Here is a 140,911-nt window from a genome sequence, read left to right on the forward strand (position 1 = left end):
GGTGGCGTAGTGGTTAAGTATTACGGCTGCTAACCGAGTTAGCAGGTTTTTTTTGTTTTTTTGTTTAGAATGGATTGAGATCAAGGGTGGGCTTGAGGGAAGATCTCCAAACCCCCTAATTAGAGCTCCTTACAGGAGCCCGTGACTCCCCTAAAGCATCGAAACTTGACCCTGCGCCCTGAGAGGCCGAGGGAGTTGTTTTGGGTCCCACGGGCAGGAGGAAGGAGGAGCTGAGCGCTGTCCGGGGCTCCCGCCGCCCCGTCTCGCTCCCCCAGCTGGGCGGTGTTGATTGTCCCTTCGCGGTGTCCGGAAGCGACCCTCAGTAAACAAAGCCGTGCGTGGGCGCAGCCCCAGCTGCCCGGGGCGCGCTGTCCAGCTCGAGGGGGCGGGAGGGAGAGGAATGTTGTGAATGAACCCAGGGCCCGCCCCGAAACTCCGCGTAAGGGCAGCGCCGCGGGGGTCCTCCCGCTCCGATTGGCAGCCAGAGCCCCGTGATTGACAGTGCCTCTCGCTGCATGCTCTGATTGGGTGAACCCCAAAAGAAGGGCCGCGCAGGCAGCGAATGAGCAGTGGCACCTTGGGGACGCGGCCGGTGGCGCCGCCAATGGCAGAGAAGGGCCGCAGACGACGGGGGGGGCCAATGGGGACTGGCGGCTGGGGCGGGACGACAGCGGAGGATAAAGCGACAGCCGAGGCAGCTTCATTGTTGTGAAGAGTCTTAAAGGGGCCGCATCACCCGGCCAGCCCGGCGCGGGGCAGGGGTGGGTGCGGCGGGGGTCCCGGGGCGGCCGAGAGCAGAGGCAGGACTGCAGGGCGGCCAGAGGGCGCGGGAGCCGGCAGATCGAAGCAGGTACTGGACCGACCCCTGGCAGCGCCGCCCCGGCCCCGGCCGGCCGATGGACCCCCCCGCGGCCAAGCGGAGCCGGGGCAGCCTCGCTGGACCAGAGGAGCGCGATTCCCGGACCGGGGCCGCGCGAGGCCGGGGCCGGCCCGAGGCGCTGCTGGACCTCAGCGCCAAGCGAGTGGCCGAGAGCTGGGCCTTCGAGCAGGTGACCGAGCGGGGCTGGGAGGGGGTCTGGGTAGGGGAGAAACGCACCTCGTCCCTTCCCGACATGCCTTCTCCTCCCCCTACCCAACCTCCAATCTCCGGACCCGCCTTCCACAAGAAACACCCCGAGAACCCCTTCAAGATCCTGAGCCCCGCCCCAGACACCTCCTCGTCCTCCCATTTCTGTCCTTCAAAGCCTATGACCCACCCGCACCCCTTGTCCCCCATTCCTGCCCTCCAGCCCACATACTGGCCCTTAAGTCTGGGATACTCTGAGCTCTGCACAGCCCAACTCAGGACACTTCCTTCTCCCGCCCCGGTCTCCTGAAATCCAACCCCCATGCTCCTCCCAGAAGCCTGTGTACCCCCCTTTTCTCATCTCATTCTTATTCTCCACAAGGACAAGTCCCCCCCACTGAATCCTCATTCCTCTTTCTAATTCCTACAAGCCGTCCCCCTGGAAACACCCATCTCCCCAGATCTCAGCGCCAGTGACTTCCAGCCCCCGACTCCTGCCCTCCAAACCCCTGTCCTACACGCCGGTAGAAGACGGCCCCATCTCTCCAGATCATGGTCTTGAAGCACCCTTTTCTGCCCTCCATCCTGCTTTGCAGCCTCCAGAACCCACCTGTCACTTGGGGACCCCGTTCTCCACACCCTCATTCTCAAGCCCTTCTCCTCCCTACCCCTTGCCTTCAGCACCCCTGGGGCCAGCTCCCACCTGAGACTGCCCAGCCCCTCCTGGCTGGTAGCAGGGATTACCCAAGTGCCAGGGATCACCACAGCCATTCCAGTCCTTCCAGGGGCCAGCGGCAGTGGGAGCAGGTCCTGGTACCTGGACAGATACACCTGGGGCCCTGCCTCTGTGGCTTCTGGGGGTGCCTCCAGGATGTCCCAGCGCTGGGGCCCTTGAAATGCCTTTTCCAAGCCTCAGTGTGGGCCCACAAGGAGCCTGGACCTGGCTCTGTCCAGCTTTGGAGGGCGGTCTTTGCTCCCCTGGCCTCTCCTGAGTTAGGAGCTTTGCCAGGTTGTTGAGTCTGGGCCAAGTGGGGATGGGGCAGGCTCTGATTCATGGCCTGAAAAATCCCTCCTTAGTCATTTGCCGACTGTCCCCTTGGCCTGAGCCCATCACTGACCCTCCCACCTCCCCCAGAAACCCAGGAGCCAGGGCTCCGGATCATCCCTGTCCCAACACTGTGTGCAAGACACACCGAATAATCCTCAAGTGACCTCCAGGGCTTCTGTGTACTTCCCTTCACCAGGCCTGGTGCTAGGAGAGCTCCTGGCCCCAGAAGCTCAGCAAATCCTCTACAGCCCTTTGGAAGTTGTTGTTCTTGGTCCCACTTTGTGAGGAACCTGGGGCACAGAGAGGTTGAGAAACTTGCACAAGGTCACCCAGCCAGTAAGTAGCAAGCCCAGACTGGAACACAGGCTCAACCAGCTCAGTTCATTGCCTGGAGCCCACAGGGATGGCTAGGACACCCCTCCCCTCTTGGGGGCCCTTCCTCGGGGAGGGGCATGGACAGGAAGCTCAGGAACAGAGCTGGTCTTGGGAGTTGGAGCTGGCCAGCTCTGGGACTCTGAGCAAGTGAATTGACCCCACCTCTGAGGCTCAGATTCCCTGTCTGTAAAATGGGGTGATGATCAATGTCTAACCCACTGGTGTGAGAATTAAGGGAAATCGCATACATAAAGCATTTAGCGTAGTGTAGGCTAAGAAAATGTAGGCTTTGATTTTTATTATTCTTCCTATTACTTCTGTCTTCCTGCCTCCCGCCCCCTCAAGGCCTGGGAGGCAGGACTACTTACACTGGTTCCCTGGGTCCTGGCATCCTGGTGGGAAGTGGCAGAAAGTTCTAGAACACTAACTATGAGCCAGGTGTTATTGTAAGCACTTTACATATATTATTGTATATTTAATCCTTACAATACTCAGGAGGTGGGTGCTATTAACATCCCCATTTTACACCTCAGCAAACAGAGGCTCAGAGAGGCAGAGTGACTTGCCCACCGTCATACATGCTGCTTGCATTTGGCAAAGCCAGGATGCACATCACAGACCCCTGCACGAAGCCCAGCTTCCTAACTCCCTGGCCCATCCCCCAGGTTGAAGAGAGGTTCTCCCGGGTGCCAGAGCCAGTCCAAAAGCGCATTGTGTTCTGGTCGTTTCCACGCAGCGAGCGTGAGATATGCATGTACTCGTCACTGGGCTACCAGCCCCTGGAGGGTGAGCACGATGCCCGGGTGCCCTTCACCCGCGGGCTGCACCTGCTGCAGAGCGGGGCCGTGGACCGCGTGCTGCAAGTGGGTGAGTGCCCCCTGACCCCCTACCCCGGACAGGGAATTCTGGAGAAGAGGAGTTAGAGGGACTCCTTGGCTGGGGGAGAGAGGTTCCAGACCTCAGGCAGTGGGCCCAGTAGGGGTTTGGGGTAAGGGCTAGTAGAGACTCAGTGTCTCAGAGACTCAGAGATGAGAACCACTATATGGGTTGGGGGTAGAAGTTGTGAGACAGGGTGATGGAAGGTCCTAGACCTTAGGCTTCAGGCCTAGATGGGGTTGGGTGCAGGATTATGAACAAAAGGTGAAAAGTGGTCCTAGACATCCATCAGCTTAGTTGGGGAACAGAGGAAGAGGGGGTAAGCCAGAGGGGCCTGGCAGGGGGGGCGGGGGGTGGGGAGCAGGGAACAGAGTCCAAGTAGGGGCTAGAGGAGTGCTTGTAAACCAGGAGAGGTTCCAGGCCTCAGGCAGCAAGGCCCAGTGATACTTTGGGGTAGAGTTTAGAGCCAGAAACAAGACACAACCCTAAACCTCACACAGCGGGACCCAGGTGAGAGCTGGAGGCTGCGATTTAGAGCCAGAGGTCAGAGGTAGTCTTAAACCTCAGGCAGAGAGACTCAGGTAAAGGTCTTAGACCTAAAGCAATGGGGCATAAGTGGGAGTTGAAGGTAGACATTCAGGATCAGCTGTGAGGGGTGGTCTTAGACCTCAGGCAGCAAGGTCCAGGTAACGGTAGGGGGCAGAGGTTAAGGATACAGGTGGAAAATGATCCCAGACCTCAGCCCAGGTGGGGGCCGAGGACAAGGTTATGGGCCAGAAGCAAAGGAAGGGGTGCAGAGTCTAGGTTGGGGCAGGCTGTGAAGAGGAGTGGAAGAACAGCCTCCGACCTCAGGCAGAGGGCTCAGGAAAGGCCGGTAGAGGTTGAGCCAGTAGAGGTTGTCCCAGACCTTTGATGGTGGCAGGGGCTCAGTCAAGATGACCCTCTCTGGGTCCTGTCAGCCTCAGGTCCCTGCGGCTGGCCACAGTCTCCGCCGCCTCCAGCCGATATGAGGAAGCCGTCTCCCGGCATGACGCAGCCAGGACTGGCTGGGGCCCGAGCGGACCAACCAGTCAGGCGAGCCTAGCACCTGGCTTCCCAGGGGCCAGGGAGGGGTAGGGGGTGATAGGATGACCTGCACCACTGGCCTGCTGCATCAGCCCCTCGCCCCCAAGTGTCACAGCTTTTGGCATCTTCCCAGGGAGCTCCAGAGCTCCTGGATCCCTGGCTGTGTCCATGGTAACCCGAGCCTGAGAAAACCATCTCTGACATCATTGCTATAATAGTATTCGTAATAGGTTAAGAGCAAGCGTTTCTTTAGGGCACACTGTATGTCAACACTGTTCTAAGTACTTTTCAAGTATTAACTCATTTAATCCTCACAACTACCCAATGAGGAGGATGTTACTATGATTCCCGTTTGACAGATGAGAACACTGAGGCATAGAGAAGTCAGGGGACTTGCCCTGGGTCACTCAGCTGGGTTTGCATCTGGGTCTTGGTGACAAGGCCTGCCTGTCCCTGGGGGTACATGGCCCTGACCATCTGGTTCTGGTCTTAGGGTTCCACCTGAGTGGGAATGTGCGGGAGCCGGGGGGCCCTGGTGAGCCCGAGCGTCTCTACCACATCTCCATCAGCTTTGATCGCTGCAAGATCACGTCCGTGAGCTGCGGCTGTGACAACCGCGACCTCTTCTACTGCTCCCACGTGGTGGCCCTGTCACTGTACCGCATTCGGCATGCCCGCCAGGTGGAGCTTCGGCTGCCCATCTCTGAGACACTCTCCCAGATGAACCGGGACCAGCTGCAGAAGTTCGTGCAGTACCTTATCAGTGCCCACCACACTGAGGTGCTGCCCACTGCCCAGCGCTTGGCCGATGAGATACTCCTGTTGGGCTCTGAGATCAACCTGGTGCATGGTAAGGGCACCAGGGGTCGGACGGGGCAGTGAGGGGGCAGCTCACAGCCAGCTCACCTGCTGTGGACCAAGCATCATCACAGGATCCTCATATCCCCTTGATACATGGGGGGCAGAGGTGCCATTTCCAGGGTCCCACACCTAATATGTGGTAGATACAGGAGTCCATCTCGTCCTGGGGCAAGGGAGTGGTCAAATATCAGCTGATGGGCAGAGAGCAGGACAAGAGGGAGTGCCTGAGTTGGGGGACCTCAGGATGGGGGTATCTCAGGATCACAGGGACAGGCTTGGGTGTGGATGAGTGGTGGGGGATGAAGAGCTTATGTGGACATTAGTATCTGTCAGGAGTGGGGTATGAGTAGGGAGATATACCAGGCGGTGTTGGGATGTCTGGGAGGGTTAGGGGGCTATGAGGGCTGGGTTGCCTAGCTATATGGTTGGAGGATGGGGTTGAATAGGGGATGGGTAGATTGATGATAGAGAATGGAGGAATGGATGTATAATTGAGGGTGGGGATGGATGGGTGCAGAAAGAATTGATGATGGATGTTAGGGTGAACTGACAGTATGGATAAACAGTGAAGTGAGTGGATCGGTGAGTAAGTAGGACAGTAGATGAATGGGGAGTTGGTGGTAATTAGAGGGGGAGATGGGTGTGTGGTTGGGGAGGGCTTTGATGATTGGGGAATTGAGGTAGACTGATGGTGGTGGGCAGATGGGGTTAGTGAAAGAATGGAAGGACCAAAGGGTTCACAGATTTGGGGATGAGTTGATGGGTGCATGGAAGGGTCCATATGTGAGGACCAACATGGAGGATGGATAGAGTGGGTGGGTGTTTTGTTTAAGATGGATGGATGGACTAAATCAAGTGGTAGATGTTTGGAGAAGTGCATATGAATGGATGGTTTGACAGGTAAAGGGTAGATGTGAGAGTTGTGGTTATTTGGGTGGATAGATGGTATGGCTACAAGGGTCAGTGAATGGATGGGTGAGTGGGTATTTTGAGTATAGGCAGTCCCCAGGTTGTAAACGTGAACATACATACAACCCATAGTTATGAACCAACCCCCTTAAAGCCTATTATATTAAATATTTGAGGTACATACAATGGTTCTTAATAATAAATGGGCACTACTTTGTGACATGCATCAAAACATTATTATTATTACTGTATTACTATGTTAAAGATGTTTTAGTGTATCTGGAAGTGTTTATTTAATATTTTTTATGCAGAGAAAGATACAGTATATACCAAGACAAATATTTGACAAACTGACATTAAATATGAACCATACCTAACTGTTCTGACTTACATACAAATTTGACTTAAAGACAGATTTAGGAATGGGACTCGTTCATAATCTGGGGATTGCCTGTAGCTGGTTTGGATGGATTGGAAAGGCAAATGGGGCGAGTGGTTGGATGGATAAATGGAATGGGTATATCGATGGGTGGGAGTTACGGGTAGAGCAGATGATAGATTAATGGGGGGTAGATAGGTATGCTGAAAGGTATGGATGTTTGGATGAACTGATATAGGAAAAATGGATGGATAGATGCACAGCACGACACAGGTGGATGGGATGGGTAAGTGATTTAGATAGATGGGCTGATGGTTTTTCAGGCAGGATGGATAGATGATGGATGAATGCGTGCTGTTTCTGGTCGAATGGACAAATGGATGGTGTTATCCATTGAAATATGTCCCCCAAAAATATGTGTTGTAAATCCTAACCTCCATGCCTGTGGTTATAATCCCATTTGGGAATGGCTTGCCTTTGTTATGTTAATGAGGCAGGATTAGTGTAGGGTTTATCTTGAGTCGATCTCTTTTGAGATATAAAAGAGATTAAACAAGCAATCAAGAGAAGCAGAGATGGAGGAAGAGAGATGCCAAGTCTTATGAAGATTGCCCAGGAGCAGAAGCTCAAAGAGACAAGGACTTTCTTCTGAGTTGACAGAAAGAGAAAGCCTTCCTCTAGAGCAGCACACTGAATTCAGACTTCTAGCCTCCTAAACTGTGAGAAAATAAATGTCTGTTTGTTAAAGCCATCCACCTGTGGTATTTCTGTTATAGCAGAACTAGATAACTAAGACAGATGGGTAGATGAGTAAGTGAATGGATGAGTAAATAGATGGGTGGATAGATGAGTAAATGGGTGGGTGTGCGGGGTGGCGTTTCGGGTGAGAAGGATGAGTAAATGTATGGACAGGTGGGTGGGGGTGGTGTTTTGAGTGGAACGGATGGATGATGTTTTGGGTGGGACGGACAGATGGATGGATGGGCAGACGATGTTTAAGGTGAGATAGACTAGTAGGTAGATTAGTAAATGAATGAATGGTGGATGGGGTTGATGTTCTCACTGGGACAGATGGATGGATGGATGGAGGGATAAATGGATTTATAGGCAAGTGGTGTTTCAGATGAGATGGATAATTGATGGATGGATGGATGGATGGGCAGATGATATTTAACATGAGAGGGATGAGTGAATGGGTGAGTAAATGGATGGATGGGTGAGTATGGGTGGTGTATTGGGTGGGACAAATGGATGGATGGATGAATGGGCAGGTGGTATCTCAGGTGAGATGGATGGATGGATGGATGGATGGATGGATGGATGGATGGATGGATGGATGGATGGATGGATGGATGGATGGATGGATGGATGGATGGATGGATGGATGGATGGATGGATGGATGGATGGATGGATGGATGGATGGATGGATGGATGGATGGATGGATGGATGGATGGATGGATGGATGGATGGATGGATGGATGGATGGATGGATGGATGGATGGATGGATGGATGGATGGGTGGATGGGTGGATGGATGGATAAGTAAATGGATGAATGGGTAGGTGGGGTAGTGTTTTGGATGGGATGGATGAAAGATGAAAGTTTGGAGTGTGTTGGGTAATTTGGAGGAATGGACTGATGGCAGGGGCAGACACCCTCTCTCTCCACTCTGCTCCCAGCCTCAGCTTTCCCTTCCTCCCCGCAGGTGCCCCAGACCCCACAGCAGGTGCAGGCATCGAGGACGCCAACTGCTGGCACCTGGATGAGGAGCAGATCCAGGAGCAGGTGAAGCAGCTGCTGTCCAATGGCGGCTACTATGGTGCCAGCCAGCAGCTGCGCTCCATGTTCAGCAAGGTGCTGCACGGGTCGGGGGCACAGAGGCTCAGGAGACCCTGGTGCTGACACCCCACCCCCTCCTCACCTCCACGTCCCCGCACAGGTGCGGGAAATGCTGCGAATGCGGGACTCCAATGGGGCGCGCATGCTGATCCTCATGACGGAGCAGTTCCTGCAGGACCCACACCTGGCACTGTGGCGGCAGCAAGGCGCAGGCATGACTGACAAGTGCCGGCAGCTGTGGGACGAGCTGGGTAAGACCCAGCCTGGAGCGCGGCAGATGTCAAGCCTGAGATTAGGGCCTGGCCCAGGAATCCTTCCTCCACTCATTTGACAAGCATTTATTGAGCACCTACTATGTGCCAGGCACTATACTGGGCACTGGGGACCCAGCAGAGAACAAGAGACAAAATCTCTGCCCTCATAGAGCTGATAGCTCATGGGGAGGACAGAAGATAAAATGCAATAAACACGCTAGACCAGGGTTCAGCACTCTTCTTCTGAAGGGCTTAAAACAACAGAATTGTGTGCTCTCAGAGTTTGAGAGGCCAGAAGTCCAAAGTCAAGGTGTCGGCAGGGCCACACCCCCTCCAAAGTCTCTAACGGGGGGATCCTTCCTTGCCTCTTATAGCTTCTGGTGGCTGCCAGCAATCCTTGGTGTTCCTTGGCTTGCAGACGCAACGTTCCAATCTCTGTCTCCATCATGACCTGGCCTTCTCTGCCATGTTTCCATCCCTGTCTCTGTGTCCAGATTTTCATCTTCTTTCTAGTCATTGGCTTAGGGCCCATCATAATCCAGTAGAACCCTGTCTTAGTCTCCTAGGGCCGCCATAATTAGAAACCACAAAGTAGGCGTCTTCAAAAAACAGAGACGTATTTTCTTACAGGTCCGTAGGCTAGAACCCCAAACCCAGGGCTTGGCCGTGTTGATCCCTTCTGAGGGTTCTGAGAGAAGGACGGTTCCATGCCTCCTGGCTTTTAGTGACTGTCGGCAACTGTTGGTGTTCCTTTGCTGTTTACAGATCCATCTATCTCTGTCACATGGCGTCCTGTCTTCCTCCTGTGTGACTGTCTCCATGGCTTTCTTCTTTTATAAGACATAGTCACATAGGGTTAAGGAGTCCTGGTGGCACAGTAGTTAAGCTCTCCTCTGCTAACCAAAAGGCCCGTGGTTTGAACCCACCAGTGTTCCTCAGGAGAAAGATGTGGCAACCTGCTTCCATAAAGCTTTACAGCCTTGGAAACCCAAGGGGCAGTTCTATTCTATCCTATAGGATCTCTATGAGTTGGAATTGACTCAACGGCAACGAGTTGTCATATAGGATTAAGACCCACCCTACTCTGTATGGCCTCATTAACTTCACTAATAATACCTTCAAAAGAAGACCCTAACTCCCCAAACAAGGTTACGTTCACAGATATGGGGGTTAGAGCTTCAGTGTATCTTTTTGGAGGACACAATTTGATCCATACAGACCTCATCATTACATCTGCAAAGACTCTATTTCCAAATAAGGTTACATTTACCAGTTCCAGATGGATATGAATTTTGCGGGGGGCGGGGGCGAGGCATTATTCAATGAAGGGCAGCCGGATAGTCAATATTTTCAGCTTGGCAGGCCATCCAGTCTCCATCACAACTAATCAACTGTGCCACTGTAGTGGGAAAGCAGCCATAAACGATACATAAATGTGTGCGTGTGGCTGCATTCCAATAAAACTTTATTTACAGGCATTTTTATTTATTTGAATTTCATATCATTTTCACAAGACACAAAATCTTCTTTTTTTTCAGCCACTTGAAAATGGTTGTCCAGTGGGCATGCAAACACATTCCACAGACATGTTAGAGAGAAATGCTATAGAAAAAAACACATGGAGAGGGACCAGCACCCTGGTGTGAATCCTGACTTCCAACTTAGCAGCTGTGTGACCTTGAATAAATTATTTTCCATCTCTGTGCCTCAGGTATCTGACCTGTAAGCAGGGCTTTGAACCGGTTAGTTCCTGTTCAAACCCCTGTGAGAATCTGCATTTCCACCCCCAGGTATACTGAATCAGAATCCACATTTTAACAAGATCCCCAGGTGATTCCTATGTATACATAAGAATGGGGACAAAATGAACTGGTTTTAAACCCTGCCTGTAAGGTGAAGATATCATTAACACCAACCTCAGAGAGTGGAGGTGAGGATTGAGCAGAGCAGGGCCTGGCACACAATAAGCGCTCAACAAGTGTTTGCTGCCCTCTACCCTCAGGGGCCCTGTGGGTTTGTGTTGTCCTGAGCCCCCACTGCAAGCCTGAGGAGCGGGCTGGCTGGCTGCAGCTGCTGTGCAAGTGGGACAAACTGGAGGTGTGCCCCCTGGAAGAGGGCAACTATGCCTTCGACAGCCCCAGCCTGCAACCCACTGTGGCCCCCAGCTCAGGTAGGAGAGGGGGCCCTGTTCCAGGAGAGAAGGGCGGCTGGTATAGGGCAAAGGCGGACCCAGCCAGAGGAGAGTTCATGCCCAGGGCAGGGGTGGTGGAGAGCTCCGGGGGATGTTGAAGTATGATGGGGAAGAATCCTGCGGTCCTGGCTGATGTCCTGGTTCAGCCTTCTATTACCAGCTATGGAGACAGAGTGGAGGAGGGAAAAATACAGAGCGAGACAGAGTAGAGGAGAGAGAGATGGAGAAGAGAGAGAAAAAGAGAGGTGGAGATGGATGGAGAGAAAGATGGAGAGAGACAGAAGAAGAGAGAAAGAGATGGAGTGGGGAAGGGAAATGGAGAGTGAGAAAGAAGGACAGACTGACGGACAGTTACTCAGCTTCAGTCTCCATCCATGTGATGGGGCTATCATGGCCCCACACAAACACCCCTTTGAATGGCTGCTATGAGGATTTGGGGAGATGATGCACACCCATAGTTCCACACAGGGCCCAGCCCAGAGTCCATTCCTGGTGGGTGGAGCTGACCACATCCGCCGTTTGTGCCCCCTCACCAGACCACCTTGGGCCTCTGTCCCCCAGGCCCAGAGGTGGCAGCAGCAGGTTCCCGCCACACAGTGTTCAGCCGAGCCCTGCAGGCTGGGGAGCTGCACTGGAACGACGCCCACCTACAGAGGATCCTGGCCAGTGACTCCTACAGCCCCAGCCTCAAAAGCAACGTAGGCTGTGACAACCTGACCTTCGACCCCCAGGGCCATCCACTCTGGCTGGGAGAGCCCTTCCCCACAGCCTGTGCCCGCGTGGACACCCTACGTGCCCATGGATACCCTCGTCAGGCCCTGCGGCTGGCAGGAGCCATTGTCAACACACTGCGGCTACAACGTCGGCATCAGCTTGAGAGCTACAAACAACAGAAAAAAGGTGGGCACCAATGTTAGCACCACATCCCAGGGGCCGCGGACACACAGGCTGGCCAGTGGGGACAGTGGCACCCCAGAGGGCCCATGGGGGGCCACCAGGAAAATAGAAACCACTGCAGGTGTCTGGAGCAGAAAGGAATATAACACAGGGAATAAGGGCTTAAAAAACAATTGCAGGGCTACAGAATTGAAAGTCATAGCAAACCGCCAACAGCAAGCACAAGGGCCTGCAGCCCGCAAAGGGCCAATTCCTAAGAGGATGCCAGAACCTGCTGGCAAAACTCTCCACCCTGCACTGAGCCCCACACCTGCTCACGGCTGCTGCAGGGGAATGGTGGGCCTCTCCCACCTTCACATCTCCCACAAAGGAGGCTGGGACATGCCTCTCAGAGATGTAGGCCCAGTGTGGCCAGATCTTCTGATTTTGTCAAGTGAGGCCAAACTAAAAACCCATTGCCATCCAGTCGATTCCAACTCATAGTGACCCTACAGGACAGAATAGAACTGCCCTATAGAGTTTCTGAGGAGTGCCTGGTGGATTTGAACTGCCAACCTTTTGCAGCCATTAGCAGCCATAGCTCTCAACCACTATGCCACCAGGGTTTCGGGCATATGGATTAATGGATGCAGAATTTCCTGGTTTTTAAACATAAGTAACATTCAAATTTATGTTTTTGTTTTTTTAACTGTATGGGCAAAAAAAAAAAAAGGAACTGTGGATCAGATATGGGGGTGGGTACCAGGTGAGTTCCGTGAGTAATGCGGTTGATGGATCAGGAGTCAGAAAATTGAGCGCAGGGATAATGGGGGAAACACGGGGGCTCCGGGAGCCGGGCAGAGGCCCTGAAGCAGCCTGCGGGCCTCAGGGAAAGCCTCCCAGATAGCTAGGTAGAGATCTTTAGGATGTCAAGTTGTCCAGGAGAAAACAGAGGGGTGAAGAGTGCTCCAGGTAGAAGGAATAGCCTGGGCATAAGCCCAGAGGCAAGAGAGAACATGGCTTGTGAGAGGAGACCCAGAGGGCTGTGAGGCATGCGCCACCGTACGAAACTCTCTGTTGGTCCTGGAGGCCTTGAGAGCTGTTTGGGCTTTGTCTTCTCAGAGGTGGGGAACAACACATCCCTTGTCCCTGTGTCCTGCCAGGTCTAGGCCTAGCCATGGGACGGGAGGTGAGAGCTATTGTACAGCTCAGGAGCAGAGAAGACGGCTGCTGGGTGGGCAGGTGATGGGGCCTGGGGGGCTGGGGGGCCTGGAGGTCAAGGAGAGGTGAACTGCCCTGGGGCAAGCGAGCCGCAGGTGAGCATTGAGCCCCTCTCCCACTCACAGAGCTGCTCCAGAAAGGCTCCACCTGCATCACCAACACAGAAGGATGGGTGGGCCACCCCTTGGACCCTATTGGCTGCCTCTGCAGGGCACTCCTGGAGGCCTGTCGCCTAGAGGAAGAGACCCTCTCTCTTTACCCAGGTATCCACATTGGGGACCCCTGTAGGTGGTGGGGTTGATCCCACCCCCTTGGCCACGCCCCCTGGCCAGTGCCAGGCACCAATAGACTTAGATTCTGAAAGTGAGGCCACCAATAGGTCTTTCTGCTGCTAGCGGGAGGGCCCCGCCACCTGGTGCGTGCTGGGAGCTAATGTGCTTCACCGCTGGGCCTCCCCTAAGCCCTGCCCCCAGTCTACCTGCTTGGGTGGGCCCGGAAGAAGGGGGCCCCCTCGCAGCCTGTGCCTGTCTCCCACAGACGAAGGCCCTGAGAAGCGAAAGGTGGCCTACCAGCACGTGCCCGTGCCCGGGAGCCCCGGCGAGTCCTACTTCGCTCTGGCGCTAGAGGTGGCGCTGCTGGGCTTGGGACAGCAGAGAGCCCTGCCAGAGGGGCTGTATGCCCAGGACAAGGTGGTGCGCAACGAGGAGCAACTGCTGGCCCTGCTGGAGCAGGTAGAGCTGGACGAGCGACTGGTGCAGGTGCTGCGCAAGCAGGCAGGGCTGCTGCTGGAAGGTGAGGCCCAGCCCCTAGCCCCGCCTCCTGGTCCTTGTTAGGTGCTCTGGAGTCGTTCCGACTCATAGGGACCCAGAGTGGAACACAAGGAAACACTGCCCGGTCCTACTCCATCCTCAACAATCATTGCTATGTTTGAGCCCATTGTTGCAGCCACTGTGTCAATCCATCTCGTTCAGGGTCCTCCTCTCTTTCTCTGACCCTCTACTCTACCAAGCATGATGTCCTTCTCCAGGGACTCTTCCCTCCTGACAACATGTCCAAACTATGTGAGACAAGTCTCACCATCCTCGATTCTGAGGAGCACTCTGGCTGTACTTCTTCCAAGACAAATTTGTTCATTCTTCTGGCAGTCCGTGGTGTATTCAATATTCTTCACCAACACCGTTATTCAAAGGCATCATTTCTTCTTTCATCTTCCTTATTCATTGTCCAGCTTTCTCATGCATATGAAATGATTGAAAATACCATGGCTTGGGTGAGGTTCACCTTACCCTCAAAGTGATATCTTTGCATTTTAACACTTTAAAGAGGTCTTTTGCAGCAGATTTGCCCAATGCAGTGTGTCTTTTGATTTTTTTGACTGCTGCTTCCATGGCTGTTGATTGTCGATCCAAGTAAAATGAAATCCTTGACAACTTCGATCTTTTCTGCGTTTATCGTGATGTTGCTCACTGGTCCAGTTGTGAGGATATTTGTTTTCTTTACGTTGAGGTGTAATCTATACTGAAGGCTGTAGCCTTTGACCTTCATCAGTAAGTGGTTCAAGTCCTCCTTGCTTTCAGCAAGCAAGGTTGTGTCATCTGCTTATCACTTGTTAATAAGTACCTTGGCTCCTCCTAAAAGGTGAAATCTAGCCATTGGTCCCGCCCCCTAGCATGTGCTGGCAGGGAAGAAGTCTAACTGCTGCCCTGCCCACTTCTCACCTTGGGGCCAATAAGCCGAGTAGCTGCTGCTGGAAAGTGAGGTCACCCTTCCCCGTCCACAACTTGGGCCCTGCCAGCTCTTTCTGGCTCCACCCATGGCCCCTCCTCCATACTGTGAGGCCTCGCCCCTACCACGCTTCCAGAGCCTACTTGCCCCTGCCTCCTCCTGGCTCTTCTCTATGCTAATTGCTGGGGCTGGCCTTGGGCCGATGACCCACCCTTGTCGCAGGTGCGGTCCCACCTCCACCCTCTGGCGCCACCCTGCCTTTGGGTACTGCCCACCACCCAGGGGTTCCTCCACCTTTTGTCCTTAGACCTTCCAGCACTTGCTTCAGCCCCCAGTCCCCACCCCAGGGACTCCTCTAGACCAAGCTACCCCCTCCAGGGGTCTACCCATCCGCCCTTCAGAGCCCAGGGTCTAGGGAGATCTGGGGAAAGGCAGAGGCAAGCCCACACCTGGGGGCTGAGTTCAGGCTGCCCCTGCAGGGGGTCCCTTCAGCGGCTTTGGAGAGGTGCTGTTCCGGGAGAGCGTGCCCATGCACACCTGTGCCCGATACCTGTTCACCGCACTGCTGCCCCACGACCCCGACCTGGCCTACCGCCTGGCGCTCCGAGCCATGAGGTGAGGACAGATGGCTGGGGACGCGGACATGGGGGAGGGAGGTGGGAGGCATTTCAGGGGCCCCACCCTCCCACAGCCTGGTTCATCTAGTCTCCCCTACCCTGGCATTCCAGGCTGCCACGTGCTTTTTATTACTAAATACAGACAGGTAATATTGTTCTGAGTTTGAGAAATATCCACACGGTACAAAATTAAAAAGGTACAAAAAGGCAAGTCTTTTTCTACTCGCACTTGTCTCAAACTACCAAGTTCTCCACTCTGTAAGTAGACATACCCACACTCATTGCTGTTGAGTCTATTCTGACTCCCAGCGACCCTACAGAACAGAGTAGAACTACTCCATAGGGTTTCCAAGGCTGTAATCTTTGTGGAAGCCAACTGCCGCATCTTTCTCCTCTAGAGAAGTTGGTGAGTTTAAACCATAGATCTTTCAGTTGGCAGCTGAGTGCTTAATCGCTACACAAGCAGGGCTCCTTAAACAATGTTATGACTTATATGTTCTGGTCCTACGATAGTTCTATACCCCAATTCTCAGTCTGAATCTGAGTCTAGATTTATGCAAGCCTTTGATCTGGACCTTGAAAGTTGGTCCTGCTTTTACACAAATGGCAGCATCTAGTCCTTTCTCCTTCTACCTCAGTGAACTGAACACTGCATCTTAGAGGCTTTGTCATATCACCTAGTAGACAGGATGCGTGAATCACAGCTTTGTTCCACTGCATGCACACGCCATAGAAGAACCTGGAGCTGATGGACTTTTATGCCATTTCCAAAAGGCACTGGAATGAATAACCTTGTTACAGTTTCTCATGCCCGCCAGCAGATCATAGAGACAGAATTTTAAAGGCCTCCTCTCTATAGAAAACCATGCCCAACAAATAATGTGACATCTGTCCCCTACCCCCGATCCCCTTCTCCAGAGATACCAACTGACAACCTGGGGTGTGTCTTTCCAGAATATTTGGAAAGAATAATCCGTAAAAGCCATGATTTAGAAAACACTGTTTTATGTACAAGACTTTTTTCTAAACCAGAGGTCAGCAGACTACAGACCACAGGCCCTATCTGGTCCACCTCCTGTTTTTGTACAGCCCATGAAATAAGAACGGCTCTTACTTTTTTTTTTTTTTATTTATTTTATTTGTTGTTATTATTGTCAAGAATATACACAACAGAACATACACCAGTTCAACAATTACTACACGTACAATTCAGTGACACTGATTGCATTCTTCAAGTTGTGCAACCACTCTCAGCCTCCTTTTCCAAATTGTTTCTCCCCCGTTCATATAAACTCACTGCCCCCTAAGCTTCCTATCTAATCTTTCGAGTTGCTGTTTTCAATCTTATCCTGTATAGATTTAAAAATTTTTTAGTTCTTATTAAAAGAGCATCATGTGTTTTTATATAGTCTAATGATTGGGGGAAAAAGCAAAAGAATATTTTGTGATATATGAGAATTATATGAATTCAAATTTCAGTGTCCAGAAATAAAGTTTTATTAGAACACAGCTATACCCATTCATTTACATATTGTCTATGGCTGTTTTCACACTACAACGGCAGACTTGAGTCCTTGGAACAAAGACCAAAGGGCCGGCTGTCTTAGTTATCTAGTGCTGCTATAACAGAAATACCACAAGTGGGTGGCTTTAACAAACAGACATTTATTTTCTCACAGTTTAGGAGGTTAGAAGTCTGAATTCAGGGTGCCAGCTCTAGAGGAAGGCTTTCTTTCTCTGTCAACTCAGAGGAAAGTCCTTGTCTCTTTGAGCTTCTGCGCCTGGGCCATCTTCATGTGACTTGGCATCTCTCTTCTCCCATCTCTGCTTTTTCTCAGCTGCTTGTTTAATCTCTTATATCTCAAAAGAGATTGACTCAAGATACACCCTGCACTAATCCTGCCTTATTAACATAACAGAGATAACCCATTCCCAAATGGGATTATAACCACAGACATGGAGGTTAGGATTTACAACACATATTTTGGGGGGACACAGTTCAATCCACAACACCGGCAAAGCTGAAAATACTGGCTTAAAAGAGTGCCAACCGCTGCCCTAAGCCCATGATGTTCACTGCCTGATGTAATCCTCAAAACAGCCTGGCGATGAAGAAAGTGACCCGTTTGTATCTCCATTGTCCCCGGTCACACAGCAAGGAATTGTAGCTAATATTTAAACCAGAATTGTCTGACTCCTGCCCCCACGCTTTTAGTCATACCTAGCTATTTTGAATATCTTGCTGAACACAAAACTAAAAAAAAAAACCGTTGCCCCTGATTCCAACTCATGGAGACCTCATGTGTGTCAGGGTAGAACTGTACTCCATAGGATTTTCAATGGCTTCTTTTTTGGAAGGAGATTGTCAGGACTTTCTCCCGAGGTGCCACTGGCTAGACTCGAACCTCCAACCTTCTGGTTAGTAGCCAAGCACATTAACTGTTTATACCACTCAGGGAACACATATGTAAATTTCAGTGAGCCACTTAACAAAATTGGCTTGGATATGGAGTCATCCAACAAATATTTATTGTTCACCTACTGCATAATCAGGTGTTGTTCTGGCTGCTGCAGACACAGCAATAAACAAAGTAGTCAAAAATCCCTGCCCTTGTGATGCTGACGGTCTAGCGACAGACAGCTAATAAAGAAATAGCTAGAATGTGTTGTCTATCAGATGGTCGTGCTCAATTTGATGGGGAAAACAGAACAAAGAAGCAGGAGAGGGTGTTGGGGGTTGGACTGGCAGTTTCTCGTGTGGGGGTGTCAGGGAAGAGCTCTCTGAAAAAATATTTGAGCAAAGACCTGAACGAGGTGTGAGGGAGGAGCCATGAGAAGATCTGGGTAGAGGCCTATGCAAAGGCCCTGTGGTGGGACTGCCTGATGTATCTGAAGGACATCAAGGTGAACAGTGTGGCTGGAGTGGAGTAAATGAGTGAGAATGGGCAGGGGGTGAGGTCACAGAGGTGGTAACGGGGCTGCATCAGGACACAAATAATTGTTTCACCTCTTAGCCGTGTTGCCCTCGGTGCATAAGTAGAGCATGGTTTCTTTAACTGACTCCTGAGTGATGCGCATTGTCAGGACTTCTACATCCCCTCTTATAAACAACACTGCAGTGAACATCCTTGTCTACACATCCTCCATTTTCTGGGTGCCAGGGCTCTGCTGGCCGCAGAAGAGTGGCTTGGGCTGGGGCAGAGGCTTACCTCTCCCAGAGAGGACAGACACAGAGCCCTGCCTCACCACAGGCTTGCTTTGCCCCTCACCCCAGGCTGCCTGTACTGGAATCAGCCTTTCCAGCTGGAGAACCTCACCCCAACCCACTGGAGTCCATCATGAGCAACCGCTTCCCCCGCTGGTTCATCCTGGGCCACCTGGAGACCCGCCAGTGTGAGCTTGCCTCCGCCATGCTGATGGCCGCCAAGGGTGAGGACAGTGGCTGCCCCTTCCCCACCCTCATGCCCCTTCCCACCTCCTTTATCCTTTGACCAAATTCCCCCAATCTTCATTCAGCACCTTCTGTGTACTGGGCACTGTCCTAGGTGCTGGAATAAAGCAGGGACCAAAACAGCCCCAAATCCTTACCCTGTGTGGTTTCCAGCTAGTGGGAGGACAGTAAGCAAAGTAAAGACCCAAAACCAAACCCTTTGCCTTCGAGTCAATTCCAACTCACAGTGACCCTATGGGACACAGTAGAACTGCCCCATAGGGCTTCCAAGGCTGTAAATCTTTACAGGAGCTGAATGCCACATCTTTCTCCTGAGGAAAAGCTAGTGGGTTTGAACCACCAACCTTTCAGTTAGAAGCCAAGCACATAACCACTGCACCACCATGGCTCCCTATTATTACCCACTTTACAAATGTGGCAGCTGAGGCACAGAGAGGTGAAGTGACTTGTCACATGGCTAGTAAGTGCCAGGGCAGGGCTGATGCCCTTGACAATTGGGGGTCCAGCAGTCCCTGAGCAGCTCCCTCACACTGGGCAGAGCAGCCTAGTGGGTACAGAGGAAAGAATGGGGAGGCAGGAGAGGCGGTGAGTCCAAACCACCACAGAACCATTGCCTGGTACATCTCCCTCCACACTCACGCACCAGCACCTAGGCTGAGAGACCTGTGTGAGCAGGTCAGGCGGTGGCAGACCTGTGCTGGGGGTGTGTCCAACATTCCTCTGTCCCTCCCTCTGCCCAGGAGACCCCAAGTGGCTACACACAGTGCTGGGTTCCGTCCAGCAGAACATACACTCACCAGCCCTGCTCTTCAAGCTGGCGCAGGACGCCTGCAAGACAGCTGCCCCAGCCAGCGCGCCGCCGGACACCACACTGCTGGGCATTGCACTGGAGCTAGGCCTGCAGGTGAGGGCCACCAGGTGTGGGGCGGGGGGGGGGAAGGTGCTGCCTTGGGGCGGGGCCTGTAAGAATCAGGGAAGTGAGGGAATAGGGGTCATCAGTAGAGGGGGGCCCATGAGTGAGGGACTCAGTGGCAGGTCCTGAAGGTAAGGCTCTCCCTCTGGGAGTGAAGTCTGTGGTTGAGGACCACCAGAGGGACCCTGGACAGGCAGGACCTATAGATGAGTAGCTAGGCTTCCAGAGGGGGCAGAGTGAAGCGGGTAGGCCTGGGGTGCCTTTGGCTGAGAAACATGGGTGGGCAGCACTGAAAAACTAAGGGAGGGTGGGGGCTGAACCCACCAGTAGGTACTTTCTTAGGGATGAGGAATGTACCACTGAGGGGTGGAGCCTAAGAAGGGAGGGTCAGAGGAGGGTCCTGAGAGTGAGGAGCCACCTCTGGGGTTGGAGTCTGCAGTCTCAGTGGGGCCATGGCCACGGCCCTGTGGGTGAGTGCTTAGGGCCATCCCAGGGTCCTGCAGGCCCAAGTCAGGGCCAGCATGGGTGGAGCCAGCAGGTGAGGAGTCGACTCAGAAGGGCCAGAAGGGCCCAGAAGGGACAGGATAGGCAAGCAAAGGTCCTGCAGGGGACAGGACCTGAGGGGACAGGTGGGGGGGCCTGTAGGGGCAGGGCCAAAGAGGGTGGCAGAAGTAAGATAAAATAAGGAACAGCTTGGAGAAGGCCTGAACCAGACCTTCCCAGGTAGAACAGGCAAGGGTGGAGCCTGTGGAGGGGAGGGATCGACCTGAGACAGCCTCCTGTGGGGGCAGAGACATGGTGGGGGTGGGGGTGAGGGACAAAGGTGGAGCTCTGGAAGAGACAGGCTAGTAAGGAGCTTGCCAAAGGCAGGGTCCACACTGCAGGGCCTGGGGTGGCCCCTCAGGGGAGAGGCTAGCGAGTAGGGTGCTTACTGGAGGGTGAGGCCTGAAGGAGGCAGTGCCAGTAGGGCAGGTGCTTTTGGGGGCTTCAGGGGTGAATCTGCTGAGAGAAAGCATGGAACTTTCCCGAGAGAAGGCCCACATTGGTTTGTTGACCAGGGCAGGATCCATGGGATCTCAAAATAATGCCAGCGTTAGCAGTAATAGTAATTGCTGACATCAACTGAGCACTTTCAAGCAGCCGGGTAAAGAGCTTCACTACATAGTTTCATTTTGTTCTCACAACAACCCTATGAGGTATACTATCTTTATCACCACTTGACAGAGGAGGAAACTGAGGCCCAGAGAGGTGAAGTCACTGCCCCAGGTTGTATGGCTCACTGGAGCAGCCTTTCACTTTCAGGCCTCCCCCTTCAATAGGCCAACCCAAGACTTTGAGTGACCCCCTTCTCCCCTCAACCCCATCTTATAGGTGATGCGGATGACCCTAAACACTATGACCTGGCGTCGTAGGGAGATGGTGCGCTGGCTGGTCACCTGTGCCACGGAGATAGGTGAGAGCCCTTCTGAGTGTCCTGGGGGTGCCTTGACAAAGAGCCACAAACTGGGTACCTTAAATGACAAAAACTTGTTCTCTCACAACCTGGAGGCCAGAAGTCTGAAATCAAGGTGTTGGTAGGGCCACACTCTCTACAAAGTCTCTAAAGGAGACTCTGACCTTGCATCTTCCAACTTCTGATGGTTGCAGCAATCCTTGGCATTCCTTGATTTGTAGCAGAATAATTTCAATCTCTGCCTCCATTGTCCCATGGCCATCTTCCCTGTGTGTGTCTGTGTCCAAATTTCCCTCTTTTAAGGGCCCACCCTAATCTACTATGACTTCAGCCTGATTATATCTGCAAAGACCCTATTTCCAAATAAGGTCACATTCGCAGGTTCCAAGTGGCCATGAATTTTGGAGCGATACTCTTTGGCTCAATACAACCCCCATTGGGACCCTCCGCCTACCTCCCTGCTGTGGTTCTCCAAGTTTCACTGAGAGAACCAGGCAGGCAAAAGAGAAGCAGAGCCTTTTCCCTGACTCCAGCCTCTGCTCAGACCAAAGCTGGGAGGGAGGCTCAGGAGGGGAACCTATATGGACAAAGGTCTGGAAGCCGGCCAGCCTAAAGTGGTTTGAGGAGGAAGCATGTCTGCAAAACTTAGCCCCCTACGTTAATTCCAACCCAGTCCGGCCCTGTCCAGTTGCCCCCCCCCCCCAACTCCTTTGGACAGGTAAGGCGCAGTTTCTGTTGAGAATGATGTGGAGATGGGGGCTATCTTCAGTTCCAGTTGGCAACGATGGCGGTGTCGGGGTAAACCCACGCACACACGTACACCTGCCTTCACTTCTTGACCAGTTTCTCCCTCTTGCCTCCCACCAGGCCCACAAGCCCTGATGAATATCATGCAAAACTGGTACTCTTTATTCACACCAGTGGAGGCGGCCACGATTGTGGCAGTGACGGGCACCGCTCATGCCACACTATTGCGGCTGCAACTGGATGGGCCACGACGTGAGGAGCTCTGGGCCTGCGCCCGCACCCTGGCCTTGCAGTGCGCCATGAAGGACCCGCAGAACTGTGCTTTGCCTGCTCTCACCCTGTGTGAGAAGAACCATGCCGCCTTCGAGGCCGCCTATCAAATCGTGTTGGACGCAGCGGCCGGCGGCCTGGGCCACGCCCACCTTTTCACCTTGGCACGCTACATGGAGCACCGTGGCCTGCCGCTGCGAGCCTACAAGCTGGCGACACTGGCCCTGGCGCAGCTCAGCATCGCCTTCAACCAGGACAGCCACCCGGCGGTCAACGACGTGCTCTGGGCCTGTTCCCTTAGCCATTCTTTGGGCCGCCACGAGCTCTCTGCCATCGTGCCACTCATCATCCGCAGCGTCCACTGCGCCCCCATGCTCTCTGACATCCTGCGCCGCTGGACCCTCTCAGCCCCTGGCCTGGGCCCCCTGGGAGCCCGCCGATCTTCCAAGCCCCTGGGCGCCGACCGGGCGCCCCTCTGCCAGCTCCTGGAGGCCGCAGTGGCGGCCTACATCACCACCAGCCACTCACGCCTCACACACATCAGCCCACGGCACTACGGCGACTTCATTGAGTTCCTGGGCAAGGCTCGTGAGACTTTCCTGCTGGCACCTGATGGGCACCTTCAGTTCTCCCAGTTCTTGGAGAATATCAAACAGACCTACAAGGGCAAAAAGAAGCTCATGCTTTTGGTGCGGGAGCGTTTCGGCTGAGGGGCCAGGGGATGTCCCCCTTTGCCCCTGCCCTCCTGGCACTGCTCCCCACAGGGGGCTTCAGCAATCTAGGCCCAGGTGGCATTTCAGTATTAAGTCAGGGAAGGAGCCAGGTTGGGGCAAGGTGGTCTTGCTTGGCACCCACCCCAAACCCAGCTGGAGACCGGGGTTAAGGAGGTGGCATCCTACCACCTGTGTGCCTAGGAGTATGCAAGATGTGAGAATCAGAAGCCACAGCCACCACCCGTAGGCCTGGAGGGGGGGTGTATGCTTGGGCTGCTGGTATGATCCCCACTTGGGCATCCCAAAAGCAATAGGCAAGTTCCCCTTCCTGGACTTGCAGGCCTGACTTGGGCTCCAGGGGGGCTAGGAGGCAGGACTTTCCAGGGACAGCCTTCAAAAGCTATGTAGCAGAACCCCCTACACCCTACCCTGAGGTTACAGGAGCTCACCTTAGGGCATCCAGAATCCCCTTGTGCACCCTCCTGTCACTGCCTCAGGGCCCATCCCACCCCCTGGACCTGCTCCCAGGCTGCCCAGTGGGGACCATGCCTCCTCCCCAGTGAAGGATTTTAAGAGGCCTCTGGTCTCAGCCACATACCTCAGACCCCTCTTCCAGCGGGACCCCTGTTCCCTTCAGCATCAGGGTCTCAGGGCGGGCTGGAGTCATCGCTACCCCTCCCACCACCTGTTAGTCACTGGACACACAACTCAGGAACACAAGTGAGGCTAACACTGTCCCCCAAACTGCAAGAGCCAGGAACTGGGCCGCCTTATTAATGGCTGTCCATCTGGCTCTCTCCCCCCTGTCTCCTGCCTCACCCCTTCAGCTTACTCTCCCTCTCCACATTTCATAGTTGCCTTTCTATTTGTGTCTCTAAGTCCTAGCTGCTGTCGCTTTTCGGCCTTCCTTTCCACTCCCTCGGCCTGAGGAGGAGGAGAGAACGTCCCACTCCCAGTCAGCCCCTCTACCTCTTCTTCTCTTGTATATTAAGGACAAAGGATCACACCGTTTTGTAATTTTTTTCCTATTTATTGAACCTTATATTGCATTTCCTTTTCTTCTTTTTTAAAGAATAATCACAGTTTTTACTTTTTAATTTTATTTTGGGGTTGGGGTGCATCCGCCTGGGCCAGAACTCCCTGTTCCGTTCCCTCCTCAGGAAATCTCTGGCCTCCTTTCTGGGCACAGCTTCAAGCAATGGGTGGAATGAGAGCGACTGCTGGTTTTATCCAACGGCCAAAATGGCAAACGCGTATAAGCGATTTCCTTGTGTCGTTAATTGTTACAGCAACTCTGTGAGGTTTAGTATTTCCATTTTACAGATGGGAAAATCGAGGCTCAAAAGTTTCCAAAAAGGGCACTCAGCCAGGAAGAGGTGGAACTAGACTTATTACCAGGCTGCCCGCCCAGGTTGCGTGGCCCCTGCACCGCTGGGAATGGCCACTCGGGGGTGCCCTGGCTCCAGACACACGCCATTGGTGGTATGGTCTGCAAGTTGCGGAGCAAGCGAGCTGCTTCAGGTACTAGGTGCATAACCGCCCAGGATTCGGGTGACTCATGCAGCCCCAGGGACAGGTCGTTTCACCACAGTGCGCATTAATGGAGGGCTGAACGGGCGAGGGAGCTGGGTTGTTGCAGAACAGCCTCAACAGGCAGCTGGGTCGGGGGTCCGGAAAACACCCTGCGCAAAGTCCGGAGCAACCGGCCTGGACTAGGCCATGGTGGGCGGGGCTCCGGCTGCGACGGGAAGAGGGGTGGGCGTGGTCAAGACAGCGGCGCTAGGCGGAGGGCGTGGTCAGCGCGGGTCGGCGGGTCGGGGGCGCCGGCACGGCGGCCAACCCTCCCGGCCCTCAAATAGGATGAGAGGTCTGGGGGACGGCCGGAACGTGTTTGGTTGCTTTCCTTCCCTGACTCCCCGAGAAGCAGCTCCCTCGGGACCTTTCTGCTGACGGACAAATAGGGGTACTCGTGGCAGAGGCCTGAGTCTGGGTCACAGTCAGCGCCGGGGGCAGGCGAGGACAGAGGCTCCCGGGGGGCGGGGCTTAGAGTGGGGCTGGGCAGGGCCTGCCGACAGAGTGCTGGGGCGGGGTGCGCAGCCGGGGGCGGGGCGGCGGCGGCGCTGGGCACAGCGATTGGTTCGTGCCTCCGCCATCGGCTTCAGAGGACCAATTGGGGGCGGCCCCGCCCCACGCGTTCCGCAGGTATGTGCGGGCGGGCCCGGGGCTGGGCCGCGCGTTTCCTGGGGCGGCTTACAGGCCTGAGAGGGCGGGGGTGGCAGGCCTAGTGCTCCGCGCCGGCATCGCTTCGGCGTCGTACCTCCGGATCCCAGCCCTCCCCAGTTGTCCTCCTTCGGCTCCCTCAAACGACCCCTTCGGGCTGGGGCGTCCCTGAGGTCCCAGTCTCTCCAAATGTCCCTTCTTGGGCCTGGGGTTTCCCTAATGTCATACATACCCCTCAAGCTCTTGTTCCCCTCCAGCGTTCTCCTTAGGCCTTCTCAAAGTTATCCCTTAGGTCCCAGTCGACCCCAAAGGTCATTAACTCCAGCACGGGCCACCCTTCTGGTTATCCCCGAGTGTCACCTCTGAGGCCCAGGTTTCCCTCAGGGTCACCCCCACTACCGACTCAGGTGGGACCCCCCTTCAACGTTCTTGCTCAGGTTCCATCGGTCCCGAGGCATGGGGCTCATTGTTACCTCGGAACAGCTTTCTCCGTATTACCCTCTCTCAGGCCTCACTGGTCCTGAATGTCAGTCCCTCGGGTCCAGGATTTCCCTCAGGGTCACCTCCCAACCCCAGGATGCCCCTCAAGGATACCCTTCCAAGCCCAGGGCACTCTTCGGTCCAGGTAACTAAATTTCCCCCTTTCCCAGAGCAGGCAGAGTGATGGGGATCCTGTGGGGCCGGGTGCCCCAGGTGGCAGCTGATCCACCCTCCCCACCCAAAAAGCCATAACTCCCTGGGAACGGATGGAATGAACCACAAAACGAGACCTGCCCTCAAGAATGAAGCTGGGGCAACTTTTATTGGACAGCAGGCAACACACAGCACAAACTGCCCCTCCCTCCTCCCCACGCTTCTGTCTGTCCATACCTGCTGGGGAAGGGGCCACCCGCCCAGCCCTGACAGCCTGGAGGGCAGGTGGCATCAGCCGCATTAGCGGAGGGTGGCGCGGGAGGGGGCACACTCTGCCTCCACAGCCCCACCCCATCTCATCTCGGAATCATGGGCAGTCTCAACTTGTTTCCATGCCCTGGGATCATCTGAGGGCAGGGTAGTTCATGTCCTTTCTCTGACCACAGGAGCCTTGTTCCTGCCCCAAGTGCCAGAAGAGGGGGTCATCGCCCCTTCCCCCAAGTTAGGAAGCTGCAGGGCTCAGGGAAAAGGGGCCAGGCATGCTTAGATCAGACCAGCCTGGTTCCGGAAACCTGGAGCTGGCATTTAACGGTCTGGGGGCCCAACACAGCTTCCTCTTGGGTAACTGGTGGTGGGAGGTGCAGGCCCAGTCTGGCCCATGCCCTTGCCAGGCTAGGGAAAGGCGGGGCTGAAGCTTCAAGCCCAGGGGTTGTCCAGGCTGGGGACACAGCTGGCTTCCCTTCTTCACAGAAGGGCTGCCTGGGAGCACAGCACAGCCCAGCCCAATGTGAGACCACGTGGGGGGTCCTCAAGTGCAGACTTGGGGGAGGGGACCTGCAGCAGACAGCTGGGCCCAGCCAGGCCCCATCCCTCCCCATGTCCCTCCTCTGGACACAGGTCTGGGTCCAAGTCTCTCCCCCAGGCATCGGCCCACCCAAGGACGGTGGGGCCACGGGCTCCGAGAGGGCGAGACTCCTGTTCCTGCTGAACTGAGCCAGTCTGCACAAATCAACTGTGTTTCAGCTCAGTAGGCACGGGAGGCAGAGCCCAGGGGAGCCCGGGGAGGCCCAGGAGCTGAGGGGAGGGCGGCAGGGCTGAAGGAGGCGGGGGCCCGGGGGGCGGAACTTAGCCACTGTGAACACGACTTGGTGTGGACCCTGCTCACAAGCAGCTAAGCCCTGCTCCTCAGGCCAGGCGCAGGCAGAAGCCTCCCTGCCACCCCTTCCCCTGGCAGCATCTCGGTGGTGGCAGCGACGGTGGCCCCGAGGCAGGGCCCAGGGTCGGTTGGAAATCCCTGGCAATGTGATTTGTGACAGGCAGCAAATCCCATCCCCAGGAACCCCCGCCGGCCATGGCACAGGGTGGGGGCACCGGCGGGGCCAGTGGCTGGCACCTGGGGGGGAGAGAGAGAGGAAAGGAGGTGATGAGATTTGGAGGCCCCTCCCCTCCAGGTCCTGGTCTGCCACCTCTGAAGCATTGCAGCGAAGCTCCCTCCCCACGTGCAGCAGCCACAGGAGGGAAATCCAGACCAGGAGGCTGACCCCTGCCCATACCCTGGTTCCAGGTCCTGAGAGGTCCCTTTAGGCCAAGGAGCCTTCAGGAACTTCCAGATCTAGCCCCCCCCACACCGCCTGTCCCCCCCACCTCTTAGCCCTGGGCAGGCCAAATGGGGCCAGGGCGAGAGGAAGCTGAGGGGGTGGCGGGCAGGCGGGTGAGGAAGTGATCTCACCCCAGCTGGCGCCACTTCCGAGCCTGAAGGGCAGGAGGAAACCACCGGCCCCCGCCCCCTGTGGCCCCGGCTCCAGCAGCCAAGCCTGCTCCTGGCCCTGCCCAGACTACCCCATATCCCAGCAGAATGGGCGCTGCCAGAGAGCACCCAGCTCTGTCCCTTGGCACACAGACGCAGAGCTTCAGACCCAGGCTGGAAGATGCAGGCCTCTCCACTCAAACAGCCTGAGATTCAAATCCCAGCTCGGCATTTCCTCATGTCCCCCAAGCCTCAGTATCCCCATCTGTAAAATGGAGCCAACAGCCTCTACTGCGTAGCACAGGAAGGTTTCATCAACAGTGTGTATGTAAAGCTCTCAGCAAGTGCCCAGCACCAGGACCAGCTACAGAGTTTGCGGGGCCCCATGTCATTAAATCATTAAGAACTTCGGTTGCAACAGCAGAGCATTAAACCAAGTGCAAGGCCCTTCTGAGCACAGGCCTTAAGTATTTGGTAACCAGAGCTTCTGACTAGGAGAGTCATGTGGCTGGGAGACTCCAGCTCTGGAGCCAGCCTGCCTGGGTTTGAGCCCTGGCTCTGCAGCTTCCTAGCTGGGTGACTCTGGGCAAGTTACTCAACTTCTCTGGGCCTCACCTTCCCCATCTGTAAAACAGGGATAATAATAGCATCTACTTAGTAGGTTACAGTGAGAACTTCATGGGGACCCCATGAGTAATACATGTAACTAGGAGAGGGTCAGGCAGACACCAAGCAGGGTAATAATATGTCACAGGTAGGACCCCAGCATCCAGGAGGGTGGGGAGAAATGTCCTGCTTCCCCCACACAGGGTCTGGGGCACCAGCCAGCGCAGACGAGGCCCCAAAGGGCCGTCAGTCTCCCTGGGCTCCTCCGGAAGTGAGACAGCACATTCAAGTCCCAGGGACGAGAACGGGAAGGGCGGCCATTTGGCCAGGCCCATTTCCTGTGGGGTTTCCCCTGCACAGAGCGCAGAGCCGGGGCCAAGGCCACTCCCCGTCCCCACGGGCACCAAAGGCCAGGTCCCGCATGTAGGGGTAGTGGCACGCAGGTGTCCAGAGCCGGGTCTCCCTTACCCAAGGTGTGCCTCGAAGGCTCATGGGAGAGCTGTCCAGGAAGGGCCAAGCCCCTGGCATCTAGGAGGCATGAGGGAAGGGCGGAGCCTGGAGTCGGGGAGCCCCAGGACACCCTGGCCAGCCCGTGCATGTATCTGTGTGGATATATCTAACCCTGCAGACAGGGCGTGTGCGTGTGAGACTTATGTGGGCACGCGTAGTGCTACCCTCCCACCCGGTGCTCCAAGAATGAATCAGGGCAACTTCCGCCGGGGGCGCCACCGCTACCGCCCCCAAGCCAGGTCCCCAAATACTTTCCACCCTCGCAGAGCAGCTGGGATCGGAAAATACCAAGGGCTGCTGGCCCCGCCCTGCTTGTCGTCGTTGTCGTCGTCGTCGCCGCCGCCGCGGCTGCCTGCCCTCCTGCCTGTCACTAACGCTTTGGCTAATGGGCCCAGAGTCTCAGCAGAAGCTCCGTAGGCTGGGCCCCAAGCCAGCCGCCAACCTGGGCTGCCCAGCCAAGCGCTGCCAGCCCCCCACTTCTACCCCAATCCCAACGCAGTGACAATAACAACCGGCTGACAGGCACCCTCAAAGCTGGCATCCAGCTGGAAGGGGCCAGGGCACTGGTGAATGGGTGGGCCCCCGCTGCCCACCCAGTGCTGGAGGGGAGCTCAGGAAGGGGTGAGTAAGTGGGGACTGAATCACTTGTTATAAATAGGGGAACCAGAAAAGATGCCTCCCAGCCCCCACTGGGCCCAGACACACCACACCCCAACCCCTGGCTTAGACTCTAGTCCCCCGTAACCAGCCACAAAATTCCCAGATGCTCCCAACATTCATGCTGTGAGCCCTTAGCTGAGGGGTGCACCCCCACCTCCGCATCCACCTCTGCCATCTCCCCATATAAGTCCATGTCCTGGGCAGTGTCCTGGGCTTTTGGAGCCACTGGCCTTGAGAGCAGTCTCAGCTAGACTGGCTTCTGGGCCCCCTACCCCTCCATCAGCACCCCGACAGTCCCCAGGCCTGAAGCTTAGGGTCTCTGGATCCCCAGGCATTCTCAGTGTGGGTGAACACAGCCGTGGACGGTGATGGCCGGACACAGGAGCAGAGGAGGCCATGGTGGTAGCGTCTCAGAAGTCAGTTCCCTGGCCCCTCACCACCCAAGCCCTGCACCCCAGACCACCCAGCCCCGCTATGCCCAGGGCCACAGCTCAGTGACCACACCCAGGGTGGCGCCAGCTCCAGCACCCTGGGGCAAGGCACTGCTGGAGCGTGACTCAGCCGGGCCCAGTATGGCGGCGTCCTTCCCCCCACCCCAAGGATCCCACACACCCATGCCCCCTACCCCTCTGAGCACATCTTTCCCCAGCGACAAGCCCTAATGGCAGAGCCTGCCCCAGACACACCTCCGTGTCTACCCCAAACAGTCAGCAGCAGGAGGGAAGGTGGCCCAGAGCGCCCCAAAAAGGACTAAAGAGGAGGGCTGGGGCAGGGAGGGGAAGGCACCTTTCCTTCAGCTTGCTTTCCCAATGTTCCCCATTTGCAGATGGGGAAACTGAGGACCAGGGAGAGTCAGAGCCAGCTCAAGGTCACAAAGTAGGTCGGAAAAGCAAGCCTAAACCCAGGATAAAGCAAACCCTAAGTGGGGCAGAGCTGGCCAGTGAGCCCAGAGGGCAGGAAAGAGCTTTCTCAGGGCTGCCCAGGGTTCCTCACAGCAGTCTATGGCGAGCAGACCCCCACCCAGTCTTCCAAGGTGAAGGGCAAAATCAGCCAGGAAGGGTCTGAAAACACCCTAAGGTGTGTCAAAGTGCTACGCCGGCCCATGGCGAACAGGTCACCCCACTGTCCCCACAAAGCCAGTTACCCTGGGACCGCAGAAGGGATGGGGCCTGCACCACAGCTGCAGCCTGCGCACAACATCTGTCCTCCACTTGCGACAGGCAGGGGGTGGGCACAGGGGTCCCTGGGAAGACCCCTGGAGCGTCCATGTCAGCGTCTGCTCTGTCTTTCTCCAGCAAGCAAGGGTCTTTGTAGACTCCGAGGCCGCCGGGCCAGCACAGACAGGCCCGGCACTGAGCCCCCTGGACACGCCCTGTCACGCATGTGCTCCGCGTGCCAGGGCAGAGCTAGCCAAGCAGCTATTTTAGGGCCCCCTCTAGTCCCACAGACCAGGCCTGCCAACTGGGGTCTTGAGGAAGCTCCCAGAGGACACCCAGCAAGCGCAGAGGGCAATGGGTGCCCCTGGGTGCCCAGGCAGCACTGGCGCCAGGCCCCAGGGCCCATGCCTTCCCAGGATTCAGCCTGTGAACACATGTGCCTGGGCTGGCCTGGGCAGGGTGCGTGGGCGAGTGGACAGGGTGTGTCCCACATCACCTCGCCTCTCAGCTTGGCACCTGTTGCGTGCTACCCTCCAGCTTGAGTCAGCATGGGCAAGGCTGCCAGGGGCCAATCCTCATCACAAGGGTCTGACAACCCCCAGCATCACCCTCATGCACCACACCATCAGCAGGCTGGGGGTGGGGCAGGGAAGGGAAGGTGACAGGGAGCCATCTGCTGGGTCTGGGGCCTGGCAGGGGCTGGTCTGAGAAGGAAGGTCAGTGCTAAGGCTGTGGGCTTTGGTAGCAGTCAAGTCTGCTGCTGGGGTCAAAGGTCAGTCTGGGGTTAGGATGGAGGGCCAGGCTCAATCTAGGCCCTTCCACTCTCCTCCTGCAGCTCAAGGACATGGGGACCCAAAGCTGCACAGAGCTGGGGATACAGCCCTCCAGGAATCTCCTGAAACTGGCCTGCCTCCCAATGCAACCTTGACTGAGCCCTGCCCTCCCAGGCCCCAAGAAGTCCCCTAAGCCCTGCTGCACTGCTGGGTGCCACCAGGCCCTCTGCTGGGAAGCCTTCCCGGCACTCACAGACCAACAGGTCAAGAGCTTGAACCCTGCCCCTCTATCCACAGGACTCCGGTGCTGCTCCAGCCTGGGGGCTCCAGGGAACCTCACTCATTCTTCCTGCCCCACCCCCACCCTGGCCAGGCAGGCACCTCCCGGGGCGCAGGCACACGCATATCCATCCCACCCCACCCTAAGCCGGACACATGCCCTTTGACGCTGCCACCAACTCCCTGCCCACCCTGAAGTACCTCAGGCGCGTTGGGACACGCCCTCCTCACCCCATTCTCATGGGTCTCCTGGGGGACCCGGGTGCGGGTCGCGGCAGGCCTCCTGGACAGGAGCAGAGGCTGGGCCGCCCTGCCCCCTGTCCGTAGGGGGCGCCCCAGGACTCTGCTGCCGCCACCAAGTGCAACCGGCCCCGCGCCCCGCGCCCCCATCCCGGAGGCTAAGCGCCGGGCGCGCGTCCTCCCCACCCCCAGAAAGAGGGCTGGGGCCCCGGCGGGCGCACCCCACTCCGCCCACGAGTCCACCGGAGAAGTTGCGCCGCCGCTCCCCCCCTGCCCCTCCCGCCACCCCGACTTACCGCGGGGGGAGGGGAGCCGGCTCACGGGCTCTGGCCGCCCCGGGCCCGGCCGGCCGAGACGCAGGCGGCGGCGGCAGGCGACGGGCCGGGGCGGCCGCCGGCGCTCCACCCGACTCACTGGCCGGCCCGCCGCCGGGCCCCATCGCCTTTAAAACCTTCGCGTCTCCTCCCCACCCCCGGGGCCGGGCGGGGGGCGGGGCGGGGCGGGCGCGCCGTCATGTGCCCCGAGCCGGCCCGCCCTCACTTTCTCTCTCCTGTCCCCCACCTCTGTCCTGTCCCCAACTCAAGCCCAACTTTCTCCCTTCTTACCCCGAATCTGCCCAGGAGGCAAACCCAACCCATCTTACCACTCTGCGTCCAGAACTTTGGTCCCAGCCCGGTTTTAAAACCTAACCTCTCCCTATGGAAGTAGGGTGGGAGCAAGAGTCTTAACCCCATTCCCACCCCTGGGACCCTTCTTGGCCCTGAATCCTGCCCTGTGCCGGAAGGAGCAACACGGGAGGCCGGCGGCGGCGGTGGGGCTAGGGCATATGCGGCGGCTTGGTGCCGGGGCATCCAGCCACTGGGACCCCTCTGGTAGGGCATGGGCCTGGGTATTCTGGGATCCCGCCAAACAGGAACCCCGCTTCCTACAGTTCCCAGAGTGCCTTCTGCAGCGTTAGGAAGTTCCTCCTTTTATCCCACCCAATCCTCTCCTACTGTCGTAGGAGAGACTTCCTGACCCCAACCCAGGTGGTCACCGGGCCTGGGTCCCCTTCCCCCACTCTAGACTTCCCGGCATCCTCCTCCCCAGGGCCTCTGGGAAACTCCCCAGCTCCTGGAGTATTCCTGGGAGAGAGGCCCTCCCTGATCCCTCCCTCCTTCCCTGCGTTCCTGTCTCTCCCGCCTCATCCTCCAGCCTCCCCTCCACCGAAGGAACACGGAGGCATTGTTTCCCAGGACGGGGCTCTGCCTCGGGGCCTGGCCCAGTGCCCAGGTGGGGAGCCGGGAACAAAACTCGGCAAAGGAGGGGCGTGGTGCCCTCTACCGCCAAGCCAGCCTCCTTTGGCATGCCCAGCCACCACTCACCCCTCTCTAGGACAGGACAGGGGCTGAGCACCCCCACATACATGCCCTGGCAGGGCTCTGGGGCCTGGCACACACTCCCCAGACCTGTGTGGGCATTGCTTTGGGGGGCAGTTATTCCTACCCCCCCCCAAAATTTCAGAAGTCATATCTTTGGGATTGGGGGTTGGATTCTTCATCACCTACCTCCCAGCAGTAAAGGGGAGCCTTCCCTTTGAGTAATGCCTGGCGGGGGGGCCAGCAGCAGGCCCAGGCAGGGGACTGGAGGGACTGGTTGGACGCCTCTGGGTCACCCATGCCCCAGATGTCCTCCAGGGCCCCCATTTCCTCAGTTCAGCTCAGCAACCCCCCCGCCTTGGATCTTGAGGGTATTGGGGAGAGGTGGGTGGAAGCCACACCTGGCTACCATCCCATGAGGCCCATCCCTGAGGGCTCCTGGGTCTTTCTTCCCTGTGGGGCCTGAGGGGCAGGCTGGCCCAGGCTGCAGCATCTGGCAGGTTGGGGCAGGAGGGGCAGAGCCACCCATGGGGCCTAGGGGATGATTTGGGGTGGCACAGAATTCCCCAACTCAGGGTGGGGCCCAGAGTGGCTACAAACCACTGAGAGGAATGAGATCCCCAGGGCTCTGGATCTCCCTGTGAAATACATATGTGCTTGCTCAGAAGCAGAAACTGACCAAATTATGGTGGCAAACAGCTCGCAGTGTCAACCTTCTACTGCACCCCTCCATGCAGTAGAAGCCTGTCCAGGAGGCTCACACCCCAGACCGAGGACTTACACTGGACACCTGCCCTATTGTCATAGTGCAACTGGCATACATTTAGGGGTAATGCCTCTTCCTCCATGCTGGCCTCTGGGGATACCTGCCCTACCCTGCTCTCTTACATGTGCCTCAGACCACCCCACCTCGCTTAGCATCCCTCAGCCCAATCATGGAGGGTCTTCCAGGAGCTTCAGCTCTCCCTCTGGGTCCCCCAACATCTGCCCCCACAAGCCCCAGTTATGAACTGGTCACTTTACCCAGGGGCAGCAGCCAACAGAGATGGAAGTTCGCTAAAGTGACCACCCGGTCCTTTCTAAGACAGGTGGGGAGAGAGGGAGAGCCGGAGGAAGTCAAGTTGTCAAGTGGCACAGGGCACATACACACACCCCCACACATTCATTTGTTCTACAAACATTCCTTGAGCATCTGTTATAGGCCAGGTGCTGTTCTAGGCACTAGGGCACAGAAGAGAACAAGACAGAAAAGTCTCTGCCCTCATGAAGCTGACATCTATGGGGGAAAACCCACACAATAAACAGATGACTATGTATAAAAATATATAGTGTGTCGGGTGGTACGTGCTAAGGGAAAAACTAGGTGAGGGTTAAGGGGATCAGGAGTAGGGGGCCTGGTCAGCAAAGGCCTCCAGGAGGAGGAGGTAACATTTAAGCAAAGACTTGGTGGAAGTAAGAGAGGAGCCCTGCTGATATCAGGGGAAAGGGTATTCCAGGCGGAGTGAACAGCCAATGAAAAGGCCTGGAGGTGGGAGTGTGCTTGGGGTATTTGAGAAACAGCAACAAGGCTGGTGTAATAGAGTTGGGGAAGAGTGCAGTAGGAGTTTCGAATCCTTGCTTCCCAACTTTCTAGCTGGATGATCTTGGCCATGTGATTGTACCTTTCTGAGCCTCAGTTTCCTTAGCTGTAAAATGGAACTGAAAACGTGGAGTTTGCACTTATTACAAGGCTCAGATGAGGTGTGTCATGTCCTGGCCCTGGGCCAAGGTAGATTCTGGTTAAGCATGTGCACACAGGTACACACAGGTACATACAGCCGGGAAGGCCCAGGCCAGGGCTGGGGCAGAAGACCTTGACAGGCTCAGCCGCCCCACAGGTCACCCCGGCTGGCATGCAGGGCTGCCTGCCGGGCCCCATGGCAACGCCGCACACAGAGACATCAAACAGGCCCTGCCGAGGAAGTCCCACGTCACTGTGGTTAGAGTGGCTCCTCCCAGCCCGGCCCCTGTTCGTGACTGTACTCCTCCATGCCAGTCAGGGCCCCTGCCTCCTGTCAACCTGGCAACTGACTGTGTTATAGGCTGAGCAGAGATCCCACCACCTGTCCCCCCTTCACCAGGACACCAGCCACTCCTCATATCCAGGGAAGGACGTTACATAGTGACCCCCGCTCCCCTCCACCCACCCCTCCATTCAACCCCCCCAGCCCAGCATCTGGAGCACCAAGAAAGATATTGCCTACCCACCCATGGTTTAGGGGACAGAGGGGCCCAAAGGATCCTTGGGACCCCCAGCCAGATGCTTGAGTACCCAGGGAAGCCTCTGGGTGTTGCTCAGGGGCACAGTGGGGTGAATCAGACAGGAATAGCCCCCAGGCCTGCCCAGCTCCTACCTTGGGGCTGACTCACCACCCACCCAGGACCCAATGACCTCACAGCCTGGCCAGCCACCCTGACTTGGCACGGGGCCAGGATGGGGGGGCTCCCAAGAGGTGCCACACCTGGCTGCCCTCTCCCGCTAGACTGCGCCGGCACCATGGGGTTAAGGAAGGGCCCTCCCAGGGGTCTCCCCCTAACCCCACTCCCCTTTTCCCGGGGATTTCGGGCCCCAGCCCCTCTGATGTCACTGGGGGTTGCTATGGCAACCGGCGGAAGTTCCCAAATAAAATTACAGCGGGCGGGTTAAGTTTCCTAGGAGGCAGCCGACGGATAAACAATGGCTGTGGCAGGCGGGGCCGAGGAGGGGCCGTCTCCCCCTCCCACTCCAACTGCTGGGACACGGGGTCCCCGGGCGAGGGACAGCGTTCCCCTCCCGGCCTAATACCCGAGAGCCTCGTGTGCACCGCGGAGACTGACGCACAGACGGGGGACACGGAGGTCACCACTGAGATGAGAGCGGCTTAGGGGATTTGGGGGGTCGAGGCGGCGGGAACAAAGGGGGACCTGAAGCCCGAGCTCCACCCTCCGCACACCCCGCCCCCCCCACCCGGCCGCCCGCCAGTCCAGCTGTGGCTGCTCCCAGCTGCCTGGCTCCCCACATCTGGCGGGCCGCGCGCTCACTTCCTGTCGCCCCGGCAGCCGGGAGAGAGGTAAAAATAACCAGCCCCCTCCCCCTGCCCGCGGGCGCAGACTGCGGATCCTCCAGCCGGAGGAGGCGAGGCCGAGCCTCAGCCCGCTGAGGGAAGGCCCCAGAGGCCGCCTCCCGTCCATCCCACCGCCTCGGTGTCCTGAGAGGAGGCGGACGGGGGTGGCACAGAGCCAGGTTCTGCGAGGGAGCTGGGGATTCTATTGCCTTAAGAAGGCCCTTACCTGAGCGGCGAGGAACCGGGGGACCGCACTCACCTCTCACCCCATGGTGGGGTGTAACCCCTGTCGGACTGTAACCAACATGCCTGAATTGGAATCGGGGTTCAGTCACTTACTAACGGCATAGACTGGGCCTCAGTTTCCCCATCTGGAAAATGGGTATAATAGTAGGGCACACTTCAAAGGGGAGAGCACCTAGCAAGTGCTAGCTCAGCTCTTCCTGAGTATTAGATATCAACGGTTCCCCATTCCCAAACTGTTGCCAGATGAAAATACTCAAACCCAACCCATTGCTGTGGAGTGATGCTGACCCAAAGCGACCCTAAGGATAAAAATACAGGACGCCTAATGAAATATGATTTTCAGATAAACAACAAATAATTTTTTAGTGTAGGTATGTCCTATGCAATATTTGGGACATGCTTGTATTAAAAACTACTTGTTGTATCCCTGAAAATCCAAATTTAATTGGGTGTCCTGCATTTTTATTTGCTAGATCATACAACTCAATCCCCAAGCCATAGTCATCTCTGGCCTAAAAACACTCCCACAGCCACCTTCCTGGCCACCCTTCTCCCATCCATTCTCCAGAGAAAGCTTTTTTAAACCTTAAATCCAACCATGCATCCCCCTCACCCCCACCCCCCACTGTGAGCCATTCCCCTCTGATCCCAGCCTCAGCCACTGAAAGGCCTTGCTAGTCAAAGCCCCCCTCCCCTGCCATCTCTCCAACCTGTCACTCTCACCTGCCAACTCCTGATCACCCTTCAGGTCCCAGGACATCACCTCCCCTGGAGGCCTTCCTCACCTCCCTACCCCACCATGGCCCTGGGGCTTGAGGCTCTCCAGTGAGGCTGTACTCACTCCCCTACCCAACCCGGCATCCCTGGGCCTGCCTTGGTCACCGCTGTGTCCCCAGTGCTCTGTCCTGGCACCTGGAAGAGGCACAATGAGCATCCATTAAATGCGTGAATGATCCAAAAGGTGGTCCCTTCTCTAGCAGCTGGGAAGGGACAGGGCTCTGTGCAGCGCCTCAGGCAACCCCCTTCAGAGCCCTATGGGCAGCTCAGTGGTGACTATAACGGGGTGGTAGGGAGCCCAAAGTGATGTGATCCGATGCTGGCTCTTGGGGAGCCCTCTCCCTGCCCTCAAATGCCATGGTCATCGGGACGGGGGCAGGTACAGCCCCTGAAGGAAGGCACAGCCTTCAGCCGCCTGTGTGGGCAGCCACCACGGAGCCCACCGGGACCCCACCATGCTCTTACATGTCCCACTCACACTTCCACGTGTACTTGGCACTCGGGTCGTAAGTTCAAGACTCCCACGGGCATACCCACAGCTGAAGCCCTAGGCCACAAGGGGGCTTGCACCCGGCTGAGAGGGGCGCACCTCCTCTAGTACCGGACTTGTCTCTCTGTGACTCAGTTTCCTCATCTACAAAATGCAATCATACCAGTGCAACCTCAGATGGTGATTGCAAAGATTAAATTAGTTGACACACATATAGACCAGGACTTGGGACCCAGAAGGCACTCATTAAGTATTAGCGACTTTCACAGCCAGCGGGGAGGGTGAAAAGCCAAAAGCCCCTACCACGACCCTCCTGAGTGCCCAGGACAGCTCCCCACATCCCTCTGGAAAAATGGCTTTAACTCCTCGGCCACAGCTGCAGCTCAGCTCTCAGGGTCTCTCTCACCCCACAGGGACCTCAGAGCAGGACAGAGGTGAGTCAGTGCCACCCTCTGACCCTGGCACCCGCCTCCGGGGACCCAGAGGTGGGACTGGATTGGGCTGCAGCCATTCTCTGCCACTACCCCCAGTGGACCACAGGCGTCTCCGTCGCCCTCAATTCTGCGCCCACCAGGTCTGCAGGCCTGATCTGAGTCGCTAATATGGGTCACTGGGTCCCGGAGCCCCTCGCAGCTTCCACCTCGGCGGGAGGCTGGAACCCGGGTCCGCGCGGGCGGGGCAGGTGGGGTGGGAGGCGGTGGCAGTTGCCTGGCAACGCCCTGTTTGTTGGCGGCAGGGGGCGTGGCCGGCGGCGCGCGGTGACTCAGAGCTGCGTGATGCGGACGGGCGCGGCGCCCGGCAGCCTGGCGGGCGGCCCGGACCCGGCGGGCCTCGGCGGCTGGAGGGGCCCGGCGGCGGGGGGCGCCCCAGTCCGTGGGGAAGCGGCGAGCAGGCCCTCGCATCTGTTCGAATCCCACCCAGCATCGCACTTTGGGTCTGTCAGTAAATTAAGGGCTCTGAGCCTCAGTTTGCGCATCAGGAAAACAGGGGCGAAGGTGTTGGCTGCAGTAACCGCACCGCCGGTTCACAGGGTAACTTGGGTTACTACCTAGTAACACTATGGGGCAGCAGGCTAGGTGTGTCCCTCGGTTTGACTCTCCTGAGTCCTTGGATTAACCCCATAGCCTCACGAGCCTCAGTTTCCCCATCTGTAAAAAAGAGGTGGCAGTAGCACCCTTCACTGAAGTGATTTGAGGGTTCAATGAATCAACAGGACAAGCTTGGCCATCTCAGTATGGGCCCCTGCCCCACCGAGGAAGTGAGGGTTGAGGGTACTTTCTCTGTGATCTGAGCCCTGGACAGCAAGGAACCAGGGTCGTGCAGGGTGGCCACCCCTGGGGGGTGGCATGGACGTGGCTGAGGAGGCCCCATCCCATGCTGTCTCTGGCAGCACCTGCTGCAGACGGCTGGCGGGAGGGGGCCTGGGCGTGAGTCACCACCCAGCAATGAGGCTTGAGTCACGCAGGGCGGGGTCCCCCAGCAGCCCCCCCTCAGCCGCTCCCACAAAGACTCTTTGAGAAAATCCCCCCAAGCCCCTAGGCCTTCTCTGGGGGTGGGCTATGGGGCCAAGGCCAGCTGGGCTGCCCCCCAGGAGCCTGGTCTGGGCCAGGGAGGCGCCAGCCTGCTTCCGCCATGACTTTTCAAAGTCTCCACGGGCAGCCTGGCGTCCCTGGGAAGGGGGCTTCCAGACCCCCTGAGTCATTCAGAGGACAGCGGAGGGTCACACACACGGGGCTCCTGCACACAACAGACAAACTGAGTCAGTCTGTGTGGTAGGGCGGGCAGGCAGGGCGCTAAGAATCAGGCTTCAGAGAAACCCCTGGAAGAAACGTTTCCCCCACACTTGGAATGGGCACCTCAGGGAAGCCCATGACTTCTGGCAGGAAAAGAGAATGTCTGGGGCACATCTGACCATGCCCATCACCCCTTCTGCTCAGGCCTTCCTCCCTGCCTTTGCTGGACCCCTCTTCCTGCTTTAACTGTTCCTCTTGAGCTTGATGTGGGAGGGACAGCAGAGCCTGGACTACAGTGAGGAGAGGGAGGCGCTCCCCTGGGACACAAAATTTAAGGGAGCACCAAAATGGATAATAAAGATTCAATATCTTTTTACAGCAGCTTCATTGAGTACATACCATAGAATTCACAAATTGAGTGTGCAATTCAGTGGTTTTTAGTATATTCACAGAGTTGTGCAAACATTACCAGTCAATTTGAGAACATTTTCATCACCCCCCAAAAGAAACTCAGTACCCATTATCAGTCACTCCTTATTTGCCCCCAGCCTCTCAGTCCCTAGCAACCACTAATCATACAACACATGGCTCTTTGTGACTGGTTTCTTTCACCAAGCATAGTCTTTGCAAGGGTCATCTGTGTTGTAGCACATGTATCAGGTCTTCATTTCTCTTCATGGCTCAATAATATTCCACCGCGGGGATGCGCCACGTTTATTTATCCATTCATCTATGGTTTCCACTTTTCAGCTCTTGTGAATAACACTGCTGTGAACTCTCACGTACAAGTTTTTGTGTGGAAGATTAGTTTAATGTGATGTTGTAAAGCAGCCAAATGAATGCAAAGGAAAAAAAATCCATGACGAACAAACTATCTGCATTTTAAGCAAAGACAGAACCCTACAGGTCTGGAATGAGGGTGAGGTGAGTATGATGAGTCAGGCAAGGGCAGGGTCTGGTCTTGTTTAGACCTGCGTTGTCCAATGTGGCTACTTAGCATCTGAAATGCAGCTCATCCGAGTTGAGATGCGCTGTAAGGAGAAAGCCTGCACTAGAGACTGGAGACTTAGCATAAAAAAAAGAAAAAAGAATGTGAATTATCTCAGTAATCATTTGTATTACATATTTGCTTCTAGGTATTTGTCACATGTACATGTATTTGATTCCATGTTGATACTCTTGAATATACTGGGCTAAATAAAATACTTGATTCACATCAATTTCATCTGTTTTTTTTTGTAATTTTTTTTGAATGTGGCAACTAAAATTTTTTTATTTACACAGGTGGCTCACATTAGAGGTTCACAATCTATTTGTGTTGGACAGTGCAGCGCTGGACTCACCGCTTTTGTTTCCTTCCCACCATTGACTTCCCACGTGGCCGCCTGATCACACCATTGACACCAACAAGCTGGCTCAGGCAGACTTTCTCATTTGTTGCTGGACTCTTCCTCTAAGTAGCATCTGCCCCTTCTGCCCACTTTCTCCTTGGCCTCGAGATGCCACATTGACCTAGGGCCGCCCTTCTCAGTCTTCTTTGTGGAGCAGCTTTCCCCCCTCAAATGCTGTGCTCCCCGGGGCTCACCTCTCCACTGTCTCCCTGATTTCACCCAATCCCATAGCTTTGATCACCAGATACTGATGATCCCCTTCAAAAACCTCTCCTCCTGGGTATCCCCCAAGTACCTCAGATTCAGTGTGCCCTAGCTGGGCCCCACCCTCTTTCCGTGACTCCTTACCCCCTACACGCACTTGGTCCATCTCAGAGACCTGCCAGGTCCATCTCTCAAAGCTCTCCATTCCCACCTGTCCCCCAAGCCCCTGCCCTAATCCAAGCCCATTTCCTCTCCCCTGGACAACCACTCTGGTCTCTCCACTGACTCCCTGCTTCCACGATTGCCCCCTCTGTTCTGTTTATGGCCCAACGCACGTGACCTCATCCCCCTGCTTAAAGCCCTCAGGCAATGGTTGCTTAATTTCACGTGTTTGTCAAAGCTCATAGAACTGTAGAAAAGGTGAATTTTACTCTAGGTGAATTACACCTCAACAAATGTGGCTGAAAAAGAAAGTCTTCCAAAGTCTTCCCTGTCTTGCTTAAATCCAAACTTCTTACTACTGTGGCCGACAGGGCCCTGCAGGACCTCACCTCCTCCAGAAGCCTTCTCTGCACCCCTTCCCCCAGGCAGGGCCCAGCACCTCACCTGTACTCTTTGTGCATCCAGCTGTCAACACTGAAAACTCTGCATTGTAATCGGCTGGCTATATGACTGTTCCCGCACCAGACGGTGGCAGGCAGGCTCCTTGTCTGCTGCTGTCCACCACGCCATTCCCCATGCTGGCATGCCAAGAACATGGAAGCTATCGCTGACTCAATAGATAATGACCAAGGTCCAGCTCTAGGTGCTACTGCAGGGATCAAGACAAACGTTCCGGCCCTGGAGGAGCTGAGATCTGAGTGCAGGAGACGGACAAAAACAAGATACACAGTAAAACACAATACGTTCAATAGTGGTAGTGTTGTGGAAAAAATAAAGCAAGGGGTGCCATTTTAAAAAAAAGAGTTAGAGAAAGCCTCACTGAGGAGGTGATATTTGAGCAGAAACCCCAAGGAGGCGAAGGAGGGAGCCAGGTGAGTATCTGGGGGAGGCAAGCCCTTGGTAGAGTGAACATCCTGTGCAAAGGCCCTGAGGCAGACCTTATGGAGCAGTGAGGAGGCCCATGTGGAGGGGTCGGGGGGGAGACGATGGCAGGGAGGTGGAGGGGAGGACTTGGGTTTTTACCTTAAGTGAGGTGGAAACAGAGTGGAGGACAGACCATGTGAAGTGGGGGGGGGGGGAACAGGGGGGCACTGACACCACTGGTCCAGGGCCTGGACCAGGGTGGGGGCCCTAAAGGCGGGGAGGAGCAGTCAGATTCTGGATGTATTTAGAAGGGACAGTAAAGTGAATTTGTTAACAGATTGCATAAGAGTGGGAGCAACTCCAAGATTTTGGCCTGAGCAGCTGGAAGGATGAAGCTGCCATTTCTGGAGCTAGGGAAGATGGTGGGAAATGCAGTTTGTTGTTGAAGGAATGAGCCTCCAGGCCCGGCAGTGGCCCTGCCCAGACTCTGATGGGGTGCAAAGGAAGACGCCCCCAGAGCCTGGGCTTTGTCTCCTCAAGGTCTTCTCTTGGCTGTCGCCTGATTGCGCAGGCTACACACAGACAGGCGCGCATGGTCACTGACCAAGACCCCCATGATCCGACATGCCACCCAATATCAAATGCCCACAGCCTTGGGGCCTCTGGAAGCTGGGGGCTCCAGTTGATGAGCTGAGAAGGGCCTCCTCGTTCACACACCCACCCAGTCCACATCAGGGTCCCCAAGGAACCCCTGAGGGGCCAGGGGTGACCTGGGGTGGGAAATCTCCCAGGGAGAGGTTCAGAAAGGGCCGCTGCTGAGTCACTGTCCTGGGCTCCCCCTATGAGTCAGCACTGGCAGGGGCCCCAGGAAGTGGGGGGGGGGTGGGGAGGGCAGTTCCCACGTCTGAGGGAACCAGGAATCCCTGGCACTGGGGCTTCCCCGGCTGCCTCTCCCATCCTCTGCTTTCCGGGTATTTGGAGAAATTGGGGGCGGGGGGGGGGCGCGGTGAGAACCCAACGGTGGACTAGCCACTCGGCTGGGATCCAGGAATCCTCTCCCCTGGTCTGACCCAGTTCAGGAGCACAGAAGCTGCCTGCCCAGAGAACGTGTTGCAGCAAGAAGAAGTAGAGTTAGACGTTAAGACGGACCACGTGCAAATGGGGCATCTGCAGGCACGTCAGTTCTAAGAGGCTTCATTGAAGAAGAGCGTTTTACTGGGGTCTTTGCATTCTGGCAGAGGAGGCTTCAGCCAGGGGAGGCCGGCACAGTTCTCAGCTGCCAGGGGAGAAGGGAAAGGCGCTAAGAGCCAGTCCGGCCTCACGGGCTCTGGAGTCTGCTGCCCCCTTCTGGTAGCCGCGGGAAGCTCAGCGGGCAGGAGCGTATTTTTCGGCCGATCCTGGAAGGCAAGAGACAGGAGAGGCCCCTTGACGCTTGTCGCCAGAATCTGGGTTCTGCCGCTTCCAGGCTGTGCTGAGATGATGCCAGCCCTCTGGGGCTGAGCAGGGCCATTGGAAGTGAAGTCGTGGCAGCTCTGTACCTCGAGCCCCACCCCCTCAAAGGGTTCCCTGGTTTGGATGGGAAAGGAGGCTTATACACATCTGTGGGATGGACCAGTGAGAGAATGAATGAATGCTACATATTTCAGAGCAAATTCCCCTTTTTCAGTGGGAATGGGACCATGAAAGACACAGCAGGGACAGCAACAAAGCTGACCCAGCCAAGGAGGCCCAGTTACTGTTTACTCCCACCCTCTCCCCCTTGTGGAGACCTGGTGGTGTAGTGGCTAAGAACTCGGCTGCCAACCAAAAAGTCAGCAGTTCAAATCCACCAGCCACTCTTTGGGAACCCTGTGGAGCAGTTCTACCCTGTCCCATAGGGTAGCTATGAGTAGAAACCCCCTCCATGGCAAAGGGCTTTCTCTTCCTTCTGCAGCTTCCCTGAGAATTATCCCTCCCCGGTTTGGGGGATTCAGGCCTAGGAAACGGAACGTTAATGCTTTAGCAGTAGAATTTTCTCCTTCCATGTGAGAGACCCAGGTTTCATTCTGGGTTAATTCACCTTGTGTGCACCTACTGCCCGTCTGTCCGTGGAGGTTTGTGTGTTGCTATGGTGCTGAGCAGGTTTCAGGGGAGCTTTTTCTAGACTAAGGAGGATTAGGAAGAAAGACCTGTCCATCTACTTTGGAAATCAGCCAACGAAAACCCTGTAGATCACAACGGTCCAATCCACAACCTATCATGGGGATGGCGAAGGACCCAGCAACGTTTCATTCCGTTGCGCATGGGGTTGCCATGAGTGGGGGCAATTCCACCGCAGCTAACAACAGGTCTAGTGAGGGTGGACCCCACTGCCTGCTGGGGGTCCTGGGCCATCCACCCACCTGGGCCAGCTGGAGCTTGGCTTTCTGGGCTGACACCTGAAGGAAGGGGGGAGGTAGGGAAGAGGGGCTCATCAAGGAGAAACTGAGACAGGATGGTGGTGAGGGGTCATGGGGAGAGGAGCCTGACATGGTGTAGTAGGCCCATGGCCCTGAAAGGGTTAAGGCCCAGGCTTTTGGTGGGAGGATTCGAAGATCACTCCAATCCCTTCTCAGACTAGTTGTTGTTGTTAGGTGTCCTGGAATCAGTTCTGATTCATAGTGACCCTATGCACAACTGAATGAAACACTGCCTAGTCCTGTGCCATCCTCCTGAGCCCATTGTTGCAGCCACTGTGTCAATCCATGTCGTTGAGGATCTTCCTCTTTTTTGCTGACCCTCTACTTTACCGAGCATATTGTCTCTCTCCAGGGACCAGTCCCTTCTGATAACATGTCCAAAGTACGTGAGACAAAGTCTCACCATCCTTGCTTGTAAAGAGCATTCTGGCCGTACTTCTTCCAAGACAGATTTGTTTGTTCTTCTGGCAGCCCATGGTCTATTCAATATTCTTTGCCAACACCATAATTCAAAGGTGTCAATTCTTCTTCAGTCCTCCTTGTTCATTGTCCAGCTCTCACACACACATAAGGCGATTGAAAACACCATGGCTTGGGTCAGGTGTACCTTAGTCTTCAAGGTGACATCTTTGCTTTTTAACACTTTTATGAGGTCTTCTGCAGCAGATTTGCTCAATGCAATACGTCGTTTGATTCTTGACTGCTGCCTCCATGGGTATTGATTGTGGATCCAAGTAATACGAAATCCTTGACAACTTCAATCTTTTCTCTATTTATTATGATGTTGCTTATTGGTCCAGTTGTGAAGATTTTTGTTTTCTTTATATTAGAGTGTAATCCATACTGAAGGCTGTAGTCTTTGATCTTCATCAGTAAGTGCTTCAAGTCCTCTCCACTTGAAACAAGGTTGTGTCGTCTGCATAATGCACGTTGTTAATGAGACTTCCTCTAATCTTCATATATAGTCCAGTTTCTCAGATTATTTGCTCAACATACAGATTGAATAAGTATGGTGAAAGGATTCGACCCTGACGAACACCTTTCCTGACTTTAAACCATGCAGTATCCCCTAGCTCTGTTCAAACAACTGCTTCTTGGTCTATGTACAGGTTCCACATGAGCACAATTAAGTGTTCTGAAATTCTCATTCTTTGCAGTGTTATCCATGCTTTGTTATGATTCACACAGTCTAATGCCTTTGCGTAGTCAATGAAACACAGGTAAACATCTTTCTGATATTCTCTGCTTTCAGCCAAGATCCATCTGACTTCAGCAATGATAACCCTTGTTTCATGTCCTCTTCCTAATCCAGCTTGAATTTCTGGCAGTTCCTTGTCAATGTACTGCTGCCACCCTTTTTGAATTATCTCAGATTTAAGTGCTGCTAACCAAAGGGTCTGCAGTTGGAATCCGACAGGCGCTCCTTGGAAACTCTATGGGGCAGTTCTACTCTGTCCTATAGGGTTGCTATGAGTCGGAATTGACTTGACGGCACTGGGTTCACTGGGTTAGGGCAAGGGGGTAAATAAATAAACAGAATAAAGAAACTGTCAGTTTTCCTGGGCCAATGGGAGGCCGCCTGGCGCCACAGTCTGTCCTGACATGGCCTCCCACTGACCATGATGGCCATGGAATCAGGTGGTCTGGGGCTGTGTGCGTGTTGGGGGAGTATAAGGGGTATGGTCTGTGTGAGTATCCCTAGAGGGAACCTATGTACGTGCCCATGCACCTGGTGTGTGTGTGTGTGTGTGTGTATGTGTGTCAGAGGGTATGCGGGGGGTGTGAACATCTCTGGGAGATCAGGGAGCCTTGGTTCGTTTACAATTTGTGTGTCCTGTGCACCTGGCCTAGGTGTGTGCCTAAAAATGATGGTCCCAGGTACACATGTTCCCAGGTGTCCCTGTATTTTGTGTGTGTCTGTGTGGACCCCTGTGGCCCTGCGGACTTGCCAGGAGTTTTGTGGCTAGAATTCGGTTGGTTTTGTGAAGTCTGTGTTCTGCCCCAGCTCATCTCTATGCAAATGGCTACATGTGTTTGTGTGTCCCGGCACTTTGCATATCTGTGCGTGCCCCTGAAACTGTACCTGTGTGTCTTTCTGGGTGTATCTCCGTTCTACGCATATAATGGAACGTTGGAGGGTTTTGTGTGTGGACGTTAGAGTGTTTTGTGTGTGTCGAGGTGTTCCCATGGCTGTGCACCTGGTGCTTGGGGAGCTAGAGGTGAACGGGTGTCCGTGATTTTCTGTGTTTGTGTGTGTGTGCATGTCCCTGGGCGCTGTGTGTGTGTTGGGAGTTTCTGTGGCCATCCCTACGTTTATGTGTATGTGGTGTGTCTGAGTATTTTCTGTGCGGCCTCTGGGCTCCTCTCTATGTATATTTCAGTTTTGAGGACAATTTCGCCAGTCCTCGATGTGTGTGCCTGTGTGTCTTGCATGTGTCCGCATTCCCTTGGGTATCCTTACGCGTGGGGCTTGGTTTTATGGACATCCCAATGTGGCCTGGTGTCTGGGGCGGCCGGGCGCCCAGCGCCGCTGCCTGTCTCGCCGCCCCTCCCGTGGGTGTGTGTCTCGCAGCCCCCTGCTCACCCTTCCCAGTGTCTGTGGTTCGCGTGCCTTTGTGTGCGTGTGCTCCCCGCGAACCTTAGAGGTCTCCGTGCGTCTAGGTCCCTACTTATGCCCGTCCGCTTCCCAGTGTCTCCCGTGCGGACCCAGGGAGCCGCGTCCTGTCACCTAGTGGGCAGCCCTGCCTGTGTCCCGGGGCGCCTGGCGGGAGAACTCAGGCGCGTACGGCCGTGGCTGGCCCCAGAGCCCGGCGCGGCGCGGGGAGGAGGGAAGGGGCGGCGGCGGCGGGGCGCGCGGGCACGTCACCGAGACAGACAGGCCGGCGGGCGGGGGGTGGCGGCCCCGGGTTCGAGCCGGCGACGGGCCCACGGCCCCCTCCCCCCGCGGCCCGGAGAGCCCCCGCCCGGCCCCGAGCTGCCGAAATGCAATTTCCCGTGCCGGCGCCTCGGCGCGGGGGCTTTTCCGGGCGGACTTGGAAAGAAGAGGAGAGCCCTGGGAGCAACCAGAACGAGGTGGGCGCGGGCGCCGGGCGGCCGGGGGCGTCGGACCGGGCGGTCGGGGGCGCCAGGGCAGGGGTGCCGGGGCGGGGCGCGGCGGGGGCCCGGCCGCAGCCCCCACGAGCACCTGCTCGCGCCTGGGGGCGGGCACCCGGCCTCTGCGGCCCGGCCCTCCATTGTTGCGGCGGTTGGGAAGGGGGCGGGGAGGCCGGGTGGCATCTCTGCGTCTAGCCTTCCGGAGAAGGGGCGCCGAGGACCAGACTCCTGAAGGAGGACAGCCCCGCAAGTCCCCAAGCCGAGGCCACTGTGGGGGAGGGCGCGCGAGCTGCCCCCGCGGGGCGGGGACGCATGCCGTGGGCGTGGGGGCTTGGGGGCAGTGGTGCGGGAGTCGCCGACACCTGACGGCGGGAGGGCCGTGTCAGGCGGTGGTGAGCTTTGTTCTTGGGGCAGCAGAGCGGGTGGGGGGCCTGGAAATCCAGTGCTGGAAGAGGCTCCGAGTTGTACGTGCGTTCGGGAAGGCATCCCCGGCCAAGTTCACGGACACGCGGGCCTGCTCTGGCTCTGCAGAGACGGATCCCCACGGGCGGCCCCGCTTGGGCCTGGCTACGCCCTGGCCGGGGGCTGCAGCGGCGCCGCCAGCGGGGGGCCTTGGCGCCCTCCCGGGGCTACCCCCAACCTGTCATTAGCAGGGGCTGCAGGGTGTTTCCAGGGGCCAAGGCTTGCTAAGAGCAACCTGTCCTCCAAAACTGGCCATAAAAAGGAAAAATGGCTCCAATTCCCCTGCTTAGAATGCCCTTTTAAAGGTACAGGGCACCTTTCCCAGGGGACCTCTTCCTGGAGACTCTGCTGGGGGTGGGGGGCTAGAAAGCCCCCTCTTTGGCTGATGGGGCTGAGAAGCCCCCCCACACACATTTGGGGTTTTCTACCCCCATCTCCATTCCCATTATCTACCCCACTCGTGACTGCTGACACAAACATTTATAGAAACATGGTTAGATTCTCCCAGATCATTGAGGAGGACCCTCAAGCTACACACCATACAGGGACATATAACATCCAGGGTTGTACACAGTAACTCCAGCACACACATGTGCACACAGTCACCCACCATAACACTGCCATGTGTTCACACAAAATAGCAAGGGTGATGCAGTCATTCAGGTGATGGGGTCATTCAGGACGGACACCTTGAAAATGCTGCCACACGGAAACATTCAGCCACTCCCCACAGTGGTCACAATGTAGATACACAGCCTTATGCATACACTGACATACAGACACACAGATGCTCACTGTACCAATCACGCACAAATTGTCACCCAGAGAAGCCTTGACAACCACAGTTACATAAACTCCCCAACACAGGGACACATAGACACCATTGTCCAAGATGACATGGACATGCACACTTAGGCGTCCATGTGTCTGCCCAGCAAGGACACACACTCAGAGGGTACAAGACCTGCAGAGAGAGGGGCATCCTGACAAAGGGTCCCCATAATCTTGACATATGGACCCCCCAATAGCAGCCAAGAGCGCTGACACACAGCTGTCCACAGTAAAACCAATGCCACAGGAACACCCATTAAGAAGTATTGACATCCCAACAGTGCTGACACCCACCCTAACACTTGGTATGCACCTTCCTTGTTGTCCTCGAGTCGATTCCAACTCATATCGACCCTATAGACACAGTAGAACTGCTCCATAGAGTTTCCAAGGAGTGCCTGGTGGATTCAAACTGCCAATCTTTTGGTTAGCAGCCGTAGCTCTTAACCTCTACACCACCAGGCTTTCCAGATACCTGTAACGATGCTGACACGCACACTGACAGAGCATCACAGACACAATACCATGCGCACCTGGGCACGTACAGCTGGTTTCCCACAGGAAAATGGACACAGGGACATGCAGAAATCCAAAGCCACTTTGATATTCAGACTCCACACTTGTTTCTTGAACATCTGCTACATGACCGGCACTGGGGACATAGCTGTGAACAAGTGATAAAAGTCTCTGCCCGCCTGGACCTCGCATTTTAGTAGGGAGGCCCTTAATCGGATGACACACAGACTGCAGTCACCCATGGTGACATCGACAGACAACAGACATCCACGAACACTGGCTCACACATCGACCTGCACCAAAAACAAAAAACCCAAACCCATTACTGTCAAGTCGATTCCGACTTATAGGGACTTATGGGACAGAGTAGAACTGCCCCATAGGGTTTCCATCCAAGGAGCAGCTGGTAGATTCAAACTGCAAACCTTTTGGTTAGCAGCTGAGCTTTTAACCACTAAGGCACCAGGCCTCCTACGTTGACCTGCAATTCCCTACAATTGCCTAAAGCACGTCCACCATCACACAATCAGAGGCCCATGGGGGTCCTGACACACACAGTGCACACCCACTTACCCACCAGGACACACAGATGCCCATGGACCTCCAACACAACCCCCCCAGAATAGCCCTGACCTGAAGCCCACTGAGCCCCCCAGTCCCAGGCTCACAGACAGCCCCTGCCCCTTCACACAGAGTCCACCAGACCCGACCCAGGGTTGCCCTGTACCGTGAGCCTCAGTGGAAGGGTCTGGATTTCTCCTCCAGAGCCCTCAACCCCAACCACAGAGAAGTGGGGCCTCCTAGCCTCCCCCCCAGCTCAGGTCGCACATCCGGTGGGACATGGGAAGGAAGCTCCGGCTCCTGGCCCACCCACCGCCCCATCTGGGCAAGACAGACGAGCCCCTTGTCTGAGGACCCTGGCGTGAAAGGCTCTAGCAGCTGGAAAGGAAGCTGGGGAGACGTCATGGGGAAGGCAGGGCAGGAACCTGAGAGGCCACGCAGGTGTCATCAAAACCAGGAGCCCCTGCCCCCTAGTCTAGACAGCCCAGGCCATCAACGAGCCCCCCACCTGGGGACCGCCACAGGGCTCACTCTGTCACTGCAACCCCATAATGGGCTCTTTGTCTGACCAACCAGTCTCCCTGCTGGCCCATGCACATACACAGACACACAAGGACATACACAGAGACACAGAGGGACATATAGGGACACACACAGGGTCACACACAGGGACAGGAACACACCCAGAGACATACACAGAAGTATGCACACACGGACGCACACCCTGGGACATACAGATGGGGACACAGACACACACACAGGGAAACATACACACAGGGACATACCTAGAGACACAGAGCAAAATATAGCAATACACTGAGGGACACTAAGAGACAAAGAAGCATACACAGGGACAGAGACAAACAGGGACACAGATATACACACAGGGACAGGGACGGGGACACACACCCAGAGACGAAGAGGAACACAGAGACAGAGACACAGATATAGACACAGGGACAGGGACACACATACCCAGAGGGACACACAGAGACACTCATATAGGGACATACACAGAGACAGATGGACACACAGGGACAGGGACACACATACCCAGAGGGACACACAGAGACACTCATATAGGGACATACACAGAGACAGACGGACACACAGGGACATATACCTCAGGACATACAGAGACACACAGGGACACACACAGAAGGACACACACCCCAGGACATACACAGAGACACACAGGGACACACACAAAAGGAAGTGCATACACATACACACACACACACGGGGAGACGGAAGCACTCACACACACACACACAAAGGGACACACAGGGAAGTACTAGCGCACATGTATACACACAGACACACACACAGAGGGAAGCACACACACAAGGACACAGGGAGGGAAGCACGCACACACACACACACAAAGGGACACACAGAGGGAAATACCCACGCACGCATGTGTACACACACACACACACACACATACACACACGGACACATAGGCCTCCAGACGTCACCTCCTGCTTCTGGCCTGGCACCTCCCCCACCCCTTGTTCTTCAACTTGACAGCTACTACGCAGAGCTGCCTCCATCCATTGCCTGCCCATCTGGCTCTGCTGGGACCTCTCACCTTCGACCCTGACCCCCAGACCCCACAGCTGTCCTGCCTTCCAGGACCCCAGGAAGGGGGCAGGGCTCCTGGGTCAGCGTGGCTTCTGGAGGGCTTCCCCTCACCCTACTCAGACCCATCCTCTGCCCCAGACAGACCCTCCTAGCTGGGGGTGGGAGTCCCAGGGGCTAAGGAGGAGGAAGAAGCAGGAGGGCCACAATGGCCTGCACAGGGTGGGGGCGGGGAGGGAGGAGACAGCTCCTCCCGCCCCCCACACCCCCTATCCCACTGGGCTTCAAGGGTAGATCAGGCTCATGCCCAGATGGTCAGAGCCGCAATAGGACGTCCAGGCAACCCTAGTTGTCCTCAGGGACTCTTGGCAGGAGGGACAGTTAGCCCAGTCAGTCAGAAGAAGGGGGGGTAGTGGCTGACACCCACAGGACCTGCTCCAACCCCAAGAGGAAGATGGGTGTAAAGGGCCAGCCACACACAGGGGCGCACCGACAGCCAGACACACACACGGAATCAGCCTCAGACAGGCGACCCCAGGCTGACAAAGAGACAGGCGGACCCAGACAGACGCAGAGGGCGGGAAAGCAACTGCGACCAACCACCAGCAGACAAAGGGAGACAGGCCGACCCCGCAGGGCCAGACGGCCCCACCCCACCTGCGGGCCAGATGGGGGCTGAGGCCCCTCCCACCCCCTTGACTTGCAGCCGCAGCCTCTTGCCCTGCTGCTGCCTTCCCGACGCCAGGGTGAGACACCCCTCAGGAGGGTCTTTCCCAGCCTTGGGGAGACCCTTACAGGGCTCCCCTTCTTGGCAGGTCAAGGTCAAAGCCCTCAGAGGGAAGCAAGACAGAAGGTGTCTTGGGAGTCTCCCTTCCCCCATGGGGCTGCAGGCCTAATGACCCACCATTATAGCTTCAGGAACACCCTCTGCGCCCCCTCTGGTCCTAGCTCTCAGAGCCTCAGCATCCCCACTGGTAAAATGGGTCTCCCGACAGTGGGTTTAATACCACTCGTAATCGACTCGACGGCAGTGGTAATACCACTAACCCCCAACTCTAAGCATTCACCTCCTTAGCACCCAATCTTCAAAGCAGGAGACCCTGTGGCTCCCTCAGCATCTCACTCCCCTTGTCACCCCTCAGAGGAGAGAGTCCTTAAGCCAAGGGCCTGGATACTTGTGCGGGGTGAAGGGGCACAACTCCGGGCCACCACCAACCCTGCACCCAAATGGGGGCCTACTGGCTGGGGCGGATGGATGCAGGAGAAAGTGCTCCACCCTGAACTCTGAACAGGAGGTGGGGATGAGACTGGGTGGGGGTGGGCCTGTGGGAGGGGGCTGGATTCCATGGAAGCCGGCTTGGGGATCCCTAGGAACTTGGCCTACTTGGGTGTCTGGGTGGGTGGGCTTCAGGGGAGGGCTCTAAGGAGGCAGGGCTCCCCTCCCAGTAGACAATAGGTGAGGAGCCTTAAGGGGTGGGTTCTGAGGGCGGGGATCAGAGCCAGCCTAAGAGGGGCTGGGCTCCTGGAAAACTAGTTTAGGGGGCCAGGCCCACGGGACTCTAGATGGACAGGCTTTAGGTATAGGGCTCTAGGGGCAAGTAATATGTAGGTCAGCCTTAAGGGGTAGGCCTTGGAATGGGCCTTGGCTGGAGGCTGCAGAGTGGCAGGTTCTGCATGGGAGGTCTTGTGGGCAAGGCCTGGGGGGACTGCAGCCTCCACCAACTGACATTCTGGGGGTCACCCAAACCCAACATACTTGGGGTTCCTGATCTACCTTGGAATTCTGCCAGGGAGGGACCCAGACATTAGGATGTCCAGATGTCCCTTTCTAGGCCATCCTGGGGCGTCCCCAGGCCCAGGTTAAGGGTGGCCACCCTTTTTTCTCCCTGGTTGCTGCTTGGCTGGGGGTGGGGTATACCTGCAGGCCTGAGCCTGGGCGTGGGGGGACCCCAGGGAGGAGGGTGTTCAACTCTGCCCAGCTGCTGGAGGAAGGGACTGGGGGCTTTTGTGCTCATGAGAAAAGGGGGAGCGGCATCTTGCAGTCAGGGCCTGAGGAGGGGTTAGTCAGCCTGTTTCAAGGCCTTGGGGTACGGTTTTGCACCCCCACATCCTGAGGGCAGCACTCCCGTGGCTAAGCTCTCGGTCGGTGGCCCCAGAAGAGCCGGAGTTCAAATGAGTGCACCCCGAGAGACCCCCACTCCCTGCAGGATGGAGGGTGACTTCCCTCCTTCTCTCTCCTGGCGCTTCTCCCAGGTAAAATGGGGCTGTGGGCCCCGAGGGCAGGGTCTGGCTGTGGCCTCATGCTGACACCCCCTTGTTATGATTCATAAACAATAGTGGTGGGAACACAGTTAGCTGAAGGTGTTACATTGTATTAAAATGACTTGTTTATAGCCTTCTGGGTGGAAGCCCCAAGGGAGGGGGCCCTGTGGCTAGACACTTTTGGGGCAGACATCTGGGCCCCTGGAATGCCTTCCCTGCCTCTCACTAGCTGTGCCTTTTGGTCTCACTCTTCCCTTCCTGGGCCATTTGGAGGATTCCAGAAGTTACCATCAGGCACTGCTGCATTTATGGACAAGGGCTACATAAATATTTACTGTTGTTAATACTTTTAGGAGCCCTGGTGCTGCAGTGGTTAAGCGCTCGGCTGGACTGGTTGGCGGAGTGAACCCACCAGCCGCTTGGCTTGGCGAGAGAAAGATGTGGCAGTCTGCTTCAGTGAAGATCACAGCCTTGGAAACCGTCTGGGGCAGCTGTCCTCTGTCCTATAGGGTCGCTATGAGTGGGAGTCAGCCCGAGGGCAGTGGGTTTTGTTTTTGTATTGCTGTTTGCCCCATGTTCTTCTCTGGCTTGGGACAGACAGTGTGTACCTAGTAACTGTTTGCTGACTTAATGACAATATGTGAATCCCTTACTCTTTCTCCTCTGTTCCCCCTACCTTGCCGGGTTCCCTCTCCACCACCCCTCCACCACTTGGTCTCTGGAGAATCCACCAAGGGTTTGGGGGAACATTCAACCTGTCGGTGAGTTTGGGCAGCACAGGCAAACCATCGACCGTTGAGTGGACCCCGAGGCCTGGAACTGCCATCTGCCTGTTGCAACCACACCTGAGATCTGGGGGCGGAGGTGCTGATGACAGGGAAGCCGGCTGGGACTGTGGAGCCCTAATGAAAGCATACCCCTCCCCTAGGCCACAGCGAAGGTCACAATCAACATTCATTGTTGTCGGTGGGTTGTGAAGATGGAGGCCAGACCCACCGGGGGATGAATGTCACTGTGGCTGGGCCAGACACGGCCTGGGGGATGGGAGGGGGACAAGGCCCCTGGGCTCCCTCAGATCTCTCAGCCCATCCCTTGCCCTGACCCCCAGCCTCTTACCTCTTGTGGAGGGCTGGTGTCAGGGATCTTTACGGACGTGGACTGGATTTGAGGACTAAATCCTGGAGGGTGGGTGGGGGCAAAGCTGGGTGGAGGGAGGTGACCAGAAACCTTTCTAAAGAGGGCAGCAAGCTCTGTTCTCAGGAGGGGTCAATGAAGATTTCCTGAATGAATGAACAGGGAAAGGAGGAGGGAGGAAGGGGTCGTGGCGTTTCCAGGTCCTGGGATGGCGTTCTAACCCTCCTGGCACTCTTGGACTCCCTCTTGCCCTCTGCACACCCTTACATGAGCTGGTCCCTCTGCCTGGAAGTCTCTGTCCACCTGGGTGACTCCTGGCCACACTCCACCCTCCCCAGGCTAAGATGGGGTCTCCTTTGAGTGGGGAGGACCAAGGAGACGGCTAGTGCTGAGGGTCCCCCAATAGCCTGTCCTGTGATGTACTCCCAGGGATGCCCAGCCTCTGCTCCCCCACCCCCCTGCAGGGTTTTGTTTCACACACAGACACACCCCGCCCTAGGGTAGGAACACCCCCACAACCCAGGAGCCAGAGGCCACCCCCCTTCCAGAGGCTGCTAAACATTAGCAACCCTCTCAGGAGCCCAGGGGCACCTGGCCCTGCCCCCAAACCCCCATTGCCCCTGGCTGGCCTCAGTGCCCTCTGAGGGTGTGGGCCCAGATTGGCTGCTCCCCTGCAGCCTTGTCGCCCCAGCCTACCCAGGAGACCAGTACCTCCCCTTGGCAGGTGCATTGATGGGGGCGTCAACAAGCCCCCCTGCGACACTAAGGAGCCTCCCTCAGTCTGCTCCTCCCCCTTCGCACCCCTTGGAGGTAAGAGGAGGGAACAGACAGCCCACAGACTCCCAGGCTCCAGGGAGGGGCAGGGAGTGAGGGGCTGAGCTTTGGCAGGCAAGTTTGCTTCTCTCTCTGCCTGTCCCCCCCAAGCCATGGGGACCTTCAATCTGTGGACAGATTACCTGGGTTTGGCACGCCTGGTGGGGGCTGTGCGTGGGGAAGAGGAGCCTGAGAGCAGGCTGGACCCCCAGCCAGAGCCAGCGCCAGCGCCAGCGCCAGGTCCAGGGGATCAGAGGCCCAGCATGGAACCCTCCCTGGCCCCTGAACGCCTGTGCTCCTTCTGCAAACACAACGGCGAGTCCCGGGCCATCTACCAGTCCCACGTGCTCAAGGACGAGGCGGGCCGGGTGCTATGTCCCATCCTGCGAGACTACGTGTGCCCGCAGTGTGGCGCCACTCGCGAGCGTGCCCACACCCGCCGCTTCTGCCCGCTCACTGGCCAGGGCTACACCTCAGTCTACAGCTATACCACTCGCAACTCGGCTGGCAAGAGGCTCACCCGGCCTGACAAACCGAGGACACAGGACCCAGGGCATCGACGAGGAGGAGGAACAGGTGGCTGGGGTTAGGGGTGCTGTGGAGGGGGCCTGGAGCCAGACTACATTGAGCATGGGACTGTACCCCTCTGGGCCTCTGTGAAGTGGGATTAACCCAGTGCCCACTCTGGAGGGCTGAGGGAGGGGCAGGGATCCATGTAGAGTTTAGGATAGCCTTCTAGAGGTGGTGCTTGTCATGGAGAAGCTGGGGCCAGTTTTGCTGTGTGTCATTGGGCCAGTCACTCTCCCTCTCTGGACCTGTGGAAGATAATGCTATCCTTTTCCAGGCGCGGTGATCTGGCAGGAGTGTAACTGTGGGATAAATGTAGTTACTGCCAGGGCTCCAGTCCTGGGGGGCACTTAGAACTGTGTGGCATGGGGAAGCTCTGAGCCTGGCTTCCTCATATCCACTCACTTACCAAATAGTTTGCTGGGCCGGGCCAGCAGTGGGAGAGCAGCAGTTAAAATGCTGGGTGAGAGGTGTTGAATTGGGGGGCCCAGACCAGGGCTTTGTGGAGGAAGTGACTTCTGGAGGCCTCACTTGGTTAGGTGGGGGGCAGGGAAGTGGGACCCAGGCTCCAGGGTGGGTGTGCAGGGCTTTCAACTCCAGAACAGGGTCTGTTCAGGCAATCTGAGGCTCAGCGTGTCTAGGGGAGGAAGGGTGTGTGTGTGCGTATAGGGGGGTGTCAGATTTTGGGGCAAGCTAGGGGCTTACAGGGCCTTGCAGGTCCCCTTCAAGAGTTTGGACTTGGGCACTGGGGAGCCATGGAAAAGGCAAGGTCAGACAGATTTGTGTCAGAGCAAAGACAGTGGCTACCGGATGGGCAGCTGTACCATAAGAAGGGTTTGAGAGCACTGGTAGGGTGGAGGCAGATCTGGTCTCCCAGGTAGAGTGTTGGGACTGTACCAAGGCAGAAGGCCTGAGCCTTGGGGGAGCAGCAGGTTGGATGGAGAAGGGGGTTTTGAGTCTGGGGTGTGTGGATTGCTCACGAGGGCAGTGGGGGCTGGGAACTCCCCTCCCCAGGCTCTCCTTAGACTTCATCTGGCATCCTGTTTAAATGCAGATTCTGATTCTGCAGGGCTGGGGGGGCCCTGAGGGCCAGGCTTTGAGGAGCCGCTGGCTTAAAATCGCAACAATTATTACTGGCACAAAAGATCTTCCGGGATTTTAAAAGAGAAAACCAACTTAGCACCTTTAATTGCCGTAGGGGAAGTCTGCCACTAGAGGGCCCCATGGGGGGGGGTCCTGCCTCCCCCATCAGACTGAGCACCTTAAGGTGTTGGCCAGGTGGGCCTGGCCCCTCTTTGTCTCCAAAGCTGCTCAGTGAGTATTGTGACCTGGATGAAAGATGCTTTTCTGGGGCCCCTGCAGGAACAGATACTGTTCCCTGTGAGGTTTGATGAGGTTCGTCTCAGAGATGCTGGAAGTACAGGGAACACAGAGATGATGGCCTTGGAACTCGCCTTTTTCCCCTAAATTCAAAGGAACTGAAAAACTCCCCTCCTTTTAAGGCAGGGAGGGCTGGAGGAGCCCTCGCCAGGATATTGACTCAAAAAGGCCGCCTGAGGCCTCCCTGGTAACTTACTTGGGGGTTAATAACAAATCGGGGTCAGCAGAGCCCTGCAGAGGTGAGAAGGTGGTGTCATTCGTCTAGGCTCCAGGTCCCACTGGGGCCAGCCCTGGTTCAGGCATGTCCTAGAATTGCTATTCCCAGGAGCAGCCCCCAGGTGGCGACAGAGCCCGGGCAGCGCTGAAGGTTCAGCTAGGACTTGGGGCGTGTTTAATCATTTCCTATATATTTTTTTATATTGTGTTTTTTTCCCTCCCCTCCTCCCTTTTAAAATGCAGGTTCCAAAGGTGCTGGGAAGTCTTCAGGACCCTCGCCTTCATCCTGTAGTCCCTCCAGTTCTGCCTAGGAGGCCAGCAGTGGGAGGACAGGGCCCCGGGAATCCTGCCTTCACCAGGGGACTAAGACCCAAGCTTGGTGGAGGCTGGGTTTCAGGGAAAGACACCCTGCAAGGACCGGCCCCCAGGCCTGGGCTTGAGGCCACCGGGGCTGGCAGGGAGCAAGGCCCAGGGGCATAGTTGAAATAGCTCATATGGGGCAGGAGAGAGGTTCTCAGGTACCCCCCCACCCTCCCCACCAAACTGCCAGCCGTTCAACCCCAGCCTGTCCTGTTCACGCGCATACGGAGTCAGCACGCAATAAACGCCTTATGAACGCAGCAGTGTCAGATGAGGCCGTCTTGCCTGGAGATCCTGAGCCCTGGGCTGGGGGTCCCTCTTGTCTCCCGGCTGCATCAGCCCTGTGTGTTACTGACCTCCACTCTCCCTGACTGCTGTCCTGATTAATACCTGTTGGATTTGTGCCTGTGAGCTGCTGTTCTGAGACAGGAGTGGGCGTCCCAAGGCAGTTGTGGGGTTCCGAGAGGTGGCCTGGCCTGAACTTCTGAGAACATCCTCAGTGACCATGTGTCAGCAATGGGGCGTTTTTGCAACAGCAGGTGTTCTCAAACTCCCAGAGATGGGCAGGATCCCCACACAGAGGCGGGGGCTGATATGAGGGGGGAACTTGAACCCCCATCTTTTTTACATGAATGTTACCATGGGCGCCCCAAGGACAAGGGGTGATGCAGATACCCGCCAGGAGCTCAGAACATGGGAAGGACAAATTGATGGGCAGGACTATGTCCTGGGGGTTTGGGCCAGCCAGAGCCTTGGGCCAAGGGCACTGTGGTAGTTGTTTGGGGGATCTGCTTGGGCAGGAATGGAGGGGGGCATCACAGGAAGTGTGGGTTCCAGTTTGGTTCTCTATAAGGTGGATGCACCTGGGGGAACCCCCACACCCCTACCTGCCTCCTCAACATCTCTGTCTCACTCTCCCTGACCCTGTGGGGGCTGTGCTAAAGGAAGCTGGTTGGCTGTGGTCCCTCCACCTTCTTCCCCCAAACTGAGGGCTGGCACTGGGGCCAGGCTCCACTCACGGCCCAATCCCTGCCCCACCCCCCCCCGCCCACCCTTGGCTTTTCCAACCCAGGAGGAGGGCTGGGTGAGCTGGGGTGGGAGGGAGCTCTCAGCCTGCAGCCCAGGTGTGGAGGGGAGAGAGGGGAAAGGAAAGAGTAGAGGGCTCCTCTCGGCCCCAGGGTCTCTGAATGTGTCCTGGAGGGGCTGAGGAGGGCGCTCAGTGCGTTTTTCGGGCGATATGGCAGGAGACCCTGGCCCGTTCACCTTGTTCTCCTCCTGCACTGGGTCTCCCCAGTGCAAGAAGCGGAGGAGTTGGCCTGGCTGATTTAATGGAAGTAGCGTTTCTGTAAAGTGGCAGCACCTGAGCCCTGGGGGCTATGGTAAGGCTGCTTGTAGGATGGGGGTGTGTGGCGCCCACCTGGAACTGGCAGGAGCTGTCTGCCAGAATGGTTTCCTTCCAGCTTGGGGCTGGAGGCAGCTTGTCCATTGAGGGCAGGGATCTGAGCACTGGGCTCAAACTCCCCAGTCAGAGCACCAGCTACCGCTTCTCCACAGACGTTTGTGTGAGTGTGCCCGAGTATGTACACACACAGACCCTCAGAGGAGCATCAAACATGCCATAACTTGTGGGGACCCCTGACCTGCACCCCAGGAAGGATGCAAAATAAATCATAAGGAGGGGGGGCCTGTCCTCACCTAGGAGGCTAAGGAGGATGCTTTGAACCAAACAGCAGTTGCAGGGACTAGTTAGGGAATCATTTATTAAAGGCCATCCCAGAAAAAAAAAAATGGAAATTGGGAGAAAGGTAAAGATACAACCAACAAAGGGAGCCCTTTTCTCCTGGTGGGGGGGCGGGGTAAGAAACAAATTCTGAACCTTGCATAACCTCAGCTACTGAGGTAAAATTTGCAAATCAAGATAAACATCTGGGTGGCTCCTGGGTCCCGGCTCAGACTAGACGGCTGGGCTGCCTGCAGGCAGGTGCCCTCCCCACCCCCGAGTGGCGCTCTTGGCCTCCTCTGTTCCAGGAAAGGGGCTGGGGGCTTAGACACGGGAGGGAAACAACACACCTGGCCGCTCTCCCCACCCGTAGAGCTTTCCCAGGTCAATCAAGAGACTGTTGCCAGTTGTTTAGCAGGGTCAGGGAACTTCTTAGGGCCAGTGTTTGTATATCTGCAAAGGAAACACACATGCCCGTGCACACACACACACACAGGGTCATGCACACACACACTGGAGCAGCCCTACAAGTCCCTCCAGGGCTGCTTCCCTAACGAGGGAGATTCCCAGCCCCCTTGGAGGCATAGGGCACAGGGGCCTTTCCTGCTGGCTTCCCCTTCCGGTAGCTGAGACGCTTGAAGGCTTCCAGGTCCCGGTGGGTGCTCATGATCAGCCGGCTGGGGGGAAACAGGTACGCGAGCTGGGAGGTATGCGTCGCCACTGCGCGCCTCAGTAGGGCCCACACACTCACCCTTGCACACAGGCTCTCACGTAGGCACACACGCACTCACATGCACGCTCACACATGATGGCAGACACCGATGCACAGGCGCACACACATACAAGGCACTCAGGCACACACACATTCATGTGCACAGTCACACAGGTGTACTCACGCACAGGTCCCCACTTTAGGATGCACACACTGTCACACTCATACACAAACACGTGCACATGCTGACACAGGCACACTCACACGGGCACATACTCACACTCACTCGTGTGCAGACTCACATGCATACCCAGAATCAGCTTGTTAGAGAACACGGTGTGACCATCCACACCACTCTTAGGACCTTCACGTTTTGGCAACAGATGGGCCAACAGTACAGAGGTGTAGCAAGAGAAGAATGAAGCAGAAGCTTCCTGGAGGCCCCTTGGTGCCCCCAGTGGTTCCTGTCTCTCACTGCTCCCTCCCCCCCTCCCATGGGCTGTCCCCGGGTCCCCAAGGCCCCCACGTGCCTGAGACCAGCCCTCACTTGAGATTGGAGAGCTCCATGATGAGGCCACACACGATGTCTGTTGCGTCCTCCAGCCTGGGGGCCTCAAAGGCCTTGTTTCCTGTGTCCTGGGTCCTGCAGGATAAAGGACAGAGGAGAGGCCTAACCTGGCTTGGGACTGCCCCACCAGAGGGCAACGCCATTTTGAGGAGCTTTCACAGGGCCCTGTAGCTTTGCGGCAGAGCCCTGATCGCCAACACAGCTGTCACTACCATAGTGGTTTGTACACCGAATCCAGCTGCTCCTCACCACTGCCACCCTTGTCAGATGGTGCCTGGGCCACAGCCTCCTCCCTGGATCCTGCACCCACCCTTGCAGCCTAATCCCCACACAGCCTGGGGCCAGGGGAGTAGGGACTGTGAGGATGGACACACCAAACCAGTTGCCATGGTGACCCCACATGTGTCAGTGTAGAACTGTCCTCCATAGGGATTCCAATGGCTGATTTTTCAGAAGCAGATTGCCAGGCCTTTCTTCTGAGGTACTTCTGGGTGGATTCAAACCTTTTGGCTAGCAGTTGAGTACCTAACCATTTGCACCCCCAGGGTCTCCCTCAGGGCACAGCTCTCCCTAGAGCTTGCTGGCCGTAACCTTGGAAATCCCTGTTCTGCTCCATCTGCCTTGTCCCCCAAGGCGGCTGGCTGTCCTTGGGCCTGAGCCTGAGCCTCTTGGGTGTCTTGCTGAGCCTCAGGCTAGCAAAGCCAACCTCTTCCTGCGGGCTGCAGCCACCATCTGTGCTGGGTGGGCACTGCTCAGGGAGGAATCACAGACTCAGACACGAAGCTCCCACTCCCTCCCTGATGCTCACAACAGAGGGAGCACTTTGACTGCCTCTGGTCCACATGCAGGTCGTGTGGTAGGGGGCAAGGAACAACAGGTGGCACCAGAGGTACTAGTGAGAACCTGTGCAAGGGCAGGAAGCATGAACACAGCCGCCCCACACCACGAGGAGCAGGAGGAGGAGGAACACGTGCAGCCCAGGGCTGCAGCCAGGGCCCCTCTTCCATGTTCCCCAGACAGAACCTTGGCTGTGAATAATGGATGAGCCTCTGCCCCGTGGAGAGGGAGGTTCAAGTGCAGGGTAACAGGAGAGGATGGCGGTGGGGAGGTAGGGCTGGCTGCTGCGGGGTAGGGGAGGGACTCCCTGAGGAGGGCGTGGACTGGAGGATGCCCCTAGGCCCCGAGGCTTACAGGAGGGAGAGGAGGTGGCTTGCCCAGGTACAGAGCCAGAGTGGGGGTGGTGAGGAGACCTGGGCAGAGACCAGAGCTGGGGATGGCTGGAGGTGGTCCCGCCAACAGCTCTTAGCCCTGCCTGGGTCCCCTTGCCCTCTTGGGGACTCAGGGAAAGCGCTGGACTATTGCCTCAGGAAAGTGCACACATGTATCTATAAACACACATAAAGCTGGGGGCGCCACCCCAGGAGTCCCAGGAATCCATGGAGCGAGGCATTGGCTTGGGTGAGGATCACTGAGCACTAGTTCTCTGCTTGTGGGCAGAGAAGGGGATACGCATAGTCTGGAAGGTGGGGCCCAGCTCTTCTTTGTGGCTGGGGGCTAAGGCCTAGCAAGGGGGAACCCAGACCAGCTCTGTCACCCTTGTCAGTAGAATGGGAGCCTACATGGCAGATGTGAGGAGGGTGTCCAGCAGGAACGTGGGGTCTAAAGAGCCAGGAGGTCCGCAACCCCAGGGAAGAAGAGTGGCCTCATGCTGCATCGAGGGGCCCAGTCCACCTCCCACCACCTACCTTGGTCTGGCTGTGGTGATGAGGGCTCTATCAGTAGGTGGGTTGGTGTCAGGCCAGCAGGGGCTGAGTCTGCTCCCCACAGGAGAGGGCTGGAAAGAGAGAGCCATGTGGAGGGTGGGGCCAAGCTAGGCCTGCACAGAGGAGGGTGCAGAGGGCAACATGTGCGTGAGTGCCAAGGTGGGGGGAGCCAGCCAGGTCAGCGGGGCTATTTTCTCCCCCTAACTTGCCCGTCATCTGCCCGGTCCGTCTCCCCGCCAACACTGTCACCCTGCCCCATGGTCCTGTATCTCCCTCTGTGGGCACTGATGGTCCCATGGATATACTCACTGTCCCTCACCACTGGGGGTGACCATGCAAGCCACTGCTTCCTGCACACCCCACAGTCTCTTCAACAGTGCAGAGAAGCCCACATGGGGTCTCTGGCTCCAATGTGGTGGGCACAGCACGGTCAAGGGATGAAGTCCTCGACACCTTGGCCAGACAGGCAGCATGTGTAGTTATCAGGAAAAGATTTGGCAAATACATCACAAGGAAAAATTCATAATTAATAGAGAAGAAAATCTGATAACGCTGTGAAGTTTAAGTTTCTAAATGTCAACTGTGGTTTAATTTTCGTGGAAAATGTCAAGCTCGACTACGGAGATGATGTAAGTCCCTCTAAGTGGCAGAAGCCATGGCGGATGGGCAGCGGGGCCATCTGCCTCTTCTGGGGGGAACAAAGTCTGGGGAGGGGGCTTGTTCTAAGGAAGTCCTTTCCAACTGGAGGATGGTGGCTTGAGCCACCATGGAAAAGGGTCCCTGGATGCAAAGGCCATCAAGAACTTCCTGTGTAGCAGCACTATGAACAGTAACAAAAAGTGGAAACAGCTCAAATGTCCATCAACAGATGAATGGAAAAACAAAATGCAATACATTCACACAATGGAACGTTACTCAGCCATGAAAAGGAAGGAATCACCGGTTGATTCCAAGACATGGATGAGCCTTGAAGACACTACGGTCAGTGAAAGATGCCAGACCCTAAAGACCATATACTATATGACTCCACATGTAGGAAATGTCCTGAATAGGCAAATCCCAAGAGACAGAAAACAAATGACTGGTTGCCAGGGGCTGGGGGTGGGAAAGGGGAGCAACTACCGCACAGGGATCTTTTTGGGGTGATGGAAATGTTCTATCATTGGATTGTGGTGATGGGTGCATGATTCTGTAGAATTTATTAAAAATTACTGAACCATACACTGAAAATGGGAGAATTTTATGGCTTGCAAATTATACCTAAATAAAATTCATAGGGTTCTCATAGGGGAGTGATTTTGACCCCCACAGGGACACTTGGCAACGTCTGGAAACATGTTTGGATGCAGCGCTGGAAGCGCCTACTCGTCTATGCCAAGAAATTTAGAAGACAGCTACCCAGCCAACCAACTGGAAGAGATCCATATTTGTGCCTATTACAAGGAAAGATAATCCAACCGAATGTGGAAATTCTAGAACAATATCATTAATATCACAGGCAAGTCAAATTTTCCTGAAGATCATTCAAAAACGGCTGCAGCAGTATATCAACAGGGAGCTGCCAGAAAGTCAGGCCGGTTTCAGAAGAGGACGTGGAACCAGGGATATCATTGCTGATGTCAGATGGATCCTGGCTGAAAGCAGAGAATACCAGCAAGATGTTTACCTATGTTTTATTGAGTGTACAAAGGCATTTGATTGTGTGGATAATAAATTATGGATAAGAATGAGAAGAATGGGAATTCCAGAACACTTAATTGTGCTCATGAGGAACCTGTACATAGAATCATGAGGCAGTTGTTCGAACACAACAAGGGGATACTATGTGGCTTAAAGTCAGGAAAGGTGTGCATCAGGGTTGTATCCTTTCACCATACTTATTCAAACTGTATGCTGAGCAAATAATCTGAGGAGCTGGACTATATGAAGAAGAAAGGGGTGTCAGGATTGGAGGAAGACTCATTACCAACCTTTGTTATGCAGATAACACAACCTTGCTTGCTAAAAGTGAACAGGACTTGAAGCACTTACTGATGAAGATCAAAGACCACAGCCCTCAGTATGGATTGCACCTCAACATAAAGAAAACAAAAACCCTAACAACTGGACCAAGGAGCAACATCATGATAAACAGAGAAAAGACTGAAGTTGTCAAGGATTTCGTTTTACTTGGATCCACAATCAACACCCACGGAAGCAGCAGTCAAGAAATCAAATGACACATTTCATTGGACAAACCTGCTGCAAAAGACCTCTTTAAAGTGTTAAAAAGTAAAGACATCACTTTGAAGACTAAGGTGCACCTGACCCAAGCCATGGTGTTTTCAACTGCCTCATATGCATGCGAAAGCTGGACAATGAATAAAGAAGACCAAAGAAGAATTGATGCTTTTGAATTATGGTGTTGGGGAAGCATATTGAATATACATACCAAGGACTGCCAAAAGAATGAACAAATCTGTCTTGGAAGAAGTACAGCCAGAATGCTCCTTAGAAGTAAAGATGGCGAGACTACGTCTCTCATACTTTGGGCATGTTATCAGGAGGGATCAGTCCCTGGAGAAGGACATCATGCTTGGTAAAGTAAAGAGTCAGCAAAAAAGAGGAAGACCCTCAACAAGATGGACTGACACAGTGGCTGCAGCAATGGGCTCAAGCTTTAACAATGATTGTGAGAATGGCGCCGGACCAGCCGGTGTTCCATTCTGTTGTGCGGAGGGATTGTTATGAGTTGGAACTGATTTGATGGCACCTGACAACAACACAGGGACACTTTGCAACATCTGAAAACATATTTGGTTGTCACAACTGTCGGGGTGGGTCGAGGCCAGGGATGCTGATAAATATCCTACAGTGTGTGGGACACCCCCACCACAGTGATCTGGCCCCCAGTGTCAGTAGTACAAAGGTGGAGAACCCCTGCAGTAGCCAAGAAAACCCTATGGAGCAGTTCCACTCTGCAACACGTGGGGTCGTCATGAGTTGGGGGCCAACTTGATGGCAGCTAACAACAACAACAGCATCCAGGCCCAGGAGTACAGAAGTCCCCATCTGCCAGCCCGCTGAGGGAGCCACTTTGAGAAGACACCAAACCTTCCCTGAGGGAAAACTGGCTCCTGTCACTGCTGTGCAACCTCCTGGCCCCCTTCCTCCCTGATGCCATGTGGGGCTGTGATGCTGAGGTCAAGGGTCACCATGCCTTTTCACCAGGAGGACGGCTGTCACTGTTATCTCAACCCAAGCACTGCTCCCGAGGACCCCTACCCACAGGCCACAGGGGCCACTGGGCGTGGCTCTGCCTTCCCACAGGAACCTGCTGGGTGGCTGGGTCGCCCTGACTTGCTCAGGAATGCCCAGTGTCAAAACAAAGCACACCCAAGTTGGCAGCCAGGCCTGAATGCTGGCTCCTCCCCCAGCTGGTCCAACCACCTGGTCCTGATTTCTTGATATTTTCAAAAGCACATTGCCCCTGCTGGCCTGCTTGGAAGGGCTCACAGGTTTACCTGCTAGATGCTGCCCAGGCAAAGGTGATCCCAAGCTTCCCTACTACTTCCCCAACCTTCTCCCCAGCCCCTGCCCAAGAGGCCAGGGGCTGGGAGCAGCTTAAGCTGCTGTTCTTTCCAAGGGAGGGTTTGCAGTTTCTAATGGGCAAGGGTCCCAGGATAACATCTCAGATGTGACCAGCCCCTTCCAGATCAAGGGCCATCTTGTCCAGACCCTAACACCGAACAGCACTGGGACTTTGCTTTTAATGACACCATCTCATTTGGGATCACAACACTGTGAAATGGGAGGGCACCTGAAGATTGGCCAGCAGAGATTAATTCGTATGCCTTCTGTGTGGCAGCTGGGCCAGGCGATAGGGCCAATGCTTCAGATAGTCAAAGTGACCCTGGAGATGGCTCAGGAAGGTGGCGCCTGGAGACCCACGTGCACCCTCTTCACGTCCAGCTCAGCCTTACTACCCTCCCAGGTTGGAACAGTGGGCCATTGCTCCAGTTGTGCCGTGCTCAGGAGCTGTGTTCTATGTTGTTGTTAGGTGCCCTTGAGTTGGTCCTGACTCACGGCAACCCTTCATACAATAGAACAAAACGCTGCCCAGTCCAGCACCATCCTCACAATTGTTGTTAATAGTTGGCCTACGGTTGCAGCCACTGCGTCAGTCCATCTGATTCAGAGTCTTCCTCTTTTTCACTGACCCTCTACTTTACCAAGCATGATGCCCTTCTCCAGGGACTGGTCCCTCCCGATAACACATCCAAGGTACGCAAGACGCAGCCTCACCACCCTTGTTTCTAATGAACATTCTGGCTGTACTTCTTCCAAGACAGCTTTGTTCATTCTTTTCGCAGTCCATGGTATATTCAATATTCTTCGCCGACACCACAATTCAAAGGTGTCAATTCTTTGGTCTTCCTTATTCATCATCCAGCTTTCACAGGCATATGAAGCAACTGAAAACACCATGGCTTGGGTCAGATGCACCTTAGTCTTCAAGGTGACATCTTTGCTTTTCAACACTTTAAAGAGGTTTTTTTTTACAGCAGATTTGCCCGATGCAATGTGTCTTTTGATTTCTTGACTGCTGCTCTGATTTCTTGACAAGCCCCCACAGTACGACAAACTGACAGACACGTGGGGGTGTTCTATGAAAACCCAGTAACCAGTTGCCGTCAAGCTGATCCTGACTCCTGGCAACTCCATGTGTGTCAGAGTACAACTGTGCTCTGTAGGGTTTTCACCAACTGAGTTTTTGGAAGTAGATTGCCAGTCCTTTCTTCCAAGGCTCCTCTGGATGGACTTGAACTTCCAACCTTCCGGTTAGCTGAGGGCATTCACTGTTTTCCACCACCCAGGGACTCTATTCTATGAAAAAGAGCTCTTTAAGCACTGGAATCACGCAGAACCAGGTGGTGACAGGAGAACCAGGAGAGGCAGGCGGGGCCCATGCTGACCATGGGGGCAGGGACCACGTCTGATTTGCTTTCCTGACACGGAGCAGGCGCTCCATAAATAGGAGCTAAATGATTGGATTGTAATGCCTCAGCGGGGTGGGCCAAAGGAACAGCGGACACTTGAAGAGCAAATGGGCTCCATGTTTCAGGGCAGGGTGGCTGAGGCGCGGCTTCAGAATCAGGCTGACCTGGAAGCAGACCCAGCCTCCTCCGCTCACGGCTGTGTCACCTCCAGTAGCTACCTGACCCCCCTTCAGCCTCTTGGCCACACCCAGTGTGTGGAAAGAGTACTTACCACCTGCTTCCCTGAGGTGACTGCCAAGCACTCAGTCGGGCTCAGGTGCGCCAACTGCCAGGGATGCTGCGTTTCCTGAAATGAGGTGGCCACCTGCCCTGACAGGTGACCAGGAACAGCCGGCACACACTCAGCAGCCGGAGAAGGCAACACCTGGGCAGCTCTCCTACTGCCCTGTCAGGTGGGCAGGTCCTGGGAGGAGGCAAAACCCTTACAAATTCTACCAGGAAAATAAAATCACATATGTTGTGGATGTTGTTGTTAGGTGCTGTCGAGTCGGTTCTGACTCATAGCGACCCAGTGCGCAACAGAATGAAACACTGCCCGGTCCTGCGCCATCCTTACAATCGTGGTTATGCTCGAGCCCATAGTTGCAGCCACTGTGTCTTGTGAGTGCCTTCCAACCTGGGGGGCTCATCTTTCGGCATGATATCAGACAATGTTCCGCTGCTATTCATAAGGTTTTCACTGGCTAATGCTTTTCAGAAGTAGACTGCCAGGTCCTTCTACCTAGTCTTAGTCTGGAAGTTCAGCTGAAACCTGTCTGCCATGGTGACCCTGCTGGTATCTGAATACCGGCGGCATAGCTTCCAGCATTACAGCAACACGGGAGCCCCCACGCTACGACAAGTAATGAACAGGCATGTGGGAGAAAATCACACACGTGTGTATATATATATATACATATATGTATATATATATATATAGGGTCACTATGAATCAAAATCGACTCGACGGCACTGGGATATACAAACCAAACCAGCTGTCGATTCTCAGCCCCATGTATGCAGAGTAGAACTGTGTTCCATAGGATTTTCTAGGCTATTTGTTATTTATTTTTATCCATCTATTTATTTTTCATTCATTCATTAATAGGGTCCTATCAGAATCCCCAATGACCCTATAGATGAGCGAAGGCTCTTGCCAGTTCCCAGGTGCTATCCTTCCCCAGGCCCAGTTGTGGGTCATGGGCTCACCAGGTTGCCCTTCTCAGTCCAGGGCCTGCAGCCAGGGGGGGCTGCTGAAGGGTGGAGGGGCCAGCACAAGAGTGCAGCTCCCCAGGGCTCAATGAGGGAGGGTGACTGCCTGGGCTGGCAGAGTAACTGCTCCATGACCCCCTGATTCTCCAGCTCCCCCACAGGGCGGGGCCATCAGAGGCAGGTCTGACCTTTCCAGAAAACCACTTAGTCATTACCCACCCAAGTTGCACCTCAGACTCCTGAAGGCATCTGCCCTGTACACGCCCAGCTCCCTCCAGGAAGGGCTCCTGGCTGTCTGGTACCTGCCTTGGAAGAGTCCAGCTAGACCATGGGGAAGCCCTTACCTGCTCAGGTGGGGCTTCGAAGTTGGGGGCATCCAGGGCATCCTGTATCTGGCTGTCAGGCAGGAAGTCAAGTTCCACAGGTGAGGAGCCCCCCCATACAGCCTGGTCTGCAGGGTCAAGAGCGGTGTGGGCCCTGGGCCCCTGGGAAAGGCCATCCACCACTTCTGTATGCTCTGGTGGGCTAGCGGCTCGGAGGGACAGGCTGCATCCCGAGGGCTCGGGGTCTGGCTGGCTCTCGCTGCCTGGCTCGGCTGCCTTCCCACCCACCGGCTCTGGGGAAGGCAGCACCCATGCACCCCCCAGCTCCTCCTGACCAGGGCTTGCCGTCTGCTTCAGATCTACACCTGGACCCACTTCCAGGGTGATAGGGCTGGAATCGCCACCACCCACTGTAGGCTCTTGACTCTGGTGAGCAGGAGCCTGGGAGGCTGCTGGGGGCCTTAGGGTATCGCCAGGAGGCTCGTCTTCTGGCCCCACCTCCCCTGGGCCTCCCACAGCCTCCAAGGAGTGGGGCAGGGCCACACTGCAGCTGCTGTTGGGGGCCCACCTAGCTGGCTCTGGAGCTCCTGGTGGTGGCACTGTGGGGTCTGTGCTCCCTTTTGCAATGACTACAACAGGCCTGCTGGGCATGTGCATGTGGTTGGGGCAGCCCTGGGCTGCAGACCCAGGCTCTGGGCCCTGAGACACAGGGATGAGTCCTCGAGCAGGATCGGGGCCCAGGGCACCTGGGACACCTTCTCCTTCCTTCTGGGGGGCTCCTCTGTGCGGCTCCTTTCCTTCAGACTCACTACTGCGTGGGGGCCCTTTTTGGCGAGGACCCTCAGGAGCCAAACCCCTCTCTGTGCCAGGCCTGCTGTTTCCCTGCCAGGCCTCTAGGACGCCAGATTCTAAGCCACTGTTTCCACCACGGGTTCCTGGCTCTGACAGATGTTCCTGGCTGGCCCTCTCTGAGGCAGAGGCCACCATCCGCCAGCTTGAGGAGCCGTCGGTGGATGTCATGGGCAGAGAAGCCCCACCGCCCAGCACAGACTCTGGGGGGAGCTGGCTGTGCTGCTCTGGGTGGATGCCAGTGGCCTGTGCCTGGTCCTCCGGGGCCCCTTCCTCTGGGAAAGCCAGTCCTGGGGATGCATGTAGCTGCTGGCTTCCCGTCTGCGGGGCACTGGGTTCTTGCAGTGTTTCCTGTGGAGAGAAAAAGACTCAGCCTGGGTCCTCACTAATGCACCCTTCAGAAGATTGTTCTAGTACTCACTGGCCCTGTCCTAAGTCTCGGCGCTGCGGATGCCCATGTATTATGCACCACCCTGCCTGGAATCACCAGAACCACAGCTAAGCAAGCTTTGTACTGGGGGCCGGAGGGCACTGGGAGCCCAGGAGCCCTTCCTCCTCCAGTTCCCTCTCCCGGCCAGGCACCTCTCAGGAAGATCAGGGGCCTGGGGTCGTACCCATGGCAGTTTCCTGGTTTTGATCATGGACTTCAGTTACATAATAAGATGTTACCATTGGGGGAGGCGGAAGGAGGGTACATGGAACCTCTCTGTACTATTTCTGCAACTTCCTGTGAGTCTATAATTATTTCAAGATGGATAAAAAGTTAAAAAAAAAAAAAAAAAGCCAAGTATCCCTAATGGGTTCTCTTCTGTCACTGTACTATCAGCCCTGTGAGGACTGAGAAAGTTTGCAATACGTATTTCTGGAATGAATCTTAAAAGTCTGACCATGTGGTCTTGCGTGTGTCTGGACGCACAGGCCTTCAGCAGTAGCAACGACCAAGTGTGCAGTGAGGGAACTCACAAGCCCCTGCACACGCGTGTTCACAGCAGCACTGTTCACAAAAGTCAAAAGATGGGAACAACCCAGCTATTCATCAACAGATGAATGGATAAACCTGGCGTGGTATATGCCTGCAATGGCATAGTACTCAGCCCTCAAAAGGAATAAAGCGCTGATACATGCTTCGGTGCAGATGAACCTCAAAAACATGCTGGGTGAAAGAAGCCAGACACGAAAGATCACACGTTGTGCGATTCCATTTACGTGAGCTATCTAGACTAGGCAGATTCATAGAGACAGAAAGCAGATTAGTGGTTGCCTGGGGCTGCGAACAGTGGGGAATAGGGAGTCACTGCTAGTGGGTACTGGGTTTCCCTTTTGGGGTGATGAAAAAGTTCTGGAACTAGAGAGTGGTGATGGTTGCATGGTGGTGTTGTTAGGTGCTGTCAATTCTGACTCATAGCAACCCTAAGTACAACAGAAGGAAACACTGCCCGGTCCTGTGCCATCCTCATGATCGTTGTTATGCTTGAGCCCATTGTTGCAGCCACTGTGTCAGTCCATCTAGTTGAGGGTCTGCCTCTTTTTTGCTGACCTTCTATTCCACCAAGCATGATGGCCTCCTCCAGGGACTCATCCCTCCTGATAACATGTCCAAAGTATGTGAGCATTCCGGCTGTACCTCTTCCAAGACAGATTTGTTTGTTCTTCTGGCAGTCCATGGTGTATTCAATATTCTTGACTAATGCCATAATTCAAAGGACTCAATTCTTCTTCCGTTTTCTTTATTCACTGTTCAGCTATTGCATGCACGTGAGGCGATTGAAAGCATCATGGCTTAGGTCAGGTACACCCCAGTCCTTCAAGTGACATCTTTGCTTTTTAACACCTTTGAAGAGATCTTTTACAGCAGATTTCCCCAATGCAATGCGTTGCATAACACTGTGAACATAATTAATGTCACTGAACTGAATGGTACACTCAGAAATGGTTAAAAGGACAAATTTTATGGTATATATATTTCATCATAATAAAAACTTTTCTAAAAGCAAACATTAAATAACAACAAAAACACGCAGCTCGCACAGACTGTGTGCTGCGCGCTGTGCTGACATTTACATACAGCACCTCGCTGAGTCCTGGCAGCAACCTCACGAGGCCTGTTTGTGTCATTATCTCTAGCTCAAGAGGTTAAGTAAGAGCCGGAGAGTGGCAGAGCTGGGACCCAAACTCTGTCCGATTCAAAATCCATGCCCCCAACCTCTGCACCCAATTGTGTCCCAAGAAACTCTGTGATACATGAGCTGTAAAGAAATAAATTCACTAACGAGGGCCTGAAGTCTGCCCTGGTGGGTGCCTTGCAGGCAGCCGTTGTCACCCTCTCTTCATAGTTATCACCACAGAGATTGTGCTGGGGGAGGGTCTGCACTGCAGACGCTGGACCACCTGAGGGCATGGCCTATCCGTTCAGTTTCAGTAAAGCACGAAGCCAGCCTGCCGAGTCACACATGCCCTTAATTGACCAGGAAGCTAACCCCCACCGTTTTTTAACTAAATTTTTTTTTTTGAGATAATCATAGATTCACATACAGTTTTAAGAAATAATACAGAGAAGCTCCAGGTACCCTTCACGCAGCTTCTCCCAGCAGAAACACCTCGCAGAACTGTGGTTGTTGCAAGGACGGTCTGCCGAGGCCCCTTTGCCTCTCACCTGGCGACCTAAAGGGCCCACAGTATTCCCTGATAATGGTGGCTGGGAACTGAGCCTCTCTCTCTCTCTTTCAGTTTCTTCTCCTTATGGGGGGCCCCCCTCCCTGTTCTGGGTACACAGTAGACTTTCCCCGTGTTCATGCATGCATGTCATATGCACCTGGCCAACCCACTGCTATATCTGTTCCTGGTGGAAAGGGAATGGAGTCTCTCAACTGTGGCCCAAGAGGGGTGTGTGTAGACCACCAGCCCTATTCTGGCTGCAGGGAGTGACCTGCTGCCACAGGGGACTGGTGCCCACTACCAAAGCTGCCCTGGCTCTGTCTCTTCTCTGTGAATGAAGTCTTTTTCCACCCAATGCCTGTGTGTAAGCCACGCCTTTGCTGGTGACCCTGGACCTTGGTTCCACAAGAGTTAATATCATAACACTGATAACATAATATTGACACTGATACACTTCAAGTATCTTATTCGGATTTTCCCAGTTTGACTTGTACTTTTGGCGTGTGTGTGTATGAAGTGCTATGTGACTCTATCACTTGTGGCGGTTCCTGTATCAGCCAGAGTCGAGACCCTGAATAGCTCCAACGCTGCAAGGATCCCTTGTGCTGCCCTTTTATAAGCACATCCCTCCCTCCCATGGCCCCCTGTCTCTAACCCCCGATCTACTCTCTATCTTTACCATTTCAATAATGTTATATAAACGGAATCATACAGCATGTACCTTTGGAACTGACTTTTTTCCACTCAGCACAGTAATCTGGAGACTCATCTTATTCCTCACGTGTATCACTAGCTCTTCCTTTTTATTGCTGAGTAATATTCCACGGTGTGGATGAACCATTCACTGTTGAAGGACATCTGGGGTGTTCCCAGTTTTGGGTGATTATGGACACAGTTGCTGTGAACATTTAACACCCCTTTTTTTAGGGGCACATATAACCAGGGACACCACCATCCCTGGAGCACATCATGAGAGCCTCAACTTACACAAAAGCCCCTGGAAGCAAAGCGGGGCTGCGGATGGAAAGCAATGATACTATTTCCATGCATTCTGGGGAAAAGAACTCTGGTCGGGACCCCTGCAGTATGGGCACGCGTCTTGCGGGCCTGTGAGCTTCCAGCCCTGTGCCTGGCACACACTCAACAGACACCTGTAGTGGGATGCACTGAAAATAAGGGGTGGAGAGTCGAGAGCATGGGTCTGCTCATTGCCAAAGAAAATAAGGTTAAACTCAGTGAATAGGAGAGCCACAGCAGCTGCCGAGGCTGGGCCAAGAGGCTGTGCTCTCCAGGGCTCAGCCGGGCTAGTTTTAGGGCCTTACCAGGTTGAAGGCCCCACTCCTGATGTCCTCCTCCTTTGTCTCTGCTTTTCTTGTCACTGTTTTCCTGGCTTTTGCAAACTGGGGGACAAACTTTCTGCCTGAGTTCTGTAAGCCAAATATGACAAGAACAAAGCAGCAAAGTTGATAAGGGCGGAATTGTCTTCTACAAAAACAAAAATCAGTTCCTTTCTCTTAGCTTCAAATGCAGGCCTTGCCCCCTCAATCCCTGTCGGTCAGTAGGTTAGCAGCTGTTGACAATGAAAAGAGACAGAGAACCTGAGCTTAAGGGAAAGCTGTGTCTTTCATACATACAGAAGCTCACCTGGGAAAGAGCGAAGGGAACTGGATCCTTTTCTGGCTGCCCAAGAAGCCTGGAGGGAACTTCTGTTTCTTCATCAGGGGAACTGGGTAGACAAAGACAAAACTGAGGAGAATCTTAGGCTCAGAGAACAAACTCCAAAAGGAAAGCCATGCTAAGATTTCCTAAAAGGGAGACCCTGGAGCACTTGCTTAAAAAAGGCAGGGTGGAAAAAGAGACCAATGCCTTGGATAATATTCAGCCACCGAGACGAATGCAGAGTTCCATCTCTAGAATACAAGTTACTGGGTCTGGGAAAACATTGCCCTCATCAATTATGACACCCAGGAAGTGGCTCCTAAAGTAAGGACAGGGATTCTCATGTGGACTGATGCTCCAGCTCCCAGCATGGTAAATTCTAGAGACAGGAAGTGGATACAAGAAACACTTGATACAAGAAGCACAGGGTCTAAAAACATGGGTAAATACGACACTGAAAGCACAAGCAACAAAGAAAAAATAGGTACACTGAATTTCATCAAAATTAAAAACTTTTGCACATCAAGGGACATTATCAACAAAGAGACAACCTAGAGAATGGGTAAAAATATTTGAGACTCATATATCAGGTAAGGGTTTAATAATATCCAGAATATATAAAGAACCCCTACAGCAAAACAACAAAAAGACTAATCAATTAAAAATGGGCAAAGGACGTGAACAGATATTTTTCCAAAGACAACATACAGATGGCCAATAAATACATGAAAAATGCTCAGTGTCATTAGTCCTTGTTGTTGTCATTGTGTGTGTCAATTCTGACTCATAGTGACCCTATAGGACAGAGTAGAACTGCCCCATAGGGTTTCCTAGACTGTAATCTTTAGGCGGGCAGACCGCCAGGTCTTTTCTCTCGAGGCGCCGCTGGTGGGTTAGAATCGCCAACCTTTTGGTTAGCAGCCCAGCTGCTTAATGCAAATTAAAACCACAATAAAATACCATTTCACACCCACTAGGTTGGCTATTATAAAACACACACACAAACAGAAAACCACAAGTGTCGGTAAGGATATAGAGAAACCAGAACGCTTATCCATTTCTGGTGCGAATGTAAAATGGTGCAGCCATTGTGGAAAAGCTTGGCTGTTCCTCAAAAACTTAAACATGGTAATTACCATATGACCCAGCAATTCCATTCCTAGGTACACACTCCAAAGAATTGAAAGCAAGGATCTAAACAGATGCTTGTGCACCAATGTTCATTCCAACATTAGTTGTAGTAGCCCAAAGGTAGAAACAACCCAAGTGCCCACCAACAGGTGAATGGGTAAACAAAGTGTGGTATAGACATACAACGGTGTATTATTCAGGCCTAAAGAGAAATGCAGTTCTCAGGAATGCTACAGCATGGATGAACCTTGAAAATATTATGCTGAGGGAAATAAGTCAGATGCAAAGAGACAAATATTCTATGATCCAACTTATGTGGAATATCTAGAATGGGCAGATGCAGAGACGAAAGTTCATTAGTAGTCTGCGAACCCAGAAGCATGTTGCTCGAAGGGAAAAATCACACAAGAGTGACTTCTCAAGGCTGATTTTGACTGAAAGAAACCTAGAGAAGGAGGAAGAAGGAAGAAAGAAGAGTCAGAAATGGCTCTGTCCCACGAATTAGTTTCTGAGTTACACACTACCTTCATTTTGGAGCAAGGGAAGGAGTCCTGGACTGTGAAAAGAAAGGTGAAAATAGAAACAGCAACAACAAAAACCAACAACAGATACCACAACAGATATCTCCTCTACATTTCTGACCAAGAACTTATCACCAAAACAGGTCACTAATAAAAATGAATTAATCCAAATGATAATGTGTGTGTTGGGGGGGGAGTAAATTAGTGGTTACCTGGGGCTGCGCAGAGGGGACTAGGAAGGAAGGAAGGAATTAAGAAATTAAGGAAGAAAACAAAGTGAAAAAATAAAAACCAAACAGCAAATATTACCAAAAATTTTTATATAGAGAGATGTGGGCACATCTTAATGAAGCTGATAGGAAGTGACAGGGCTGCGACACGGGCTGAAAACAAAAAACAAACAAAAATAGTAAGCATGGACTTTTATTCAGAGACATGGGTTATAGGCCTTACTGACATAATCACTGTGCCACCAATTCAAAAAAAAAAACTCATTGCAGTGGAGTTGATTCCGACTCATAGCCACCCCATACGACAGGGTAGAACTGCCCCCATGGGCTTTCCAAGGAGCAGCTGGTAGATTCGAACTGCTGTCCTTCTAGTGGTTAGCAATGGAGTTCTTAACCACTGGGCCACCAGGACTCCACTGCGCTGCCAGGACTTCTTAAACAAATACCAGGCATACATTTTCCTGAGTTTGGGGCTGGCCCACAGGGTTTAGTCTAAGTTGGGGTCATTCCTGGTCTGGAAGACGATTCTGAGGCAATTTGGAAATTGAAGCAAGAGCCATGATGGCCTGGCGTTATCTTGGACTGACATTTCTACCTGAACTCCAGTGCCACATTGTCCAATTGCCATTAGTCTTGAAACAAGACTACTACAAATTGAGATGTGCTGTGTGTCAAATACATACTAGATTTTGAAGGCTTGGAACAAAAAAAAAAAGAAAATGTAAATATACTGGGTTAAATAAATATTTTAATAAGAAAAACTGAAAAAACTGATAACAATCTGGTTCTAATCAAATAAACGTGGGTATGTATACTGCAAGGTGTCCTGGTGGTGCAATGGTGAAGCGTTCAGGTGCTAAGCAAAATGTCAGCAATTCAAATCCACTAGCGGCTCTGAGAGAAAAGACCTGGCTATCTACTCCCGTAAAGATTAAAGGCAAGAAAACCCTACGGGGCAGTTCTACTCTTTCCTATAGGGCCTCTGTGAGTTGGAAACGATTCGATAGCACACAACATCAACATGTATTTTGCAAAAAAAGATGAGATGACTTCAGTTCTGAGGTAGGGAGGAAAAATCATGAAAATATGCTAATGAATTTTGCCTGTTCTAGGGGAGGTTACAGAGGCAGAGAAAAGTCTGCAGAGGGATAGGAAGATGTTAGAAAATTTAAGATAAATTGTGATGGTTCATGTGAACTGCTTCTAAGACAGGGAACCGAGGGGCACCCACATCTGCAAAGTAATAGGAAATGCACCAGGGCGCAGAAACAAAGCCATTCCCCAGAACAATGGGGCAGGGTATCAGAAAAAAAGCCCACAAACTTCCTTAAAGTTGTCTTTCAGAAGCAGCTGGATGAAACCAGCCCCATGGACATGCGCAGAACATCCACCTGCGACCGCTGTGTGATCTTCCACCAGGAGCAGTGAGGGGCTGCAGCTGGGGAATCGAACTGGGGGAGTGAGAGATTGCACAGGTGCGACACCCCACAATAAGTCCTGCTAGGAATCCCAGGGGCCTTCAGGACAGGAGCCATCTTAGAAAGCAGCTGCTCGTGCACCTTAGTTAACCTATCCCCACCCAAAATGGGCTACTTGGCGGAAAACCCCACCTGTGTCTGACTAAACATGAATCCCCCCTACCCCCAAGAGTTTTTAAAAGACCATACAAGTCCTTCGTTCTGTGAGACGGGGTAAGTGTAGCTTAGCCCTCCTTGTCTCAGCTTGCAAGCCTCTTCAATAAAGCTTTGCTTGTGTAGAAAACTCTTCGGGCCTTACCTGCTCATTCTTGACCAGTGAGAGGCAAGAACCTTATTCAATGGCGGCAACACTTTGAGAGTGCTGGCAATATTTCACTTCTCAACATAACTATTTTAAACTTTCTTTGCTCTATGTTCTATTTTTCTGTGTGTTATGATTCTATGAGAAGCCCTGGTAGTGCAGTGGTTAAAGCACTTGGTTGCTAGTCAAAAGGTTGGCAGTTCCAACCACGAGTCACACCACAGCAGAAAGACATGGCAATCTGCTTCTGTAAAGATTTACAGCCTTGGAAATCCTATGGTGTAGTTCTCTACTCTGTCCTATAGGGTCGCTATGAGTTGGAATTGACTTGATGCAAGTGGATTTAGTTTTTGGTTTTATGGTTCCGTATGTGTGATACTTCATAACAAAACGTTTAAAAACAAACAAAAAAGGGTGAGCACATACAGCATCCACCCTTCTTGTGGACTTGGGGGGCAGTGGCCCCTGTCTCGTGGCCTCACAAGAACTGACATCAGGAGTGGCCAGAAGCAGGGACATCACCTTGCCTGTCTGGGGTCGAGGGGTGGCTGAGGCGTGAGGGTCTCTTCTCTTCAGCCTCTTTCCTCATATCACTCACAACAGGGCTGCCTGGGACGTGTGGGTCAGTATTTCTAGCCTCCTGACCCAGTCTTTAGTCCTAAGACTTGCAATGAGCCAAAATCAGATAGATGGACAGGCAAAGACACACCAGAAAAAAGTTCTACCTCAATATTTCATTCTGGAAATTTGTTTGTTCAATCCATGATGCCTTCCTTGAAGACATCAGCTAGAAGGAACCTTTCTTCCCCAACTTCATTAACCCCTTCTACTTTGCGATAGTTACATGGGGCTTAACCCCATAGATAGACTAAGCTGTTCTGAGGGTCTTTTTTCTCACCATGCTTAATTACATATTTGCTGAAAAAATAAAAGAACCAGGAAACGACAACGTCAGGAGCACAGGAGCTGGACGTGGGTGGATGTAGGCTTGCATGCCAACCCTGGCCCACACCAGCTGGGGGACCTTGGGCACCTCACTTACTCTAAGCCCAGGGCCCACATCTGTGAACTGGGAATAGATAAAAACAATTCTCTCACAGAGCCATGAGGGTAAAATAAGCTTACGGATATAAAGCGCTGTATATACTGGCACACTGCTTGCCACATACTGATCGTTACCTTCTTTAAAAAACTATGTTAAAGATAGATCTAAAACAAAACATTGGCTGATTCAACATTTAGTACATGTACCATTCAGTGACATTGATTAGGTTCATCATGGGTCAACGGTCACCACTATCGTTTTCCAAATCACCCCACCACCATTAAGAGAAACTCAGTGCCCCCTAAGCAAAGACTTCCCCCTTCTCTCTCCCTCCTACTCCTGAGAAGCTTTGCTTTATATACACTTGCCTACTTGATATAAGTGGGACCATACAATATTTGTCCTTTTGTGACTGACTTATTTCAGTCAGCACGATGTTTTCAAGGTTTTGGGCTCTTCCCGATTAAGGAGGACAAGGAATGTGGAATATAGGATTTGACTGGCAGACAGGACATCAAGTTACATTCTATAAATAAGTGACCTTGGACAACTCAATGTTCTCCTCACTCAGGTTAAAATATTGACCTTTCTCGTCAGACAGGAGAGAGTCCCAGGATGAAAAGAAAAGCTGCGAGAAGCACCATCTGAGGGACCCTGAGCCCTCAGGGGAGACGGCATTGTAAGGGGTCATGTTGGTCCCCTTCCTCCCATCCCTGCTTGCTGAAATATTCCAAGCCACCTACCTGGGGGCTGCCGGTCTCAGTTCCTCTTTACTGTGCTCTGCAGGGGGAGTGGGTCCCACCTTTCCTTCTGACTTGTCAAGGGCAGGGAAACAGTCCAACTTAGGACTCTGGGGGGCCCCGTCAGAGTCATCCAGTCTTGGTTTCTTTGGGCATTTTGGAGAATAGACTCGTTCTCCTCCTGGTTTAGAGACACAGACAGATGAAGGGGTGGTGGGTCTGGGAGCATGCACTGCCATGGCTTATGACCAGATGCAGCCGGACCATTGGTGCAACTTGGGCAAGCATGTTCCAAGAGGCGACCAGGACTCCCTGTTCTGACCCCCTCCTGGTGAGCAGGCGGATCCCATTTCCAGGAGGTGGGACCTATGAGCTTAAGAGGCTGTGGGCTTCAAAGGGCTTTTATGCACGGACTGGTCATCACTGAGGCTAAATGCCTGGGTGGCCTGGCCTCAAACCCGATGGGGCCACCTGGCCCACCTAACTGGCTCTTTGGGGAAATGGTGAGGGGTGTGTGGGCAGTTCCTTTGGGTCTCAGCTCAAATGTCCCTGCAGAGGGGTACATCCCTGAGTTCTCTCTAGAACATCCCCCTTTTGGCACACGGCTCTGTTCTACCCCTTTCACAGCTTTTCTGCAATTATCTAACATGTTGGATCATTTTCTGTCCCCATCGACTACAACCTGGCTCCAAGCCAGGAGGGGCCCTGTCTATCTTGTCCTCTACGTCCTGCAGGCCTACAAGAGTATCTAGTACACTGTTGGTGCTCAATAAACACTTGGTGGATGACTGAAGGAGTCCCTAGGTGTCGCAAACTGTTAACATGCTCAAATGCTGACTGAAAGGCTGGAGGTTCGAGTCTACCCAGAGGTTCCTCAGAAGAAAGGCCTGGTGAGCCACGTCCAAAAAATCTGCCACTGAAAACCCTATGGATCACAGTTCTACTCTGACACGAGGTCACCATGAATCAAAGTCAACTCAACAGCAACTGGTGGTGGTTGTCTTTGGCTGGGTTCTCTAGAGAAGCAAAAGCAGTGAAGCAAAAGCAGTGAAGCATATAAATATACATAGAAAGAACTTCTATCTAGGAAATGGCTCACGTGATTGTAGAGGCTGGAAAGCCCCAAGTCTGTGGGTCAGGTATCAGGCTGGAGGTTTCGCCTGACTCACAATGCTGCAAAGGCTGACGAATCCAAGATTGGCAGGTAAGACGGCAGGCTGCTGGCCCCGTTCTCAAGAACTGGGGATCAGATGCTGACGAGCTGAACGCAGGATCCAGGGCAGAGCAAAAGCCAGTGAGCTGTGCCAGAAAGTCCATGTACATTGGATGCAGGCCACACCCCGAAGGAAACTCCCTTTCGACTGATTGGCAGTTCAAGGCAGATTCCGTCATGGAGGTGATCACATGATATCAGATCTCATCATGGAAGTGATTACATCATTACACGACTGCCAAACTACATAACTGCCAAACCACTGAGAATCATGGCCCAGTCAAGTTGATACACAACCTTAAGGATCACAGTGGTGGATGACTGAATAAATGCACGTGGAAAAGGCAGATCGCTGAGGCGCAGATGACTTGAAATCATGCACTGCTCTAGTTTTCCATGACTGGAAAAACTGGGACCCAGAACGACCATGTGCTCGGGAGATACTGCCTCCTGGCCTCTCGGTTCCTTGCATCTTTGCTGTACACTTCCCCATCACTGAAAATAATTCGGCTGTGTCTTTTCCTTACACTTTAGAGCCTAAAGGTGCTTATTAACAACAATTTGCTGAGTAAACTCCCTCACGCACAAACCGTCAAGATTTCCTCAAACCTGGCCCCAACCTATTCATTTATTCAACAAACGATCAAGTGAGAAGGGATGATGCTAGTGAGTTCCATGCCAGACGCTGTCCTAAGAATTTAGGCATTAGCTCACTCCATCCAGGAAACAACGCCTCAAGGTAGGGCACCACCGTTATCCTATCTTACAAGTGAAAACACTGAAGCACACAGAGGTGAAGGAGCAGTGGTGATGGAGCCGGGACTAACTAAGATCCAGGCAGTTTGACTTCAGGGCCAGCACATTTAACCACTGCTAAATGTTTCTGGATGTTTACTGAGCACCTATTATGTACTGGGCTTCTGGCCTGGCAGTGAGGGCAAACAGACAAACCAGACAAACTCAGTCAGGTCACTGTGTGCTGTTGAGTCAATTCCACAGGGTTTCCTAGGCTGTAATCTTTACAGGAGCAGATTGCCAGGTCGTCTCTCCCATGGAGCTGCTGGTAGGTTCGATCCTCTAACCTTTTGGTTAACAGCTGAGCAGTTAACCACTGAGTCATCAGGACTCCTTCTCAGACCCTACCTTTCCAACCTCAGCTCCTTATACACCTTGAAGTAAACCTGGTGACTGAGCCTCCCAACACCAACTGCAAGGTCCTCCTCCATCCTCACTCAGCTGTTCGCTGAGTCCAGGGAGACTTTCCTCCAACTTCTGATTCGGTCAGTTAAGTTCGTGTGTACCCACGTAGAACTTCACCCCACTGCTGTGTATCTGACCAGCCCTCCGTGAGAAGCATTTTTCTTCCCTTCACCTGATTCAAACTAGTGGGTCTCCAGAACAGGAATGGAGCCTGCTGCATGCTTTGACACCCACCCAGTCCCAGCCCAGTGCCTACCCCAGCACACGCCCAGAGGAGAGCTCCACCGAGTGTTTCTCACACACACACTTTCCTACCTTGTGGTTTGCCAGAAGAAGCAAAATACAGCAGCTTTGCATATTTGGTTTCTTAAGATTCCCGAACACTAGCTCTCTTTGCTAATCCAATGGACATGTGTACCAAATAAAAAGCAAAAACATCAAGAAAAGTGAAGAGCCTCCCATTTCCTTCCTGTGATCTGTCCCCATAGGACTAATTTAAGAATAATCGCATTTTAAAGGCAGAACTTTGTGTTCAACACCAAAGGCCAAAACCCTTGGGAGGGAAAAGGCCTCTTTCACCACCTGCCAGAATCTTCTTCCTCTCTCTCCACCCTGTCCAGGACACACAGAAACAGCTGTCCTCAGCAAGCTTGAGGATCCACTGAACTGAGGAGTCCATTGCCAAGAGAGGCCCCAAGTGACCTGCTATGGGTGGCCCTGATGCGCCCAGCTCCCCCGCTCAAGGTCAGAGAAATCCCTGTGCCGCCCAGCAGCCTGCTGCTCACCTCCTTTTGTGAAACATCCTCAATCTGTTGAGGATTTCGCTTTTGTCCAAGATCCTGGGAAAAACAAGCACCACTCCCTAAATGCATTACTCACTAAGTGTCAAAAAATGACAAGTTTTTCATTATGAAAACATAAGAAAATTCTCTTACCCATGACTCTAAAGGTCATCTTGTTAAGTGTTGTTAAAAACCTATGCACTGTTACAAATACATAATCTTTGAACTATGTTGTTTGTTAAGTGCTGTCCAGTCGTTTCTGACTCATAGATTGGATCCCCAATTAACACCTATGGAAGCAGTAGTTGAGAAGTCAAACAATGCATTGCACTGGGCAGATCTGCTGCAAAAGACCTCTTTAAAGTGTTGAAAAGCAAAGATGTCACTTTGAGGACTAAGGTGCGCCTGACCTAAGTCATGGTATATCATAATGACAACAGAACGAAACACTGCCCAGTCCTGCGCTGTCCTCACGATCACTGCTATGTTTGAGCCCACTGTTGCAGCCACTGTGTCAATCCATCTCATCGAGAGTCTTCCTCTTTTCCGCAGACCTTCTTCCTTACCAAGCATGATGTCCTTCTCCAGGCATTGGTCCCTCCTGACAACATGTCCAAAGTATGTGAGATGAAGTCTCACCATCATCATTTCCCAGGAGCACTCTGAATGTACTTCTTCCAAACAGATTTGTTTGTTCTTCTGGTGGTCCATGGTATACTCAATATTCTTCACCAATGCTATAATTCAAAGACGTCAATTCTTCTTCGGGCTTCCTTACTCACTGTCCAGCTTTTGCATGCGTATGAGCTGATGGAAAATACCATGGCTTGGGTCAGGTGCACCTTAGTCTTCAAAGTGACTTCTTTGCTTTTCAACACCTTAAAGAGGTCTTTTGCAGCAGATCTGCCCAATGCAATGTGTCATTTGACTTCTGGACTGCTGCTTCCATGGGTGTTGATTGTGGATCCAAGTAAAACGAAATCCTTGACAACTTCAGTATTTTCTGTTTATCATGATGTTGCTTACTGGTCCAGTTGTGAGGGTTTTTGTTTTATGTTGGGGTGTAATCTACACTGAAAGCTGTGGTCTTTTTCATCAGTGCTTCAAATCTGTACTTTCAGCAAGCAAGGTTGTCATCTGCACATTGCAGGTTGTTGATGAGTCTCCCTCCAATCCTAATGCTGCATTCTTCTTCATATAGTCCAGCTTTCTTATGTGTTCATCTTTTGACTTCCAATTTTCCTAGACTCGTAGTTCGTACATTGCACATTCCAATTATTAATGGATGTTTGCAGCTGTTTCTTCTCATTTTGAGTCATGCCGCATGACAAAATGAAGGTCCCGAAAGCTCGACTCCATCCACGTCATTAAGATCAACCCTACTTTGAGGAGGCAGCTCTTCACCAGTCATATTTTGAGTGCCTCTTCCAGCACTATAGCAGATAACATTTTGCTGCTATTCATAAGGTTTTCGCTGGCTAGTTTTTTTCAGAAGTAGATGCCAGGTCCTTCTTCCTAGTCAGGAAGCTCCACTGAAACCTGTCCACCATGGGTGAACCTGCTAGTATTGAAATACTGGTAGCATAGCTTCCAGCATCACAGCAACACACAAGCTACCACAGTACGACAAACTGACAGACAAGTGGAGACTATGCTATAAACTACGTTGAAAAGTATCTAGGTGACTAGGCCCACTGAAACCAGAAAGTCTGGTTTCATTATTCATTAACTTTCACTTAAAACTCAGAAAGCAATTGAAATAAATAAAAATGCTGTCTTCAAAGCTAATGAGCACATCCTATTTTCAAAACTTTACCGTACCTGTTGCCATCAAGTACATTGACTCATAGCAAGCCTATAGGACAGAGAAGAACTTCCCCGTAGGGTTTCCAAAGAGTGGCTGGTGGATCTGAACTGCTGACTTGGTTAGCAGCCAAGCTCTTAACCACTCGGCCACCAGGGCTCCTTCAAAACTTTAGGGGTCTTATAAAGGCTCACTAACCTTGCAGCTGCCTTGTAACTGTTTAGCCAAGTTAAGTAAATGTCAATCCATCAGAAATTTTGTTCAAAAGTTCCTGATATCTTTGTATATTAGCACTTCAAGATTCTTGGAGAATTGGGACACTCATTTACTGGGTAAATGATGAAATGATGGGTCGTCCAACTTTAAAGCTGTCTATCAAACCTGCTTAACAATCTCTTCGTGGTGTCCTGAGTGGCTTACTTTTTGACGTAAGTAACGAAGTCATTTCTGAACTTTCAAGAAGTTTAAGGTACCTTAAAAAATGACAGGGAAATGGAGTCGTATGTAAGATTAAACGCTTTCCTTTTTTTCTAATGAGAAAATTCTCTACGTATGTAGAAAAGGAGTCATGATATACCGTAAAGTGAAAAACAGAAGTTGTGAATCAGTATGTGTGAAGATTTGATTATCAAAAAAAACACTATATTTGCATATATAGATGGAAAATGTCTGAAAGTATTGTACCCAGGTGAGTTTCCTGTTTTTTTGTGTGTGTGTGTGCTGTACTATGGTTATACTAGATGCTATACCATCTGGTGGAAACCCTGGTGGTTAAGTGCTATGGCTGCTAACCAAAGGGTTGGCAGTTTGAATCTGCCAGGTGCTCCTTGGAAACTCTATGGGGCAGTTCTACTCTGCCCTGTAGGGTCGCCATGAGTCAGAATCGACTTAACAACACTGGGTTTTCTTTTTTTTCATACCATATGGTATTATGTACTATGATATCATGTTGTGCTAGACATTAACATCAGAGGAGGCTGGGGGAGGGGTAAACAGGACTCCCAATTTTTGCAACTTTTCTCTAAGCCAAAATTATTTCAAAATGAAAAGTATTTAACAAGTCTGGCTACAGGCATATGCCAGAAAGTGAGTTAGTGGTTACAGTGGCTGGCACAAGGAAGGTTTGAGGGGTTATTGCTTAATGGGTACAGTTTCTGTTTGAGGGAACTGAAAACATTTTGGAAATAAATAGTAGTAATGGTTGCACAACACTGTGAACATAATCAACGCCGCTGAATAGTACACTTAAAAATTGTTAAAATGGCAAATTTTGTTGCAAAAATGGTGCAGTGTAGGGGCATCTGACCTCTAACTTCACAAGGGGGAGGAGAATCAAGGTCAACAGCCTAAGGCCGTTTCCCACGAGGCCTAGGTCAGCCGTCCCTCCCCTGGCACTCTCTACTTCTCCGATGAGTTTGACGATTTGTTGGAATGGCCACACAAAACTCACAGACAATACTTACAATTATGCAGTTTATTAGGGAAGTAACAGATTGTAATTTACGATCAGGAACGACTCAAGATACAGTTCTTTGGTCGGGACAGCCTCTTCTCAGCTGTGCGGCAGGCAGGCCTCTCTCTGGCCCACAGCCCCTCGGCCTGGCCTCTGCCCTACTCGGGCAAGTGTTACAAAGGTCTTTAGCTCTCTAATAAAGTGCCTGGGGGCACCCCACTCCAGAAGGGTACATCTGTCCAAAGGCACTCAGCTCTCTTCCTCCATGGATCAGCAAGCCTAACCCTGTCAGGAAGCCTCCTGCCCGAAGATGCTCAGCTCTCTCACTCTGTGGGTTGGTATACCTACTGCAGTCACCTTGCTCCATGGGCCAGGAAGCCCACTTTGCTCCATGGACAGGAAGCTCATCACATTGTCCTGTGCTGGTCTCCTGGTTCTGCTGCCACCGCTTCTCACTGTCTCTGGTGTTACAGCTCTATCTGTCTCCTGGGTCTAGGAGGTTCTCAGCACAGGGGCTCTGGGTCCAAAGGATGTGTTCCACTCCTGGCTCTTCTTGGCGGTAGTGAGGTCCCCCCTTTCCACCTCTAGGTTGGCTCATTTTAAGCCTAGTGGAATGGCTAAACTGGCTAAGCCCCTTGTTTGGGTTCCATACATTTTATTTGCATAATCCCATGCCCAGAAGGGTGCCATGCACCTTATTTACATTATTAGCAAGCTGTCCAATCCCCTTAGTGGGCCACAAGCACCTTATTTGCAGAGCTCTACCCACTCATTTTTTTTTTTTTTTACCCACTCATTTGTCAAGAGTTACAAGACCATGGCAAGAAAGACCATATAAAAACAGTCTGTTGCACCCCACTTGTGTTATGTATTTTTACCACAAAAAGAGAAAAAGGCTGGGCAATCACAACAGTATTCATCTATGTACTACCCGAGGGTCTGTCTTCTGCTTACAAGTACTAATACATTTAACCCACACGAGAGCTCTAGGGTAGGGTTTCTCATCCTCATCACTACTGACTTTGGGAACTAATTTCTGTGTGGTAGGGAACATCCTGTTCATTGTAGGATGTTTAGCAGTGTCCCTGTCCTCAATCCACTTAATGCCAATAGCACCCCCTTGGAGCTGTGAAAACCAAAAATGTCTGCAGACATTGCCAAATGTCTCCTGGGGGCAAGGACTACTCCCCCTCTGAGAACTTCTGCTCTAAAAGGGTAACCCATTACTCCAGATGCCATCCAGTCAACTCCTGACTCTGACTCGCTGCTTCACATTCATGCATCAGAGTAGCACTGTGTTCCATAGCTTTCAATGGCTGATTTTTTGGAAATAGACTGCCAGGCCTTTCTTCCAAGGCACCTCTGGGTGAACTGGAACCTCCAGCCTTTCAGTTAGCAACTGAGCATGTTAATCGTTTGTACCACCCAAAAAAGAAAGGGTAGGTGCTTTTATTATCCTCAATTTACAGAAGGGGCAACTGAGGCAGAAAAGTTAACTCATCTGTAATCATACAGTGAGCAAGAGAGCTGGGATTATGAACCCAGGTCTTTGTTTCCTGAGTCAAGCACTTAGCCACACACCAGATGGCCTTGAAGCCCATCAAACTGTATTTAGCGGTCATCTCAGGGAGATGCACCCTTACCCCACAGTCTGGGGGCCTCCCCTGGGCCGTTGGACCCCACCAGAGGTAGGGTAAAGTTCCGGAAAGCTTTCACTTCTTACTTATGTACTTCTTCATGATTCATGTTTTCCTCACTAGTGTGTTTCAAATCATTTGTTTTTTTAAAGGAGCGTGGTGTGCTTATGCTAGTGTTTCTGAAATAAATTAGCCCACACGCCTATCAGAAGCTTCAATATACAAATACCTGAGGTGCCTGAGGTATGTGGTTTCTTCCTCTTACTCATTTTATCCCTCCCTCGAGAAACCTGAAAACAAGCAAAAGTTTCCCATTATTACGAGCAGTCCCTGTCCCCCTCTGTATACAGGGGCCCTGGCTGAGGGCAGAGGCCAGCCCTATCTCAGCCTATCGCACACAGGATAGAAGGCACAGCCTTATCCCTCTGCCCCGCAGCAGGGTGGGGACTGTCATCTTCTGCCCAGCAGCAGGCAGGGTCTGAGAAACACACAGGGGATGTCATCTGTGGGGAGTCCTGGGCACCCTTGCACTAGTTTCCCCCTTAAGAGGCTGCCAGGGGACTTTTGAGGGGACAGCTGGGGCTCTCCCAGGGATATCTGAGGACTTTCAAGGGGACACCTGGGGTTCTTCCAGGGACATCCAGAGGCTTTTGAGAGGAGACCTGGGGCCCTTCAGGGACCGCTGGAGCCCTTGGAGGCCTAGGCGGCACACACAGTATAGCCTCTTCCAGCCTTGGGGGCCAGAAAAGCCAAAACGGACCTGGGCTAGAGTTGTTGTGGAGCTCCCTCTGTCCTTGCCGGGAACCAGGTCTGCCTGGATCTGTTGGGAATAAATCAGACAAATTATCTGCGTTAGCATTTTCTTGAGAAAATAGAAGGCAAAGTTGGCCCTCAGAGGGGCCGCTCGGGAAGATGTTGGGAGCTGAAGGACCGTTGGCCAAGGCCTAGGCAAATGGAGCCTCCAAACCAGTGACCAGTCCCGCACTAATCCTGCCCCTGGTCGGGACCCCCAAATGAGGATGGAGTCTGCAGGAGGCCGCAGGACGCGAAGGACCACGCGGCGCCACTGACCCTCACACCCAAGCACACGTCGCCTCTTTCCCGCGCAGAGCTAGGAGCCGTGTGCGCATGTGCAATACAACCCAGTCCTCTCACTCGCGCAGGCCCCGCCTCTTTCCCGGCGTATCCTGCGGCCCCTGCGCATACTCCCCCGCGCGCTGCCTGCCGGGAGTTGTAGTTCGGCACGGCGGGCCAGGCGAGTCCAGTAGTACAGGCGCCGGTACCGCGGCGCCGGAGGGCCGAAGCGGAAGTCGGGCGGCCACACCGAGGGGCGAGAGCGCAGGGGCGGTGATCGCGGGGTGACGAGCGAGGGGCGCGGAGCTCCGGGAAGGGCGCGTGCGCGGGGACAGACCCTCGGGGGAGAAGGCAGGGCAAGGCCGGACGCGGGGGCCGGTGGTCTGGGCACCCAGCTTAGAAGATGCACAAGAGGAAGGGACCCCCAGCTCGAGGCGCCGCCACCGCCCGCCAGGTGAGCCTGCGCCCTATGGCCCCGCCGGGGGGGTCGCTCCCGAACCCGGTCACACGCACAGGGAAGGGACCCACCCTCAGGGAGCCCGATTCCCGCTCCCTTGGTGAGCCCCATCCCCGCCCCCCCAGGTGAGGCTAAGCACCCCTTGTCGCCAAAGTCCCACCTGCTGGCTCCGACCTCCCAGCTGTGCCGCTCCACCCCCTACCCCCTGGCTGGAGCCACCTGTTGCTGCAGCTGCTCCAGTCGGGAAAGGGCAGGCATGGGACCTGGGGTAGTAAGGACAGTAACTGCTCCCCCTCGGTCTCTGTGCGCCTGGATCTCTCTTATCAGCCTGGCCAGGACATGACTTATTTTATCCCCACTGTACAGATGAGGACACTGAGGCCCAGAGAAGTATCTGGGACTTGTCCAAGGTCGTAGGGATTAACAGCTTGGTCAGAGCTAAGTGCAAATCCTGAGCTGCCGCCCCAGTCTCCCTTCCTCATCTTCTTGTCCTGGGCACCCACAGAGTTTGATTTTTCTTAGCTTTGATGGAGGGGGAAACCCTGGTGGCACAGTGGTTAAGTGCTACAGCTGCTAACCAAAGGGTGGGCAGTTCAAATCCTCCAGGCGCTCCTTGGAAACTCTATGGGGCAGTTCTACTCTGTCCTATATAGTCGCTATGAGTCGGAATCGACTTGACCACAGTGGGTTTGGTTTGGGTTTGGTTGATGGAGGGAGCCAGGGAATGACTAAGTACCTAGGCATTAGGGGCAGGTGTTCCTGAATTTCCCTCCTGGCCTCTGCACACTGGATGTGTCTTCAGAGCTGTGCACCTCAGTTTTCTCATCTGTGAAATGGAGATCCTATAAGTTCCTACATCACAAGACAGTTGTGAAGGTTCATTGAGATAATTTATGGAAAGTGGTAGAACATAGCACTCAGTGAACGTCATCATCGTTGTTATTACTGTTGTTGTTAGCTACCGGTCAAGTTGGCCCCTGCATCATGGCGACCCCATGTACAAGGGAACCAGACGCTGCCTGGTCCTGCGCCATCCTCATGATTGGTTGTGGATTAGACCATTGTGACCCATAAGGTTTTCATTGGCCGATTTTTGGAAGTAAATTACCAGGCCTTTCCTTCTAGCCTGGAAGCTCTGCTGAAACCTGTTCAGCATCACAGTAACACACAAGCCTCCACCAACAGACAGTTTGTGGTTGTGCGTGAGGTACATCAGATGGGAATTGAACCTGGTCTCCTGCGGGGAAGGCAAAAATTCTACCACTGAACCACTAAAAAACTACTGCCTCATTATTACTATTAAATCTCCCCAAAACCAAACCTGTTGCCATCAAGTCCATTCCGACTCATAGTGACCCTATAGGACAGAGTAGAACTGCCCCGTAGAGCTTCCAAGAAGTGACTGGTAGATTCGAACTGCCGATCTTTTGGTTAGCAGCCAAGCTTTTAACCACTGTGCCACCAGGGCCCCTGCAGCGGTGTATACTTGCTGATATTGGGCCATTCTTGACCAAAAGGCAATTTTGTTTTTTTAATTCGTATTTTGTTTTTTAATTCTTTTTTATTATTGTTGTTGAGGGCATACACAGCAGAACACACACCAATTCGACAATTTCTACATGTACAATTTGGTGACATTGATTACATTCTTCGAGTTGTGCAACCATTCTCACCCTCCTTTCTGAGTTGTTCCTCCCTCATTAACATAAACTCACTGCCTCCTAAGTTTCCGATTTAGTCTTTCCCGTTCCCATTGTCCGTTTGATCCCATATAGATAGAACTTAAAACCAAAGAGCAATGTCACATAGTTCAGTCTAATATTATCACGTCATCGTAGGACATTTACCAGGACATGGAAGATGGGTTTGTTACATAGCAGTGTCTCTGCTTTGAACTTCTACATTGTTGTTAAGGTTTCCGATTGCCCTTGGAGGCTCAGATCTCCCAGCCTGGCCCCTCTGCTGAGGATGTTGGAAGGAAAAGCTCATTGCTGTGCAGAGTGGCTTTGTCTTGCATAGAGTGTGGGGCCAGCTTTTCCTACCGAACATGTCTAGCAGCGTGTGACAGGCGTGAGCTCTAGCAGGGAGCTGGGTCTCTCCGCCTGCCCTTTGCCCTGTTTTGATTTGTGCCAGCGGGCTTGGCCTGTTGCAGGACACCTGCTTCATTCTGGGGCCGTCCTAGCCTCCTGGAATTCCCTGGGAATGGCTTTCCCCATGAGGCCTAGGCTCCTTTTCTCCTGAGAGGACTGTGGGCCCATCCTGGCTGCCTCTGACCGGATGGGCTCCATCGTAAGATCTGACAGGACCCTCACTGTTCCTGCAGCTGGGCCTGCTGGTTGACCTCTCCCCAGATGGCCTGATGATCCCTGAGGATGGAGTTAATGATGAGGAACTGGAGGCCGAGTTCTTGGCCTTGGTGGAGGGCCAGCCCCCAGCCCTGGAGAAGCTCAAAGGCAAAGGTGAGATGCTCACACACACCCCAAATGTTTTCTGAGCTCCCGCTGTGGGCTGGCTCGGAACTGGGTACAGGGGAGATGGGGGAGAAAGAGAAGGCCCCTTCCCTCCTGGAGCCCACGGTCTGGGTAAGAGGCTAAACAGTTGACTTGGGACTGAAATGATTGTTTGAATCCCACTTCCTGGCTCTGTGACTTGGCAAGTCATATCACTTGGGTAGGGCTTGATTCCCTGGCTGTAAAATGAGAATAATAGGTGCACTTACATCACCAAGAGTCAACCTTCCCGTGTTTCGTAAAGCACTTCCCACAGGGCTGGCACACGGTCAGCTAATGTTTCATCAGTGTGAACCTCCGAGCTGCTGTCCTGTGATCAGGCCTGGAATGGGAGAGCCGGGAACCCTGAGGGAGATCTATGAGTCGGGTGGGACACTGGGAGAGGCATCCATGATGGGGAGGGCAGGTGAAGAATTGGGAGCTTTTCCAGGAGGGGTTACAGCAAGTGTAAAGACCTGGGGGTGGATGGGAACACAGCAGGGGTCAGGGGACAGTAGAGCAGCCTGATGGAGCTGGAGCCCAGAGGACACACAGAGCCTTTAAAGGCTTCAGTTCTGCCCTGTGTGATCCTAAGAGCTTTATGTACCTTCAGGCTCCATGACCTACCTGTGAGGGAGAAACTGTTGTTATCCCCATCTAGCAGATGGGGAGACTGAGGCCCAGAGAGGTGAAGTAACTTGCCCAAGGTCCTGTAGCTAGAAAATTGCAGAGCCAGGGTTCAAACTCAGGCAGGCTGGCCCCAGAACTGAGGCATTATAAGGAGATGAGGTTGTTGAAGTCAACGGGGGTGGAGTAATGTAGGGGTAAGAGTGGGCCACCAGAGAAGGGCAGGAAAGGGGACGTGCTGTCCCGACTGCCTGCTGACCTCTTCTGCGGGCCGTGGGTGACTGGGATGAGAGGTGGGGCCTCCGGAAGGATCTGACCCAGCTGGGGCCTCCCCTGCTGCCAGGGCCTCTGCCCATGGAGGCCATTGAGAAGATGGCGAGCCTGTGCATGAGAGACTTGGACGAGGAGGAGGAGGAGGAGGAGGGGACTGATGAGGACGATGTGGAGGCTGATGATGACCTGCTGGTAAGTGGCTGGGCTGGGCTGGGCAGGGTGGGGCTTTGCTTTCCCGTACCCTGTCTGGTGGGCCCTCACGCCTCCACCATGGTGTGTCCCTCCAGGCGGAACTGAATGAGGTCCTTGGAGAGGAGCAGAAGGCTTTGGAGTCCCAGCCTCCTTCGGCCCAGGTACATCTCTGACGACCCTGCTCCTTTGAACCAGACACCACGGACAGCCTGAGGTTCAGGGCCTATCCTTGCCTCTCCTCGTCATGTGACCTCTGAGCCTCAGTTCCCTCTGCCAGGAAACAGGGACAATGATTTCTCTCCTGCCAGGGTTGCGGGGATGGCCCAGGATGGAAATGCATAGAGCTGTCGCCCTGTTAGCACATGGTGGGGCTGGTGGGGGCGGCCCAAGTAGGGTCACACCCAGGCCGTGCCCGTTTCCTCTCATAGCCACAGCCCACAGCCCCCAGCCCAGGGATGGAGGCCACCCTGCAGGAGAGACTAGCCCTCTACCAGACAGCAATCGAAAGTGCTCGGCAAGCCGGAGATGGTGCCAAGATGCGGCGCTATGACAGGGGCCTTAAGGTGAGCGGCCAGAGGGATGGCTGTCGGGACCCTCCCTCAGCCCCGTGCCCAGCTCTGGGCTTCTCCAACACCCATACTCACGCCTCCTCCAGACACTCGAAAACCTGCTGGCCTCCGTCCGGAAGGGCAATGCCATCGACGAAGGGGACATCCCACCACTGGTGGCTGTGGGCCGAAGCCTGGCAGCCATGCCCAGCCACACCCCTGTGCCCACCCAGCCAGCCCCTGTGAACCTACCTGCCCCGGAGCCCAGGGTGAACGTGCAGGGTCCTCCTCCCACTGCCCCAGCCTCGTCCCCTGGCTCAGCAAAGCCCCAGCTGCCCCCAGGTAGGCTGCAGGGCAGGGCTGGGCTGGCAGTGGTGTTGGGATGGGGTATTCAGCTGGTAGCCTCCTCTGCGGGTGTACAGCCATGGACAGCTGTTAACTATTCAAACGCCCCTTCTAGGTCCTCATGCTCCTGGAGTTCCTGAAGCCTCTCCAAGAGGTATGCACCATATAAAGTTTTTTTGTTTTTGTTTTTAGTAATTTTTTTTTGTTTTCAGTGAAAGTTTACACAGCAAATTAGGTTCCCATTTGATCATTTCTACACAAATTGTTCAGTGACATTAGTTACATTTTTCACAATGTGTCAACATTTTTTTTAATTGCATTATGGTTCTGTTTCCAGGACTCTAGTTTCCCTGCCCCGTTATTTTCTCATCTTTGCTTTAGAGTAATTGTTGACCTTTTGGTCGCATAATGATGGTTTTTTAATGGAGTACTATACCCACGGATGGAAACCCTGGTGGCGTAGTGGTTAAGAGCTGTGGCTGCTAACCAAAAGGTCAGGGGTTCGAATTCACCAGGCGCTCCTTGGATACCATTTTTTTTTTTCAACAGGTACTCACGGATAATATTCTTTACTTTGTGTGCCAGTCTGTTATTTTGCTGAAAGGTAATTTCAGTGGATGGTTTTTGTTTAAGGTTTAACAAGTACCTCAGGGTGATAGCCTCAGGGAGTCCTCTAGTCTCAACTTGTCCAGTAAGTCCGGACTTTTTTAAGAATTTGAGTTCTGTTCCTTGTTTTTCTCTCATTCTACCAGGGTCCATCTATTGTGCCCCTGATTAGAATGGTCAATGGTGGTAGCTGGGCACTATCTAGTTCTTCTGGTTTCAGAGTAGTTGAGGCTGTGGCTCACGTAGGCTACTAGCCCTGTAGACTTGTTTCTTCTCTGAGACTTTGGTTTCCTTCTTTGTCTTGCTCCTGACGAGTAGAGACTGATTAAAAAAAAAACAAAAAACTAGTTGTATCTTAATGGCTGCTTGCAAGCTTTTAAGACCCCAGACACTACTCACCTCACTAGAATGCAGAACACACGAGTTTTAAGTCAGCAATTCCCAGGCCTCAGCTTCTCTTCTAAAGCTCATCTGTTCAAGAAGGCACCTCCCACGAGGTTTTCCTTCCCAGTCTCCCATTTTCCGATCACCCTCCTCCCACCTTAGGGAAGAAAGGCCCACCGCCCTCCATTCTAGAACCTGAGCAGGAACCAAAGAGACAACTCAAACATTGGCATGGGGTTGAAACAGTGACCACTGGGTCACAAAATTCTCTTGCACCCGGGCTGGTTTCTAAGCAGTTGTTTTGGCAAAGTTCAAGGTGGACTGTTTTTCAGCACAGTCACCTGAAACCCTCAGCTGAAATCACCAACAATTTTTCACGGTGGGGTTTTAGGCAGAGAGCTTGGCAGGAGTTCACAGAAGCACCTAGTGCGACTCATGTGTATTCCCACTTGCTTGTTGGTGTGAACTGGGTTTCTCAACACTTCACAAAAGACAAGTAGAAAAAGAGTGAGCAGGGCACTGAGCTGATGGGTGGGGAGGACCCAGCCCCAATAGGATCTGCAAGAGGTGTATCCCTAGTCAAACCCAGATGTACAGAAATTCTTTTCTGACCATCACCCTTCACGAAAGATTACGCAGGTCTGGGAAAAATGATAACACACGTGAGGAATGTGCTTCTTAGTTCGATCTTGTAAATGGACCAGATGGGCAACACCTGTCCAAAACCAAAGACGAGAAGGCAGGAGGGGACAGGAAAACGGGGCAAGTGAAAACAGGGAAGCTGGGGTGGAGAAGGGGAGAGTGTTGACATATCATGGGAATTGCAGCCGATATCACAAAACAATTTGTTTATAAACTGTTGAATGAGAGACTAATTTGCTCTGTGAACTTTCACCTAAAGGAAAAAAAAAAAAAAAAAATTGATACGTGTATGTTTCATTCAGTGGCTTGCTAGGAACAATTGTAACAATAATTCAGCCCAGAAGAGGTGGTTTTTTTTAACGTTGAGAGATTAGTAATCACAGGAAATAAAACCAATTAAATGTCAAGGTGTTTTCCTTCAACCTCCAGACACCTTTTAGGGAGAGTCCATCTAGATTTAAAGCAATAGGTCCAGTTGGCCATCTGAAAAAGTGCGGTGCAGAATGCGCTTTCCAGATATTGGGGACCCGAGGGGGAGGCGTATGTACTGTACTTTGGTTTTTTAGACTAACCGTTGTGCCTGTTATTTTACATATTAGAAATACTGTTTCCAAAAACATATCAAGCGTATCATTTGAAAATATAACTAACACACTCTTTAAAAATCACCTAACCCCACTTGTCCCAACTTGGCAGACATGCAGACGTGCTGTGTGAATGTGTTTTGGTTGCACCAATGTACGATCCAAAAACCAAACCTTTGAGTCGATTCCGACTCATAGTGACCCTGTAGGGCAAAGTAGAACTGCCCCATAGGGTTTCCAAGGAGTGGTTGGTAGATTCGAACTGCCGACCTTTTGGTTAGCAGCTGTAGCTCTTAACCACTATGCCACCAGGGTTTCCATAAATATACGATAGGGTGGTCAAAAAAAGATTTTCAACCATACAAATATGTTAGAAGAAAATTCTATAGGGGGCATGGATGGAAAGAAGCGTTCAAGGAGAAAAAGACGTGACATCCCTGACTGCTAGCAGTGAGCTTGTGGATATATTTAGACGTGTGTTGGTGAGTTTCAACTCACCACGATACTTTAAAAGAGTGATGGAATGGCTTTATTTTCCAAATATCAATATTTTGCAGAGTGCCGGGAACGGCAAACTTTGCCACTTTTTACATTTAAGATGAAAAATTTTAGATGTCAACTTGACTATGTATAAGGAGACATAGAGTTTTCCAAAATTTTCTTGAGGGCAAAACAGTAGTGGCTCCAGAGTCTGCCAGGCTGGAGGTCGAATCTCAGCCCTGCCCTTTTCAGGCTGTGTGACCTTAAGGAAGCAGTGTCCCTGCTCTAATCCTCAGTTCTCTCATCTGTAAAATGGGCTTAAACAGTCTCGTTGGGAGAATTAAGTAGAAATGGTTTGTGCAGAGGACCTGGCCCAGCCTCTGCAGCCTCCTTGGTGCTATCCCCCTTCCAGGTCCCTGCAGCTCTGGCCCCCTGGCCCAGTTGCAGAGCCGGCAGCGTGAGTATAAGCTGGCTGCTCTCCAGGCCAAGCAGCAGGGAGATACTGCCGCCGCCGCCCGACTCTTCCGTGTGGCCAAGGTGTGTCCAGAATGACAGACAGGGTTGAAGGGAGAGGGCAGGATGGTTCCAGCATTGCATGGATACAAAGAACATGGGCTCTGGAGTTAGACCCAAATTTGAATCCTGGCTTGGTCACTTCCTACCTGTAGTTTGCTATGCCTCTTGGAGCCTCAAGTTTACCCACTCTGTGAAATGGCCATCAGTCTCAGAAGAGAATTGAGCGAGGTGGTGCAGGGAAGAGGCAGAAACTAGGCACCCTTTGCTGGGTGGCAAGGTGTGGGGGTTCTCCAACTGCAGCCCCCTCCCCTAATCTTCTCATTCTTTCTCCCAGAGCTTTGATGCCGTCTTGGAGGCCCTGAGCCGGGGGGAGCCTGTGGACCTGTCCCGCCTGCCCCCTTCACCTGGTGAGGACACCGCCCTGCCCACCTTCCAGGACTGCTCGAGGCCTTCACGAAGTTCTTCCTGATGCTGCTGCCCCCACTGGTCAGGCCCGGGGACTCTCTTGGGTCAGACCAGCCTGGAGGGGGGCGCCAACCAAGCCCCTGATTGGCCCTCTGTGCCCCCAGACCAACTGCCGACAGACTCACCATCACCACCTTCGCAGCCTCTGACTCCCACTACAGCGCCCTCGACACCAGGTAGGCTCCTGGGACCATCTGTGGTGGGCAGGCTGGGGCAACAGCATTTCCTCTTCCTGGGACTCTTAACCCTGCCTCCTGGCCCGGCCCAGAGGTGCCCCCACCCCCACGGACCCTCCTGGAGGCACTGGAGCAGCGAATGGAGCGGTACCGCGTGGCTGCAGCCCAGGCCAAGACCAAGGGGGACCAGCGGAAGGCTCGCATGCATGAGCGTATCGTCAAGGTGTGTGGGGGCCAGGGGGTGAGGAGGCAGCCCCTGGACACCTAGCCCGGGCAGCCTAACCCCTGTGTCCCTGCAGCAATACCAAGATGCTATCCGAGCCCACAAGGCTGGCCGAACCGTGGAGGTGGCAGAACTGCCCGTGCCCCCAGGTAGGCTCCGCCTAGCTCCCTCCCCTCAGCCTCAGAGCCTTTGCAGGTGCTGTTCCTTCCTGCTGTGCAAGCTCGGGGAGCCAATTGCTACATAGCGATTTTGCAACCTGGTTAAACTGTTATAGCTGAAATCAGTCATGGTGGGCGTATACACCATGGAAATTGGCAAGCAGTAAAAATCAGGGCCGTTTGTTGGAGTGCCAGTTCCCCACGTCCCCTCTGCCCCTCCCTTGTCTCTTTGCTCGACTCCCTCCTTCTCAGCCATCAGGCTCAGCTTAGCTGACCCTTTTCACGCTCCCCTCAGCCTCCCATGGGTCGAGACCTCCTCTGGGTTCTCAGAGCTGCCTGTGCACCCCCCATGAGAGTAAAAAATCAGGTCTCTCGTTAGCCTGGGAGCCCCTCCAGGTGAAGATCCAACCCCTGTGCCTCACATAGAGGAGGCATCAGGATGTGTTTGCTGGAGTCTGGTCAAAGCTTTAGGTCGGGAGAGGGAAGCTGAGAGGCATGAATGAGGTTAGGAATAGCCTGGTGTCCATACGGGACCAGCAGCAGCTCCTTGCTGGGATTTAAGTAGAATTAGAGGCCCAAAGTGCCTCAAGCGCAGGAGGCACCCATGTCTCCCGACATGGGTGCTCTCCTGACCAGGCCCCAACTGGCCGCCCAGGCTTTCCTCCCATCCAGGGTCTGGAGGCCACCGAGCCCACTCAGCAGAGCCTAGTGGGTGTCCTAGAGACTGCCATGAAGCTGGCCAATCAGGATGAAGGCCCAGAGGATGAAGAGGATGAGGAGCCTAAGAAGGTGTGAGGGGTCGGGGCCGCCGAAGTGGCAGCCAAGCAGAGCCTGGGAGTCCTGGCCTTGAGCTGGAAAGAGCCAGGCTCACATGCTGCCCCTGCCACTTGTGGCTTGTGTGGCTTGGGCCAGTCGTTTTACTCTATGAACCACAGTCTCTTCGTCTGTAAAGTGGGAGTGGTAATAGTCCCTTCTTCCCAGGGCTGTTGCAGATTCACAGAGAACAGGGCGCTACACTGTGTTAAGTGTCCTGAGACAGAAAGCAAGGTGGCTACTTTTGGCAATGTCCAGCCCTGGCCCTTTGGGGATGGGCTCATTGTAGGCACTGGAAAAGCTCTGACTTCCTCTCTGTCCCTCAGCAGTCCACCAGCCCTGCAGCCCCCATGGCCCAGCGCAAGGCTCCACCCTCAAGGGCACCAGCATCAGGACCAGCCCCAGCAGCCAAAGCAGCCCCCAAAGGCACGTCCACCAGAGGTAGGTGTGCCCTTCCTGCTCTAGCTGCCCTGTTGCCTGGCCGTGGACCAGGTAGCACTTACAGCAGCACCCATACCTGTAGCTCAGCAGCAGCTGGCCTTCCTGGAGAACCGCAAGAAGCAGCTCCTGCAGGCTGCACTGCGAGCAAAGCAGAAGAATGATGTGGAGGGCGCTAAGATGCACCTGCGCCAGGCCAAGGGGCTGGAGCCCATGCTGGAGGCCTCACGCAATGGGCTGCCCGTGGATATTGCCAAGGTGAAGCCCCTGGGGCTGCCGGACACGCTCAGGTGCCCGCAAGTCACATTCTAGCACTGAACAGCCAGGTGACCTGGAGTGTATGAGTCAGGGTCTGGATTAAGCTGCTGTGACAAATAGGCCCCCGAAGACAGTGGGTGAAACCAGACAGTTACGTTTCTTGTATGTAACACTCAAGGGAGTCTAGGCTCCACACTATGGGGCCCTCCAGGGCCCAGGCTCCTTCCATCTTGTTTCTCTGCCACTCCCCAAACAAAGTGTCATCATTGTCCACATAGTCAAAGCAAATCGCTGCCCTGTCTGCATCCAGCCTGTGGGAAGGGGTGAAAGAGAGAAACGGCAAGCAGTTTCTTTTTAAGGAAGTATGGAGTTGCCATCGCTTCATTTCATCTCCCATTGGTCAGAACTGAGTTACGTGGCTACACCTAGCTGCAAGGGAGGCTGGGCCATGTAGTCTCTTGCTGGGTTGCCGAGTGCCCAGCCAGACTCCATTACTAGGGAAAGGATGATCAGATTTAGGGGAGACAGTTAACAGATCCTACTGCATTGGGCAGGACCATTCATTCCCTCTGAGTGTCACATTCCTCCTTGGGGAAGTGGGGACAGAAATTCAGTGAGCTGGTGTGATGGAACAGCATCCGTGACAGGAAATATTTTTGGAGCACCTGCTATGTGCCCAGGAACCCTGGTGGTGCAGTGGTTAAAGTGGTTGACTGCCAGCTAAAAGGTTGGCGATTTGAGCCCACTATCGTGCTCCACTGGAGAAAGATGTGGCAGTCTGCTTCCATAAACATTTATAGCCTTGGAAACCCTATGGGGTGGTTCTGCTCTGACCTATAGGGTTGCTGTGAGTGAGAACTGACTCAATAGCAATGGGTTACTGTGTGCGTGACCCATGCCGGACACTGACGTTGTAACCTGGAACAAAACAGACAAGTACTCCCACCCTCATGGAGCAGGAGACAGCAAGAAACATGCGAGTAAAAATAGCTCCTTATAGTTACCCACAAAGCCCTGTGCAATCTGACCCATCACCTCCCTGCCCTCCCTTCTCCACTTGCCCCCTTCCTCCCACCTCACCAGCCATCTGGCCTCCTCGCTGTCTTCAAACTCCAGGCATGCTCCAACCTCAGAGCCTTTGCACCTGCTGCTCCCTCAGCCTGAAATCCTGTTCTCTCGATCTCTGTCTAGCTCACCCCCTCCCCTCTTTAGGTCTCTGTTCAAATGTCACTGATCGGAGGCCTGCCCTGACATCCCCCCCATCTAAAATCCTTCCCTTTAACCTGGACTTCTCTACTCCCCCTCCGTCTTTATTTTTCGCTGGAGCATATATTATCTCCTGCTGTCTCTTACGAGGTCTCTGGGTGGTGCAAACGGTTTGTGCTTGACTACTAACCTAAAGGTTGGCAGGTCAAACCCACTCAGCAGTGCCATGGAAGAAAGGCCCGGCAGTCTGCTTCTGTAAAGATTATAGCCAAGAAAACCCTACGGAGCTCAGTTTTACTCTGTAACACATGGGGTCATCATGAGTTGGAATTGACTCGATAGCCACAGGTTTGGGCTTTTATTTTATTTTACTCTCTCCTATAACTTACTTCAGTTATATGTTATTCCTTTCTCCAAAGAGAATATGGCCCCCTCGATATCAGGGATTCTTTTCTCTTCTTCATGCTGTGTCCCCAACCCCAGCACAGGGCCTAGCACACAGGAGGAGCTCCACCCATGACTTCTTGGGTGACCGTAGGGTTGGCTCAGTGTTTCGGATGATTGGAAGTACCAGGTAGAAGGAGCAGAAGCAGGGCTGCAGGGGTGCTCAGGGGGGCCTCTCCAGGAGGAATGACATCCGAAGAGCCCAGGGTTGGCCCTATGAGCCTCCTCCTCCCCAGGTGCCGCCTGCCCCAGTCAACAAAGATGACTTCACCCTGGTCCAGCGGCCTGGCCCGGGTCTATCTCAGGAGGCTGCCCGGCGCTACGGTGAGCTCACCAAACTGATACGGCAGCAGCATGAGGTAAGTGGGGCCCCCAGCCTGGGTCAGCCGGCCCCCTTGGGGCACAGCCCCCTAAGCCGCCCCTTAATGTCTTCTCTCCTAGATGTGCCTAAACCACTCTAACCAGTTCACCCACCTGGGCAACATCGCTGAAATCAGCAAGTGAGTGTCCTCTACCCCACCCTGCCAATGGCTTCACTCCAGCCTGCCCTGGGACCAGGGAGCCATCCCCTCACTGCAGGCCTGAGCAGGGCCCTCTGGTTTGCAGGTTTGAGAAGCTGGCAGAGGACTGTAAACGGAGCATGGACACTCTGAAGCAGGCCTTCGCCCGGGGTCTCCCCACACCTGTTGCCCGCTTTGAGCAGAGGACCTTCAGTGTCATCAAGTAACGCTCTGATGCCCCCGGCCTGGGTGCCGCTCTGGGGTAGGGGTGGGGGCTGCGTTGCCCGGAAACTGGCAGAGGGACTTGCCCCAGGAGTAGAGTTTGGGTGAGTGGTGGGAGCAGAGCACGTGCAAGGGTCCTGAGGCAGGTGTGCAACATGGGTGAAGGCTGGTGAGGTGGTGCTGACAGTGACAACATTCGAAAACGGGGAAGATCCAGCCAGTGAGTGACAATGTTCCGTGCCCCGGGGGCCTGGGGAGCCCACGGGAGACTGGAAATGTGGGCTAGTCTTGGTGCTTGTGGGTCATGCTCTTTTTATCAGGGTGTCCCAGAGAAACAGAACCAATAGGACGTATTCATACATGCTAACACACACACATATACACACACAGAGACTTAACAAGTTGCCTCACGAGATTGTGGGAGCTGGCAAGTTCAAAATCCAGAAGTCACAGGCAACAGGCTGGAAAGCCTGACAGTCTTGTGTCCCGATTGGTAGACCGGGGAGCAGGCTGGAAACTCACAGAATCCTTCTCCCTTGGGAATCCTTTCTGGAGTCAACTGATTGTCAGTGTTAACCATATCAAGAAAATGCCTGCACCTAGACAGTGGAGCCCTGGTGGCATAGTGGTTAAGAGCTCAGCTGCTAACGCAAAGATTGGCAGTTCAGGTCCACCAGCTGCTCCTTGGAAACTCTATGGGGCAGTTCTACTCTGTTCTGTAGGGTCGCTATGAGTTGGAATTGACTCCATGGCAGCAGGTTTTTAGACAGAGTTTGACCAAACAACCAGCCACCAAAGATGATCCACACTGGCACATGAAATTAACCAGCATACTCTTGTTAAATCTTTGCCACAGTGTGAGGAGTTCGATGGGGTGTCCCACTTTTCGATGAGGCTAGGTGTGGCCACTTGCCCTCCAGTGTTTGCCCAGCATACCTAGGGTAATCCACACCCCTACCCTGGCTCCCAGTATCCTCTAGGCTTGGCTCCCAACTCCTCATCTTCCTGCACTGTCCCTGCTTTACATGGCTCCAAGCACATGCCAAGCATGTTCCCACGTCAGGGCCTTTGCACCTGCTGGCTCCTCTGCCCAGACCTTCCTTCCCTGGTCTCTAGGTGGCTGTTCCTTCCTGACACCCAGAGGCATCTCCAGTGTCATCCCTCTGGAAGGCCCCTCCTAGCCACGTCCCTCGGGCAGCCCCTCCTGAGCTTGCTCCATCCATCCCCTATATTAATTCTCTGCAGAGGTGCCCACAGCATCTGAGCCTTTTTTTTTTTTTTTTTCCTACCATGTGTTCACTGGTCACCTCCTCACTGAGCTAGATTGGGCTCCATGAGTACCGAGATGGGGCCTGTGCCATCCCCATCTGTGAGGGCCCTGTCTGGCACATAGCAGGGGCACAAGAGATATTGTTAAGCATAAAGGGCAGGTACCCTGGCAGTGAGGGCACTGGTTGGCGCATTAAAAAAAAAAAAAACTAAACCCATTGCCATGAAGTCCATTCCGACTCATAGCGACCCTATAGGACAGAGTAGAACTGCCCCATAGGGTTTTCAAGGAGCAGCTGGTGGATTCTAACTGCTGACCTTTTGGTTAGCAGCCCAGCTCTGCACTACCAGGGCTTCGGCTGGTGTATAGTAGGTACCAAATAAATACGTGCAGACTGAAAAAAGGACCCAAAACTTAGCCAGTGGCCAAACTGGACAGAAAGCTCTATTCTGTCTGATTCCAAAATTGAAGCCAAGGAGCCGAGACACACCCAAAGGCCAGGGTGGGGCTTGTCCCCGACCCCTCTCTCACCCCAAAGGAAAAGAAGGTGGGTGGGCAGTAGGGCTGAGGTACCTCTGTCTCCCCACCTGCCCGCCTGGAAGGATCTTCCCTGACCTCAGCAGCAACGACATGCTTCTGTTCATCGTGAAGGGCATCAACTTGCCCACACCCCCAGGTGAGAGGGCAGCTGGCCGGGGTCAGGGCCTTGGGGACCATGACTGCCCAGCTCTGAGCCTTGTTTGTCCACAGGGCTCTCCCCCGGGGACCTGGATGTTTTCGTTCGGTTTGACTTCCCCTATCCCAATGTGGTAGGTGGGGAACTGCAAAGGGGAGGGCTCAAGCCCCAGTGAGCTGGCAGGTGTGTGGGACAGGGGTCCATGGCCAGGCCCTAGGCCCTTGAGCTTCCCTGCCTCCTGTCTGATCACAGGAAGAAGCTCAGAAAGACAAGACCAGTGTGATCAAGAGCACAGATTCCCCAGGTAGGCCACAGCAAGGGCCCCCTTCTGCCTCATGAACAGAACCTGAGATCACAGCCTGGCCTGTCCCCAACTTCCTCTCGCCCCGCCCTCTTTCCCTGGCCAGAGTTCAAGGAGCAGTTCAAACTCTGCATCAACCGTGGCCACCGTGGCTTCAGAAGGGCCATCCAGACCAAAGGCATCAAGTTCGAAGTGGTCCACAAGGGGTGAGCCAGGGCCACAGGTGTTGGGTGGGCTCTAGGGAAGGGGGAGCTGCCCTGGGTCAGCCAACCTGTGTCCCCGCCAACACACACAGGGGCCTGTTCAAGAACGACCGGGTCCTGGGCACAGCCCAGCTGAAGCTGGACACCCTGGAGACTACATGTGAGGTCCGGGAGATCATTGAGGTACGAGATGGACATTCATCTGAACACTCTGGTACGGCCATGCCACTCATGGCATTCGAACACCTGCCCTGAGTCCCTCCGGGGACCCCCTCTGGGAGCCCCAGGCCACCCCACAGCCAGCACTAAATAACTCCGTTCCCTCTATTCCAGACATCGTTCTTTATAACAGATTAGTGTCTCAGCCAAACTCTTGGGTTCATATTTTTGAAATCTCCCTGGTTCTCTCAGATTCTGGCACCGGGCCTTTGGCCACTGCCACTTTCCACCAGCACCTCCCCTGGCCCCCACCTAGGTTCTGGACGGCCGCCGGCCCACTGGGGGAAGGCTGGAGGTGATGGTCCGGATTCGGGAGCCACTGACAGCCCAGCAGTTGGAGACGACAACTGAGAGGTGGCTGGTCATTGACCCCGTGCCGGTAGCTGTGCCCACGGTGAGACCACTGCCCATCTAGAAGCCCCACGGAGGAAGGCTTGGTTCAGAGGGGCCAGGACTCATGGGACTCTGTCCCCTGAAGCAGGTCACTGGGCCCAAAGGGAAGGCCCCTCCAGTGCCTGCCCCTTCGAGGGAGCCAGGGAACAGGTAGGTGACTGGGCCAGACCTTCTCAGCCCCACCTGGACAGTTTCCAGCAGGCACAAGTGGGACCATGCCTCTTCCCTACTTCAAAACCTCTCCTGGCTCCCTTTCTTCTGGAGAATGCAGCTTAAATTCCTTAGCCTGATCTTTAAGACCCTTTGTGATCTGATCATTGTTGATATGTCCAACATTCCCTCTGCCTGCTTCCTCCTGTTGGTTCTTTGACATGCCTTGTTTTTGCTAGCCTCTGGGCTTCTCTGTGTTCCTCTGACCGGAACACCCCATCTCCCCACCCTTACTCCCTGTTTCTCTCCCCAACTGTTGCTCATCCTTTGGGTCCCAACTTGGTTGTTCCTTCTCCAGGAGCCCTCCAGGCTAGTCGGGGGCCTCCTCCAGGTCCCACAACAGCCTGAGCACCTGTCACAGCCCTAACTACTGGGTGTCACAGTTGCCTGGGCTTGTGACCCTCTTGCCCATGAAGTTGTGGGATCAGAAAACACCAGGGCAGCCTGGCTTGCTTCCCACTGTATCCCTGGTGGCCAGTGTCTCTGCTGAATTAACGGGGTTAGTCAGGGAGGCCCCTACAGCCTCTTATCACACCCCCGCCCTGCAGACCAGCCCGGCCCCTGCACAGCCTCAGTGTGCTGGCCTTCGACCAAGAGCGTCTGGAGCGGAAGGTGGGTTCCCACCCCACTGGGCTCTGCGGGGTGGGGTTGGGGGGTCTGCACGCCCAGGCAGGGCTCTCACAGCCCTCTCTGCACCTCCAGATCCTGGCCCTCAGGCAGGCACGGAGGCCGGTGCCCCCTGAGGTGGCCCAGCAGTACCAGGATATCATGCAGCGCAGCCAGTGGCAAAGGGCCCAGCTGGAGCAGGGGGGTGCAGGCATCCGGCGGGGTAGGGGCTCAGATTGGGGACAGTGGGGGAGGGGGATAGGGCAGGCATGGTGGGAGAAGGGGACAGGGTGGGCACGGTGGGGGAGGGGGATAGAGTGGACACAGTGGGGGAGGGGGATGGAGCAGGCACGGTGGGGGAAGGGGACAGGGCAGGCACAGTTGGGGGGATAGAGTGGACACAGTGGGGGAGGGGGATAGGGCAGGCATAGTGGGGGAGATAGGATGGGCACAGTGGGGAAGGGGAGAGGCAGCTGGGCTTCCCTGACCCCTCTCTGCCCTCAGAGTACATGGCTCAGCTGGAGAGGCAGCTGCAGTTCTACACGGAGGCCGCCCGGCGCCTGGGCAACGATGGCACTAGGGTGAGGCAGGGCAGGCAGGCAGGCCAGGTGGGCATGGGGCAGGGCTGCCAGGGTACCTGCTGACCACCCATCCCTACAGGAGGCTGCAAAGGAGGCGCTGTACAGGCGGAACCTGGTGGAGAGTGAGGTGAGGCTCGGGCGGCCGGGCCAGGTAGGGGCTGTGGCCCTGTCACCCTTCTCTGACCCCCGTGCCCTATCCCCCAGCTGCAGCGGCTCCAAAGGTGAGGGGCCGACAGGCGAGTGGCCCCAGCCCAGGGAGCAGCCCAGCAGCTGGGAGGAGCTGAGCGTGGCCCAGACCAAATGAGCAGACAATCATCGGACAATCAGCTCTTGGGACATGGATGTGGGGCCGTCACCTGCTGTGCCAGCCCAGGCCTAGTTAGCAGAGCCTCCCTGGCAGGGGGCATTGGGATGGTGCCTGGCTAGCTTGGCCCAGCACCCGGCACCCTGGGGACAGGCCTGGCTGGGTGGGCCCCAAAGAGCCCTGTTTGCACAGCCCTGGGTTGCCTGGCCCCTGGCCTGCCCTGAGGTAGGAGATGCCGGGACCAACGCTGGGGGCCCCTGCAAGCACTTTACTCCCTGTCCCTCCCCTGCCTTAACCTTCTGAAGCCTGCCCACACCCCAAAGAAGCCTCCGAGGTCACCTGTGCCCCAGCTGACTGCCCTGGCCCAGTTGGGCCCCCAGGACCAACCCTCGGAATAAACGGCTAGGGCCACATCCAGCCTAGCCTGTCCTGTCTTTGTTGTTCCAGCCCTCAGCGGCCGACCTGGGTTCTCCCTCACAGCCCTGAGCAGAGTGCGTCTGACCCAAGCACCTGCTGTGGGGATACGTGTAAGGGTCTATCATGGGGGCCTGTGGTCTTTGTTTCTGCGGCGGCTGGCCTTGGGCGCATCTGGATTCACATGTGGCTGGGTGGCATGTAGGGCCCCTGGGTGGTGCAAACAGTTCTTACTCTGCCTCTAATGGAAAGATCGGTGGTACAAACGTACCCAGTGGCACCAAGGAAGAAAGTCCTGGCAATATGCTTCCATAAATTATAGCCAAGAAAACCTTACAGAGCAGTTCCACTCTGACATGCGTGGCGTCACCGTGAGTTGGAATCAACTCAATGGTAATGGGTTTGGTTTTCTGGGTGGCAGGTTGGCAGGTGGTAGCCCCACAGTGTGACATAGGCTATGCCAGCACATGGGGCCCCTGGGGCCTGTATGTGTGGGTGGGTCAGGAGGACACGCACCCACCAGCCTCAGATTATAGCTCTGCTACTTGCTGGCTCCAGGGCCTGAAACAAATTACCAGATCCACTTAGCACTCCAGAGCCTCAGTATCCCCAGTTTCACACAGGAGTGGTGAAAGCCCTTGTAGCGAGGATTGTGAGGAGCCAGTGGGCATAGCCCTGGAAGGACGCCTGGCCCGTATGAGCACCCCAAAGGCTTAGGCTTTATTGTCATCTTCTGCGTGGGGGACACACACTTGGAGTGAGTCCTGTGTGCTCTTCAGCCATCCCCCAGCTCACTGTGTGGAGGCAGCACCCCACCCCCATCAGGCTGAGCCCCAGTCCCTGAGGCCTGGTAGAGCCAGGTGGAGGCCCCAGGTGGGTCTTGTCTTGTCAGTCCGTGGCCCAGAGGAGCCCCAGGGGCTCAGGGGCCACCTGCCCGGGGTCGACGTGGGGCCGTGGGCTGCAGCCGGACAAGGACCTGTTCCGGGTTACCCGCTGTGTCTACCACTCGAAGGTGTGGGAGGCCCAGGAAGGCCTCAGGTGCAATGCTCGTCATGTGAAGCCTGTTGGCCCTTGACAGAGAGGTGGGTGTGAGGGCTGGTTGGGGCCACAAACCCCATGACCCACCACCACTGCCCAGGCCCTTCCCTGCCCAGCTGGCTCCCCGGGGCACCTGAGGAAGAGGGCGCGCAGGCGCGGCGTGCTGGCGAAGGCCTCGGGGCCCACATGGCCAATCCGGTTGCCCTGCAGGTGCAGCTCTTCTAGGGCCTCGGGCAGGTCTGGTGGCACAAAGGACAGCTCGTTGTGGCTGAGGTCCAGCACCTGGTGAGGAGGCAAGATGGCACATGGTGGCCCCAAGCCTCTCCTGGGCCCTCCATGCCCAGCCTGGCTCTCTACCCCCTTCCCTCCATCCCCTTCTGTGGCTGCCAAATTTGGCCCCTCCACAGAGGTAACCAAGTCCCTCCTCAGTTCAGCCCTGCTCTGGAGTCATTGCAGAGATAGTGCCTTTTCACACCCTCAATGGTTTACTCCTCATCCTAACAGGACAGGACCTGTACCTGGCAACTCTGCAGGGCCTAGACCAGGGCCTGGCACCAGAGGAGCACCAGAACTCTATGGAATTGACAGGCAATGGCAACGTGACTCTCATTTGATCAGTTTGGTCAGAAAAAGCTAGAGACAGCAGTGCCCACTGGACTAGGCACCAGGGGACAGCGTGAACAAAGGCCTGGAGGCCGGGGCTGTCTCATTCACCCCACGGCTGGCACCCAGTAGAGCTTCTTTAGGATATCGCAGGGCCTGGGAGCTGCAGGGTCTGGGCAGGTGGAGGGGCTGCACAGTGTTCCTACCGCCATCCTGACCTTCAGGGCTTGCAGCTCGTGCCAGGTGCCAGGCTCGATGTTGCCGACCCGGAGCCGGTTGTGGGCCAGGCTGAGTTCCTGCAGCTGGTCCAGGCCGGCCAAAGACTCGGGCTCAAGGGCCCGCAGCTGGTTGCGCTGAAGTCGCAGGGCATGGAGGCTGGAGGGCAGGCCGACAGGCAGCTGGGTCAGCTGGTTGCCAGCCAGGTCAAGGCTGTGCAGGGCACTCAGTGGGCGGAAGGCCCGGTGGTGGATGCGGGCACTGACTAGGCGGTTGTAGGCCAGGTTGAGCTCAGCCAGCCCTCGCATGGCAGCCAGGTCGCGGGCACCCAGTGTGGCCACTTGGTTGTGGGACAGCACCAGGGCCCGCAGGTGGCGGGGCAGCTCCAGGGGCACGCGGTCCAACCCATTGCCATACAGGTGCAGTGTGTGCAGGCACCGCAGCGGCCGCAGAGCCCCCGGGGGCAGCCCCGTGCGCCCCAGCGCATTGTGCTGCAGCAGCAGATAGCGCAGGCCCCGTGCTCCCTGCAGCCGGGCCCCCTCCACCCGCCAGATGCGGTTGCGGCCCAGGTGCAGGATGGCCAGGGCCTGGGGGAGGCCGGTGGGCACCTCGGCCAACTGGTTGTGGGACAGGTCCAGGTACTCAAGGCTGTACAGCTTGCTGGCAGGAGAGAGGGCCTGGTGTTGGGCTCAGCACCCAGAAGTGGGGGCGGGCTGATTCTCTGGAAGGGTAGGTTGGGGCGTGGTCCTGAGACAGATCTAAGCTGCAGATTTCAACTTGGGGGTGGTGACTCAGCAGATGTTGGCAGAAGACAAACTCAGGGTAACCAGGGCAGATTGTGGCCCAAGGCTTAGATGTGGGGATGAACCTCTCCGAATGGCGGCTCTGACAACCGTGTCACAGGGTGACTGGGAACAAAGGACACTACAAGCCTGGCACACAGTAGGGGCTCACCAAATGAGTCTGGGCTAGGAGTCACACAAGGGAGGGAGCCTGAGGGTACAGGGTCCTGACCTCTGGATCCTTGCCCCCAGCCTGCCCCAGGGCCCACCTGAAGGTGGTATTATCCAGGCCACTGTCGGTCAGCCGGTTGTGCTGAAGGTAGAGCTCACGGAGCTGGGTCTGGCGGCTCAGGGCTCCTCGAGGCACCTTGGAGATGAGGTTGTCCTGGGGAGTAGGGGAGAGAGTAAAACTGAAGGGCTGAGACAGGGCATTCGGGAGCCATGGAAGGCTCTGGAGTCAGTATCATGGAGCTTGTCTTTAGCGAGGTGCTCAGTGGAAGAGAGTGGTAATTCTGACTGCTGGAATTCCAGGGGATGATTGGAAGGATAGTGTTTACAGGGGGCCAAGTGAGGAGGCAGAGAGGACTCCAAGAGAGGGTGGACAGAAGGGGACAGCCAAGGGCAAGGTGAAGGAGGGGAAGTGGGGAGGGATCACAAGGAACCTGAGTTGGAAATACAGGCCTGGTTTTCATCAGGGGAGAACTTCAGAGTGTGTATGTCCGCTTACTTTTGCACTAATAAAGTGCTGAGCACCGTGCCTGGATGTCACTGTCGTTAAATATGCTATGAGCCCCGGAGCCAAGTGGGGAGTGTGAGGAAGGGCCCCCTGCCCCCGGGTTGCACCTGCAGGTGGAGCCGCTCCAGTGAGGGCGGCAGGCTGGGCGGCAGGTAGCTGAGCCGGTTGCCCGAGAGGCTGAGGGTAGTGATGGCCTCAGAGCCGAGGAAGGCGTCAGGCGGCAGGCCCGCGTTGCTCAGCTGATTGTTGTGCAGGTATACAGACCTGAGGGAAGCCAGGCTCCAGCCACCAGCCTACCTTACCTCCCGCTACCCACACTCCAGTCCCCACTCCAGCCCAGGGCCTCCTTCAGGGTATGAGTGTGAGTGCAAGTGTGTGCTTGCGCGCTGTCTCCTCCTCAGGCTAGAGTTCTCCAGGACAGAGCATACAGGGCTCTCCTCAGATCCCACAGGGTGGGGCCATGCCTTCCTCAGATTCCCAGGGCAGGGCCTCCTCAGACCTCCTCCTCAGACTCCCAGGGTGGGCCCCCCCTCAGATCCTCAGGGCAGGGCCCCCCAGGGTGGGGCCATGATCCCAGAGGTTATCTGAAGCCTGGGGTCCTGGGCTGGGCCAGGGGCTACCTGAGCTCCGGCTTCTCCCCAAAGGTGAGTGGGAAGATCTCTGTCATTTGGTTGGCGGCCAGATCCGCAACACGGAGGGAGCGGGGCAGAAACTGGGGGGCCACCGATAGCTGCGGGAGCACAGCCCACTGGTCTTGGTGCCCCTCAGCCTCCACAGGTCACGCTGTGTGACCCCAGGCCAGGATATGCCCTCTCTGGGCTTGGCCCCAGGGGATAGGGGAGCTCACCTTGTTGTGGGCAACATAGATGTGCTGCAGCTGGGTGAGGGACTCAAAGGCTTCATCAGGCAGGCCTGGAGGTGGGGGCTAGTGAGGGAACCCTGGGCCTGGTGGGGCTGGGGGGCTGCGCCAATGCTCCCAGCTGCCCCAGGGCTCTAGCTGAATGCTGGTAGAAGCTCCTCTGTCACTCCCAGCCTGTGCTGCCCCTGCCCCCGCCCCGTCCCTGCTGAAAACCCACACTCCCCCCCCACCAGCCCCTGAGTTTCCACCCTACTCAGCAAAGGGCACTTCTGAGAAGTCAGCCACAGAACTGCCCACAGACCGGGGCTGGGGAGGGAGAGGGACGCTGGAACCTCCTGTCCCCCACATGCTGGGGAGGTGCCACCTCCTGTTCCCCTGTCCCCTCACCCTCAGAGGAGATGAGGTTATTGTGCAGACTGAGGGTCCGCAGGCCACTGAGGCGTGACAGCTCGTTGTAGGGGAGCTCCTGGAGCTGGTTATTCTACGAGACAGGAGTCGGGCATTCATACGCCTGATCCCATAACCCATCGCCCTCGATAAGCCCTCACTCTCAACTCCCCATCAGCCCAAACAAGCCAGGCCCCAACATCCCATCACCCCACCACAACCCCTAACACCCATTACCCCGATCCCAAACAACCCCATAAGCACCAACACATGGACCCCCAACACCCATCACTCCCACAGTCAACCCCAAATGCCTTGTCACCCTAGCCCCAAACAAACCCACAACCTTCAGTACTTGGATCCCAACATGCCACCACCACCAATCACGGTCAACCCCAATTCCCAACACTGCAACCCCAAACAACCCCATAACTGCCCTGATCTCAAACCCATAACCATCGAGACATGGAGTCCAACACCCCATCAACCCCTCAGTTGACCCCAAAGTCTAGTACCTTGACCTCAAACAACCCCATAACCACCAAGATGTTGACCCCAACAACCAACCACCACACAGTTGACCTCAATCCTGATCACCCTGACCCCAAACAACCTCATACCCACCAAGATGTGGACTCCAACACCCCATCACCCCCACAGTTCACCCCAATCTCTATCACTTCCCCTATCTCTATCCCAACAGTTCTCACCTCCCACACAGACCCCAACACTGTCACCAACACTGAATTCCATTGCTTCCCAGACCTTCACGGTCAACCTCTTTCCCTTAGCCCTGTCAATGCACCCCTGCACCCCAGCACCCTGTGCCCCATGCCTTGCATGCCGGGCCCCACTCTCCTGTGCCCAGGCCCACCTGCAGAGAGAGGTGCTGAGCCGTCCTGGTGATGTTGTCTGGGAACACTTGCAGGTCCAGGCCAGCGCAGTCCACGGTGTCTGCACGGGCGCAGGAGCAGCGTGGGGGGCAAGGCCGGGGCAAGGGCTGCGAGCTCTCCCCCAAGTGGGGGAAGGCAGCGTCCTCCATGCCGGGGGCCACTGGGGGGCCCAGCCACATCAGGAGCAGCAGCAGGATCAGCCACTGGAAGCAGAGGGACGGGTCAGCAGGCCCCTGGCTGGGCAGTGGGTTGCCATGGCGACGGTAGCATCCCGAATCAGGGGAGGGCCTGGGGGGGCAGGCATGGGTGCCAAGAGCAAGCTGGCAGAGCTGGGGGGGGGCAAGCCCCACCTTCAGTCCCTCCCCCCCTTACCATAGCCGGCCCCAGCTCTGCGTCTTGCCTGAACTGCCCACTAGGGCTCCCTAATGGAAACCAGGCGGTCACCTCCTGGAGCTTCTGCCGTGGCCACCACTGCCCCCATCTCTCAGCACAGCCCACCCCCTGGCCTGTTTTCCCAAGGGCTCAAGGGGCTGGTCTACCCCTGCCCCGCCCTGGGGAGGCCAGGCAGGCAGCCGAATAGGGTGGTAAGGACAGGCCAGCCCGGCCCCACAGCTCTCCTCAACACCCCCACCCCCAGCTCCTGCTTGCATAACCTCAGCCAGCCTGGGCTGGGCCACGGGAACAAGGAATGTTTGGGGAAAAGCTGAGATTCGCCCTGTCTGGTATTTGAGCTGACCACAGGAGAAGGATTGGGGATGGAGGAGTGGGGGAAGTTTCAGAGCACAGGAGAGTCTCTCAGGGGCAGGAGCTGGCAGTGAGGGGTCCAGGGAGGCCTGGGCTCAGCCTGCCAGCCCAGATGCCAGCCTGGGGTCTCTTGGCCAGGCCTACCATCCGGGCCCTCCTCCACTTTGCCAGCTGGCCTTGCTGGCAGCCAGAGTCCCCCCTCCTCAAATGGCTGTGGCCGCTGGGAGGGAAATTACATGTATGAAGGCACCAGCATGGTGGTTAAGGTTATGAGCTCGGTGCCAGCCTGCCTGGGTGTGAACCCTGCCACCTCTTTGGCCTCGGCGTCCCTCTCCAACCAGTGGGGTAATGGCTGTACTCACCTTCCAGGAGTGTAGTAGGATTAAAGGACACAATGCATCTGGAGTGTGCAGGACCATGCTTGGCACGTCCCAGGCCCTCAGCATCCAGAATGATGATGTGAGCAGTGCGCCAGGAAGCACAGCCTTTGCCAGTTTAAATCCCCTAGCTGTGCCACCTACCACTGGGGTGACTTCCCTGCCTGAACCTCAGCTTTCGCACACGTAAAACTGGGAGAACAGATGATGCTCCCTCAAAGGCCTGTCATAAGAGCAAAATGAGGTGATGCGTAGGAATTGTTAAGAACTGCACTAGCACCTCATGAGAGCCACGCTCGGGAGTGGCTGGTGCAGGGTGGGGCAGGCCAGGGCGGGGTGGGGCAGGGCAGTGGGCTGGATTGAGGTCAAGGTCCCCCAGAAACAGAGCTTGAGACAAGGATTGCGTGAGTTGATCTTGGAGAAAGCAACTATAGGGGAGCAGGGGAGTGCTACAGGAGACGGAGGCCAGGCAATAAACCGGTGAGTTATCAATATCAAAATGGTAATCAGCTTGTCACAGTTCGCCTGGAATTTTCTGGTTTTATCACTCAAAATCCCACATCCTTAGGGAAAAAAAAAAAACAAACCCAGTGCCGTCGAGTCGATTCCGACTCATAGCGACCCTATAGGACAGAATAGAACTGCCCCATAGAGTTTCAAAGGTGCACCTGGTGGATTCAAACTGCCGACTCTTTGCTTAGCAGCTGTAGCACTTACCCAGTGCACCACCAGGGTTTCCACATTCTCAGAAGCCCCTTAAAAACGAAAAAACCAAACCCATTGCCGTCGAGTTGATTCCAACTCATAGCAACCCTATAGGACAGAGTAGAACTACCCCATAGAGTTTCCAAGGAGTGGCTGGTGGATTTGAAAACTGTTGACCCTTTTGGTTAACAGCTGTAGCTCTCCATAGCTCTTAACCACTGTGCCACCAAGAAACCCTTTAGTCCTGGGCAAATCAATGGTTGCTCACTCTAGTTATAAAGCAAATTCCCACCGTGGACAACCAGGGCTTAATCCCACTGGGGAGCCTTGACAGACAGCATAGAACATGCACCTCAGAGTCATTCTACCTGAGGGGTCAGGGAGCTGAGGTATTGATCCAATGCCAGCCCATCAGTTATTGGTTGGGCTGCTCCTGAGCACTTTGAGTAGAGCAGATTCCAGTCCCAAAGAGATGCAGATACCTGAAGTTGGAGGTAGGCCAGGTGTGCCCCAATAGTGAGGCCCAAGGGTGCAAGGCAGGTTACAGACAGCACCTGCTACTGTGGGTCATGGGGTTGATGGTTATGGAATCAAACCATGGGGGGAGGTGGCAATGAAAGATGTCAGGGTGATGGAAATGGGATCGGAGGTTCAGGGTATGAGGATGAGGGTGAATATGGAGGGACTGAGACCATGGGAGAAGTGATGGAGAGAGAGGGTGTTGAGGATCCTTGAAAGCCTGTATTATTCACCCCATCCATGAAGGAGGAAAGTTAGGTCCAGAGAGGGGGTTGTTTGCCCACGTTTCCCAGGACGTGTGGCCTCCTGAGGGTGGTCCCCCCTCCCCCGCCATGGATGGGACAAGAGGCAGGTCTTAGTTTCCACCAGAAGAGACTAAAGCTCCATTCCAACTTCTCCACATGGGACCAATGGCCTCTAGCTCAGAGGTTGGATAGAATCCCCTCAGTCTTCCCAGCAGAATAATGAGGCTAGCCCCAAGGAGGCTGAACTACTGTAGCAGTCCTAGTCCAGGGAGGCAGCAGTAAGAACCAGGCTGTTCGAGTTTCTGGCAGGCCTCTGCCAGTTGTGAAGGTCAAAGAACCCAAACCAAACTAGCGAATGAGAACAAGGGCATTTATTGGCTCATGAACTAAAAAGTTGAGGAATGTGTCCTTCAGGCACAGCTGGATCCAGAGGCTCAATGATGTTCTCAGATGGATTCTCTCTCTGCCTCTCAGCTTATGTTGTGCCAAGATGGCCCCAGCAGTGACATGCACGCATCCCTGGTTTCTATACAGCCGAATGCCCCAGTTTGAATTTCATTGGCCTAGCTTTGGTCATGTGTCGATCCCTGAACCAGTCCCTGTAGCCAGAGGGATGGAATGTACTGATGGGCTAGGAACCTAGCCACTGCTCCTGTAAAGAACACACTGGCCTTATCTTCCTGGAACAAACTTCTTTCCCTCCCTCTACTCAGCCCTGCCCTGCCTTGTCTAGCCCAGCCAGGCCCACTCCAGACCTGAGCTTCCCTGCCTTGTCTAGGCCTTCCCTGTCCTGCACTACCAAGTTCAGCCTTTCCCAGCCCAGCTCAGCTCTGTCCAGCCCTGCCTAGCCCAGCCCTCCCCTGTATTGTTCTGCCCAGTTCAGCCCTGCCCTGCGTTGTCTAGCCCTGTTCTGCCCAGCCCAGCCCAGCTCTGTCCAGCCCTGCCCAATCCAGCACAGCCCTGAATTCAGGGTGATGGCTCTAGGGGAAGGCTTTCCCCCTCTGTTGGCTTGGAAGAAGGTCCTTGTCTCCTTGAGCTTCTGCTCCTTGGCAATCTACATATGGGTTGGCATGTCTCTTCCCCCATCTCTACTTCTCTCACTTATGTGTTTAATCTTTTTTATATCTCTAAAGAGACTGACTCAAGATATACCCTACACTAATCCTGCCTCATAACAAAGACAACCCATTCCCGAATGGGACTATAACCACAGTCATAGGGGTTAAGATTTACAACACTTATTTCTGGGGGACACAATTCGATCCATAACATTCCATTCTTTGGCCCCTCAATATTTATGTCCTTTCCACATGCAAAACACATTTACCCCATCACATCATCCCAAAAGACTTAAATCAACTCCAAGTCCAAAATCTCATCTTCTGAAACATCTAAATCAAATATGGGTAAGATTTTAGGTGTATTACATCTTGGGGCAAAATTTCTTTTCATCTGTGAACCTGTGAAAACTAGAATACAAGTTATGTTTCCAAAGTACAATGGTGGAACAGGAACAAGGGAGACATTTCACTTAAAAATGGGAGAAATTGGAGGAAAAGAAGGGATAATGGGCACCGAGTAAGTCCAAAACCCAGCAGAACAAATCACATTAGCTCTCAAGGCTTGAAAACAATCCTCTCTTTTCTAAGACCATCTTGGCCATGGCCCTGCCTCCAGGCTTTGGGTGTGGCCATGCCCTCTGGATTCTGGGTGGAGGCCCCTAGCCCTGGGCTTCAGATCTGCCATCCAGGCCCTCTGGGATGGCAACTCTGTTCCCTTGGCTTTAGGCGGCCCCATTCTCTTAGTCCATCTGAGTGGTGACCCCAACCCCTCGGCACTGATCTTCTGTCACTTGGGTATGGTAGCTCCACCTCCTCAGCTTTGGGCAGTGGCTCCATCCCCCTGGTACACCTTAATGGCAGACCTACACTCTGGAACCAAGTTGGGGAAGATCCAACTCTGAAACACAGGAGGCTATGGCCCCACCCTTTGAAACCGAGAAGGCCCTGCTTCCCGTGCTCCTTCCAACAGTTCTGCTGATCTCCATGCTGCTCCAGGGGTTGTCCTTTCTTTTCTTGAAGGACAAGAGATGTAGCTCTTTTGGTCCATTTCCTGCCTGTAGAATTTCGAGAGGTAGACAGCATGTTCTCTCCTTTCATTCTTTGTCCCATTTAGTCTAAGCTAATGGTTTTTGGTTGTGATAGTTGGTTAACCCATCAGTCATGGGCTTAATCTCTTTAACAAAAGATTGTGTAGCTACCTCCTCGGTGAAAATTCTAGGACATGTGTCCTTAGTTTTTACAACAGAATTTTCCAAATCTTTAAGCTTTGTTCTCATTTTTCACAGTTCATTTTTAAGTCTATTTCTTTCTTCTCACATTTTATTGAAAGTGGCAATAAGAAACCATGCAGCCCCTTTAAGATCTTGCTTAGAAATCTCATCAGCCAAATATTCAAGTTCATCACTTATAAGCTCTACCTTCCACCAAACATTTGAACATAATTCAGACAAGTTCTTTGCCACTGGATACAAAGCATCACCCTTCCCCGTTGTTGAAGTGCGTGTTCATCATTTTCTTTTAAAGCCTCACCAGAAGCACATTTAAGGTCCATATTTCTAGAAACATTCTCTTGCTGGAACCATATGTATTCTCTAAGATGATAAAGACTTACTCCATAGCTCTCCTCACTTCCTTATGAGCCCTCACCAGAATTGCCTTTGATGTCCATAATTCTACCAACAGTCTCTTCAAGGCAATCTAGGCTTTTACTATTAGGCAACTTAAAACTCTTCCAGCCTGCCCCCATTACCCAACTCCAAAACCACTTCCACATTTTAGGTATTTGTTAGGGCAGCACCAGGCTCCTGATACCAAATTCTGTCTTAGTTATCCAGTGCTGCTATAACACAAATACCACAAGTTGGTGGCTTTAACAAACAAGTTTATTTTCTCACAGTTTAGGAAGCTAGAAGACTGAAGTCAAGATGCTGGCTCTAGGGGAAGGCTTTTTCTCTCTTTCGGCTCAGAGGAAGGTCCTTGTCTCTTTGAGCTTCTGCTACTGAGCGATCTCTGTGTGGCTTGGCATGTCTCTTCCCCCATCTCTGTTTCTCTTAACTGTTGTTTAATCTCTTTTATATCTCAAAACAGATTGACTCAAGATACACCCTACACGAATCCTGCCTCATCAATATAACAAAGACAACCCATTTCTAAATTGGATTAAAACCACAAGCAGGGGGGTTAGGATTTACAATACATATTTTGGGGGGACATAATTCAATCCCCAACATTTGGGAATAGAGGCCTTGCATGGTGGGGCAATAACATAGAAGCAACCTGGATCCTGCATACCATTGAAGACTGTGCCACCCTTGGACTGACCAGCTCCAGTCTTGTACGTGAGAAGCAGACATGTCACTTGTTTAAGCCACTGTTTATCTTTTATTTCTTCTTCTTTTTCTTTGTCCTGTGTTTTGAAGCTGAATCTAATTCTAACTAATATGGTGGATATCCACAGAGGTGAGAATTAAAGCCACATTGTGGATGACATTAACCAAGAAGAAAGTATACATCAAGGAAAGAATGCGGCTCAATGGAATGGCACATTATGTCATTATAAGACATAACATTTTAAAATAGTTCTAATGTGGGGAAATGCATTTTGTATAATATGATGTGAAATAACATCATTTCAATCTACTGAAATGAGTATCTGTGGGTGTGAGAGAATGTGGGTGTCTAGAAAAAAGGACTAAAAAATACATCATAAGTTCGTATTCATAAATGTGTGACTATGGATTATAGGAGTTTCATTTTCTTCCTTATATTTTTGCACTCTACAGATCTTCAATAAACATGTATCACCTCTGAAGAAAAAAAAAAGGAGAAAGAAGGGGAGGGGGAGGGATAGGAGGAAGAGAATCGGGGAAGGAAAGGGAGAAGGCGGAGGGGAAGAATAGAACGAGACAGAGGGAGACTCTTGAGGAATACTTACACCTGAGGGGTGGGTAGAAGAGAAGCCAATGATGACCGCGGATAAGGAGGGTCAGAAAGAGATAAAGAGCCTACAAATATCTGGTAAAACGGGGAATGTACCTGTCATACGTACTAGTCAGGAAGACAAAGTCGTTCTGCATACCGCCACCAAAGGTGAGTGACTAACACCTGAGCTGGTCGCCCACACTATACGTCCGCAACAGATCAGCAGGGTGTCTCTGCCACACAGTCAGTCAAGGACCTAGTCCCACAGAGGCTGCACCACCTTGAACACGAGCCTCCAGAGTGGCTGTGGCAGCAGGAAAGACTACGGACTCCCGCACCGGTTTTTAATGCTTCCGCCTGGAAGTGCCCCATGACACTTTCTCTCTCATTTCATTGGCCAACGGTAGTCATGTGGTCCTGCTTAACCACAAAGGAGGGAGAAGCAATGGAATATTTGTATTGTTGTTTCTGTCACACCCAGAAGGTCAACAATTTCTTCCAGAAAAACTTTCGCATAGCTCGCAACAGATCAGAACAAGGACGTTCCCTGCCGCCTCATTTATGAGCAAGAAGACCTGCTCTTACCCCAACCCCACAGGGCCGCTCCCTCACTCAAGTCTGTGCTTAAATGTCACTTCCTCAGAGAGCCTCCTCGTCCCCACTCCCGAGCCAAAGCAACATTTTTGTCTCCCTCTCCCCTCCCCCTGCCTTATTTTTCTTCCTGACATTTCTCAGGTCCCGAATTTTTATATTTGGTCATTGTCCATCTCCCCCACCGGAATGTCAGCCCCACAGGGGTGGGGCCTTTACCAGGCTTGCGTCTGTATCCCAGCACCTAGAACAGCACCAGCAACTAGCAGGTGATTGGTGAATACGATTCAATGAGTGAATGGAAAAAACTCATAAATAAGATGTGTTACATTAAAATTATAGAGAACTACATCTAGTATGCCCAAGGAACAAACTCTGCCTACACGTATTGTATTCGTTTCCTGTGGCTGCCATAACAAATGACCACAAACTGCACGGCTTAAAACAACAGAAATTCTCCCAAATTCTTGACTCATACTAACCATTTAAAAAAAAAAAAAAAAAACACCAGTTGCATGGAGTCGATTCTGACTCACAGGGACCCCACAGGACAGAGCAGAACAGGTCCGTAGGGTTTTCCAGGCGGCAAATCTTTGCAGAAGCAGACTGCCACATCTTTGACCCGGGGTGCAGCTGGTGGGTTCAAACTGCAGGTTAGCAGGTGAGCACTTAGCCACTGTGCCACTAGGGCTCCTTCATACAAACCATATGAGATAATAAATGCTTTTTTTTTTTTTAACTCATGATTTATTCTCTCGCAGTTGTGGAGGCCAGAAGTCCAAAATCAAGGTGTTGGCAGGGTTGGATTCTTCTGGAGCTGTGAAGGAGAATCCCTTCCTTGCTTCTCTCCTCACTTCTGGTGGCTCCAGGCATTCCTTGGCTTGTAGACGTAATACTCAGTCTCTGCCCCCGTGGTCACATGGCCTTCTTTTCTATATCTCTATGTCTGTTTCTCCTCTTTTCTCTCTTGTAAGGATACTTGTCACTGATTTAGGGCTCATCCAGGTAATCCAGGCTGTTGTCTTCTCAAGATCCTTAACTCCATTACATCTATGAAGTCTTTCTTTCCAGATAAGATCACCTTCACAGGTTATGGGGGTTAGGATGTGGGCATATCTTTTTGTGGGTCACCATTCCACACACTGCACATATTAACACAAGTAGAGCTAATCTTGTAGGAGGAAAAAAAGTTGCAGAGTGATGCTAACAATACTTATCATTTTCATAAGTTAAAAACAATAAACTATTAACTGGCCTTGGGTGAACTGGATGGCTGGGGCTGGGGATGGAGGCAGACTTGCCATGGAATATCCTTGTAGATCTGTTGAATTAAAAACTTCATTGAGATACAAATGATCTACAAGAAAATGCACATATTTAAAGTGTACATGAGTCAAAATTCATTTCAAAACTCAACGTACATACACCCATGAAACCATCACCATAGTCAAGTTAGTGAATATTTCCATCACCTCCAGAAGTTTTCTCATTCCCTTTTATCATCCATTCCTCCCATCTTCCCTCCACCCTCAACTCTAGGCAACCACTGATCTGCTTTTTGTCACTATAGATTAGGTTGCATTTTCTAGAAACGTATATAAATGGAATCGCAGAGTATGCAGTTTTGGGTGTCCAGCTTTTTCTGTTTAGGAGAGTGATTTTGAGATTCATCCATGTGGGTGCAGGTATCCATACCATATTCTGGTTTTATTGCCTAGCAGTATTCCATTGCATGCATTGCCACAATTTGTTTTTCACATGTTGATGTACTTTTGGGTTGTTTCCCTCTTTGGGGTATTTTTAAAAAGCTGTTATAAGGAGTCATGTACAAGCCTTTGAGTAAACATATGTTTTTAAAATTGCTCTTGGATATTTTGAATAAAATGGCTAGATTACATGGCTAATTTTTTAAGAAACTGCCAAACTGTCTTCCAAAGTGATTGCATCATTTTACATTTCCACGAGTATTGTATGAGAGGTCCAGTTCCTCCACATGCTAGTCAACATTTGGAATGGTCTGTCTTTTTAATTTTAGCCGCTTTAGTGAGTGTAAAGTGGTATCTCATTGCGGTTTTCATTTCTATTTCTATCCTGACTAACGATGTGAAACTTTTTCATTTGCTTAATGACTATCCATGTATCTTCTTACTGTTGAGTTTCATATCAAGTGAATGTAATACCCGTTAAAAAATAAATGAAAAATTCAAAAGCTATATTATAAATACTATACACAGTTCATATACGTATTGTATTCGTTTGCATAAAATTTGCATAAAGGCAGTCATTAACAGTGGCTTAACCGAGGGGAAACTTTCTCACATGACAGGCTGGAGGAGATTCTTGGGGCTGGTTTGGAGGCTCAGTCCCATAAACTGAGACCCAGTCTCCCCGTCTTCATCCCTGAGGCGATAATCACCCAACAAATGGCTCTCCAACCTATTCATCTTTTCATCAGGTGGCCATGCCATCTCCCTTTATAAACATGGTCAGGGAAGCTGAGAAACACCTTTTTTTATGCTGGTCAGTGATATGTCCAGATAAGAACTGGGATTCTATTACTACAGATAAATGGGAAGATGAATATCTGGAGAGTAACTAGTCTTTGGGCCACAATGAAGATGGAAGTCAAGCCTTTCTGTGTTCAAAGCCAGGATCTACAAAGTCGAATGTGGAAAAAAATTATAATTTCTAGTTCCATTTACTTGTCATACTGTTTAATACTTGTATTCCATGTACATATTGGGGTTCATATGATATAAAGAATAGTTTAAATGATGTGTAAATAAATAGAGCTATTAAGGATGAATGCTTAAAATTATTTTCCGGAAAGTAACCTACGATCAGCAGGAACTCTAAATTTTTGTGTTCTGTTGCCTCTGAAGAGAGTAGGGAGAAACAGGAGAGAAGTGAGTTTCAACATAAGGGAATGGTGACAATGTTTGCTGGAGACGGAAGAGGTGCGAGAGAAGTCAAGAATGCGGGGAGAAGGGGTGATGGATGGCAAGCCTGCCCCTAACATTTCAGAGTACAAACGGAGGCCCTCATACTCTGTTATAAATCAAGCAAACTGTGAAATAAATTATGTTCTATCATGCACCCCAGTAGCAATGAGCACACTCAGCACCCAAATCTTGGCTTCTAATACCATTCTCCAATGAAAGGAACCAGGGCTCCTTGGAGAATTGGCTGACTCCAGGACTAGGGCAAAGAAATTACAAGATGATACTGGAGCATTTTGTGTGCCAGAAAGTAGAGAACTGCTTACAAAACAAAAGGATAGGGTCATGTCAAAGGGAAACAGAAGCCAACCCATAGGAGCTTCTTATGGCCAAAGATGGAACATTTTGAGCAGCCAAATAAATAAACAAAGTTGTTGTTGTTGTTAGGTGCCACCAAGTTGGTTCTGACTCATAGCAACTCTACGTACAATGCAACGAAACACTGCCCGGTCCTGCGCCATCCTCACAATCATTGTTATTCTTGAGCCCATTGTTGCATTCACTGTGTCAATTCACCTCATTGAGGTTCTTCCTCTTTTTCACTGACCCTCTGCTTTACCAAGCATGATGTTGTTTTCCAGGGACTGGACCCTCCTGATAACATGTCCAAAGTAGGTAAGATGAAGTCTTACCATAAATAAAATTATAACCCCCATAATAAAATAAATATCCAAGAGTATATACAGTATAAATGAATCATTAAATAAATAAGGGGAAATGGACATATCTTCCTTACAGAAGAATTCCAAGTAGTATGTGTAGAAGCAATCAGTGAATTAGAAAATCACCTTTTAAATACCACAGTAATAACTGTTACAGGCAAGATCCACTAGTGGGTGTTAAAATTAAAACTAGTAGGTGAAACTTTAAGAAGAATCAGAATATTTGCACAGTGTAAAAAGTATCTCCCACAAAATATTTATTAAGTGAAAAATAATAACTTCACAATGCAGACACCTAGCAGATACTACCTTAATGAAGTAAAGATGGTTAATATCACTGATGATAATTCATGTGGATATCTTATAACCCTGGCTGTAATATTGTAAAAATGGCATGGTGGCAGCATCTGATCTCCTCCAACTTCACAAGGAGAAAGGAGAATCGAGATAAACAGCCCAAGGCTGACTCCAATGAGGCAGAGATCAGACATGCCTCCTCTCTCCACAATCTTTACCAGTTCTGATACCAACTGTCCCTCCCATAGCAGAACTCTACTGGGTTCGAAAATTCATTGCAATGACCACATAGAACTTGTAGGCAATATTCAAGTTTATGTGGTTTATTAGAGAAATAACAGGTTACAATCCATGTTCAGGAATGTGCAGGATACAGTTCTTCATCAGGACAGCTTCTTCTCAGCTGTGCCTGCAGGCATGCTTCTCTGGTCCTCAGCCTGTGCCCTGTTTGAGCAAGTGCTACGAAGCCCTTTTAAAAAACAAAGCTGTTTTAAAAGGCACCCCACTCCACAAGTAAGCCTCGGCCCAAAGGTGCTCAGCTCTAGCTCCCTGGGGCTACAAACCTAGCTCTGCCAAGTGCCTGGAGGCACCCTACTCCACCAGCAAGGCTCCTGACCAAAGACACTCAGCTTTTTTGCTCCATGGGCGCGGAAGGCCAACGTGTAGTCTCCTGCAGGTTTCTCCTGCAGCTGTTTCTCTGCCGCTGTTTCTTGCTGTTTTCAGTGTTACAGCTCTCTCCCTCTCTCTCTGTCTCCTGGTTCCAGGAGATTCTCAACACAGGGGCCCCGGGTCCAAAGGACATGTTCCCCCCCGGCTGTTCTTCCTTGGTGGTGGTGAGATCCTCCCTTATTCACCTCTGAGATAGCTCATTTTAAGCTTAGCACCACAGTTAAAACTGACCAATCCTTTCTGTGGGCCACAATTACCTTATTTTTACAGTCCTGCCCAATCACTTGGATGGGAGTTACAAGATCATGGTAAGAAAGGCCACATAAAAGTGATCCATTGCACTGCAGATATGACGAGGAAGGCAGCTCACCTCTGGAATATTCTACCCCAAAACCCATAACTCCAGTCTAATCATGAGAAAACATCAGATAAACTCAAATGGAGGGGCATTCTACAAAATTACTAACTGGTGCTCCTCACTAGGAAGAAGGACCTGCAGGTTGTTTACTTCTGCAAAGGATTAGGCAATGATGAATAGCAGCAGGACATTGTTTGATATAGTGCCGGAAGATGAGCCCCTCGGGCTGGAAGGCACTCAAAAGATGACTGGGCAAGAGCTGCTTACCCAAGTAGAGTTGACCTTAATGATGTACCTAAAAAACCCATTGCCATCAAGTTGATTCCGACTCATAGTGACCCTATTGGACGGAGTAGAACTGTCTCTTAGAGTTTCCAAGGAGTGCCTGGTGGAGTGGAATGGCTGACCCTTTGGTTAGCAGCTGTAGCTCTTAACCGCTACGCCTCCAGAGTTTCCAAACAAACAAACCTGTTGCCATCAAGTCAACTCTGACTCATAGCGACCCTATAGGACAGAGTAGAACTGCCCCATACGGTTTCCAGGGAGCCCCTGGTGGATTCAAACTGCCAACCTTTTGGTTAGCAGTCATAGCTCTTAACCATTATGCCGCCAGGATTTCCAAATTATGTACATGGAGTCAAGCTTTCAGGGCCTTCATTTGCTGATGTTAAATGATTCAAAATGAGAAGAAACAGCTGCAAACATCCATTAATAACTAGAACTTGGAAAGTACAAAGTGTGAATCTAGGAAAATTGGAAATTATCAAAAATGAAACGGAAGGCATAAAGATCAATCTCCTTTAGGTATTCGTGAGCTGAAATGGACTGGTATTGGCCATTTTGAATCAGACAATCATATGGCCTACTATGCTGGGAATGACAGATTGAAGAGGAGTAGCACTGCACTCATCATCAGAAAGAATATTTCAAGATCTATCCTGAAGTGCAGCGCTGTCAGTGATAATATCCATACACCTACAAGGGAGACCAATTAATATGGCTGTTATTGAAATTTATGCACGAACCACTAAGCCAAAGATGAAGAAATTGAAGATTTTTAACCAATTTCTGCAGTCTGAAATTGATTGAACATGCAATCAGGATGCATCAATAATTACTGGTGATTGTAATGCAAATGTCAGAAACTAAGAAGGATCGGTAGTTGGAAAATAAGGCACTGGTGATAGAATGATGCCAGAGATCGCATGATAGAATTTTGCAAGACCAACGACTTTTTCATTGCAAATACTTTTTTTCAACAACATAAACAGTGACTATACATGTGGGCCTGGCCAGATGGAATACACAGGAATCAAATCAACCACATCTGTGGAAAGAGACAGTGAAAAAGCTCAATATCATCAGTCAAAACAAGGGCAGGGGTCAACTGCAGAACACACCATCAATTGCTCATATGCAAGTTCAAGCTGAAGCTGAAGAAAATTAGAACAAGTCCACGAGAACCAAAGTATGAACTTGAGTAGATCCTACCTGAGTTTAGAGACCACCTCAAGGATAGATTTGACATGAACACTAATGACTGAAGACCAGATGAGTTGTGGAATGACATCAAGGACATGATACATGAAGAAAGCAAGAGGTCATTAAAAAGACAGGAAAGAAAGAAAAGGCCAATACGGATGTCAGAAGAGACCCTGAAACTTGCTCTTGAATGTTGAGTAGCTAAAGTGGAAGGAAGAAATGATACAGTAAAAGAGCTGAACAGAAGATTTCAAGGGGCGACTCAGGAAGACACAGTAAAGTATTACAATGACATGTGCAAACACCTGGAGGTAGAACACCAAAAGGGAAGAACATGCTCAACGTTTCTCAAGCTGAAAGAGCTGAAGAAAAACTTTAAGCCTTGAGTTGCAATAGTGGAGGATTCTGTGGGGAAAAAACTAAACGACGCAGGAAGCATCAAAAGAAGATGGAAGGAGTACACAGAGTCATTATACCAAAGAGGACTGGTCGACATTCGGTCATGACAGGAGGTAGCATATCATCAGGAATCAATGGTACTGAAGGAAGAGGTCCAAGGTGCACCGAAGGCATCGGTGAAAACAAAGCTCCAGGAATTGACAGAATACCAGTTGAGATGTTTCATCAAAAGGATGCAGCGCTGGAAGTGCTCACTCGACTATGCCAAGAAATTTGGAAGACAGCTACTTGGCCAACCGACTGGAAGAGATCCATATTTATGCCTATTCCAAAGAAAGGTGATCCAACTGAATGTGAAAATTGTCTAAAAATATCATTAGTATCACACGCAAGTAAAATTTTGCTGAAGATCATTCAAAAGCAGCTACAGCAGTACGTCAATAGGGAACTTCCAGAAAATCAAGCCAGATTCAGAAAAGGATGTGGAGGGGACGTCCACCCAACATGGTGCCATAGTACAAAGTGTGAATCTAGGAAAATTGGAAATTATAAAAAATGAAATGGAAAGCATAAACATCAATCTCCTATAGGCATTCGTGAGCTGAAATGGACTGGTACTGGCCATTTTGACAGACGCACCACGCCAACCCTCCACAGCAAAGACCCGAAAAACTAAGTAAAACAGAGACAAACGTCATTCCTGGAACCCGAAGTGTCAAATGAAGACATAAAGAACTCAGCTGAACACCGAATGAAATAAGAAACTGACAGAGGACTGAGAGTGAGGAGAGATACCTGCCGAGGTTCCTTATCAGCTGATGCAGCATGGATTTGCCATCTTGGACTCCTGTCAGAGATCAGCTGACAGGAAGCACGGGAAAGCAGCTTTGTGGAGTTCCCAGCAGGAGACAAAGCACCCGGTAACCACTGATACATGCTTTCCCACCCTCCATCCTCTCCCCGTTGCTCTATCTCCGAGCTTCCTGGCTGCCTGTGGTGGCTCAGCTGGCCAGCAAGTGCAGTGTCCATGCCTTTGGTTCACCCCACCCACATTGTAGATTGGCAGACAGGGAGTATGGGAAAGCAGCTTCATGAAGTTCCCAGCAGGAGACAGCACCTGGTAATAAGCGATATATGCTTTTCTAACCTCCACCCTTCTTCCCCTCCCCCTTTGGCCTCCTCTGCTTCCTGCCAGCCACAGTCTCCTGGCCAGGAGGCAACTGCTTCCACCCCAGACCACTTGGATTTGCCGTGTCCACTCTGGCTGGATCCCTGAGCTGGTGTTCCTTCTTTCCTCTCTTTTGGTTTCTTCCGTGCCTGCAACCACCTCCCTCTCCTTACTCTCAAACACCTGGCTCCATGTGCCATCTTTGCTTCTTCTTGAATGGCTGTGAAGCCCCACTCAACTGGGACCCACTCCCCTGGCCTTCCATACCACGCTGGTAGGATTCCTGGGGCTTTTTTTTTTTTTTTTTTGCTTGCTTTGTTTGTTCATTTGTTTCATTTCTCTTTTCACACTTGGAAGCACCTTCTAGCCAGGCTGCACTGCATGGCTTATGAGCCACTCTCCCAATCTGCACAGCCACCTAGGCAGGGTCCCTGGTGGTATTTCTCTTTTTCTTTCTTTTTTCCTTCTCTCTTTTTCTCTTCCTGTCTTTTTTCATTTCTCAGCTCTCGTCTGTCTATACAAACATTCTTTTCCTGTCTCCTCAATACCTGGTGCTGTGTGACATCTATAACCCCTGTAGCCAGGCTATACTGCACAATCTGGGAGACTTCCCCAGTCTTCGCAGCTGCACTGGTGGGACCCCTAGAGGCTATTCTTTTCCAAATTTTTATCTAGTTTTTTTTCTTTTTCCCTTTTTGCTTCTCTCCATTTCTTAGGTTCTCATCTCTCCACTCCAACGGCAAGCTCTCTTTGCACTCTTTTTTCCTCTTTGTTTGTTTGTTTCTGGCTCCTGTTTCTCTCTTCTGTTTCCCATACCCGTAGTAGCTCCATACACCACAACCTCCCTCCCCTTTCCTGCCTACATGCACCATGCGCTGAATGTTGCACCACCAAGCAGCACAGGCGTGGCCTACTGGAACCTGCCCGGCACTGATTCCTGGCCTGCCCTGTTGGCCCTAGTACATGCCACAAACAACCCATCCCAGCCCCTCCCCGTCAGCTGGACCTGCCCTGCTGTACCATAGCTGAGTGACTGGCCCGACCCATTGGAGAAGGAGGTGAAAAGTATCGCTACTACAGATGAGCAAATGACAAAGAACGCACAGCCAGCCTGCTCAGACATAACTAAATAAAACAAAAAACCAGGACAAAGCAAACAAATCTACAATCAAGAAACAAAGAAAATAACTACTGGATGTCCCAAAGACAGCAGACAATACCAAAACGTATCAAAAACCAGGACAGAATGGTTCCAGTAAAAAAAACAAACAAAAAAAAAAAACCAGTGCTGTCGAGTCGATTCCAACTCATAGCGACTCTATAGGACAGAGTAAAACTGCCCCATAGAGTTTCCATGGAGCGCCTGGCGGATTCGAACTGCCAACCCTTTGGTTAGCAGCCATAGCACTTAACCACCAGGCATCCAAAATAAAACACCAGATGACTTTCCAGTAGAAGAAAAGGCACTAGAACTACCTGACCGGGAATTCACATCTCTAATATTCAGAGCTATCCAAGAGATGAAGCAAAAAGCAGACAAAAAACAGAAAAAATAGTCAAATTTATGGAAAAGGCAGGCAAATTCCAAGAGATGAAGCAAAAAGCAGACCAAAAACAGAAAAAATAGTCAAATTTATGGAAAAGGCAGGCAAATTCATGGAAAATACAGACAAAAAATGGAAGAATTCAGGACAATAATATGGGAACAAAATGCCAAAATAAATTCACAACTAGAAATCATACAAAAACAACAATTAGAAATCCAAAAGATAAACAACAAGATTCCAGAAATGGACAGTGTCATAGAAGGGCTGAGGAGCACGTTTGAAATGATGGAAGACAGGACCAGTGAAATTGAACACAAACACTTGGATACAACTCTGTTTGAGGAAAAATCAGGAAAAAAGAACAAAGAAAAATGAGGAAACCCTGAAAATTATGTGGAATACAATCAAAAGCAAAAATTTGCAAGTGATCAGAGTTCCAGAACAGGGAGAGGAAATGGAAAACAGAGAGGATCATTGAAGAATTGCTGACAGAAAACTTCCCTAATATCATGAATGATGAAAATCTATCCATCCAAGAAACTCAATGAACCCCATGTAGGATAGACCCCGAAAGAAAAATTCCAAGGCATATCATAATCACACTCTCTAAAACCAAAGACAAAGAAAAAATTCTGAGAGCAGCTTGAGAAAAACAAAAAGTCATATACAGAGAAGAAACAATAAGACTAAGCTCTGATCATTCAACAGAAACCAAGCAGGCAAGAAGGCAATGGGATGATGTACATGAAACCTTGAAAGAAAAACATTGCCAACCACGAATAATATATGCTGCAAAACTTTCATTTAAATATGATGGTGAAATTAGGACATTTTCAGACAAACAGAAATTAAGAGAATATGTAAAAACCAAGCCAAAACTACAAGAATTATTAAATGGAGTCCTTCGGTCTCAGAACAAACAACATCAGACCACAGCCTGAATCTAGGACATGAGATTGTACAAGCCAGATACCAATATAGGAAATGAACTCTCAAAGACTATCCAAAACCAGAAGAACTGCAACAGAGAACCAGAAAGGTTAATCCGTAAATGACAACAATATCAGAACAATAAAAGAAGGAATGAACAGTGTAGGTATAGAACTTTCTAATGAAGAGGAAGGCAAGGCAATACCAAGTAATAATGGACTGGTTCAAACCTAGGAAGATATGGGTAAATTTCAAGGTAACCACAAACAAAGTTAACAGAAAAGGATGTGGAACTAGAAATATTATTGCTGATGTCAGATGGATCCTGGCTGAAAGTAGAGAATACCAGAAAGATGTTTACCTATGTTTTATTGACTATGCAAAGGCATTCGACTGTGTGGATCATAACAAATTATGGATAACATTGCGAAGAATGGGAATTCCAGAACACTTAATTGTCCTCATGAGGAAACTGTACACAGAGGAAGAGGCGGTTGTTCGAACAGGACAAGGGCATACTGCGTGGTTTAAAGTCAAGAAAGGTGTGTGTCATTGTTGTATCCTTTCACCATACTTATTTAAACTCTATGCTGAGCAAATAATCCAAGAAGCTGGACTATGTGAAGAAGAACAGGGCATCAGCACTGGAGGAAGACTCATCAACAACCTCCATTATGCAGATGACACAACCTTGCTTTCTGAAAGTGAAGAGGACTTGAAACACTTACTGATGAAGATCAAAGACCACAGCCTTCAGTATGGATTATACCTCAACATAGAGAAAACAAAAACCCTCACAACTGGACCAGTAAGCAACATCATGGTAAACGGAGAAAAGATTGAAGTTGTCAAGGATTTCATTTTACTTGGATCCACAATTAATGCCTATGGAAGAGGCAGAAATCAAACGACGAATTCCATTGAGCAAATTTGCTGCAAAAGACCTTGTTAAAGTGTTAAAAAGCAAAGATGTCACCTAGAAAACTAAGGTGTGCCTGACTCAAACCATGGTGTTTTCAATTTTCTCATATGCATGCGAAAGCTGGACAATGAAGAAGAAAGACTGAAAAAGAATTGATGTCTTTGAATTATGGTGCTGGCAAAGAATATTGAATATACCAGGGACTGCCAAAAGAATAAACAAATCTGTCTTGGAAGATGTACAGCCAGAATGCTCCTTAGAAGTGAGAATGGTGAGACTATGTCTCACATACTTTGGACAGGTTATCAGAAGGGATAGGTCCCTGGAAAAGTACATCATGCTTGGTAAAGTGGAGGGTCAGCGAAAAAGAGGAGGACCTTCAAGGAAATGGATTAACACAGTGGCGGCTGCAAAAATGGGCTCAAGTACAAGTATGATTGCAAGGATGGTGCAGGACCTGGCAGTGTTTCGTTCTGTTGTACATGGGGTCGCTACGAGTCATAACCAACTCAAAGGCATGTAACAACAATAACTCCTCAAAAGTGGCAAGGCCATGAAAAATCAGGAAAGTTTTAGAAACTGTCATGGGCTAGAGGAGATGTCTGATGACTAAATGAAATATGATGTCCTTGATGGGGTCCTATACCAGAAAAAAAGAACCTTCGTGGGAAAACTGGTGAAATTCAAACAAAGTCTGTAGATTGGTTAATGTTGTTAGGTGCTGTCTTAATTATATAGTGCTGCTATAACAGAAATACCACAAGTGAATGGCTTTAACAAAAAGAAATTAATTCTCTCACAGTCTAGGAGGCTGGAAGTCCAAATTCAGGGTGCCAGCTCCAGGGGAAGCCTTTCTCTCTCTCTGTCAGATCTGGAGGAAGGTCCTTATCATCAATCTTCCCTGACTGAGGAGTTTCTCAGCGCAGGGACTCTGGGTCCGAAGGCGTGCTATTCTCCTGGCTCTCGTTTCTTGGTGGTGGGAGGTCCCCATGTCTTTCTGCTCACTTCTCTCTTTTATATCTCATAAGAGATTCACTGAAGACACAACCTAATCTTGTAGATTGAGTCCTGCCTCATTAACATCATAGAGTCAGGATTTACAACATGTAGGAAAATCACATAAGATGACAAAATGGTAGAAAATCATACAATACTGGGAATATTGGCCTAGCCAAGTTGACACATTTTTTTAAATAATTTTTATTGTGCTTTAAGTGAAAGTTTACAAATCAAATCAGTCTCTCACACAAAAACCCATATACACCTTGCTACACACTCCCAATTACTCTCCCCCTAATGAGACAGTCTGCTCTCTCCCTCCACTCTCTGTTTTCATGTCCTTTTCGCCAGCTTCTAACCCCCTCCACCCTCTCATTTCCCCTCCAGGCAGAAGATGCCAACCTAGTCTCAAGTGTCCACCTGATCCAAGAAGCTCACTCCTCACCAACATCCCTCTCCAACCCATTGTCCAGTCCAATCCATGTCTAAAGAGTTGGCTTCGGGAATGGTTCCTGTCCTGGGGCAACAGAAGGTCTGGGGGCCATGACCACCGGGGTCCTTCTAGCCTCAGAGTCAGACCATTAAGTCTGGTCTTATGAGAATTTGGGGTCTGCATCCCACTGCTCTCCTGCTCCCTCAGGGGTTCTCTGTTGAGTTGACACATATTTTGGGGGGACACAATTCAATCCATGACAGGTGCCATCCAGTCCTGACTTGTAGCGACCCTATGTACAACAGACCAAAACACTGCCATCCTCACAATCATTGCTATGTTTGAGCTCATCGTTGCAGCCACCGTGCTAATCCATCTCATAGAGGGTCTTCCTCTCTTTTGCAGGCCCTCTACTTTGTTTTTTAATTTTTATTGTGGTTTAAGTGAAAGTTTACAAATCTAGTCAGTCTCTCACACAAAAACTTATATACACCTTGCTTCACACTCCCGATTGCTCTCCCCCTAATGAGACAACCAGCCCCCTCCCTCCACTCTCTGTTTTCATGCCATTTCACCAGCTTCTAACCCCCTCTACCCTCTCATCTCCCCTCCAGGCAGGAGATGCCAACATAGTCTCAAGTGTCCACCTGATCCAAGAAGCTTACTCCTCACCAGCATCCCTCTCCAACACATTGTCCAATCCAATCCCTGTCAGAAGAGTTGGCTTTGGGAATGGGTCCTGTCCTGGGGCAGGCCCTCTACTTTACCAAGCGTGATGTCCTTCTCTAAGAACTGATCCCTCCTGATAACGTGTCGAAAGTACATGAGACGAAGTCTCGCCATCTTCACTTCTAAGGAGCATTCTGGCTGTACTTATCCAAGACATATGTGTTTGTTCTTCTGGCAGTCCATGGTATATTCAATATTCTTCGCTAACACCATAATTCAAAGGCATCAATTCTTCTTCAGTCTTCCTTATTCAATGTCTAGTTTTCATATGTATATAAGGCCACTAAAAATAACATGGCTTGGGTCAGGTGTACCTTAGTCCTCAAAGTGACATCTTTGCTTTTTAACACTTTAAAGAGGTCTTTTGCAGTAGATTTGCCCAATGCAATATGTTGTTTGATTTCTTGACTGCTGCTTCCATGAGTGTTGATTGTAGATCCCCGTAAAGTGAAATCCTTGACAACTTTACTATTTCTTTCAGACTAAGACAGACTAGGAAGAAGGACCTGGCGGTCTACTTCTGAAAAAATTGGCCAGTGAAAATCTTACGAATAGCTCTGGAATATTGTCTAATACCATGCCAGAAGATGAGCCCCTCAGGTTAGAAATCATTCAAAATACAACAGGAAAGGAGCTGCCTCCTCAAAGTAGTGGCAACCTTAATATTGTGGGTGGAGTCAAACTTTCAGAACCTTCATTTGCTGATGTAATACAACTGAAAATGAGAAGAAACAGTTGCAAACATCCCCCAGTAATCAGAACATGAAATGTATGAAGTATGAATCTAGGAAAATTGAAAGTCATCAAAAATGAAATAGAATGCATAAAGGTTGATATCCTAGGCATTAGTGAGGTAAAGTGGACTGGTATTGGTCGTTTTGAATTGGACAATCATATGGTCTACTATGCCAGGAATAGTTTGGTTAATAGTATTGTACAATGTTAATTTCCTGATTTTGATAATGGAACAACATATATTTATGCAAGGTGTCAACATTAGGGGAAGCTGGGTGAAGGGTATATAGGAACTCTATTATTTTTGCATCCCTTCTGGAAGTTTAAAATTATCTCAAAATAAAAAGTTAATGTATGTCCTAAAATAAAAAGATAAAATATGTGTGTTTTATCTTCCTACCTTGAGAAGTATACCTTCATTAGGTCCTGGAGGACCAGGTTCTAATTTAGAACTGTAGGACTCTTCAGAGTTCCACACCAGTATGTGATCAACAACAACAACAACATGTAGTGGTATGAGAGAGCCAATCTCTAATCCATAGTCCCTTTTCTTTGCAGCTCCAACTTTACCTTCCAGTGTACTCATGCACATGTGTATGGACACCCCAGACTGCTCATCCAAGCTCCATCCACCTACTTTCCCCACACTCCACAGTGGCAACACTTGGCCAATCCTCAGGTCCTAGGCAGAGAATTCTGTGGTTCCAGGTACTCAGAGCAAGGTCTAGTGGCGGGGTGAGTTTTGGGGTGGGCACGTCCTCTTGTTCTTTTTAGACTTCTGCCCAGTGGGGATGGCCACACCTGGAGGGTGGCAAGAGTTAAGTCCCCTAAGGTTGACATTTTCTGGTCCCAACTGCATGTTCTCTATAGTTACCATGCCTACCATATCAACTAAAAGACATCCAACTGCTAGCACCTCTTTGTACGAGAGCTTTCTCTGGCCACAGGAGCTCGTTCACCCTGAGCTTGAAGTTCTGAGGAGTTAACATTTCCTGGGAGCAGTCCATAGGTGGATAAATACCCCAGCTCCCTCACTCGTTGGGTGGGATGACTCTTGGGTGTGTTCTATGTTATCTCTCAGAGGTCCCCAGTGGGACTGAGCCCTGGTTGCCTATAGTGGAAGCGTCCTTGATAACACCCCCTTTGCTGGCTGCTTTCCCTGCCCTCTCTCACTTCCCGTCTGCTCTACTTATCTTTCTTGGGATCGGCAACCCAAATATTACTTGCCCACACCCTTGTTCTGGGAGGACCCAAACTAGGAAAGAGGGCTTGTGGGATATTGGCTGTATTTATTTCTATGCCTTGGTAATTTATCGATGCTCATTTCATAATTACTTATTCAGTGGACTCATGTGTGGTATGGGTTTTTCTGTGTTACAGTTATTTTATAAAAAATAAAACAAAATTAGCTAAGTTAGCAAAAAAAAAAAAAAAAAAGCCTTGGTAATCCCTCAAGAAAGATTCTGTGTGAGTCTAGCACAGTACCCAATAGTAAGTCCAAGATAGCCAGCTTCCCTCACTGTTTCCATCGTTGAGCTTCAGACGACTCAACTGGCTTGTGTTTAGAGGCTATAGTGTACCGAAAAGAACTGCACCTCTGAACACCCAAGTTTCACTTAAGGGCCAGGGATGGATTGCCCAATAAGCAAGGTACACACGGGCTTATTTGTGCTTACTTATTAATGTGTAGTGCACAATTTCACATGAGTTTCACTGCATCTTTTGAAAGGTAAAGTTCTGCACTTTAGATTAGTAAGTAAACACAGTTAAGCCTGTGCATGCCTTCCTTACTGGCTAATCCACCTCTTCTTAGAGCAGTAAAATGTCCACACTATGAGATGCAAATGGGAGCTAAGAAAATGACAGGATATGTCTTCTTTTCCTGTTCAGAAGGGTTGCACACCCATCCCCCCAGCAAGTGCACTATACTCGGAAGCTACAGTGTTCCTCTCTGTGTTTTCCATGTACAGTTGAATTTACATAACTTAAATTGGTGTAAACCACTACTCCACTGTGGCAGTAACAAGGCTTTGATGAAAGAAGGAAGCACAGAAAGGGCACCAAACTCAGAGTGGAGAGTGGGGATCTTTGAAGGCTTCCTGGAGGACATTACATCTTTTTTATAATTAGAATACGAATAAAATTCTCTGTTGGGATGCTCCCAAAAGGGATGAGTGACACATCATTATTGTGTTTCTAAACTGGTAAAGAACACATCTAGAGAAGTCTGACAATACCAAATGTTGGTGAGGATGTGGAGCAACTGGAACACTTGTACATTGCTGTTAGAGGTGTGGATTGGCACACCACTTTAGAAAACAATTTGGAACACACCACCAATTCTACTCTAATGTATATGCCCTAAATAAACTCTTGCACAACTATCCTGAGAAATATGTACAAAAGTGTTCATAGAAGTACTTATTGTGATAAACCTGGGAATATCCACGTTTCCCTAGACAGGACAATGGATGAATAAATTACTGAGCATGAACTATACGGCAGTGAAAATGAATGAACTCCAATCACATACAACATGGATGAATCTCAGGATTATATTGTCGGGTAAAAAAAAGAAGTCATAGAAGATTGCTGTCAACATGATTTCGTCTATATAAAAGTATAAACCGAAAATCAAACCTGTTGACGTAGAGTTGATTCCGACTCATAGCGACCCTATAGGACAGAGTAGAACTGCCCTATACTGTTTCCAAGGAGTGGCTGCTGGATTCGAATTTCTGACCTTTTTGTTGGCAGCCAAGCTCTTAACCACTGCACCACCAGGGCTCTGTACAAAAGTATAAAACAGGCAATAATAATAATAATAATATATTATTTAGAGGTAATACATGTGGGAATAATAGACAAAATTCAAAGATGTGGTTACCTTGAGGGGCGAATAAAAATGATGGGATCTTCAAAGATACTGGTAATATTCTTGTACTTACATGGGGTGGAGTGTACACCATTAAAAAAAATATTCTTGTGTACGTTCTCAATATTTGATAAAAGATGCCTTTGGCCAATTATATTTCCAAAGGTGGCCACAACAATATCTCACACCTCATATGTTATTCTTACAATGTTCTCTTGCCATTACCTCATCAAGAGGTGGATTCTGTGTCTCCCTTCTTTGAATCTGGGTGAATCTCGTGACTAACGCAGCCAATAGAAACTGGCGGAGGTGACATAATGCCATTTCTGAGTCCAGGTGACACAGCTTCCACCTGATTCTCTCTCATGAAGTTTGCCCATTGTCATGGATTCAATTGTGTTCCCCAAAACTGTATGTCAACTTGGCTAGGCCATGATTCCCAGTATTGCGTAATTGTCCACCCTTTTGTCATCTGATGTGATTTTCCTATGTGTTGTAAACCATATCTCTACAATGTTGATGAGGTGGGATTTGTGGCAGTGATGTTAATGAGGCAGAGCTCAATCTACAAGATTAGGTTGTGTCTTAAATCAATCTCTTTTGAGATATAAAAGAGAGAAGCCAGCAGAGAGATGGGGAGGGGGCAGGGGGACCTTATAACCCATTAAAAAAACCCATTGCTGTTGAGTCGGTTCCAACTCATAGAGACCCTACAGGACAGAGTAGAACTGCCCCATAGGGTTTCCAAGGAGTGCCTCGTGGATTTATCTTATACCACCAAGAAATTAGAGTAAGGGGTGTGCGTCCTTTGGACCCAGGGTCCCTGTGCTAAGAAGCTCCTAGAGCAGGGGAAGATTGATGACAATGACCTTCCCCCAGAGCCGACAGAGAGAGAAAGGCTTCCCCTGGAGCTGGCACCCTGAATTTGGACTTCTAGCCTCCTGGACTGTGAGAGAATACATTTTTCTTTGTTAAAGCCATCTGCTTGTGGTATTTCTGTTATAGCAGCACTAGATAACTAAGACACCTTTGGATCCCAGCTGTCAAGTTGTGCGGAAGCCCAGGATGCATACAGAGGCCACATGTAGCTGTTCCAGCTGAGCTTGCCAGCATGGAGTACGGAAGCCTTGGAGGTGACTTTAGCTCAAGCCACCATCTGACCATAACTGCATGACAGATCTCAAGGGAGAACTGCCCGGTTGAGCCCAGTCATGAGAAGACCATGAGTGTTTTACGCCACTGTATTTGGAGTTGTTTGTTACACAACCGTGAATAATTGATACAAGGCCTCTTCTGCTGGAACAGATGGAGGTGGGTCTCTGGGAAGGAGATAAGGAGTACTGCCTGCGTGGTCTCCATTGTCCCAGGTGAGGAGCTCACTAGGTGAGAGGGTCTGAGGCTGCCAGGGTGGGGGCAATTTGGCCACTGTGTTGGGAAGACACCTAGTGTGGATTCCTAACAGTTCTTGGGGAAGGCTCTGCTCCCTGAGTACCCGAGGTCTTCAGGAGGGATGCGTGCCTCCTGATAAAACACATGTCCAAATGACTTGGCCAAAACCAGCTCCTCATTAGTCTTCCTCACATCAGAAAATGACACCAGCATCCATCCAGTTGCTCAAGTCATCTTTAACTCTTCTCTTCTGGCCCCCATCCCAATATCCAGTCCCAGAGCAGGACCCAGTGACACTGGATATCACTTCTCTCCTTCTTCACTGCTACTGCCTGAATCCAAGGTGCCACCTCCCATAAAACCATTCTCCACATAGCAATAATAATGATCTATTTCCACACTTTTTAAAAAATTGTGGGAGTTTGAGGGGCGGAGCCAAGATGGCAGACTAGGCAGACGCTACCTCAGATCCCTCTTACAACAAAGACACGGAAAAACAAGTGAATCGATCACATACATAACAATCTACGAACCCTGAACAACAAACACAGATTTAGAGACGGAGAACAAACTAATACGGGGAAGCAGCGATTGTTTCCAGAGCCTGGAGCCAGCGTACCAGTCAGGTACGGCACAAGCACAGAGACCTACTCCACCCTCCTGAACTAACCCCGGGAGGGGGACCAGCCAGTTCCGCGGGCGGCGTGGGACGCAGCCGGTAGGAGAAGTCCCCGGGAGGCAGTGACTGATCTTGGAGCAGAAAGAGCAGCATCCGAGCCGGGGAACCGTCCCGCAGGGATTTGGACTGGACGCAGGTACGCCATAAACACGGAGAGTTGCTCCACCCCCCTGAACTAACCCCGGGAAGGGGACCAGCCGGGTCGCGTGGGCGGCGTGGGACGCAGCCGGTAGGAGAAGTCCCCGGGAGGCAGCGACTGGTATTGGAGCGGGGAGAACAGCGTCCCAGCCGGGACACTCGGTCACGGCACAAGCACGGGGACCTGCTCCACTCATCTGAACTAACCCCGGGAGGAGGCCCAACTGGTTCTCGGGGCGGCACGGCCACGCGGCTGGAGGGACGAGAAGGCGCCGGGAGGCAGCGACTGATTTTGGAGTCGAGAGTGCACCGCCCCAGTAGGGGAGCCTTGACGCTGGGCGTGGGGCTGGAAGCGGAGGATCTGACCGTGACTCCAGCGGGCCAGACCCCCCGGGGGCAATCTCCACACAGCCAGCACACATAGGCGATGCGCCCGCAGGAATCTCAGATATAATAGTCATTCCAAGCAAGACAAGCAACTCTGGCTATATTCTGAGGTGCTACTCTCCTATCTCTCTGTTCCCTCCCCCACCCTCCCCAGGCGGCTTCATTAACATCTGAATAGCCTGAGCCAGAGGGAGAACTCTGATAGGGATCTGACAGCATTTTTTTTTTAGCGGATTTTCTGGAAAAACTAGTTTCCCAGTGATGGCTCGGAGACAACAATCCATATCAAACCACTTAAAGAAGCAGACCGTGACAGCTTCTCCAACCCCCCAAACAAAAGAATCAAAACCTTTCCCAAATGAAGATACAATCTTGGAATTATCAGATACAGAATATAAAAAACTAATTTACAGAATGCTTAATGATATCACAAATGAAATTAGGATAACTGCAGAAAAAGCCAAGGAACACACTGATAAAACTGTTGAAGAACTCAAAAAGATTATTCAAGAACATACTGGAAAAATTAATAAGTTGCAAGAATCCATAGAGAGACAACATGTAGAAATCCAAAAGATTAACAATAAAATAACAGAATTAGACAATGCACTAGGAAGTCAGAGGAGCAGACTCGAGCAATTAGAATGCAGACTGGGACATCTGGAGGACCAGGGAATCAACACCAACATAGCTGAAAAAAAATCAGATAAAAGAATTAAAAAAAATGAAGAAACCCTAAGAATCATGTGGGACTCTATCAAGAAGGATAACCTGCGGGTGATTGGAGTCCCAGAACAGGGAGGGGGGACAGAAAACACAGAGAAAATAGTTGAAGAACTCCTGACAGAAAACTTCCCTGACATCATGAAAGACGAAAGGATAGCTATCCAAGATGCTCATTGAACCCCATTTAAGATTGATACAAAA

At 52.5% G+C, this 140,911-nt stretch overlaps 5 protein-coding genes across 10 annotated transcripts; 3 read left to right on the forward strand and 2 right to left on the reverse strand.

The window, feature by feature from the left end:
- The first annotated feature begins 689 nt into the window (after positions 1-689).
- On the forward strand, positions 690-24,899 carry ZSWIM4 (zinc finger SWIM-type containing 4). Of its 2 annotated transcripts, none has more exons than XM_049877101.1 (14): positions 690-1,049; positions 3,155-3,356; positions 4,924-5,280; positions 8,287-8,435; positions 8,521-8,671; positions 10,677-10,844; positions 11,427-11,765; positions 13,088-13,225; positions 13,500-13,754; positions 15,167-15,302; positions 18,579-18,733; positions 19,496-19,659; positions 21,040-21,121; positions 21,989-24,899. In XM_049877101.1, exons 1-14 carry the CDS (start codon positions 897-899, stop codon positions 22,846-22,848), a joined length of 3,309 nt encoding a protein of 1,102 aa, XP_049733058.1. In that variant the 5' UTR covers positions 690-896; the 3' UTR covers positions 22,849-24,899. The 2 variants fall into 2 exon arrangements, with proteins under 2 accessions (XP_049733058.1, XP_049733059.1); XM_049877102.1 differs by having other exon boundaries at positions 8,287-8,366.
- A 30,889-nt stretch (positions 24,900-55,788) lies between these two features.
- On the forward strand, positions 55,789-58,149 carry NANOS3 (nanos C2HC-type zinc finger 3). The gene is made up of 2 exons (XM_049875455.1): positions 55,789-56,260; positions 58,082-58,149. The coding sequence occupies exons 1-2, from the start codon at positions 55,789-55,791 to the stop codon at positions 58,147-58,149; spliced, it is 540 nt and encodes a 179-aa protein (XP_049731412.1).
- Positions 58,150-60,442: 2,293 nt separating this feature from the next.
- On the reverse strand, positions 60,443-89,301 carry BRME1 (break repair meiotic recombinase recruitment factor 1). Its single transcript, XM_049875457.1, is given in 10 exon segments — positions 60,443-60,469; positions 60,472-60,595; positions 61,178-61,273; positions 62,944-63,032; positions 69,536-70,714; positions 74,341-74,445; positions 74,663-74,744; positions 80,127-80,304; positions 88,442-88,502; positions 88,973-89,301. Coding segments are annotated over 10 exon segments (2,040 nt in total). The 5' UTR covers positions 89,072-89,301.
- A 161-nt stretch (positions 89,302-89,462) lies between these two features.
- Positions 89,463-107,793, forward strand: CC2D1A (coiled-coil and C2 domain containing 1A). Of its 3 annotated transcripts, none has more exons than XM_049877104.1 (30): positions 89,463-89,740; positions 92,067-92,202; positions 93,203-93,324; positions 93,420-93,485; positions 93,753-93,887; positions 93,980-94,214; positions 94,333-94,371; positions 97,326-97,450; positions 97,764-97,836; positions 97,999-98,070; positions 98,163-98,293; positions 98,370-98,442; positions 99,107-99,240; positions 99,594-99,705; positions 99,788-99,960; positions 101,847-101,969; positions 102,052-102,110; positions 102,217-102,333; positions 104,205-104,278; positions 104,353-104,411; positions 104,531-104,582; positions 104,686-104,785; positions 104,875-104,965; positions 105,258-105,395; positions 105,480-105,544; positions 106,153-106,216; positions 106,307-106,433; positions 106,715-106,791; positions 106,871-106,918; positions 106,996-107,793. In XM_049877104.1, the coding sequence occupies exons 1-30, from the start codon at positions 89,690-89,692 to the stop codon at positions 107,014-107,016; spliced, it is 2,892 nt and encodes a 963-aa protein (XP_049733061.1). In that variant the 5' UTR covers positions 89,463-89,689; the 3' UTR covers positions 107,017-107,793. The 3 variants fall into 3 exon arrangements, with proteins under 3 accessions (XP_049733061.1, XP_049733060.1, XP_049733062.1); XM_049877103.1 differs by having other exon boundaries at positions 99,591-99,705; positions 106,996-107,792; XM_049877105.1 differs by having other exon boundaries at positions 99,591-99,705; positions 105,483-105,544; positions 106,996-107,792.
- A 295-nt stretch (positions 107,794-108,088) lies between these two features.
- Positions 108,089-113,512, reverse strand: PODNL1 (podocan like 1). 3 transcript variants are annotated; one of them, XM_049877130.1, is made up of 10 exons: positions 113,424-113,512; positions 113,005-113,226; positions 112,131-112,224; positions 111,732-111,796; positions 111,505-111,614; positions 110,992-111,148; positions 110,418-110,533; positions 109,369-110,026; positions 108,681-108,829; positions 108,089-108,579 (listed from the first exon to the last, which is right to left on the reverse strand). In XM_049877130.1, exons 2-10 carry the CDS (start codon positions 113,200-113,202, stop codon positions 108,429-108,431), a joined length of 1,698 nt encoding a protein of 565 aa, XP_049733087.1. In that variant the 5' UTR covers positions 113,203-113,226; positions 113,424-113,512; the 3' UTR covers positions 108,089-108,428. The 3 variants fall into 3 exon arrangements, with proteins under 3 accessions (XP_049733087.1, XP_049733085.1, XP_049733088.1); XM_049877128.1 differs by having other exon boundaries at positions 113,396-113,494; XM_049877131.1 differs by lacking the exon at positions 108,089-108,579 and having other exon boundaries at positions 108,688-108,786; positions 113,396-113,494.
- Positions 113,513-140,911: the final 27,399 nt, after the last annotated feature.

Source organism: Elephas maximus, chromosome 3, assembly GCF_024166365.1.
Source record: "Elephas maximus indicus isolate mEleMax1 chromosome 3, mEleMax1 primary haplotype, whole genome shotgun sequence".
NCBI classification, from domain to species: Eukaryota; Metazoa; Chordata; class Mammalia; order Proboscidea; family Elephantidae; genus Elephas; species Elephas maximus.

Coding starts and splice junctions, on each gene's coding strand:
- PODNL1 (XM_049877128.1), bottom strand. Junction 111,615..111,731: donor TCTATGTTGCCCACAACAAG/GTGAGCTCCCCT, acceptor GTGCTCCCGCAG/CTATCGGTGGCCCCCCAGTT. Junction 110,027..110,417: donor CTGGATAATACCACCTTCAG/GTGGGCCCTGGG, acceptor CTCTCCTGCCAG/CAAGCTGTACAGCCTTGAGT.
- ZSWIM4 (XM_049877101.1), top strand. CDS start 897: ATGGACCCCCCCGCGGCCAAGCGGAGCCGGGGCAGCCTCGCTGGACCA. Junction 3,357..4,923: donor GGACCGCGTGCTGCAAGTGG/GTGAGTGCCCCC, acceptor TTCTGGTCTTAG/GGTTCCACCTGAGTGGGAAT. Junction 5,281..8,286: donor TGAGATCAACCTGGTGCATG/GTAAGGGCACCA, acceptor TCCTCCCCGCAG/GTGCCCCAGACCCCACAGCA.
- CC2D1A (XM_049877103.1), top strand. CDS start 89,690: ATGCACAAGAGGAAGGGACCCCCAGCTCGAGGCGCCGCCACCGCCCGC. Junction 97,837..97,998: donor CCGCCTGCCCCCTTCACCTG/GTGAGGACACCG, acceptor CTGTGCCCCCAG/ACCAACTGCCGACAGACTCA. Junction 102,111..102,216: donor AACATCGCTGAAATCAGCAA/GTGAGTGTCCTC, acceptor TCTGGTTTGCAG/GTTTGAGAAGCTGGCAGAGG.
- NANOS3 (XM_049875455.1), top strand. CDS start 55,789: ATGGGGACCTTCAATCTGTGGACAGATTACCTGGGTTTGGCACGCCTG. Junction 56,261..58,081: donor AGGAGGAACAGGTGGCTGGG/GTTAGGGGTGCT, acceptor TTTAAAATGCAG/GTTCCAAAGGTGCTGGGAAG.